Source organism: Danio aesculapii, chromosome 23 (assembly GCF_903798145.1).
Source record: "Danio aesculapii chromosome 23, fDanAes4.1, whole genome shotgun sequence".
NCBI classification, from domain to species: Eukaryota; Metazoa; Chordata; class Actinopteri; order Cypriniformes; family Danionidae; genus Danio; species Danio aesculapii.
In genome coordinates this window covers 26,636,594-26,780,772 of record NC_079457.1, presented here as the reverse complement: position 1 = coordinate 26,780,772, position 144,179 = coordinate 26,636,594, and the positions used below count along the sequence as shown (strand labels likewise).

The 144,179-nt window shown below is 35.1% G+C and overlaps 6 protein-coding genes across 14 annotated transcripts in view; 4 read left to right on the top strand and 2 right to left on the bottom strand.

Moving 5' to 3' along the window:
• Positions 1 to 3,214: 3,214 nt before the first annotated feature.
• LOC130217805 (uncharacterized) lies at positions 3,215 to 4,818 on the top strand. Its single transcript, XM_056450009.1, has 4 exons — positions 3,215 to 3,792; positions 3,901 to 3,963; positions 4,092 to 4,211; positions 4,390 to 4,818. The coding sequence occupies exons 1-4, from the start codon at positions 3,222 to 3,224 to the stop codon at positions 4,623 to 4,625; spliced, it is 990 nt and encodes a 329-aa protein (XP_056305984.1). The 5' UTR covers positions 3,215 to 3,221; the 3' UTR covers positions 4,626 to 4,818.
• Positions 4,819 to 66,394: 61,576 nt separating this feature from the next.
• Positions 66,395 to 86,615, bottom strand: slc17a9b (solute carrier family 17 member 9b). Its single transcript, XM_056449296.1, has 13 exons — positions 86,185 to 86,615; positions 85,256 to 85,453; positions 82,129 to 82,268; positions 80,454 to 80,553; positions 80,236 to 80,366; positions 78,066 to 78,162; positions 76,117 to 76,213; positions 75,441 to 75,528; positions 75,155 to 75,189; positions 72,942 to 73,057; positions 70,679 to 70,734; positions 68,913 to 68,942; positions 66,395 to 68,806 (listed from the first exon to the last, which is right to left on the bottom strand). Exons 1-13 carry the CDS (start codon positions 86,316 to 86,318, stop codon positions 68,628 to 68,630), a joined length of 1,401 nt encoding a protein of 466 aa, XP_056305271.1. The 5' UTR covers positions 86,319 to 86,615; the 3' UTR covers positions 66,395 to 68,627.
• Positions 86,616 to 88,280: 1,665 nt separating this feature from the next.
• Positions 88,281 to 96,535, bottom strand: gid8b (GID complex subunit 8 homolog b (S. cerevisiae)). Its single transcript, XM_056449847.1, has 5 exons — positions 96,453 to 96,535; positions 94,739 to 94,867; positions 94,437 to 94,633; positions 92,297 to 92,494; positions 88,281 to 89,695 (listed from the first exon to the last, which is right to left on the bottom strand). The coding sequence occupies exons 2-5, from the start codon at positions 94,857 to 94,859 to the stop codon at positions 89,522 to 89,524; spliced, it is 690 nt and encodes a 229-aa protein (XP_056305822.1). The 5' UTR covers positions 94,860 to 94,867; positions 96,453 to 96,535; the 3' UTR covers positions 88,281 to 89,521.
• Positions 96,536 to 96,900: 365 nt separating this feature from the next.
• On the top strand, positions 96,901 to 121,520 carry dnajc5ab (DnaJ (Hsp40) homolog, subfamily C, member 5ab). Its single transcript, XM_056449069.1, has 5 exons — positions 96,901 to 97,070; positions 113,811 to 113,997; positions 114,597 to 114,810; positions 115,868 to 116,039; positions 116,410 to 121,520. Exons 2-5 carry the CDS (start codon positions 113,888 to 113,890, stop codon positions 116,511 to 116,513), a joined length of 600 nt encoding a protein of 199 aa, XP_056305044.1. The 5' UTR covers positions 96,901 to 97,070; positions 113,811 to 113,887; the 3' UTR covers positions 116,514 to 121,520.
• A 2,673-nt stretch (positions 121,521 to 124,193) lies between these two features.
• trim101 (tripartite motif containing 101) lies at positions 124,194 to 138,133 on the top strand. The gene is made up of 9 exons (XM_056449765.1): positions 124,194 to 124,515; positions 130,099 to 130,247; positions 133,197 to 133,371; positions 133,439 to 133,534; positions 133,650 to 133,883; positions 133,976 to 133,998; positions 135,615 to 135,739; positions 136,010 to 136,245; positions 137,706 to 138,133. Exons 1-9 carry the CDS (start codon positions 124,351 to 124,353, stop codon positions 137,790 to 137,792), a joined length of 1,290 nt encoding a protein of 429 aa, XP_056305740.1. The 5' UTR covers positions 124,194 to 124,350; the 3' UTR covers positions 137,793 to 138,133.
• A 3,231-nt stretch (positions 138,134 to 141,364) lies between these two features.
• Positions 141,365 to 144,179, top strand: part of tpd52l2b (tpd52 like 2b) — a 22,233-nt gene continuing 19,418 nt past the window's right edge. For all 9 annotated transcript variants that reach the window (XM_056448663.1, XM_056448661.1, XM_056448660.1 and 6 more), the window contains exon 1: positions 141,365 to 141,563. In XM_056448663.1, coding sequence (XP_056304638.1) covers positions 141,545 to 141,563 — 19 coding nt within the window. In that variant the 5' untranslated portion in view covers positions 141,365 to 141,544. The remainder of the gene's footprint in view (positions 141,564 to 144,179) is intronic.

Genomic DNA, 144,179 nt, shown 5'->3' with positions numbered 1-144,179 from the left:
CTATTATTTTAACCCATGCCATGCAATTTTGGTTTTTGCCAAAAATACACCCATGCAACATAAGGTTGGTTTGTGGTCCAGGGTCACATATAAGCTACAGTTATGGGCTTCATAAGCAGTACCACCTGTAAGGATGTTGTTTGCATTTGTTCAGACAAAAAAACATTTCCCTAAAAACTTCCTAAAATGTTGCAAATGCAAAAACACATTTATTTGTGAATTGGAGGACTCTAATAACAACATCTAAAAGGTGAACACATTTTGTTTGCTGTTTTTTTTATTTATATATATATATATATATATATATATATATATATATATATATATATATATATATATATATATATATATATATATATATATATATATATATATATATATATATATATATATATATGTGTCGCACAGGGTTATAATCACTTATACTCTATTTATTAGGTTATGGAGTAATTGCCTGCAAAGACATTGAGCCAGGAGAATTCCTGCTTGAGTATGCTGGAAGACACATAACTGGATCTGAAGGAGAGGCTCTGTTTAAAGAGTACTCAGCTGAAGATGCCGCGTTTCTGTACTTCTACTCCTACCAGGGACATTTATATTGGTAAGATGATTGTTCTATGATAAGATGAATTGTTTATATATATATATATATATATATATATATATATATATATATATATATATATATATATAGTTTGTATGTGTGCTTTAAACTTACAATCATTTTGTCAACAATTATATTCACACAGTGTTGATGGCAGTAAAGACACAGAACGACTTGGACGATTCATTAACGATGATCACATTAAGCCGAACAGCAGAATTAAAATAGTAAGTCCATCTTTGTATTATTTACTTGTATTAATTTATACCTACAGTTTCATATCATCAAGCCAAACAGCTATAATGTATATTTTATATATATATTCATACACAATACATGACTACTTATATGATGATTATTTGTGCGTGTGTGTGTTTGTTTGTTTTTGAACAACAGATTTGTGATGGTGAGAAAAGACCACATTTATGTGCGTTTGCAACCACAAAAATCCCTGCAGGAGAAGAAATTGTCTTTGACTATGGAGATCCTGACTGCCCATGGAGACATGTATGTAAATTTGCAGTTATATAATGTGAGCAATTTATTTCATAAAGCTATTTATTTCATAAAGTTTCATAAAGACCTCATCCACAGAGGTCATGGTAAATGTATATAGTTTCTATTTATTTTATGTTTCTAAGTTATAGTTTCTATGTAATTTATTTAGTTTCTTTATTTGACTTTCTAAGTGAAAACATGACATGGTTGAAATTATATTTGCATAATGCTTTTATGCATTTTACAGGAGGAATGCCTTCAGTTTGTCAAAGGTATGTGTAATGACAAATTGTAAAGTTTACAATAATCCTTAAATTATATGATATAAGTATTAGTGTGTATTAACAGGTATCGATCATCTTACATCTGGAACCACAGAAAACAACAGCAATAAAAATGGACATGAAGTAAGAATCCATTTATAGTTTATTCTAAGCAACAGACATGGAATACAGTACTTAAACATGGGTCAAACATAAAGCAGGACTAAATCAAGAGTTACGTATTTCTTACACTTGTTTTACAGGAAATAACCAATATGGATAATTCCTTGCCTCAACAACACAATGAGATGGACATCCCAGAGAATGTTTGCGATGATGTGACGGAATCATTATCCAACAATGAAGAGGAATGCTCTAAATGTGAAATGGTAATTAAGTGTTTATTTACATAACCATTGATTTGGAATAACGCAGAGACTGTTGCAAAGTAATTACATGCAAATGTTTATGAATTTCAGAACAACATGGATCAACAGCTTTCCCTTTTCGTGGAAATGTCGGAAGAAGAAGAAGAAGAGGGAGAAAAAGAGGAGGGTGAAGAAGAAGAAGAGGAAGAAAAAGAGGATAATGATGAAGAAGAAGTAAGCGAAACAAAAGAAGTACAAGGGAAAATAGAAGCACAAAAAGCCATCCGTGGTAAACCACTTAAGAAGACTATGACAGAAATGGATGAAAGTGCTAATGATTGTCAAAATCAACATATGATTAAGGTGAAAACGTCCTCAAACAAACCATGCCAACGGATCTACGACAAAAAGAATGTCTGCCTTTACTGTGAAAAGCCATATGCAAAAATAACAAGACATCTCAAACAGAAACATCATGGAGAAGTTGAAGTTGCAAAGGCATTGTCACATAAGCAAGGCTCAAGCATGCGAAATCTTTTATTAACTAAAGTAAGGAACATGGGAAATTTCCACCATAATAGTGCAGTCCTATCCACAGGAAAAGGGGAGATCATACCAAAAAGGCAAGCTTTGAATGTGTCAGTAGCAACTGACTACCTGCCTTGCAAGTTTTGCTTTGGTATGTATGTCAAAACTGACCTCTGGAGGCATCATAAACGTTGCACGTTACAAAAAAAAGAGAATATTCTGGTGAGGCGGAAGGTTCAGGCAAGCTGTTCCCTGCTGTTGCCCATGGACTCAACAATTTCAGCTGGACTTCAAAAGATTATTGGAGACATGACATATGATGCTGTAACCCAGGTGGTAAAATCAGACACATTAATTTTGTCATTAGGTGAAAGAATGTTCCTAAAGAATGGTGAAGTTGGACGATACCGCGCTGACATCAGAAATAAGATGAGGGAACTTGCCAGACTACTTCTTGTGGCAAGATCCATTGACAAGGACATTGTTACTTTGAAGGACTTGATCAACCCAGCAAAGTTTAACACAGTACTTGAAGCTGTGAAAAAGATGACCGGATTTGACGGATCAACAAATAGATTTTCAGTTCCATCAACAGCACTTAAACTACGACATTCTCTTATTAAAGTGGCACAAATTTTGCAAGGGGAGGCTATACGCCACGAAGATGAAGCTTTAAAGGGACGAGCAGAGCACTTTAATAAGCTAATTGAACTGGAATGGACAATCCATGTGTCATCAAATGCACTAAAAACACTATACCAGAAAAAATGGAATAGTGCACAAATACTACCTCTAGCAGAAGACATCAGGAAGCTTCAAAAGCATTTAAAGTATCTTGAGGAGGTCAACAAACAAGAACTCAATGACCATCCATCCAAAAGCTCATGGAGTGATCTCTCCCAAGTCACTCTTTCACAGTTAATTTTGTTTAATCGGCGTCGTGAAGGCGAAGTTTCTAGAATGGAGGTCAAAACATATCTGCAGAGAAACCAAATCAACATACAGGATGATATTTTGGAGAGTCTATCACCGTTTGAGAAGAAATTATGTGAGAATCTCACCAGAATAGAAATAAGAGGAAAGAGGGGTCGGAAAGTTCCAATATTGTTACCAGCAAATGTAAAGGAATCAGTAGAACTTCTAATCAAAACAAGAGAAGATGCTGGGATTTCTCAAGCTAATCCTTACATATTTGCCCGTCCCAATTATGGATCACTAGAGAACATGCGTGGATGTGACAGCTTAAAGCGATATGCTAAAAGCTGTGGGGCTAAACATCCAGAGAACATCACTTCTACTAAATTGAGAAAACATGTGGCTACAGTTTCTCAGTTACTCAACTTAAAAACACATGAACTTGACCAGCTTGCCACATTTATGGGACATGACATCGATGTCCATAGGGAGTTTTATAGACTCCCTGAAGAAACGTTGCAAATGGCAAAAGTCAGCAGAATTCTTTTTGCCTTGCAAAGTGGAATAAGCAAATATAAAGGACAATCTTTGGAGGACATAACACCTAACATAAACTGTAAGTAAATGATTTCTGTGTATTGTGCTTTATAAACAAGGGAAATGCTCCACACTTGGTAAAACTTTGTCAGTTTAACATAATATAAATAATATTTTATCATTTCAGCTGAAGAGGGCTCCAGCTCAGACTCAGAGGATGGTAATTCTAAAAAACAGACAAGCCGAGGCGGTAAGTTTTAAGTTGTCATTTTTTAATATAATAATTACTAATATTGAGTTAGGAATTATATACTTAAATGCAATATGGCTTTAATGTAGTGTGCAATTTTAAGTAAGGGTTGCTTCTCCATGTTTCAGAAAATGCTGACAAAGAGAAAGATCTTTCTGAAATTAGGGATCTCGACTCTGGAAAGGCTGCAGCCTCTCGTGAGGTGATTGGACATATGAGTAATCCACTATTGTCCTTCAATCAAAAACGTATGTGATTCTATACACTAAAATACAGAAGTTCTTAGCATTTCTTTTTACAATTGAACACTGTCTTTTGTGTTTTCAACTTGTATAACTCTGTAATACTGACATTACATTTTACTTATTCATTTCTTCGTATATTTAATAACCAACTAAATTTCTTTCTCCTCTCCTTCTTTATTAGGAAAACCCAAAAAGCCCTGGTCAGAAACAGAGAGGAAAGTCATAGAACACTATTTCAAGAGCAACATTAAAGAAATGAAGGCTCCTGGAAAAGTGGACTGTGAAAAATGCTTAAAGAAAAATACAATTTTAAAGGATAATGGAAGAGATTGGAAAGCAGTTAAATACTTTGTGCACAACAGAATAATTTCGATTAAGAGGAATTTGACTCAAGGGTATCATGCTCTATATCCCTGAGAGCTTGTGATGTGGACTATCAGTGTTGAGTCATAACTGTAATAGTCTATGTAAATGGAGCATCAGTGTGTCAAATAATTGATATTAGCTTATTTTAGATGCATGTCTAAACTTTTCAAGCAACAAAGTCTATTCTGCTTGGGCCTCTCAGTTATTGAATGCCTTGTTAAGACTTTGGTTTTAGCCACTTTAAAATTTTACAAATTTCTTTATTTTACCTTTAATACCACTTTTTTTTTTTACCAAACTTCATATGTTTATTGTGATTTTAAATTTACAGAAAGTGAAAGCAACTTATTTGAAAAGTATTACAGAAAAAAAATATTAATAGTATTATTTAATGTTATTGATTTTATTGTTGTCAACCTGTAGCCTGGAGCCACTTATCACTGAGGGTGGAATTGCACTACTGCAAGGGGGGTGGGGATGGGTGGGGTTGGGGGGCTGGTCTGGGGTGCTCTATTAGTGAGCTTATGCTATTTTGCAGGTAAACTCAGCTTGACAGTTTATCACTTTGAAAAGCATTTCCATTGTCAGGAGTTCAGCAAAAGCACATAACATGCCCTCAGTTCAAGACTGTGTGTGGATTTTAAATAAACTTTTCCTTGATTTCATTCAAAAATCTGTAGCTATGTTTCTTGTGTCTGTGTGTGTGTGCGCAACTTGCAATCCAACAAGTCAAAATGTGCAATAAGTGCTTTTAACAACTAAACGTTTTTAGGCAGCTGTAACTAATAATGAAATAAAACATTTTTAAAATAATAATACAAAATAATATTAAAATAAAATGAATAAGAAAGTTTTAAACAGCAGAAAGTCATAAACAGCAACAGGTCTGTGCATGTAGCAGTGATCTCTGAAACAACAGTGTTGGCAATAAAGTTAATTTAATTAATTTTGAAGAAAAATTCAATTAAATGCAACGCTGTACGAACTGTTCGCTTGAGTCTGGAAAAAAATAGTGCGCTCTGCCAGCCGAAAGCATGTCGCGTGCACCCAAAGTGAACCCTGGCAAACACCGCGATAATGTCACAGATATTTGTTGACTTGGAAATGTGCAGCTGGCTCACATTAATTATATGACCTAAGGATGTTCAATTTTATGTTGTTTTATTTCCCTGATTGACAACTTACACTTGTTAACCAGTCCTTACCTGTTAGTGACATGTACCTTTGGAATTAAATCTAACCAATATAATGCACAATATTGACATCATGGGTCAATGATTCATTCAGTCATGACCACTAGTAGCATTTAACTTCATATTAATTAAATTAAATATAATAAATACAATTAAATGAAGTACAACAATGAAACATGTTACCTAAACTGAGATGTGATATGTTTTTTAGGTTTAGGTCCACGGTTTGTGCACAATGCTCTTATGTTGTAAAATCAAAGCCACATTTTGCAACAGCAACAAAACACTGTGGAACGTCTGATCAACACTAGAAAAATCTCTTGAAATCAGTACTGACCCTGATAAAGCAGACATATTCACTCACAGATTCACTTTTCCACTAACAGCCACAGTTCAGCTTCAGGAATTGGTTCGCATGAACATTTTTAAACCATCAAAGTGGATTTTTAATATAATTATCTTTTTAGTTTCATCTGTGTTGTCTTGAATGTCAAATATTGAAATGTTAGCAGTGTCTTCATGAGTGTGAAATTTGGTTTATGATATTGTGACTTTGCTGAGGTATGTGTGTGTTACTGACGCGTCTGAGAGTGTGTCTTTTCTGTATAGAGATGTAAATGAGCAGCGGGGGTCAAGACAGTGGAGGAGGGGGTCAGCAGCAACACAACCTCTGCTAGCCTCTCTTCACTTTAATCTCTTGAATTTAACCGTCTTTGTTGAACAAAATGGCAGTGATGCTCAAAAAATTACAGCATTAATCAAAAGCTGATGAAAATATATTATAAACTATTTTCCTTTGGTTTATTTTCATGTTCTCTGTTCTATAGTTGATGATAATCTGAGATCTCAGGCCCTGTCCACAGCAATAATTGTTTTGGGGTTTTTTGCATTCATACAAGCATTGTTTCAAGGTCTGCGAGCAGATGGAAATGGGGAAACTGGTTAAAATGGTGTGATGTGTATGCTACACCTTATAGAGTAAAACAAGCAGACAGAGTAGCAAGATACACTAAATGACAGAATAGTTGTGCTTCAGCACAAAAATGGCAACAAAGATTACTAAAGTCAGACGATTTTACTATCATGTGACTTTTGATGATCTGTGAATCCTCATGTTCTTTATGCTGCTGTTTATCATGTATTTACAACTATACCCCTGCAAAACCTGTCACAGACACATATCCATTTTAATTTCATTTAATTCAAATTACATTTTCATCTAAAGACTGGTTAACAAACAGTAATAAAATAATAATATTTATTTTGTTTTATTTTCCTGATTGAAAACTTACACTTGTTAACCAGTCCTTACCTGTTAGTGACATGATTAGAAATGTACATTTGGAATTAAACGTATTTAAAATGGATAAATAAGGATTAATGTCATTTCGAGCTATGGTTTACACAACACTGGTGCTGTCCTGAAACGAACTTTTTGAACAATGGCTTACAGAGTAAAAACCTGTAACTCTGGAAGAAATGGACTTTATGAAGTGTCTTGACTGAAGTGAGTTTGTCATGGGCCATGAATGAAAAGTTAGTGACTGAAATGGCAGAGGTGGCCTGATGGTGGAGAATTTGTATCCGCCATCAGCTATTTGCACTCATAGTGTGAGAAATGAACTGCAGTTGAACTTGTCGCAAAATTATAAACAAAATACCAAAAATCACATATGGTACAATGATGAACACTAACTTGATGTTGTGTAAAATGCAGTAGGAAACTAGCGTCTAATGCTGATGTAATGATGATAATCCAGCAATGTGCTATAACATGTCAAATGGGATCATGAAAGGAGCATTCAAAAATCAACTCATGTAAACTCCTGAATCATATCAATGCCTTATTCTGATTAAGAAACATAATTAGATTACTGATGTCTATGTAAACAAAATCATTGACAGATTACAGAGCTGTGTTTGTGCTGCAGGCACTGCTAAGATTATTTACACTACTATAACAACATGGTAAAGCTGTGTTAACTCTGTGCTTGGTTGTGTCTTTGCCATCATCTTCTGTTTCTGTCTGTACTCTGCATGTTAATGACTCTTCTGTGAGTTTACTGTATCCAGCATATAGGTGTGGTATACACCTTTATAGGTATTACACCATTTTAACTCGTTCTCCCATTTCTTGAAATAATACTAGTATGAATGCAAAACTTTATAAATCTGCAAAAAATCAAAAAATAAATATAACAATCGTTGCTGTGTAGACAGGGCTTGAGATATCCTGAACTATAGAACAGAGCACATACAAACAAAGAAACAAAAATAAAAGTGTTTATGATATATCTTCATCACTTTTTTCTTTAAATGTTAAAAAGTGTTTTTGTTTCCTATTTTTGAATTGTCATGATTGTCATTTTGAGAAACACAGACAGTTGGAGGTTAGAGACAGAGTTAGAGGTTTGTGTTGCTGCTGACCACACCACTGTAACCCCCACTGCTCATCTACATCTCTATACAGAGCAGACACACTCTCAGACGCTTCAGTATACAACACACACTACAGAGAACAGTTCCATATGCAGAAAGTACAGAAAGACTTTGTCAGTGGTAGTAATTAATAGTGATCAGATTATTTAAAGTAACGTTTAAATATTTGATATAAAAGACAACACAGATAAAACTAAAAAGGTAATTATATAAAAAAAATCCACTTTGATGGTTTAAAAATGTTCATGCATGAACATTTTTTCAATTTCCATCTGCTCGCAGCTCAGATTATCATCAACTATAGAACAGAGAACATGAAAATAAAGAAACCAAAGGAAAATAGTTTATGATATATTTTCATCAGCTTTTGATTAATGCTGTAATATTTTGAGCATCACTGCCATTTTGTTCAACAAAGACGGTTAAATTCAAGAGATTTCTAGCAGATTAAAGTGAAGAGAGGCTAGCAGAGGTTGTGTTGCTGCTGACCCCCTCCTCCACTGTCTTGACCCCCGCTGCTCATTTACATCTCTATACAGAAAAGACACACTCTCAGACGCGTCAGTAACACACACATACCTCAGCAAAGTCACAATATCATAAACCAAATTTCACACTCATGAAGACACTGCTAACATTTCAATATTTGACATACAAGACAACACAGATGAAACTAAAAAGATAATTATATTAAAAATCCACTTTGATGGTTTAAAAATGTTCATGCGAACCAATTCCTGGATCCAGACTGGATGATGATCAGATCAGATCAGATCTCTGTGTGGAGCACTGGCTGTTGTCAGACTGCTTGTGCAGACAGTAATCTCACTGTATAATTACAATTAATGACAAAAATAATGTTTGGAAATGTAAATTGCTATTTCAAGTTGACGTGCAACAAAAAACTAGAGGGGGGGGGGGGGGGGGGTGGGGACTAATAAGTTGATTTATTCCTTCATGTTTTCCCAACACAACTCTGTTGTGTGGAACCCAGCATTTTACAGTGATGGATAAATTGTAAATAAATCAGATTTCATTCCTATTCCTTGAATAAATGTTAAAAAATGCAATTATTCTGACACTACACACAACTGGGTAATTTAGTTCCTCACTTCACAACAAAACCTTTGAAACCTCTGAAAAAAAAAAACAGTATTCAGCAGTAAAACGAATATTGAGTTTTGAGCTCCAAAATCTTTATGTTGTGTTTGTGATGCTGAGAAATGACGAATAAATGAAACATCGTTCTTAACCAGCCTAGCTTAGATAGTATGGAGCAACACATGTTCAGATGACTTTATATTTACTAATATTTCACTTGTTGAATATCTCTGAAACAACAGTGTTGATAATTATTTAAAAAACAGCAATTGCCTTAAAACATACACTGTAAAAATACTTAAAATATTAAAAAAACATACCAGCTTACCAGTAATTAGAAACAAAATTATGTATTTTTCTTTAAAAAAAAAAAGAGAAGAAAAAGAAAATACTACTACATCAGTCAATCGTGATAAATTGTAAATAACTCAGACTTTATTCTTATACTTCGAATAAATATAAAAAATTTAATTATTTTGACATTAACCACTAAAATGAAACTGAACACAGTTGGGTAATTTAGTTTCTCACTTCACAACAAAACCTCTGAAACCCGATCAAAAAAAAACTATTATTTATTTAGCATTTAATGTTTCTTTCAGAATATTTAATAATAAGTAAAGGTTTAAATCTTCAAACGTATCATGTGAATAAAGTTTATTAAAGTTATAAGTCTCAAAAGGTCCCCTGTTGGATAGGTAAACGCCGCTCAGTGCTTCAGGTCCCCACTTGGTGTGTGTTTTAGTAAAAATGCAGTAACATTCACTGAGAAATAGATCAAATGTGTGTGTGCTCATTTAAATTGGGCAGTGTATATATTTAGGTGTTCTGAAACATCTTAGAGATGTGGCCAAAGTTCTTCTGGATTGAGTTTGTGTCAGTTTGTTCTGTTTCTTCATGTATTTCCAGACAGACTGGATGATGACCAAACTGACATTAATCTAAAGCAGATGTTTTTGATGATGTTCATTGGCAGCTTTATTATGAAAGCAGTTTCCACAGTCCACACTGCAACACGAAAATGCCGTTGTCATATTTTTCATAAATAAATGATACATATCCATTTTTCATTTCCTAAAAATGCCATCTCAGTGTGGAAAGAAGACCGAAACAAATATGTGTTTTTAAACAAAAAATATATTAGTGTGGCCAAAGTTTGTCCTAAAGTTTAACATTAAATAAAGTTAGATTATGATTAAAAATTCAGTGTTCCAGCTAAGGTCCCCTGTTGGATAGGTAAACGCCGCTCAGAGCTTCAGGTCCCCACTTGGTGTGTGTTTTAGTAAAAATGCAGTAACATTCACTGAGAAATAGATCAAATGTGTGTGTGCTCATTTAAATTGGGCAGTGTATATATTTAGGTGTTCTGAAACATCCTAGAGATGTGGCCAAAGTTCTTCTGGATTAAGTTTGTGTCAGTTTGTCCTGTTTCTTCATGTATTTCCAGACAGACTGGATGATGATCAGATCAGATCTCTGTGTGGAGCACTGGCTGTTGTCAGACTGCTTGTGCAGACAGTAATCTCACTGTATAATTACAATTAATGACAAAAATAATGTTTGGAAATGTAAATTGCTATTTCAAGTTGACGTGCTACAAAAAAACAGGGGGGGGGGGGGGGGGGGCTAATAAGTTGACTTAATTCCTTCATGTTTTCCCAACACAACTCTGTTGTGTGGAACCCAGCATTTTACAGTGATGGATAAATTGTAAATAAATCAGATTTCATTCCTATTCCTTGAATAAATGTTAAAAAATGCAATTATTCTGACACTACACACAACTGGGTAATTTAGTTCCTCACTTCACAACAAAACCTTTGAAACTCATAAATAAATGATACATATCCATTTTTCATTTCCTAAAAATGCCATCTTAGTGTGGAAAGAAGACCGAAACAAATATGTGTTTTTAAACAAAAAATATATTAGTGTGGCCAAAGTTTGTCCTAAAGTTTAACATTAAATAAAGTTAGATTATGATTAAAATTCAGTGTTCCAGCTAAGGTCCCCTGTTGGATAGGTAAACGCCGCTCAGAGCTTCAGGTCCCCACTTGGTGTGTGTTTTAGTAAAAATGCAGTAACATTCACTGAGAAATAGATCAAATGTGTGTGTGCTCATTTAAATTGGGCAGTGTATATATTTAGGTGTTCTGAAACATCCTAGAGATGTGGCCAAAGTTCTTCTGGATTAAGTTTGTGTCAGTTTGTCCTGTTTCTTCATGTATTTCCAGACAGACTGGATGATGATCAGATCAGATCTCTGTGTGGAGCACTGGCTGTTGTCAGACTGCTTGTGCAGACAGTAATCTCACTGTATAATTACAATTAATGACAAAAATAATGTTTGGAAATGTAAATTGCTATTTCAAGTTGACGTGCTACAAAAAAACAGGGGGGGGGGGGGGGGCTAATAAGTTGACTTAATTCCTTCATGTTTTCCCAACACAACTCTGTTGTGTGGAACCCAGCATTTTACAGTGATGGATAAATTGTAAATAAATCAGATTTCATTCCTATTCCTTGAATAAATGTTAAAAAATGCAATTATTCTGACACTACACACAACTGGGTAATTTAGTTCCTCACTTCACAACAAAACCTTTGAAACTCATAAATAAATGATACATATCCATTTTTCATTTCCTAAAAATGCCATCTTAGTGTGGAAAGAAGACCGAAACAAATATGTGTTTTTAAACAAAAAATATATTAGTGTGGCCAAAGTTTGTCCTAAAGTTTAACATTAAATAAAGTTAGATTATGATTAAAAATTCAGTGTTCCAGCTAAGGTCCCCTGTTGGATAGGTAAACGCCGCTCAGAGCTTCAGGTCCCCACTTGGTGTGTGTTTTAGTAAAAATGCAGTAACATTCACTGAGAAATAGATCAAATGTGTGTGTGCTCATTTAAATTGGGCAGTGTATATATTTAGGTGTTCTGAAACATCCTAGAGATGTGGCCAAAGTTCTTCTGGATTAAGTTTGTGTCAGTTTGTCCTGTTTCTTCATGTATTTCCAGACAGACTGGATGATGATCAGATCAGATCTCTGTGTGGAGCACTGGCTGTTGTCAGACTGCTTGTGCAGACAGTAATCTCACTGTATAATTACAATTAATGACAAAAATAATGTTTGGAAATGTAAATTGCTATTTCAAGCTGACGTGCTACTAAAAAACAGGGGGGGGGGGACTAATAAGTTGACTTAATTCCTTCATGTTTTCCCAACACAACTCTGTTGTGTGGAACCCAGCATTTTACAGTGATGGATAAATTGTAAATAAATCAGATTTCATTCCTATTCCTTGAATAAATGTTAAAAAATGCAATTATTCTGACACTACACACAACTGGGTAATTTAGTTCCTCACTTCGCAACAAAACCTTTGAAACCTCTGAAAAAAAAAAAACAGTATTCAGCAGTAAAACAAATATTGAGTTTTGAGCTCCAAAATCTTTATGTTGTGTTTGTGATGCTGAGAAATGACGAATAAATGAAACATCGTTCTTAACCAGCCTAGCTTAGATAGTATGGAGCAACACATGTTCAGATGACTTTATATTTACTAATATTTCACTTGTTGAATATCTCTGAAACAACAGTGTTGATAATTATTTAAAAAACAGCAATTGCCTTAAAACATACACTGTAAAAATACTTAAAAGATTAAAAAAACATACCAGCTTACCAGTAATTAGAAACAAAATTATGTATTTTTCTTTAAAAAAAAAAAGAGAAGAAAAAGAAAATACTACTACATCAGTCAATCGTGATAAATTGTAAATAACTCAGACTTTATTCTTATACTTCGAATAAATATAAAAAATTTAATTATTTTGACATTAACCACTAAAATGAAACTGAACACAGTTGGGTAATTTAGTTTCTCACTTCACAACAAAACCTCTGAAACCCGATCAAAAAAAAACTATTATTTATTTAGCATTTAATGTTTCTTTCAGAATATTTAATAATAAGTAAAGGTTTAAATCTTCAAACGTTATCATGTGAATAAAGTTTATTAAAGTTATAAGTCTCAAAAGGTCCCCTGTTGGATAGGTAAACGCCGCTCAGTGCTTCAGGTCCCCACTTGGTGTGTGTTTTAGTAAAAATGCAGTAACATTCACTGAGAAATAGATCAAATGTGTGTGTGCTCATTTAAATTGGGCAGTGTATATATTTAGGTGTTCTGAAACATCTTAGAGATGTGGCCAAAGTTCTTCTGGATTGAGTTTGTGTCAGTTTGTTCTGTTTCTTCATGTATTTCCAGACAGACTGGATGATGACCAAACTGACATTAATCTAAAGCAGATGTTTTTGATGATGTTCATTGGCAGCTTTATTATGAAAGCAGTTTCCACAGTCCACACTGCAACACGAAAATGCCGTTGTCATATTTTTCATAAATAAATGATACATATCCATTTTTCATTTCCTAAAAATGCCATCTTAGTGTGGAAAGAAGACCGAAACAAATATGTGTTTTTAAACAAAAAATATATTAGTGTGGCCAAAGTTTGTCCTAAAGTTTAACATTAAATAAAGTTAGATTATGATTAAAAATTCAGTGTTCCGGCTAAGGTCCCCTGTTGGATAGGTAAACGCCGCTCAGAGCTTCAAGTCCCCACTTGGTGTGTGTTTTAGTAAAAATGCAGTAACATTCACTGAGAAATAGATCAAATGTGTGTGTGCTCATTTAAATTGGGCAGTGTATATATTTAGGTGTTCTGAAACATCCTAGAGATGTGGCCAAAGTTCTTCTGGATTGAGTTTGTGTCAGTTTGTTCTGTTTCTTCATGTATTTCCAGACAGACTGGATGATGATCAGATCAGATCTCTGTGTGGAGCACTGGCTGTTGTTGGACTGCTTGTGCAGACAGTAATAAATGTTAAAAAATGCAATTATTCTGACACTACACACAACTGGGTAATTTAGTTCCTCACTTCACAACAAAACCTTTGAAACCCTTGAAAAAAAAAACAGTATTCAGCAGTAAAACGAATATTGAGTTTTGAGCTCCAAAATCTTTATGTTGTGTTTGTGATGCTGAGAAATGACGAATAAATGAAACATCGTTCTTAACCAGCCTAGCTTAGATAGTATGGAGCAACACATGTTCAGATGACTTTATATTTACTAATATTTCACTTGTTGAATATCTCTGAAACAACAGTGTTGATAATTATTTTATTATACACCAGTTATTGACATCAAAAATACATTGTAAAATTACTTTTAATTGTATATAATTATACAAACTTATAAAAAAAACGTATTAAAACTAACAGTAAACAGTTAAAATAATCAAGTAATTTTATTTTGAAAATTAAGCAAGTCATTTATATATTCATCCATACCTACATACACTACACAACGCAGTCAAAAAAACTGATCAATTGTAAATAACTAAATTTTTCATTATTGTACACCAAAATAATAAATATGACTAAATACAATTAATGTAACCACTAAAATAACAATAAACAATTTAATTCCTCACTCCACAACAAAACCTTTAAAACCAATTAAAAAAACTTTCAATAGAAATAAAATGATTGATTCTTGAGCATCAGAATCTTTGCAGTTCTTGGCAAATTGGAAATAAAACAGGCATTGCTCATATCCAACAGGGGACCAGGGCTCATACTAACTAATTCACTTTTCTTTGTCTACTCTAAGCTCACATTTCTTCACACAAGGTCCAATTTCTGTAAACCACATATTTTATTTAATAAACCAATAAAAGCTGCTGCTTTATTAAGCTTTTTAAATGTATATAGTACTTGTCCTACAGTATTTAGCACTAGAATGAAATAATAATATAAATAACTCAAGATATTATTTTGCTTCACTTTAATCTTAAATGTCCTAAATGAGTAAAGTTATATTTGAAGACTTTAGAGGAGTTTAGAAGTTTAAAAGACTAGACTAAAAGACATTAGAAGTGTTAAATCTCCCCCAGAGTCTCTCAGGGCCATCAGCCATTCACAGACAATAGAGAAGTGTGTGTGAATGACGTGTGTGAACGGCCCGCAGTACCTCCCCCAGCCTACAGAGACGCTGCTGAGAATGACTTTACACACACACACACACTTAGGTCCCCTCATGGTCAAAATTAAAAAAACATTACCAAAGGTCTTTTCACTTGATTTTAGCATGTTTTAAGGCATGACCAAGAGGGGACCTGAAAAAAGGTCCCCTCTTGGCTCCAGGTCCCCTCTTGGTGGGTGTGTAACCACGACATGGTCCCCTCTTAGATAGGTGCGCAAGTGCACACACACACACACACACACACACACACAAACTCATTCACTCACTCTTTGTCATGTCATAAAACAAGTTAGATCTTTAATCTTACAATCATGTTATAACTTTTGTAATATACATTATTATACAATGTGTCTGATCAGTTTGGTTTGCAACCTTGCAGAATAAAAACATTTATATAGAAGTCTTCAATGGAAGTAAATATGCACTTTTACATAACCACAGGGACAACGACAAATGGCATTACATTTGGTTCTCATTGGGTGCTAGTTATCCACGCCCACGTTGAAATCTCATTGGCTCAAAAACATCCAGCACATATAACTGCATGTTAAACGTATAAGATTTTGGATGGTATGATAACCTTGGATAAAAATATCATGGTTTCGCGATATTGTGATTACTGCTCTAAAATAAATCTATATTTTTAAATGTCTGGGTAAAAAACAAAAACTTTTGAGAAACATTTCAAATATTTTGGAGCAGTAAACATGTCAAGCAAAATAATTCAAATGAATTATTGACTTCTGCTGTCTTCAATAATTTCAAAAACATTGTTTTCACAATTTAAAATGACATCTTTGGATATATTTTCTGCTGGAGATACTGTTGTTCTAAAAAAAAACGTACATAAAAAATCTTACACACACCTTAGGACCGGTATTGCAGAATATTTTGGACTCTTCCAAACCGCGGTATACCTTGAAAACGGTTATCGTCCCATGCCTACATCAAATATGCCAAATCTGTCAATGATTCAGCAAAAATCTTTTTTAGTTTTGGAAATTTTGTATGTGTGTTTTATATTATAAATTCCTCTATTTTTGTGGGATACTAAAGATAAAGCTTTACAATAAAATTTGCTGTGATGTTGTGAAATTATTTAACAGCTTTAAAGCATATTTTTTAATGTAGCATCTCCACTCATCCAGGGTATAGACAACACAATATCAACCTTATTTTTGCAAAGTACAGTTGATGTTGGCTGTGTTGATGATATGCATTGGGATGCAATAACTATATATTTTATCCCATATAGTTTGTCAAAAATATTGTGCTGTCTGGACCCGCTATTAGTGGAATTACATCAGTGACTCATCACTAGAAACTGTTGACAGCTGCACAGATCAGGTAATAAACTATGCTTTACTGAAAAATAAGTTTTAGAAGTAAGTTTTCATATTTTCCATCCCTGATAATATGAGAAGAAAAAGTTGGGACAGTCTGGAATACGCTAATTAAAAAAAGAATAGTAATTTCTAAACTTACTTTGATTTGTATTTCATTGCAGACCATAAGAAAACATTATTTAATGTGTTTCTTATCATTTTTATTGTTTTTTATTGTTTAGTTTTTTTCAAAATAAACACATATTCCAATTTTGGTTCCTGCAACACATTTCAAAGAAAGTTGGAACAGTAAAGCATTTACCACTTTGTAACTTTGCCATTTCTTTTCACTTAATAGACGTTTACGAACTGAAGACACCAAGTGATGAAATGTTTCAGGTTTAATTTTGTCCCATTCTTCCTGCAAACAAGTCTTAAAGTGGGCAGCAGTACAGGGTATTCGTTGTTGCTTTTTGCGCTTCATAATGCGCCTCACATTCTCTGTTGGAGACATGTCGGGACTGTAGGCAGGCCAATCAAGTACCTGTATCCTCTTTCTCCGCAGCCAGGACTTATAATGTGTGCAGAACGTGGTTCTTGGTCCTGTTGAAATATGAATGGGCATCCCTGGAAAAGAAGGCAACATATTGTGCTCCAAAATCTCTATTTACATTTCAGCATTATTGGTTTCATTACAGAAGTGCAAGTTAACTTTGCCAAGGGCACTGATACAACCCCATACCATGACAGACCCTGGATTTTGGACTTGTTGCTGGTAACAGTTTGGATGATCCATTTCTTCTTTAGTCCAGAGCACACAGCATCCATTTCTCAAAAAAACAAAAAAACAAAACTGAAATACTGATTCATCTGACCACAGTACACGTTTCCATTGTGATGATTCATCCCAGATGCCTCAGAGAAGTCGATGGCACTTCTGGACACTGTTAACATAGGGCTTCGTTTTGGCACAGTACAGTTTTAACTGGAATTTGTGGCTGTAACTATGTATTGTGGTACTTGACAAAGGTTTGCCAAAGTAGTCCTGAGCCCATGTGGTCATATTGTCAAGATCTGAGGTAATCTATCTGCTGCTGCTTTGAGTATGGCAATAAATGTCACATAAAATAATTTTCAAACTTCAAAAAAGCACTTGATCAGTAGCTGAGGTAATCATTGTCATAGTAGTTTATGCTTATTTTCCGCTGTGAGAAATATAAATCATTTCTAAAATAGACGTTTCAGGATATGGTTTGGAAAAACACTTTAACACAGAAAAGATTAATTTTATCACTTCACTCATGTTGTCACGTGTAGTGTTGACTCGATAGTTAGGCACACTCAATCATGTTGGTGTCGACCATCTGGAAACCTGAGTTTGCATGGGGTCTTCGAAGGAGACACAGAGTAAAAAAGTCTCTGAAAATTCATGTATCCTCTTGTTTTAACAGCACTGGGCCTTCACTTTTCACTTATGGACGCTTCAAAAGAGAGCTTTCATTCCACCAAAACGAGCACAGTTCTCCTGTTCTATCTTATGTATTTTTTAATCAATCTCACATTTTTATCGTAGTGGATGATCAAAGATCCCCAAAACATTCTAAAGACTATAATACCACCTTAAGCTATCAAATACAACACAGACCTTCTGCCTGTCTAAAGCTTACACTGTATAAACTTCACACTTAAAAGGCTTTTAAAACTTTGTTAAAGTTCAAGGCAAGACTTGATCAAATCAACACTGTCTCGACAAACTTTCCTCTTCTACTTTTAATTGGCACCTTTGTTTTTAGGCTCAGTTCCTCCTTTAATGTATAATGCACGCCTTTTAACATCTTCTCAACTCTTTCGCCTCTCTCTCTCTCTCTCTCTCTCCCACTTTCTCTCTCTCTCCTCTTTCACTGTAATCAGAATTACAGAGAAAGATAAACCCTGTTAGCGGTGAATAAGCTCTAATCTCCTGCATGAGGCAAAGATGAACACTAATCCACATCTGTCCATACAAAATGTTTACCACTTATATTTCATACTGTCCTTCACATACTATGTATATACTCAGGCATATGTGGGATAGAAGAAACTACAGTATAAATTGGACATGTATGTAAAGTATAATGTATTTGTAATGCACAGTGTTTTTTGGGGGAAGAATTGAGTAGGCTCATGGTCAGTCTAAGACATAAATATGCAGCGATGGATGATTTAGCGCATACATTCCTCTCTAGATTACTCAGCAAGGTCAAAGCTTAAAGGCACTGGCATGGCATCGTGTAGGTGTTGATGATCGCCCGTAATAAAGGCTGCAAGATGGAAAACAGGACACTTACAGAGGAAATCTTATGCAAGAAACTTTTGCTATATATTTGCAATGCACATACTCTTATACCTGCATTTGCATTTGAGCTGTTAGTTGTAAAAGAAATAGATCTATTTATACACAGCCTGTACGTGTTGCATATAGACATTAAATGGTCTTTTTTTGACGTTGAGGTCTCCAAGGCGCTAGACCAGATCAGTGCTGGGTCTGATTTTTATATGAATCATCTGTGCAATAGGACACCATCTGGCAAAAGCCCGATTAAGAAGACTGAGAATGTGTGTTGGCTAACCATGCTTTTGCTCATGCATTAAGCACCATGTATTGAGCCCAATATCACCTTTAAAATACAGATATATCTTATAAAATATTTAAAAAGGATACTTTTAAAGCTTATACCATATATATATATATATATATATATATATATATATATATATATATATATATATATATATATATATATATATATATATATTATATATATATATATATATATATATATATATATATATATATATATAAAATGTGTTCAGATGCAAAAGCCTGTAAGTGCCGAAATGAGCATTTTTCTCTGCCTCTTATGCTAATGTTCAGTTATTTCACTTTAAAGGCAATGAAAATAACCCATTAATCACCATAAAAGTGTAATTACTGAACTTTAATATGCTCATTTTGCACATCTGAATTCTTCATATATGAACAGAACAGAAAGGTGAAGTAGAGCATAAAACTGTGTTAATCAAAACATTTGCATTACATTTATCTCATAATGCATTCAAAATCTTCATGCTATTTTTGTGATTCAGGTCCCGAAAAATTGTTGTACAGTCATTAAAATTTTAACTTAAACTTAAATTTAATTTAATATTTTTTAAACTAAAATCCTAATATATTATTAGTAACTTGTCATTAATGAGTGAATGACAATTTCTTTGACACTTCAAATTATGCATGACCTACCTCCAACCCCCTTCGAAAAATGCAATGTATTACCAATCATTTACATTGAATATATTTTGTATGTTATTTATAAGAATATGAAAATTACTAGTATTTATAACTAAACTGAAATGAAAGGATTTATTAAAATTCCAATAAATTATTAATTATATAACTACCTCTAAAAATAAAACATCAAACCTACATTAATTTAACTCTCAACCTTTTTTCAAACTGATATAAATAATATAATAATTCATAAATAATCAATAGGTGATTCACAGCATTAAATATACAGTATAACAACTTATTCAATGTTGCATCTCTTTAAAATAATTGTGCGTTTGTAAAGTTTTGTTTCTAAAGTTTAGTTTTGTTACTAAAACCTAAGTCATTTCTATTTGTCTTTTTTCCAGGTCAAATGTGATTTTACCAATTTCGTTTTAATGTGGGAGGAACAATGAAACTTCTTTGCAATCAACTTAATTCTGAGAGGTTTATGATTGTTGGCAAATTTCTTACATGGTCAGTAAATTTTTGGCAGTTGATATGAGAGATATCAGAGAAAATTGCATAGAGTTTTAATACTCATGTAGTGGGATCCTCAGCTGCTTATGTATGCAGCCATTTACAAAGTGTCAATCAGGGGTGCGTTTCCGAAAACCATCGTTAGCTAACTAAGGTCACAAGTTCTGTCGCAAACATAGTTCGTTGATTTGACGTTTCCCAAATCCATCATTCCAACTAACATTCACAAACTGCATCGCAAACGTGTATGCAACTACATCTCTAGAGCTGTAGTAAGAAACATAGTTCCTGGTTGAGGTCTATTCCCTGATATCCCCCTTATGCCCTATTCATTTAGAACATTCTAATATTAAACTTGGAATGATTTTTCATCTCTCTTAGGTGTATTTGCTTTCAAAGTCCTATTTTTTACAGTTCAGTTTTAGCAATCTTCATTTTAACAATTGCGTTTTGCATATTAACAGTGCACTTTGAAAACATTTATGCTATTTTGAACACAGCCGTGGCTCATGAAAAAGCTATAGGTGTTAAAGCTGAATTTATGAATTTATGTTATGTCTCCAATGCTTGTGAAGACAGATAGATAGATAGATAGATAGATAGATAGATAGATAGATAGATAGATAGATAGATAGATAGATAGATAGATAGATAGATAGATAGATAGATAGATAGATAGATAGATAGATAGATAGATAGATAGATAGATAGATAGATAGATAGATAGATAGATAGATAGATAGATAGATAGATAGATAGATAGATAGATAGATAGATAGATAGATAGATAGATAGATAGATAGATAGATAGATAGATAGATAGATAGATAGATAGATAGATAGATAGATAGATAGATAGATAGATAGAGATTTTTGTTTCATTTCCTAATAAACAGCATACTGTAAATTAGGCCTACGACCATTAATGATTTATATGATTTTTCTATGAGATTAGAATACATGGTAGCTAAGTGATTTTATATGGAAAATTCTCAATAAAACTTGTAAAGGAAATATATTTAGGTCCTATATGTGTCGTTTAATTTCAAATAATATGGAAAACGAGTGCATGTTTTTACCAAACTAATATTGGCATTTTGCTTAGACCTGGCTTAGACAGACTTTACTTTGTGAAAAAGCTTAATACTTTATTACCTGTGACCTGTTAAATTTGTTAAAAAATGCATGTGCGTGTAACACAATATAATTTGCACAAAAATAATGGGGTTTTCCCTAAAGAAGTAGTTACTCCACCCCGTTTACAGCGTCATCATAGACGTTTTACGTTATAACTAACTTGGTTTAAATGATGGATCTGCGACAAAGCAACTATGGTTTTGGGAAACACTTGTCACTTCATTGTTCTTTTCCCAAACGATGCATCATACTATGATAGTTAAGACGCAGATTATGTTGTTGTTTGGGAAACGCACCCCTGTTTGTTAAGTGTGACGTTACGCGAAACAGGTCCAATCACGCTATCAAACTGTATGGGAAGACTCAACAAAAGGAAATAATAAACATTTACAAAGCACTGTATTACTTTTGAAAATCACGATATATATCCATGCCTAAATATCATAAAAAAAGGGATACATCAGAAAGTGATACATTTATTATAAATTGTCAAAATATTGGTGTGGTTTTTTTTTGTGATCCAGCAACAGAGACTGATGTGTACACCATGATTTCATATAAAATTCACTTTAATATGTTATATGACTAAATAGTGGTCATAAATGAATATTTTTGCATTTCAAACGATTACAGATAAACAGTATTTCTCACCACTTAACAAGTGGATATAAATGATATCCTGTTCAAATTTAAAGCATGTGTTCCAAGATTTATTTTTTCTTGTTAATGAAGGGGTTGTGATAATTAGTGGCCATGTTGCACAAACATTTACACTTTCATAGGCTCAGAGTTGACAAAATAACAAATAAATCCAACTAGGTTTTGAAGTTCAGTTGGCTCACACAACTCATTATGAATATCCTTTTCAATTTGTCCAGAGATTATATTTAACTTTGCATCGTGCGCCTGAAAGTGACACATTAAATAGCCATTGACACCAAACATAGATTCACTTTTCATGACATTAGGAGCAATTAATTTTATTCTCAATCATTATGAAAGATATCTTGAATTTATATGCATTTCCTAGGGAGGAAGAACATTTTAGAATGTATCTAACTATGTAAGCACAGGAGAATCAACTGAATTTTCAGTAGTATAACTGCCTGTGTAATGCGATAAGGATATAATATAGATAATACATAAAATTATAACAATTCATAAAAAATATAATAGATAATGTACAAGTGTTTCTATTTTTTTTTCATTGTGAACGGCATGCATTCTGAGTGAGAGGGTAGTGGTTTAATAGCATCATATATATATACCAGTGAACAAAAACATTATGACCACCTGCCTAAGATGCTGTTGGTTCTTGCTGTGCTGCCAAAACACTGCTGGCCTGCCGAGGTATGGACTCTACAAGACCCCTGAAGGTCGCCTGTTGTGTCTGGCATCTAGATGTTACCAGCCGATTCTCTAAGTCCTGTAGATTACGAAGTGGAACTACTGAGGATTGAACTTGCTGGTCCAGCTCATCCCACAGATCCCACAGATGGATTGAGATCTGGGGAATTTGGAGGGCAGATCAACACCTTGAACTCTTTATCATGTCGTTCAAAGCATTCCTGAACAATGTGTGCAGTGACAGGTTGCATTATCCTACTGAAAGCAGTCTGTGACAAAGTGGAACTTTGTCCACGCTGAGTGAGCAGCACTCAGCACATATACATAGTTTGTTTATACACAATTATTGTTGCTACTTACCTGTTGTCCTGCTATTGGCGACACGAGTACACACAATGATCCAATGGCACATTGACAGTTCCTCACATTTCCCACAGCATAACTCCATTCTTACACACACACACACACACACATATATATATATATATATATATATATATATATATATATATAGTTATATACACACACACACACACATATATATATTAGCCGAAATAAAACAAAAAAGACTTTCTCCAGAAGAAAAAATATTATCAGACATACTGTGAAAATTTCCTTGTTCTGTTAAACATCATTTAGTAAATATTTTAAAAAGAAAAAATATTCAAAGGGGGCTAATAATTCTGACTTCAACTGTGTGTGTGTATATATATATATATATATATATATATATATATATATATATATATATATATATATATATATATATATATATATATATATATATATATATATACATACACACACTGTCTTGTGTTTTTTGTTTGTTGTTCTCGTTGATTGTCTGTTTGGTTGTTTAGCGAAGTCTTCCTGCATGCCCATTGTGTCAACCAACTTGGGCATCAGTGCCGGACAAGGCGGCACATCCTGGTTGGAAATGGGCGAAACCATTGTAGTGCGTCTAAAAGGGAAAAATAGGTGTTTATTATGTGTTAAACGGTTATGTGTTTGAAACCAATGAAATATCCACCACATTGTCATGGAGGGGTGAGCTTGGTCTGCAATAATGTTTAGATAGCTAGAATAAGTCAAATGTAACTATACATGACTGGCTGAACCCAAGGTTTACCAGAAGAACTGAGCTGACCAAATCACCACACTCCTTCCACCAGCTTATTATTATCAGTGCATCCTGATGCAGTCAGTTGCCCAGATAAACAACATACAAATTGGGACTCATTTACTCAGATGACCTTCCGCTGCACCAAGATCCAGATCAAAGTTCTACTTTGTTGGCATTTTCAGCAGTGGACAGGGGTTATCATTGGCTATGCTTTCATCCACCTATTTTTATACACATTTTGGAAATGTGCATAAAAAAAAACGGTTGATTGAAACATCAATTTGGTCATTCCAATATGCCTTAACCATATCATGCCTTCAAACGCTACCACCTCGCATTCATTGCATGTCGCATTTGTCTTCTGAGGCTCATGTAACTTATTAAATGAAGAAAAGATTCACGCAGCTTCTTCTACTGCAGCAAGTTGGATGGAAACACTGCTTTATTCGCACGTCTTTTATACAATATACTGTACCTGTTTTGCACATAAGTTTAATTCGCATCTTTGGATGGAAACATAGCTACTCACACTGATTGATCTGAAGTTACACTGGCCTATAACAGTAGGGTGTGATGCTGTGTGTCAGAGATGCTCTGACCGAGTTGGCACTATTCTTTGTTCTTCTTTTTTTTCCCTTTGATCTTTATTCTTGACCATTTCTGCCACATCCATCATATTGTTTATGAATTAATAGTTTGCTTAACATCTAGTCTTCCCATTATTTTTATAAATGGCCTTGTTAGGAGATAATCAGTGATATCTGCTTCACCCATCACTGGTCCTAATGTACGAGATCACCAGTGCATTTCACTCTGCCTTCAGCTGATTGGTCCAGATTTGGTTGCAGTTTTCTACCCAGAATAGAACCTGCTGCAAAGCAAGTTAGCTGCATTGAAAAAAAAAAACACCAGTAAAGCTGGGCTTAAAAGATTTTGAGATTGTTAGAGACCACAAACATAAGGCCCAAAAAAACGTTTCACTCCTAGTGTGTCCTAAAGACTGCACACCACACAAAATCTCACAAACCACACACAAAAAAAAGCACACCACCCAAATCTCACAAAAAAACTTTTGAGACTTGAGCTTAAACTGACGGTTGAAAAAAACAAATAAACATTTGTGCTGTTGACACAAATCGACACACTGATCCTCGATCTTCGCTGTCCAGATCCATTACACTTTGTGCTGCACCATGACCGTGTTTGTTATGCTTCTGTAAGCTTACTTTCTGATTGCAGATACTTTCATTTCATGTAATTGTCTCTGGCTTGTATGCTCAATTTTTCCTTGGGGTTCCCCAAACATCAGGATTTCTCATCGTAAGTATTTACAATTCATGCTCACAGCGTCTCTGATATTTTTATGAGCAGATTAAATCACTCTTAACCATTGTTGGGGAAAGATTCTTTTGAAGTAATGTATTACAATATTGAGTTACTCCCAAAAAAGTAACTAGTTGCATTACTTAGTTCCTTTTTTAGTAAGTAATGCGTGACCTTACTTTTTAGTTTCTTTTGCGTTACTTTTTATCACCTGGCTAAGACTTGATCTCTTTCAAAACTTGTTTTTTTTCTTTCTTTTTTTAATAGAGGAGCTCTGTATTTAACTACACACTGTTAAAACCCATATTTACCTTTAAAAAAACACATCAAAAATAATATTTTAGTATAATGTTATCTGAGAACTTCCGGACCCCAGAGCTATACATGCCGTATATACAGATTATTGAAATCAATGTATTTTCTACTTTTGTGCTTCTTGTCTTAAGTTAAATCAATGTCCATTAAGACAATCCCATTTTCTTTTCTGCAATGCATTCAAAATAATGAACACATTCTCTCATTGACTGCGTGATTCATTGTTTCTACTTTAATTTTAATTAAGCAATTAAGTTTTTAAAAGCTAATAAATAAAACTAAAAAGTAACTCGCATTACATTTTCAAAAACAAACTTAAATATTATTACTTAATTCTTAAAAGTAATGAGTTACTTTACTTGTTGCTTAGAAAAGTAATAGTATTATGTAACAGTATTATGTTAGTTGTAATGTGTTACCCCCAACACTGCTCTTAACACACCTCACACCACAGGAAAATCTAAAAAGATCATCTTTAGAAGCACCAATATAATCGTGACAGTATCTACGATTGTTGGAAGGGGAAAAACTGGCTCAAAATCAGCCTGGGGTTCGTTTCCCAAACAACAACATAAATTGAGGCTGAACTATCGTAGTACAAACAAAAAAACGATGTAGTGATGAGTGTTTCCAAAAACTGTAGTTTCTCTGTCGCAAATCCATCATTAGTTATAACATAACACGTCCATAATGATGCTCTAAATGGGGTGGTAACTTCTTTAGAAAAGAACCCCCTAATTTTTTGGGTATAGAACACAGCCAGGAACCATGTTTTTAACTACAGCTCCAGAGTTGTAGTTGCAAGGGTACAAGCTTGCGACACAGTTTGCGAATGTTCGTTGGAACAATGGATTTGTGAAATGCCAAATCAACGAACTATGTTTTTAACGACGGAACTTGCACCCCTGATTATTTTGTGTTCAGTTCCCAGCCTAAAAAATTCAACCTTCTTAAACTTGAAAAGCACAGATTGCTCAAACTAAACTCACTATAAGAGCAACCACTGAATCCAGCTTCATTAAAACAGGCCTCAAATGTTTTAATATTCAAACAAACATACATTAAACAGATAAGACGATTTCTCTTTAAATGAGGTTAAATCTATTTGTTTGTCATTTGCAAATGAATGTTTCCCAGATTTACCTATGACCTGGAAGGCAGCTTAGAGTGAAAATGCTATTTGGTGACTACTGTATGAAATGTAAAGTTGTTATAGACATCCGTCTGGTCATAATGCATCCATCCATCCATGTCTCGATCACCCCCCACTCTTTTTCTCTCTCTCACACACACACAGACACACACACACACACCTACACACAGCGTGGTGGGCCACCTGTCTCTAATGGCTGTGATCTGCTGAGTTGCGTAACCAGAATGTCCATCAGCTCCGGCCTCCTGCTGACAGCGCCGCAGTGGTCCACTCGCTCCCCGTGTGCTTGTGTAGAACTCTGCCTGTATTTTCATTGGTGTGCAACCCATTGATTCCTGCAGGTCAGGGTCAGAAAACTTTCAAGACGCGTCCTTGTCTGAAGAAATTAGAAGCTTTTTTCACCCAGACCGTGAGCCTGCCCGCTGCCCCAGATGACTTAATCTGTTAAGCGACGTTTACCGCTGAGGACGGCGCCTAGGAGAGAATCAGCAGTGATTTAAGGGGATTGGTTTAATTACTGTGATCTGTGCGCCGTATTTATTTAGTAGGATCTAAAGTAAAAAGCCAAGCGTTTGGCACATAACTAATGCGTACCATTAGTCTGATTATGTTGTCTTGTACTCTGGTATCTCTCTGAGGAGAAAGGGGTGTAATGGCTTTTAAATAATGGTTCATTGTTGCAGTTAATCCAGATTAACGGAGGATATGCTGTGTCTCCGTTATGTTGCTAAAACGGAATCTGTCTACTGACTTTTTGGCACAAATTTCATTAATGATCTAAATCCCATAGTGACAGCGATACAGCTGTTCACCCAACCTGCGCTGGTATTTTTTGTTGTACTTTCTGATTAGATGGCACTGATAAACCATACAGTACACCTAATATCAGGCCTGGACGTGTGATTTTATATTTGATGAAATGTCTGTGGATGTATTTTACAGTGTTCTTGGACATGTGAGTGAGAAGACAGCTTGACCAGGCACCGTGTTCCAAAATCCTCCCCCGTTCAGTCCACACTTCCCTCACGTCCATCTCTGCTGTGTGTGTGTGTGTTTGGCGTGGTGGTGTTAGAGGTGTGAGATCGGCGTGGATGTGCTGCCAGGTGGCTCGGCCCACTTGTTCGCCATTGACTTTTACCTTAACTGCCGTCTCACAGATCCACTCCTGCAACATGTTGTTTAAAACTTGGAGGTGTAGCTGCACTTAAATAAATGAAAATCCTGCTAGTGCTTGTTCACCGCTATGTCATTCCCAATCTTTATCAGTCAACATTAAAAATTATTCTTTTGAAGAAGTTTTTGTCACTGTAGTAAAAGTCGATGGTGTCCAAACAACATTTGGATCATAGCAATACCATTTCTGACTGAAATAAACCCTAGACATGGTAAGAACTCCATTACTTTCTTTTCAACAAACTCCTTTCCACATATTAGGAGTAACTTTTGAATGCTTGATTCTTATTCCTGATGATGATTCTAGGATGTGCAGTAGGCTTGGGCCGGTAAAAGTTTGTGATGGTATGATAACCTTGGATAAAAATACCACAGTTTCACAGTATCAAGGTATTGTGATTACAGCTCTAAAATAAGTTTTTTAAATGTCTTAGTAAAAAACAACACATTTTCATTATTGAACACAATTTTCTCCATTGAATTCAATTTACAATTCACATGTATAATATTGGCTGCACGTGGCGCATATGTGGCGCAGTGGGTAGCATATTCGCCTCACAGAAAAAAGGTCGCTGGTTCGAGCCTTGGCTGGGTCAGTTGGCATTTCTGTGTGGAGTTTGCATGTTCTCCCCGTGTTGGCGTGGGTTTCCTCCTGGTGCTCCGGTTTCCTCCACAAGTCCAAAGACATGCGGTACAGGTGAATTGTGTAGGCTAAATTGTCCGTAGTGTATGTGTGTGAATGAGTGGGTATGGATGTTTCCCAATGATGGGTTGCAGCTGGAAGGGCATCCACTGCGTAAAATATATGCTGAATAAGTTAGCGGTTCATTCCATATGGACAACTTTTCTGGCGTGGTAAGTTTGCTCAGTTGTTTACTTTGTGTACTGTTGTACTTGTGACAGAGTATTTGAGTTCAAGTCCGGTTAAGCACAGTTCCACAAAAAAAGATATAAGCAATGTAAAACTATGTGGTCATGGTGCATTATATCTTTTTCTTACATAAGTTTTTGAAAACACTATTGGGTTTGGGAATGATTTAGATTTGCTGGTCTTGGTTGTCAGTACATTAAGACCCACCTTCTCCTGGATGTGTACAAGAAGGCCTTGAATTTTAAACCTACAACAAAACGTAACCTAGATAACCTATTTTGAATATGCTGAATTGTGTAGACAGCGCCCTCTAATGGATTCGTCATCAGGCATGTTCAATGAAATGTACCTGAAGCAACGTGTTTTAGGTTTTGCAAAAAGGTAAAAAATAGTGCGTAAAACATATGCTGGATAAGCTGCAGAATGAACAGCAGTAAATAGATAATCCAAATAAATCATGAACTTCTGCTAGCTTCATTAGTTTAAAAACACAACATTCTTTACCACATATAAAAAATACATTTAAAAAACTTTACATATACCTTAGGAATGGTATGACAGAATTTATTTGCAGTTTTAAAACCTTGCGGTAAACCTTGAAACCAGTTATCACCTCATGCCTAGTGCAGTTATTTTCAACACAGGCTGACAGTTAACATGTGCCTCCTCCTATACAACAACTTTTGTTCTTTTTCGAACTAATTATATTTACAGGGAAATTTTAACGATCTAAGTGCAAAATCTAAAACGGATGGCATAAAAGCACTAAGGGCATGTCCAAATTCACTTTTGCTATTTTAAGGATGGAAAAAAGCAGGAGTTCACAAAGTGGTGCAAATGCATTTGCTATTTAAACAACATGGTGAAAATGTAAAAATGATAGCTGCGCTTGTCTGAAAAAGACAACAAAAAAAACTGTTGCTGCATGATAAAACCATAGTATGTAAAAATATGTGGTCATAGTGCATCATATATTTATCTTACATTTTTGAAGACACTATTGGTTGGGTTTATGGAATGGTTTAGGTTTGTTGGTCTTGGTTATCTGTACAACAAGACCCACCTTCTCCTGGGCATGTACAAGAGGGACTTGTATCTTAAACGTACAACGAAATGTAATCAAGGTAACTTATTTTGAATACACAAAATTATATAAACAGTGCCCTCTAGTGGACTTGTTATGAGGGACGATCAATGAAACCTATACCTGGAGCAATGTATTTGTAGGCAGAGGCACATATATTAGTGAATCTGGGTTGGTTGTTTTCTGATAAATGGACAACTAAAGTAGTTCCAGGCAGGTCTTGACCATTTTATGTGACAATGATAGCTGCGCTGGTCAAAAATTAGCAAAAAAACACTTGCGTTGTGCCTTATTGCACCGTCTGTATGATATGGCATATAATATCAATTCATAAAGGATTATTTTCATGAAGTTCTTTGCAACAAATAAATATCACAAAACAACTTAGCAGTGTCAATGATTTGTAATCTAATATGTTTACCTAACCTTTCCAGCGCCATATGGACAACCTAGATAACTTATTTTGAATATGCAGAATTGTGTAGACAGCGCCCTCTAATGGATTCGTCATCAGGAATGTTTAATGAAATGTACCTGAAGCAACGTATTTTAGGTTTTGCAAAAATGTACAAATATTCAGTTTAGTTTGGTTATGTTCAGATAAATGCTAAAGTAGTTCCAGGCAGGTCTTGACCATTTACACTTTCATATCATTGTGCACTATTTTGTTATTTTAGTCCTGTCAGTGCTGCACTTATAATATTATTAATATAATAGTTTCTTAAAGTAGATTAAGGTTCGAAATAATCAAAATTGATTTAGTGATTTAGAAAAAGTGTCATGCACATCTTATCAGGTAATCACAGCTCTGATCCATAGCAAATTTCCTCTGACGGTCAGCCAGTGCCCTTGCATGAAAATCAAACAGATGATGTAACTGCTTTTATTGATTCAACATGAATAATAATATAAATACTATGGCATCATCTCACAGAAGGATTTATTTCAGACACTCAACTGAATCCATTGAACTATTAAAGAATATTGCACACACATGATTGAAATTTATAGCAATTCAATTGCTCATCATTAATTTTTCTTTGCATAGAGACATAGAGACTATAAACGGGATTTTTGACATTTGCTAAACATTTGGTTTTCTGGTGTACTGTAGTAAATCTGCTCAGTAGCTCTCCTGGTACACGTTCAAACATTTGAAAAGAAATCAAACTTCTGCAAATGCAATTGTATCTCAAGTTTGCTTTTGTTCTTAAAGAGATAGTTTAGTAGATACCCAAACAAGGAAATTCTCTCATTGTTTACTCACCGTCCACTTGTTTCAAACCTGTTTGAGTTTCTTTCTTCTGTTGAACACAAAAGAAGATGTTTTGAAGAATGTTGGTAGCTATTAACTTCCATAGTATTTTTTTGGCCTATCATGGATGTCAATGGATGCTGGTTTAAAAAAAAATCAGAATATCTTGTTTGTGTTCAATAGAAGAAAAAACGTGAGTATGAGTAAATGATGAGGAAATTTTCCATTTTTTGGGGTGAACTATTCCTATAACGTCTTGTTGGTTGTATGTTGTTTTTAAACATTAAATATTTCGTACAATGACCAACATAATACTTTGCAACATTTGCATATTTTGAGGACGATGCAGAATAAATGAAGTATAGTTGTGTTTTTCTTGAGAGCAATGCAGTGCTATCATTCTCTCCACATACACTTTCAAACTCCTCCTTGTACAAAAATGCATGCAGGATTTTTTCAGACCACACTTTCTAAATGTTCATGTCCTCTATTCTCCCTCACACTCTCTCTTTCTCACACTCTTTCAAATTGCAGATTATTACAGATATATTGCCATAATTATCTAACTTTATAGTGGCTTTAAATGTCACATGTAGTTAGAGTTATAGACTTAATATTACAAAGAGGTTTGAGGCACAAGGATGACTCAATGAAATCATAATTCCACTGAAGCCAGTTTCCATTTATTTTGTGCATTATATATATATATATATATATATATATATATATATATATATATATATATATATATATATATATATATATATATATATATATATATATATACAGTTGAACCAAGACCAGTTGAAGTCAGAATTATTACCCCCCTTTGATTCTTTTTTAAATATTTCCCAAATTATGTTTAACAGAGCAAGGACATTTTCACAGTATGTCTGATAATATTTTCTTTTGGGGAAAGTCCTATTTGTTTTATTTTGGCTAGAATAAAACCAGTTTTTAATTTTTTAAACACCATTTTAAGGTCAAAATTATTAGCCACTTTAAGCTATTTTTTCGATAGTCTACAGAACAAACCATCATTATACAATAACTTGCCTAATTACCCTAACCTGCCTAGTTAACCTAATTAACCTAGTTAAGCCTTTAAATGTCACTTTAAATTGTATAGAAGTGTCTTGAAAATTATCTAGTTAAATAAAATGTACTGTCATCATGACAAAGATAAAATAAATCAGTTATTAAAACTATTATGTTTAGAAATGTGTTGGAAAAAAAATCTTCTCTCCGTTAAACAGAAATTGAGGAAAAAATAAACAGGGGGCTAATAATTCAGGGGGGGGCTAATAATTCTGACTTCAACTATATATATATATATATTTATATATTTATTTATATATATATTTATTTTAGATAGATAGATAGATAGATAGATAGATAGTTAGTTAGTTAGTTAGTTAGTTAGTTAGTTAGTTAGTTAGTTAGTTAGTTAGTTAGTTAGTTAGTTAGTTAGTTAGTTAGTTAGTTAGTTAGTTAGTTAGTTAGTTCGTTCGTTCGTTCGTTCGTTCGTTCGTTCGTTCGTTCGTTCGTTCGTTCGTTCGTTCGTTCGTTCGTTCGTTAGTTAGTTAGTTAGTTAGTAGCTTCCAAATCATGCACTGTTAAAATTTAAGGTGATAATGCATGCAAAAGATGTGATGAGATGTCTTTATTATTTGATAATAGTCCCTAAATAGTGATTTTATGGAAAACAAATACTGCTGAAAAGGGAACACAATTTGGTGTACTCATTGTGTCATGCCAAACTAAATGTTATTATATTTTACATGATTAAAACTTCTTGTTTCCAAGTAGATAAAACCTAGGGGTTTTAAGGAAAGTATACAAATTTAAAACAAGCACATTGCACTGTGAGTCTTATAATATATCATCAAATAATTCTTGTTTTAAATATGTCTCACTAAATGTGCCATACATAATATTGTATTTTTAAATACATTTTAATTATAAAGAAGGGTTTTAAAAGCAAGATATAACTGAAAAGTGTCATGGAGCTGCGAGGATGAATCACTAAACCCAGTAATGTCAGCAGCATGCTTTATTTTATTTATTTCTTTATGACTAATGTGTTTTGGCCATTTTAAATGACCACTTCTGGAACATCTAAATACATGCTTATTAGCATTAAACACTCATTTATGAAGTGCTAAAACGTAATAAGGTCCTCAGGTTCTTGTTCTGTTGTGTAACCAGACAGTTTTTGTCCTGTTACGGTCAAAATGTGCGTGTCCATATATCTCTGTTGACTATTTTCAGAGGTCAATTTGGTATTGTTACAGGACCCACTATAAGTGTCTTCACATTAAATTACAATCTTCAAACTCACTCAACAACATCAGCAACACACAATTAAAAATATTGCTATTAGTGGTTAATTAATGTTAAATTTCTTTATTGAAGTGGAAAAAATATTTAGATTGTTAAAATGTTCATTGCAGAAAAAGTTCACTGAAACTATTAAATGAATAATTTCTGAATAGAAGGTTATTCTAGGGAATCACTTTGAATTTATTTTATTTTATAATTTTTTTTTTTTTGCTTTAAGACTGACTTCAATGTGATTTAATAGCTTTTTTCTGTTTCCATCTGGGACCATGTAAAGTTTAATGTTGATGATTCTCAATTGCGTTAGTTTGGCTTTTGTGTGTTCTCTGCTACTTTTAAACTTTCTCTCAGTATTAATAATTTAAAGTTTCATTTAGTTATTCATATATTTGCATTTACAAAAAGTAAATAAAGTGTAAAATACTCTGAGAAATAAAGGTTCAGTAGCTGTCATTAGGGCAGTACCTTTTCAAAAGGTACATATTTTTGTACCTTAAGGGTCCATAATGGTACCTCAGAAGTATATACTGGTTTCTAAATGTACCTAAAGTGTACCTTTATGGTATCATTATGGACCAAAAGGTACTGTTTCAATGACAGCTGCCTTATCCTTATTTTTGAGAGTGTGGTGTATAAATTTCCTTTATTTTTTAACAACAAAGTGCTTCACACACTCGTAAAAACAAAGTGACTTTATCACTAATGAAGAACCCCTATTCCAAGGAACATTTAATGTAAATGCACAAAAGGTTCTTTAGATTATTAAAATGTTCTTTACACTAAGAAACAAATGATTGTTTTAAAAACTGATAATATTTAATATTGTCACCCCTTCAAATTGTTATTCTAAGGCATCACTGAAAAAATGTGTCATTCAAAGAAATGAATAGAGGTTTCAAACCAGAGAAATGAGGACAAATAAATGGATGTAAAACAGAATTACATTTTTAAAGAGTGATACATCCAATCCAGACTCATTATTGATTTGTACCCCTATATACATTTCTGGAGATCGAGAAATATGTCGCAGGAGCTATGTTTTTTTTTGCACTTTGTGTTTCGCGAATTCACCAGTGTACGCTTTTTCAGATCTCAAATTTCTCTTGCGAGTGGCATTTGCACCTGCTGTTCACGCAGAAATCCATCAGAGGTCGCTGTCAACTGACTGACTGACCAACCAATCCCCCACCCACCCCCTATCCTAAACCCAACCGATTGTTTTTATAAAAGCACCAATTGACCTGATCACCCCCTTCCCTAAACCTAACAGACAGTGTTTTCAAAAGCAATCCAGAAAAAGAAAAACCCTCGTGGCTGCCTGATATTTACCATGTTTTTAGATCTTACCACATTCTCACCCTGTTATTTACTTGATTTTTTTTTTTATTTCATTTTATCACAAAAAATTTTATTTTATTTTTTGCCTTTTGTTTCACCTGCTTGGCGAGTCACTGAGAAAGCCACTGGGCAAACTGTTAACAGTGGAAAAGCCTTATATACTACCCCATAGTGTTCGTTTTAAAGAGGAAATGCAGCCATGCGTAGCTCTGGCTACATTATTCGCACTCTTCAGAAATGTATGCAGGGTTACACACATAACAATGAGCCTGTGTTGCAACACATCGCTATAAATGTCTTTATTTAATTGTGCACCAATTTGCTTTAGAAAAAACATAACTTGACTAACCAAAAAACCAAGTTCAGGCACAGGGGGTTCAATTAAGTTTACCATCGCTCCCCAATCAGTTTAGTTTTTCTTTTTCTTTTTTTTTTGCTACCTGTTTCCAGCTTTGCGCTCACCTGGTGTCACAGCGGAATTCGAAATGAGATATTTGAATGGCCCACGCTCTGCCAAAACCTGGCCAGAGCTGTTTACTCAGTGACGGGAGCACATTTGGGATCTGTTCAAATTCAAAGACATGCCAAATCATTCTCTCTTTCTTCTTGGTTCCCCCTCTGTCTCTTTGTGCCTCTCACCCTCTCCCTCTCTCTCTCTCTCTCTCTCTCCCTAGTGGTAAATGGAGATGTGAAATATTTAAACACACTTTGTTGTGCGGGGACAATGCACTCTAGCAGATGGACAGGCCCCGCACGGGTTGGATGTATGCAAATCTCCATACAAAGCAGCCCAGGATGTTTTCAATCTAACACCAGCGCCTCAGGCCCTGTTTTAATCCCCCTTTACCCACAGCCAGCCCGCTTTTTTATCAAGTCAAACGCCGTAAGCGCTGTGTCAACCTGGACATCTGGCCCCACCACGAAACCAGAGGGAGAGCGAGACAAGCGAGCGAGAGTGGGAGAGAGGATCTGGCTGGCCTGGAACATTTGGAGATGGGTTTGGGATATGGAGAGATGAGTAAAGGACTGTGTGGGATTGCATTGGAGCTTCTGTATAAAAGCTCTATAACCCTCTTACTTCACTCCGCCGGAGACTCACTCGGGCCCGGGAGGCTTACGTTTGCCTGCGAGGCAAAACATGTTGCTGAGACGCTTTCTCTCTTTCCATTTTCTCTCTTTCTCTCTCGCTCCTTCTTTTCAAAGGAAGCGAGTGATGCTGAGGGCTGTCATGTTTGAGTGACTGCTTTCTGATGTGACAAATGAAGCAGGGATCAGCCAGACACCTGGAGACACCTGGCAGCATCACGGACACTCCTTATTCAATTACTGACACAATTAAAACATTGAGCCGATGGTGCGCGGAAACGGCATGATTGTGTGTTACGACACCCGCTGACTGATGAACTGATGAACCAGCCAGTTAACTGGAACTGACTGATGTCTGAGCGAGTGGAAAAAATGGGTGTGTTTGATAGATGCTTTGTTTAATTGAATATGCGAGCGTGCAGTAGAGTGTAGGAATATTTAGGGCTATGAGGAAAAATATAAGCTTTTAGATGTTGTATGTGGTTTTAAAACACATTTATTGGGCCCTGGTAGGTTTTCAGTGGTCAGCTGAGATGCACTGCTGTTTATGCCTGGTATTAACATTTATTTGCAAGTGTATTTTTTGGAACCTCTTATTTGGTCAAAGGGGTTGGAGAAAAAAATAGATTCATCAAAGAATCCTATTCAAATTATGATAGTTCAGGCCTGCACAGCCACGAGTTAGAAACAGAAAAATATTAAGTGTTGACAGCCGCATGTTCGTATGCTGCAAAATTTGACAAAGATTGACAAACGTAAGAAGCAAAGCACTGTGCTCTTATCCCGTGTCTGGTGTTCAATTTCCTACCATGCTACAAAGTTAAACCTTGAGTCATCATAGATGTGGCACAACACTGCAATTCTTGTCCGCTGTAAGGCCTTCTTTCTGCAAACGCGCACTGTGAATGAAAGTGAAAGTTTTACAAATGAATAAAGCATAATATAATTCTAATATAATTTCCAAATTATAATTTTTATGGAAACATTTTTGCTTTGAATACATTTGTTTGTTAAAAGGTTATAAACGAACTTAAAAAATGTCATGCTCTCTTTTTGGAATGAGAGTTGTTAGTTCTTTATAATTGCTAATATATATATATATATATATTATAATGTGAATTGGAAAAATGTATTTTTGCACAGCTGAAGAAATAGAGGAAAAAAGATACAGTTTTGAAATGAAATTGTGAATCCCAGAATTAGAATGTTCCACCCCTATTTGGCCATCGTATATATCACTCTCACTGGAATACTCAGTGCAACATATGAGTTTGAATCCAGTTTACAAATGATATAAATGATGACTACATTTTGCAAAACAGGCTCATTTTGAAAATGCAGCCCTATATACGTTTCTGGAGATTGCGAATTATGGTCAGAGCTACATATGGCTGCATTTCGTCTTTAAAACGAACGCTATGGGGCGATATGACGCCATTCCTTTTCTTGCTTACCTGCATGTGGACGGCTTTTCTGCTGTTACCAGTTCGTCTGTTAGCTCGATACGCACGTCGGCGGACTTGAGATGCAGAGCAGAGTTGTGGTTCGAGTCTGGTGAAGAACAGTTCCAGAAAGCAGGTAAGACAAAAACAGAAGCCAAAAAACTAAATAAATAAGTAAATAACAGGGTGAGGAGAATGTGGTAAAATCTGAAAACGTGGTAAAAATCAGGGCTTTTCTTTTTCTGTATTGCTTTTTAAAACATTGCGGTTGGGTTTGGGGAAGGAGGTCGGCAAGTCAATCGATGCTTTTTAAAATACTATTGGTTGGGTTTAGGGAAGGGGGAGGGTGGGGTTATTGCTCGATTGGTCAGTCGACAGCAGCCTCTGGTGGATTTACGCAAGAAAAGCAGGTGCGAATGGCACCCGCGAAAAAAATTTGAGATCTGAAAAAGTGTAAACAGCGGCCTCTGGTGGATTTGTGAAAACAAAAACTGTAAAAACGTAGCTCCTGCACTGTAAAAAAATGCAGGGCTCCACACAATTCATTCATGTTGTCCCAACACAAATTGATTAAGTTAACACTTTTAACAAATTTATGTGGATTGAACATAAAAAATTAAGTTGTCCCAAATGGAATCTTAAGAATTGTGTTATTTCAGCTCATTTTCATGGAGTAACAAATAGTTTCAACAAGTAGTTTGAATGAGTAAAAAAATCTATATATATATTATATATATATGTATATATATATATATATATATATATATATATATATATATATATATATATATATATATATATATACATATATATATATTTTTTTTTTTTGAGTGTGGGACGTATTTTGCTCTCTCCAGAAATGTATATATTGTTTTATATACATTGTCTTGCTGTCCACCCTGATTTCATCTTCATCATCCTGATAATGTAGATGTTGGACTGAAGCAGCTAATATTAATTCACAATGACGAAGGGGAGAGGGTTGCTGAGGAACTACTGAGAGCTGCTGTCTGGGCTTTCACTGATTTTCTACACCTCCCTTTCTTCATGTGTTCAATGCTTTTTCCCTACATCATTTCATTTTATTACGCATAACTTCATCAACTAGATCTTTGCATATACAGTATGGATTTCTTTGGTTGTTACCAACAACTGGGGAAAATTTCAAGCCAATGGCACCTTTAGAAATATGTTTTCTGAGAAAAATTATGTCGCGTTCAATACTTATTTTCCCCGCTGTATTAGCCTAAATGTATCATTTTGCTACTTGGCTTGGAACAATAGAACAAAGGAAACTGAACTAAAACTAAACGTTGCCTTAAAAATGTAATTCGTTATTTTTTTTAACTTCATGCCACAAAAACACTTTTTAAATCTTTAAATCAATCTTCACAATTTATTATATTTTAGAAACTAAAAACATTCTCGTCACTGATGAGACAAGTTGTGTTCAGGTCATTTTCAAACATCTCTCCATCTCTCTTTTTAGAAAAAAATCACCTTTGGCTCTTTGATTGTGAGCCCGAAAGTAAGCAAAATACATCCCCTGTGTGTGTGTGTGTGTGTGCGTGCGTGTGTGTGTGTGTGTGTGTGTGTGCGTGTGTGTGTGGCAGACGTACCTGTCTCTTTCACAGCTGCCTTTCAGACTGCAGGAGCCCAGCTAGCATGACACCTCACATCTCTGAACAGGGCCTGAGGACTAAAAAAATAAACACACACACACATACACACATAGCCCTCCAGACCACCACCTGCCTCCATGCACTCATCTGCGCACAAACGCACAACATTGTCTCTCTTCCTGTGCTTTCCTTTTCGTAAAACTTCAACTGACATCCTATGCTCATGCGAGTCCACATGCATACACAAATATACATATTTGTAAGATTACTGTACCATTACATACATGATGACTGCCCGTGGCTCTGCTCGCTCGCTGCAGGCCAGGCTGTGACCCTGAACGGCCCCGGTGACCCTTCCTGAGTTCACCCATTCCTTCAGGTGCTGCACAGATGAATACAAACACTCACGCATTTCTGTTGTCTGTGCTTTATTTATTTATTTGGATAGTGAGATAATGATATTTTCAATGCTGTTCTCCAAAACGGTCAGAGAAACCGTTTTTGTTTCATTTTACTGCATTGAAATTATTTAGGCAAGATAGTATACACTTTTTCAGTTGTTTGATTAAAAATACATTCACATTGTGTTTCAAGGGATGTTCTCTGAAATATTATCTGAAATTTTGCATTCATTGGCAGAACCGAAATCTGAACATTTTCAAAAGACCATGTTACATTTTTTTATTTTTGTTTGTAACATTTTAGACATGTTGATACATACATACATACATACATACATATATACATACATACATACATACATGCATGCATACATACATACATACATATATACATACATACATACATATATACATACATACATACATACATGCATACATGTACATGCGTGCATGTTGAAAAATGTGTAATATTAATGTGTAGTCAATTAAAATATATAAGTAAATATTTAGTAAATAAATGTAGGTAAGATTTTTATCTGTTTTTATTGTGTAAAACATTACATTATATGATTTTTTTAAAGTCTTTATTTTCAACTCAGGCTCATTCTGAAAATGTACAGCTATATATACAGTTGAAGACAGAATTATTAGCCCCCTTGAATTATTAAGGCTGATTTATACTTCTGCGTCATGCTCACGCGTATGCTACGCCGCAGCCTAAGCGTGGACGCATAGCCCCTCGCCGTGGCCGTCGCTGACGCGCTCCTCTCAAAAAATAGGCTCGTTTGAGATGGCCAAAATCTGCGCAGAATCGATCAACTGTGATCAGCGCAAGATGCATGGCGGTTAGAAATGTGTCCGAGTTGCCTTCGCCTCGCTCTGACGTCACGCTGACGTGCGCCAAAGAACTCTTGCGATGGCTAGGCGGGTACCTCAGATTGAGCAGTCGGCAGCAGTTGCTCTCCAAAGACTGCGCTCATCAAAAGCATGATGGGAAACGACTGGCTGACGACACAGCTGAATGCTTATTAGATGAAACTGACAGACTACACTTTATTCTCTATCTTGTTTTTTACCTAAGCTTTATACCTGGCTTTGTTAAAAACCTTTTCTGTATTTTCGTTGATAATTAAAAAGTCATAAATAGCATTACATATGGTTATTTATTTAGATTTACACGCAAACAAAAACAAAACACATGTTAGTAAAAACATAACGTGGCCTATCTAATATAACTAAAGGTTACTAATAAATCATTAGGATGTGCATGTGCTGTATTTTTCTCTCTTAGTTTAAAGTCCTGTTTGTTGTCATTTTCACTTTTTTGTTTGTGTGAATTTTGTATTGTAATTTTTATGCAACGTTACTCAATCCAACACATACATATATCCATACATACAAAGGTAATCAGTTATGTCATTATGCCTCATCTTTGTATGGTTTCATATGAGAAGTGAAAGAGATGTAGTAAACAAAACACACAGACACACACACACATATGTATGTGAAGTCAAAAGTCATGTTTAATAGACCAAATGGAGTCCCGTGAAGAAGCTCCAGATGAAGACTGCTGTTTTGTGCTTACCGTATGATTAAAGTTGTTGCACGTCTGCCGGTTCCCACCTCAAAATGAGCGAATTTGAGCGGTCACTTGTACATTAAAGAAGCGTTCAGAAAAAACAAAACACCAGCAAAGGAACTTAACACCGAGAAACATAGACACCTACTGCCAGCTAGCATTTCAGAAGTGTATTGCAGAGCAACAGAAACAGCGCGCAGAAGTATAAATGTACGGCTACATGCAAGGCTTGCGCCGTAGGTCACGCCGATCACTTGACGCAGAACAGAAGTATAAACCAGGCTTATGCCCCCCTGTTTATTTTTTCTCCCAATTTCTGTTTAACGAAGAGATTAATTTTTCCACACATTTCTAAACATAATAGTTTTAATAACTCGTTGCTAATAGCTGATTTATTTTATCTTTGCCATGATGACAGTAAATAATATTTGACTAGATATTTTTCAAGACACTTCTATACAGCTTAAAGTGACATTTAAAAGCTTAACTAGGTTAATTAGGTTAACTAGGCAGGTTAGGGTAATTAGGCAAGTTAATGTATAACGAAGGTTTGTTCTGTAGACTATCGAAAAAATATAGCTTGAAGGGGCTAATAATTTTGACCTTAAAATGGTGTTTAAAAATTTAAAACTGCTTTTATTCTAGGCAAAATTAAACAAATAAGACTTTCTCCAGAAGAAAAAATATTATCAGACACACTGTGAAAATTTTCGTGCTCTTTTAAACATTTGGGAAATTTTTAAAAAAGAAAAAAAATCAAAGGGGGGCTAATAATTCTGACTTCAACTGTATATTTCTGGAGAGCGCCAAATACGTTCCAGGGGGTACTTTTTTTGCAGTTTTTGTTCTCGCGTAAATCCACTAAAGGCCGCTGACGACTGACTGACTGACTGACTGAAGCCACCTCTCCACTGCACATGACAAGCGACAGACTGGTTCCGGAGTTCCGATCATCTACGTATACGAAAAATTCATATCCGATTTGAGCTGCGGATTCCTTAAAATATTTGAACTCCTGGGACTCGACCGTATGCGACCGGCTGACCCGATGTGATGTATTTCAGTGTTGTCCAAGCAGGTCTACGCACTTGAGATGAGAAATAAGAGTTTTTTTTGTTATTATTTGAATCAGAAAAAAAGTCTATATATATTTTTAAAAATCTATTCATAAATGAGTAATGAAAATATATTATTATTTTTAATCTTGTCTCCACATTCCCTCCCAAATTTTAGCAGTCTATGATGAGTTTCTAGTATTCATTCATTTATTCAACCATGGTAAATGCACAGAGAATAAAGGCTCTTGCTTTTGCAAGAAAACGGGATAGTTGGCAGGTATGTGACTGACCGAGTGACTGACCCACCCTCCTCCTTCCCTAAACCCAGGGCTTAATTTGTGCTGGAACATGCCGGATCAAGCACCTTAGAAATCGGATCCGGCACCTCATTTTACAGATCACCCTCCCTCATTTTACCGATCACCCACCCCGCCCTGCTCTTCACTTTCTTCCACGACTCCCCATAACTTTTCACTGTCGTTGTCCGCGACAACATAACCATAAATATCCCTCACTTTTGTCTGCGACACCTCTCACTCTTTTGGTAACATGCCGAAATTACCTTGATCTGAACCAGGACCTCGCAATTTACAAATTAAACACTGCCTAAACCCAACCAATAGTGTTTTCAAAAGCACCAATTGACCAGCGCCCACTTCCCTAAATATAACCAACAGTTTTAAAAAGCAATCCAGAAAAACAAAAGCCCTCACCTGATTTTTAACATGTTTTCAGATTTGACCACATTCTTACCTTGTTATTTACTTGTTTATTTTATTTTTTGGCTTTTGTTTTTGTCTTATACGCTCCCTAGAACTGTTCTTCGCTGGACTCGACCCCTGTCATCATGGTCAACTCCTCTCTGCGTCTCAAGTACGCCGACATACATGGTGAGCTACTAGACAAACTGGTAACAGCGGGAAAGCCGTCCATACGAAGGTAAGCAGTCAGCTAGTGAGCACGAGGAAAGGAACAGCGTCGTACACATATCATTCGTTTTAACAACGAAATGCAGCCATACGTACTTGTGGCTACATAATTCCAGAAATGTATATAGGGCTACGTTTTCAGAATGAGCCTATGTTGCTTTTTTCCACAATAACACAACAATCGTAAGACATACTAAAATATTTTTTATAATATATATTATTTAGTTTTTTTGTTAAATTAGACAGCACCAAATTTTGTATAAATTTTTAGAATTGAAATCTGAAAACTGGACAAAGCCAGGTTCAAAATGTTTCATTTGTATTTATTTACTTATTTAAATTTTGTTTACAAATTAGATATTTTTTAATATATTTTTATCAATGTAGAACAGTGTAAACTGTGTACATGGAGAGTGTGTGAGTGTGTGTGAGAAAAAAATCTAAATTAGTTACAATAAAACAAATAGAATTTTCATTGAAATATACAAACAGTACAAATACACCATCAAATATAGATCACACAATTAGATTTATTTTCTCATTTTTTGTATTTTACAGTAGATTACAGACTTAAAGATGAAAGAAAAAAGGAAAGCAAGAGATAGTTGGAGTAAGAGCGAGTAAAGAAAGACAAATCTGGGGGTAAAAGCAAGTGTGAATCTGACAGAGCAGATTGCCTGGCAACAGAATGACCATCATCTGGTGCAAAGAAAGAGTGAGAGAGCAAAAGAAAGAGGGACCAGGCATAAAAAAAAAACAAGAAAATATGGTGGCAGTTTTAGTGTCCACTATGCCAAAAACAAATAATCACTTTGACTGAATTAATTATCTTTAGATGCACATTTTATATTTACAATACGTGAAAATCTGTTATGTTAATCACAGTGAGATGAACTCGCTTAATGATTTCCACTGATGCTGAAGCAGAAAACTTCTCTTCTGTGTGAACATGAAACTACACGAGCAGAGTCAGGGGTCAAATCTTCATTTAACGGTGCTGTATTATTACACAGATTCCCACTGGCCCCATCAGTGAATGACATTTTGCTTTCCTGATGTCTGGTTGTGAGTTTTAGCCAAACGTTGTGGGCCGACTGTCACAGCACAGCCTCAGGCACAAACTCTTCACACTCGCTTTAAACACGCTGGAGGAGGGGAGATCAGCCTCCTTTCGGCCAACTTCAGCTTTTGTATTCTTAATCTGCACTTTATATCTGAATATAAAATGAAGTGCACAGTTAAGTGTACCCGATTTAACCTTCCATTTTCTGTGAGTTAAGAGTAACATCAACTACAGTTTTTAGGCTATGTCCACATTAATATGTTTTTACTTAAACACCCATATTTTTCTTTCTGATTTAGTCTTCAGTCCACAATCAAATGCTGCTTTTTTGCAACTAAACTGTATCATTTTGAAAACTCTTTCCAAATTGGATAAACTCTTTTCAAGATGCAGTGTGGTCTGCGAAAGTAGAGGCTTTCAAAAACAATGGGCCTTATCATACACCTGGCATGATGCAAGTGTTTTTTGCTAGTTTCAACCTGGCCAGGAATCATTTTCGCATTCTGCATCATGTTTAAAAAAAAAAGATGTACATCCATTTTTGTGCCCTTATATACCCATAACTCTTTAGGAGAAAAAGCACAACCATTTTATACTATGCACTGGATGCGCAGACTGTTTTGCCCATCCTTAAAATGGCAAAAGAGGATTTAGACACTCCCTACATGCTTTAGATCATTCATTTTTGGTTATGTGACCAATTCAGCTAAAATATTGGATGACATTAGCTATGTTTCCATCCAAAAATGTGAATGAACTTTATGGGCTAAATTGGATTATTGCATAAAAGTCACTTCCTGATTAACTGGTGCCAAATATTAACAGTAAAAACGGAATTTGCTGTGGTAGGAGAAGCTGCGTGAATCTTTTCTTCATTTAATAAATGTCTTGTGCCTCAGAAGGCAATCCTGTTTGAAGGTGTGAGACACAGAGCAGATGCTCTTGATTCTGGAGGTAATTAATAACACTAATACTGAAATGGTTAGGGCGTTTTAGAATGACCAAAACAACATTTCAGATGTTTTACAATGTGTTCAGCCTGCTAGTTTATCCATTCACACATTTTTATCATCACATGATCTCTTATAACAAATTCACATGACTTTTTTAATGCGCATTCTGGAATTTGTTCGGTAAAAGTGTTTCCATATTTGCATCTTTTCTTATCGAATAAAAAGTTTGTCCTACTCAGGTGTGCACATAAATTCTTTCAAAATGTATGTGCATCTTGGCGTTTCTATCAGCCGTTTTTTATGTGCTTATCCATAAAAATAGGTGGATAGAAAGTAGCTATTGTACAGCAGTTGTTTTAGATGCTCTCCATTTTGACAGCATTGTTAAACATTACTGTGAGCTCATGCATGCTCCAGATTGATTTTCTTCAAAGGACATGTAATATATACTCAGAGTTGTTGTTTTGGTATGTCTCTCAGTCTATTCTTGCTTATCTTTGCTAGTATATATCTTACTCTTATGTTACGCTCAGCAACAACTCCAACTCACTGTTGGATCATTTATAAAGCATTTATAAAACTCTATGCTTTTCCCTTGAAGTAGTGCAGCAACCTTTTAAAGAGCCGTGAAGTAAGTAATAAGCAAGTTAAATGCATCTTACGCCTTAAAGCATGCACAATACAGGGATCAAAGCTGTTTCAGTCATTTCAGTGTGGATGGCCACTTTTTGAGAAATGATTGAAAACGATAGTGTGGATGCTAAGTTTTTTTAGACTAAAACACTAGCTGCGTCTCAAATGGCACACTATGCACTCATGCACTATGTACTTATGCACTTACACACTCAACAACATAATATATGAATGTAGTGTCGTCCCAAATGGAACACTAATGTTTTTTTACTAGGCGGAAATTCAAAGCGTTTCCCTGATGACATTTGTCAGTTGCCAAGTTAATGAAATAAATGACCAAAGTACCAAATAATACCTGCCATGAGTATAACTGCTTTCACAATCCAAAATAATTAAAGTTATCCAGCGTGTGTGACCGATAGCTTCGCCCCTTCCACTACGGTCAATGAGTGCGTGAAGTGTCCATCATTACACACTTCATTTTCCCGGTTGAATAAGTGCACTGATTATTTTTGTAATTTTCAGTGTGAGCGCACTACTTACACTATTTTTACTACAAAATGGCGTAGAATAGTGCATAGGTATGCGATTTGGGATGCACCTACTGTATTCAGATTTATCCGGACTAGTGTAGACCTAGTATTACTAATTCCTTCCTCATTATTTGCACATTCTAACTCTTACTTTATGAACAGCTTTTCAAACTCAAGACGTGCACTACAAACATTTATATTTGTCCAGTGTGTGTGTGTTTTTTTAAAAGCCCTCCGCGACGGCATCTTGTGACTGAATAATGCATAGGTTAGTGTGTGCTCCATCAGCTCCATTGCATCATTTTCATTTCTGTTAGCTTTTCCGTTAATTAAAAAATTAATAAACTCTTAATTTTTTGTTTTGTGGGAATAAAGGGGTGAAACCTCTAGGTGGTTGTTTGAGCAGAATAAAGCTCTTCAGTCTTATTGTCACAATCACCAGCGATCTAATCCTGGCAGATCGCTGATAAACACTCAGATCGCTAAAGGACTACAAATCCGCCGGTATATAGACTACAAATTCCAGTCATGCACCACTCACACGCACCTGTTCCTCATTCATTAGATTACACACACCCATGACTGGGAGCTGCTCATTACAAGGACTATTTATACAGTGCACACACACACACACACACACACACACACACACACACACACACACACACACACACACACAGCAGTGCTGAATCTTGTTTTGCAGTTTTGTTTCCCTTGCCCTGCCTTGTCTTGCCTTGCTGTGTTTTGACCATTGCTTTGTTTGTTTGTTAATTCCTGTCTGCTGACTGCCTTTTGACCATTTCTGACCATGACTCTGGATTTCATGTATACTTCCATTTGTTCCTGTGTTGACCATAGCTTGCCTGACCACTCCCATAATAAATCCTGCATTTGGATCTGCACTCCGTTGTCAGCATCCTATTCACATTACACTTATACAACAGCTCTCCACTTCATGTCGAGCTGCCGATAAACCTGTCTGGCTTTAATCTGTGATAACAACTTCCTGGGTACTATATCCTTTACTCACACAATTATAATCAAAGCGTCCAGCTTTTTAGACGATGTATTAATGTTATTTTTTGGGTTCTAATAACGTTTGGGACTAAATGTATAACAAAATGTGTTCTGTCATCATTTACTCCCCTTTACTTGTTCAAAACCTTTATGATTTTCTTTCTTCTGCTAAACATTAGCAAAATATTGCAGGCAAAAAAAAAAGTTGATTGCTGTCAATTGTGTATGAAGCCCATCTTTTGCCCTCACTTAAAATTCTGTCACATGGATTCCTATTGAAACTCGATTTCACTCTTGGAAAAAATACATAAAGATTTATTAACTTCAGAAATTAAAATTTACTCACCAATATTATTGAATATTATTTTTTTATATTTGAATATATTTTAAATGTAATTTTCTCCAGTGATGAAAGAGCTGAAATTTCAGGATCATTATTCCAGTCTCCACACAATGATTCAAAAATCATCATAATATGCCAATCTGCTGCTCAGGAAACATTCATAATTATTATTAACAATACATTCATTTAATGAGTAACTCACTGAGCCCAAACTTTTAAAAAGGGCTTTTTTCCCCCAAGAAGTCACGGGGAGCTTACTTCCAGTATGAGTATTAGTGACTAGACTTGTGTGCTTTATAGTTATTGAGTGTGTGATGAAGTTTTTTCTGTCTGTCAGTGCCACTGCTGTTCTGTATGCATTTAAACACTACATTACCGAGCCCACATACTGACTGTAACTCATCTTAACAGTCTATTATAACATATAAAGTAATCTGATACAGCATCTTCATGCCGTTACAAGCTGCATCAGTGTACACATATTGTATTTCAAGAGAATCTTATAAAACAAGTGGGAAAAAATATATCTGAAAACAGTCACATTACCGTTTTCAAGATTATATTGATTCTTGAATAATGTGGACTTTAATGAGGACTTTATTTAAATGGCACACAGAACAAAACTGAATGGCAGAACCAGCCTGTTCTCACGAGGAAACGTAACTGTTTAACGTTTGTCAGTGTAGTGGCTAATTTGTATGAATTTAGTCATATAAAATGTATGATTTTAAAAAAGAGGTGTGGCATCCAACCCCACCCCTAAACCCAACCATCTTTGGGGGATGAGCAAATTATACTAAATTGTATGAATGAGATTGTACGAATTTATAAGAATTAGCCATTAAATCACAAAGTTACGAATAAGCGTGATATAGCTTTGGCATAACCTAAACAAATTGTTGGGAAAATCCCTTAAAATGGCACATAGGTTTGCTCTGTCATCTAAATATGCCCCACGGTCCAAACAAAAGCTTGCTTTTTCAGATGTAGCATGCTAGTTGTTTCTGGGTTGTTTTCCAGACCTGTCTACTTATGCATTCCAGACGAAGTCGTAGGTGGGATCAGGAAAGATATTCCAGAGTTTAGGAACTATAAATGAGAAGGCTCAACCTCCTTTACTCGACTTTGCTATTCTAGGTACAACCAGAAGCCCTGAGTTTTGAGATCTTAAAGAGCGAGTTGGATTGTAGCGAGACAGAAGGTTGGTTAGATAAACAGGAGCTAGATTATTTAGAGCTTTATAGGTAAGAAGCAATATTTTAAATTCAATACGAAACTTAACAGGTAGCCAGTGTAAGGAGGATAAACAAGTTCACAAGTTGGATGTTCAACTTCTAGAGGCACTCTGAACATTATTTCCAATAGGAAGTAGTAAAACTCCAAATTCCGAGTTCACTGGAACACAGAATTGTTTCTGTTGAAAAATTTTGCAACATTGAATTTGGATTGGTGACATTGACACCTGTGTCATAATAAATTGGCTATTGAATGGATGCTATGAATTGCTACTGATGCTATGAGTTTACTACTGTTCGTATGTATACACATTTAACACAAGTTATAATGTTTAACAAATTAACTTGTTATAATAAATTGACTATATTTTATGCATATATGCAAACTTTTGTAAGGTTGATTACAAATTATTACAAAATGACAGCTTTTATATTCACCAATGTCATGCAACCTAAATATGATATTTTTGGTCCTGTCATGATAAGCCAGTGCTAAAAAGCATGACAACAGATGTAGGTAGGTTTATTGCACCCATATTTTGACACATACACTGTTTAAAAAAAAATCTGGATTTTTATGGGGTAAAATAACAGCTCTTATATTACAGAAATTTACTGTAAAATTTTGGACATTAAATTACAGAAATTTCTTACATTTATATTTCTGGTAAATTTCTGTAATTTAATGGCTGTTATTTTAAGTTCTTTTTCCGGCACCCCAGCAGCCGAACCCCCCCCCCCCCCCCCCCCCCCCCCCCCCGCCCCCAACATAAAAATTCCTTTTTTTACAGTGTAGAGTTGGAGACTATAGCTTGATCCAAGCATTCTTAACAAGGAAAATAAGTAACTAAGCCGAAGGAAATGAATGAATAATGGCAAGGAAAGTCACTTGGAAGCATTACCGTATGAGGATATTTAAGTATGAATGAGAACCTACATGGTTTAATGGAGAAAATGTGGATTCAGAATATTCCAGATTTCCTTTTTAAGTCGTGCAGTACAGTAGAGGCTCTTATTTTGCCTTCTGCATCATGACCAATTTCTATGAAATTTAATTTATGAGAATTGAAGGGCAGTGTAAACACGGAATATTTAACCTCTAGGTTCTTTTGGAAAACTGTGTCATATTTTTCACATTTGTTCCAATAAATACTTTTCACCGTAAGGTTCTTTGGGGCAAAAGTTGAAATCAAAATTGCATCTTATGTAAAAAAAAAACTTGATAAACTGCTTTACTTCCATTTCACCATCTGTTTTAAGAGTGTGAGGTACTGCTGCAGTCGAAGCAGTGACAAATCTGAAGTCCTTGACCCAAGTTTCACCCATAGAATTATTTAGATTAAATTCATTAAAAGCATGGAGATACAAGAGCACATATTACAAATAAAGAACTCTAATTAGCCTTTAGGTTTATGGCTATACAACATCATTAGAAACATGGATATTAGCTCCTCGCGCCACACATTCTGCTGGCATTTTCATTAAAGACGTAAAAGCAGAAGTTGTAGAAAATGACATAAATAAGCTGTCTGGAGAATGGTTTATGGTCCGACGGGAGCTCGCGTTCACCCTTTAAACTTCTTCAATAATAGTATCACTGCTTTTATGAGTCCTCCGTATGTGTGCGAGTCAGTTCCTTCTCCCTCTTTTTCACCCAGTCAACTTCTCCCGCTCTACTAATTAATGAATGCTTAGTGTGGGTGCCCTTTCTATTGAGTCCCTTTAGTATAAACATAATTAATGGCCGGCCTCTTTTATGGAGGCTGTCATCAGTATTCATCTGCATACCCCGAAGGAGCGTGCCGAACCGCTGCCGCTGCCGGACCGCCTCGACTCGGCACAGCGACACTTGGAGCCGGAGCGAAAGGACCTGGGAATGCACACAAGTGGTATTTGTAAGCCGAGATCAAAAAGCATTTACCTTTAGATGTTTTCCTGTTATGAATATTCAATGGCCTTATTGAAATCTAATTTAGGTCTCCTGGTCTCTGGGGGTTTTTAATCAGTGCACATAGCCCGAGGGCAGTTCTGATTGACAGCCAAACTTTAGTGAAAGACAGAGAGCTGGTGGAGGGGGAGCAGACACACAGACCATCAGCAGAAGCAAAGAGAAAGAGAGAGAGAGAGAGAGAGATTCAGACCTGCACTTCTGTTTAGGATATAAAGTGTAAATAGGCTGTTTTGAATACAAAACTGCTACCTGAAAACATGTAAGCACAACACTTGTTTGTAATGAGAGATAGTTCACTTCCAAATTTTGCCCATATTTACTGATCTTTATGAGCCAAGGTGGTGAATGACAGGTAATAACAATAATGTGAATAATGTTCAAGTCAGGACACCTGTCAATCACTTACTTTCCTTTAGCTCATTTACATCTTAATAAGAGGTTACACAGCAAATTCATCAGTGTTAAATTCTCGGTGTTAAAGCATTTAAAGTGTTTAATACACATTTAGAGTTAGATTTTGATGAATTAACACAATTAAAGCTGATTTGATTCAGTGTAAACATCAAGGAGTTGCAGGTAACCAACACTTGATGGTGTTAATTCCAACATTCACTTGACTGAAATTCTTAATGGAACATAAGTCATGCCTTTTCTTAAGTCTTAAAAAGTGTTAACTTGTAAAAAGTGTCAATTTGTAGTTCTGGCTGTCCAGTGTTAGCATGTTTTTGTCAATAGAAATTATTAATAACATAATTGTGATTTGTTTTATTTTGGTCATTCCCATAGAAGTTGTCCTTTGTAAGTTATTTTAACCATATTTTAATTTATCGGGAGTATTGTAATGTTTAGGTAGACTAGAGTTAAACTCTCTTTGTTAAAGTGTTGAATTTTCACTCTTTACACTAGAGTCAGGGAACAGTCAACTCCCAGTAGTGTAGACTAGAGTTTATTCTTTAACTCGATACAGTGTAAATATAACTCATTTATAGTGTTGTACAAGTAACTCTTGTAAGAGTGTTAAATTAACTCTGAAAATATTGGGACATTGTGTTCACTCATTTGGAGTAGATTTGAACTCTGATGGAGTTGAAATAGCACTGCTAATTTTGCAGTGACAGTTTAATGAATTGTTTCGTTTCTCGCCTGTATATGATGTTTTGACTCTCAAAGTGCCAGTATTGTTTGCTTTCATTTTTTGAATCACCTAAACCTGTTTCCAATGCAATCTTGCGGCAATTTGTGACTTATTTTATTTAGTGGCTAATTCATATGAATTTGTATGATCTCATTTGTACATTTTAGTATGATTTGTTCATCCCCTGATGGCAGTTGGGTTTAGGGGTGGGATTTGGGGGCACGTCTCCTTTAAAAATTTTACGTTTTCATATGAATAAAATTGTAGTAATTTGTACAATACAATAATTATGTTTCCTTGTGAGATTGGGCTGCAGTTTCAGCTAAAAATCTTCTTTAATGTCATGCTGAAGAAGAAAGACACCTACATCTTGATTAGCCTGTGGGTGAATAAATTAACAGCAAATTTTCATTTTGGATGTTTATTATCCCTTTAACAACTCATGAAAATTGGTAAAACATTTAACAGTAAAAGCAACTCTGATACATTTAGTAAATTCAATATTGGTAGTTGTACTAACTTAATAGACTTGATACAGTGCTCAGCATATGAGTTCACCCCATTTTGATAATGATTATTTGTATCCATTTCTCAGTGAATATAGGCAATGTATTTTGGTGCATTTAAACAAAACAGATTCATTAAACAGATTTATTTATTAAAATAATATTTAATTAGTCAGCAAACATATTTAGAAATGAAAAGATAAAGCAATTAAATTCAAGCAAAATATTGCAAAAAAAAAGTTACAACCTACAAAATTTCAACAAAGTGTAAACATTTTTTGCTTCTCTTGATTTTTCCTTTTTTTTATTTGTATTTAATATTTTTCTGTAAGATAAATTTGGGTGTACTCGTTTTTGGACCCTTATCGTTATTTTGTTAGATAAACTCCAGATTTGGCTTCAGTACTGACTAATCTAACATATAAGCACACATATAATATTGTATAGCTTCCAATTAAAATATGAATTTAAAAGAGAGATTTATGAGGGCTGTACTTATACAGTTGAAGTCAGAATTATTAGCCCCCGTTTGAATTTTTTTTCTCTTTTAAATATTTCCCAAATGGTGTTAACAGAGCAAGGAAATTTTCACAGTATGTCTGATGATATTTTTTCTTCTTGAGAAAGTCTTATTTGTTTAATTTTGGCAAGAATAAAAGCAGCTTTTAATTTTTAATGAACCATTTTAAGGTCAAAATTATTCGCCCCTTTAGTCTATTTTTTTTTTCGATAGTCTACAAAACAAACCATCATTATACAATAACTTGCCTAATAAAACTAACCTGCCCAGTTAACCTAATTAACCTAGTTAAGCTGCTAAATGTCACTTTAAGCTGTATAGAAGTGTCTTGAAAAATATCTAGTAAAACATTGTTTACTGTCATCATGGCAAAGATATAATAAATCAGTTATGAGGAATGAGTTATTAAAACTATTATGTTTAGAAATGTGTTGGAAAAATCTTCTAAAGATGTTTGGTGACTAAAATATTATTTTAATAAATATATATGTTTAATAAATCTGTTTAAAAAATAAAATGTTTTGTTTAAATGCACCAAAATACCTTTATTCACTGAGAAATGGTTGAAAATATTCATGTTCAAAATGGGGTGTACTCATATATGCTGAGCACTGTAGATTAAGAATACAATATTTATTTCAGCTTAGTCAAGATAATGAAAGATAGCTGCTTAAGTAAAACCCTGTGGCTTGGAAAGAAGGATCATTTTAAATAATCATAATAAGCTTTCATAATAACAGTACACCGGGACCAGGCGTGAGTATGCTATGTGCTATATATGAGCTTTGTGGATTCGGAAGTACTCCTGATCAACCGGTATTACTGTGTGTGATTGAAGCAATCAGCAGTTGTTAGAATTTCATGCCTATGAACTACACTGAAAAACAATTCTTCAAAGATGATTCCTTGGATTTACTTTTTTTTTAAGTTAAGTGGTTGTAAACAAATAATTTGGATTGGATTTAAACAAACAAATTAAGTTGAACATTACTACATTTAATTTGTTTAAATTCAACACAAATTATTTGCAACAGTTTTGCAGAACTCATTTTTTCAGTGTATACTAAATTTAATCAGAAATTGTCGATTGTTGCATTGATATTTGTTGATTTTAGATGACTTTGAAATACAGCATTTAAATTGTTTCTTGACTTTTTTGGAACTCAACGGGGCTTGGTTACAGTCAGGGGCATATAGCAACCGGGGAGGACGGAGGGGATCCGTCCCCCTCACTTTTAGAGACAGACCATTTAGAAACAGGTGATTAATAATTATATGAACGTATGATCTCATACAGCCATCCCCCACACTTTTAAAATGTCCGCTACGCCCCTGGTTACAGTAATCTTTTATTGGATGGAAAACGGCTGCATGAACATTTTTCTGAAATTTCTCTATTGTGTTTCACTGAAGAAAGAAAATTGGCTTGGAACAACATGACGACAAGTTTCATTCTTGTCTTAAGTCCACCAGTCTCAGCTGTTTTACAGTGAAGTGCTGCTAAGCTTTGCTGATAAGCGATGGCACACTTTAAGCTAATGACTTCCAGAGGCCGCTCAGTTTCAAACAAGAGAATTAAACATTTCTTTTGCGCGATAAGCTGATAATCAACAAAGAGGAGGAGGCTGCTGGAGGACTGAAGCACTTCACCAAAGCTCTGAGCTAATAAAGATCCTTTGTTAGGAAGAAGCCTTCTTGTCCAGGTCTTAAGGACATATAGCGCTATATCACTCCTGCAATTATAAAACAGTCATCGATGAGCACAGCGAGAGCTAAGTGAGTATTAAACACGTTGTGTGTGATCATTTGAGAGCTTCTGTCAGGGTGGGAAGACGGAGGGGGTTGGAGTTATTTTCTGAAGAGGCCAACATACGACGAGTCCCTGCCAGAGCAATGCATCATATTGTGATGTAGGCATACTGTATATTTGGCATTTGTAGCAGTTTGTGTGTGTTTATTGAAGAAATGAGGTAAGAGAACTGTTAGGAGAAGAAAGGGCTGGAAAAAATCGATTATTCTCTCTGCCGTTAGTATATCAGCACATTAAAAGGATGAAAATACAATCTGAAAAAACACTGATGAAGCAAAATTCAAATTAAATGACATTTAAAAAAAATAATTTATTCAACCGTAGTTTGACTCAAATCTTAATTATTTTCTTCTCAGTAAACAATTTTCAGCTGGCAGCTCTTTTCCATGAAAACAAGCAGCATAACAATATCATAACAGCTGGTCTATAAGTGTCTGTGCAATATATTCCAGTCATAACAATTCACGAGAGAAGTTAGTATCGTAATTTGGTGAAGAAAAAGGTTAAATGTTTTTAATGAATCTCTTGAATTACAAAAATTCAAGTGATTGAGTGACTTGTTAATATAACTGATTTGGTTGTTTTTAGTGATTCAAGGATCCCAGACATAGCAAATAGGGATGTGACGAGATCTCGGGCTACATTGTCTCGTGAGTTGTCATGTTATGATGGAGCATGATGGTGAATTTAGCATTAAAGACTGGAGGCAGGTCGGCGCCAGTAGCCTAGTGGTATTGTGCGCTGACATGTAGCGCTGACGTGCTCACGGCGACCCGAGTTCGATTCCCGTCTTGAGGTCATTGCCGATCCTTCCCCTCTCTCTGCTCCCAATGCTTTCCTGTCTGAAATTTCTACTGTCCTGTCATAATAAAGGTGAAAAACCCATAAAAAATATAAAAAAAAAAAAAAAAAAGACTGGAGGCAGGATTTGATTTGTACCGAACATCTAGTCCTTGTACACAGCTGAGAACCCAGGCTGGCCTCAGAGTTGCGCTTCACTCTTTTTTACTTTTTTTTCTTCTCTGGAGTTCAAAGGTTGCCGCGTCCAAAAGCAGAGGCTGCTACAACTGCAGCCATACACATTAACCACGGCTCATAACATACGATGGAATAGCACTTTAGATATGCTTAAAGTCATAATCTTCGTTAACAAAAATGGAATTAAGACATCTGGAGTATTCCTATTTCAGTAACATTATTGAAGTGTGGTTCAGGCATGTAAACAACGTAATCAAACTAAAGACTTTTAGCTGCTTTTTGCGACTAGATAAGCCATACACACAGCTGTTTGACACTTCTCTGCACTCATCGAGTCAGTAAAGGACCACAGACACACACATCTCCTCCGAGTGCGCGCACACACACAGTAAACTCCTGGACGACACACACCAGTCGTAGTCACTATCATCATCAACGAACACACAGTTATGCTGTCTGGATAAAAAAACGGAAGCTATTTCTGAATGAAGGTGAAACTGTTGAAAAATTAAAAACAAAAATTACATGATTACATAAATAATTTTTTAAAAAAGTTCAATTTGTGGGAATGAGTTTGATTTCTCATGTCAAACTGTACAGGGGAGAAGCCAGTCAGTATTCTAGCTAAATATTTAGCAGTGTTCGCATGTCCTTTATGGCATAATTCATGTAAAATAACATTTATTACAAGTTGATTTAAAAAAGCACCTATATTGTTTTGCATTTTGTGATTTTTCTTTTTTTGTTTATTTAATTAAAAATCAATTTTCTATTCATATATCAGCAAATATTTAGCAGTGTTAGCATGTCCTTTACTGCATAGAATTCATTAAAATAAAAGTAAAATTATATTCATTACACGTTGATTTCAAAAAAGCACCTAAATAGTTTTGCAATTTGTGATTTTTTTTTTCAGTTGAATAAAATATTTTCCATTCATGTATTCCATCATCGAAGATTTCTTAAAAATACTGTAAAAATCTCATCTTGTCTTGTTCTCGTGAACCCAATCTCGTGTCTCGTCACACCCCTAATAGCAAATAATCTCACTTTAGGAAAAACAATCAGCAAACAGATTTTAGTTTTGGTCTCTTTCTCATACAAAGCTATTATAAGCCTTATATTTAACACAATATAGCTATGTACCACTATATTTTACTGTAATCCTTTAACTGCCATTGTAATCTGATATTCATAGGTTATCGTTAAAAACAAACAAACAAAAAACTCAAAATTTGAGCATTAGAGTGGTGTCAGAAACACAACCAAAGAAATTGTGGAAGTTGAAGGATTAGCTTTTTAATCTATAGCAAATTTTGTTTGCCTGCACTTACAGCTATTCAAGTGAATCAGTGTGATCATCTCTGATTTATGTAAATTAAATGGATACTATCAAATTTTAAAGAGCAGTCAATACAATAATAAATTACCTTACCTGTCCCACAGAAAAGAAGCAGCTTAGGTTTATTCCTTTGTTGTGTGCTCACAATGCTGCTAGCATATCTACAGATTACACTGCATTACCTCCCTTTGCTTTCAGAACTGCCTGATTTGTTTATGTCATTGATTCAGCAAGAAGCTGGTAACATTCCTCATTATGACATAATAACATCATCCAATTGTTGCAGATTTGATTAATTGAGCTTTGTGGCAATAACAAGTTAGCCCGCTGTAAGTAGCCATGACAAGATGGGTTCACCGTGGTCATAAAGGGATAGACATGGCCAGCAACAGTACTCAAGTAGTTACTAATTGGTACAAATGGGCCCAAAAGGTGTCAGGTACACTTGTAAAGGGTGGATGTAAAAACTTCAGAAATTCAATTCACCTATATACCACATGTCTTTGGACTGTGGGGGAAACCAGAGCACCCGGAGGAAACCCACACCAACATGGGGAGAACATGCAAACTCCTCACAGAAAAGCCAACTGACCCAGCCAGGACTCGAATCAGCGACCTTCTTGCTGTGAGGCGACCACTGAGGCACCGTGTGCACTGTGCACTTCAGGTGGTGTCTTATTTCTGCCCTGCCTCCAGAAATCTGTCACCACACCACAGTGATTAGCAACAGGCAATCATTTAGTGGTTAGATATATTTTGGTGGTGGCGCAGTATGTAGTGCTGTCGCCTCACAGCAAGAAGGTCGCTGGTTTGAGCCTCGGCTGGGTCAGTATCTGAAATGCTAAGTTGGCAACACTTTTATCACCTTTCTTGCTGACTCTGATGCTCGGTTTAACCTTTAGCAGATCATCTTGACCACGTGTACATACATGTCTAAAATCAATGAGCTACAGCAATTGTGATTGGCTGATTAAATATGTTAACGAGCAGTTGAACATCTGTACCTAATAAACTGGCCAGTGAGTGTATCTGGGTGCTGCGCTGACCCATCGTTATCATGGCATGAGCGCAGGTGTGGGTCTTTTCCCAAAGGGCTCCATTAAAATAGTGTCCCTCAGCGCTCAGAGCTACAGGACCGTGTGTGAAACAGCGGCCATATGCTTACCAGGAGGCCAACAGCTGACTGAGTTAATTGACAGAAATCAACATATCTGGACAGGCGCGCGTGTGCTTGTGTGAGATGTGAGCGGGAGGAAATGATTGGCGATCAGCAACACCAGAGTCGCTCCACAGGGAACGCGAAACAAAGTGAGCGGTAATTTAGTTCATGGAGGGAGAGTTTATAGCCACAGGGCTCAGCCTTTAACGGAAGAGAAAACGAGAGCGAGACGAAGCTCCGAGCTTTCTTCTGGTCATTGAATATCATTGTGTTTCATTCCTCTTTTCTTCTTTCAACTACATTTCCAAGCAGCCGCAAAATGTTGTTTGAATTTGTTCTCTAATGTTAAAGGGATAGTGTCTCAACTTGTTCCCCAGTTTGAGTTTTTTATTCAGTTGAACACAAAAGAAGATATTTTGAAGAATGATGAAAACTGGTGTCTAGTTCCAGAGTATTTTTTTACTATGTAAACGGTTAGTTAATTCGAGCATACACATTACAAAATGTTGGGTTCCACACACACAAAATCGATTTGTGTTGGGACAACATGAAGGAATTACACTCACCGGCCACTTTATTAGTTACACCTGTCCAACTGCTCATTAACACAAATTTTTAATCAGCCAATCACATGGCAGAAACTGCTGCAGTTCAAACCAAGCATCAGAATGGGGAAGAAAGGTGGCATGGTTGTTGGTGCCAGACGGGCTGGTCTTAGTATTTCAGAAACTCCTGATCTTCTGGGATTTTCACAGAAGACCATCTCTAGGGTTTACAGAGAATGGCCATACAAAGAGAAAATATCCAGTGAGCGGCAGTTCTGTGTGCGCAAATGCCTTGTTGATGCCAGAGGTCAGAGGAGAATGACCAGACTGGTTCCAGCTGATGGAAAGGCAACTCAAATAACCACTCGTTACAACCAAGGAATGCAGTAGAGCATCTCTGAACACACAACACTATCCAACCTTGAGGTGGATGGGCTACAGGAGCAGAAAACCACACCGGACGCCACTCCTGTCAGCTAAGAACAGGAAACTGAGGCTATAATTCACACAGGCTCACCAAAATTGGACGATAGAAGATTGGAAAAAACGTTGCCTGGTCTGATGAGTCTCGATTTCTGCTGCTACAGTCAGATGGTCAGAATTTAGCATCAACAACATGAAAGCATGGATCCATCCTACCTTGTATCAACGTTTCAGGCTGATGGTAGTGTAATGGTGTGGGGGATATTTTTTAGCACACATTAGGCCAATTAGTACCAATTGAGCATCGTGTCAACACCACAGCCTACCTGAGTAATGTTGCTGACCATGCCCATCCCTTTAAGACCTCAGCGTATCTTCTGATCGCTACTTCCAGCAGGATAATGCACCATGTCATAAAGCATGAATCATCTCAGACTGGTTTCTTGAACATGATAATGAGTTTACTGTACTCAAATGGCCTCCACAGTCACCAGATCTCAATCCAATAGAGCACCTTTGGGATGTAGTGGAACGGGAGATTCGCATCATGGATGTGCAGCTGACAAATCTGCAGCAGCTGCGTGATGCTATCATGTCAATATGGACCAAAATCTCTGAGGAATATTTCCAGTGTCTTATTGAATCTATGCCATGAAGGATTAGGAAAGTTCTGAGGGCAAAACCGGGGGTCCAACCCATACCTGTCAAACCCTCTCGCTTTTGACAGGTTTCTTCCATATTTTACAGTTTTATCCCGCTATCATCTCGTAAAGGTATTATGGTGGGCATATTCCTTAGTTTCACATCCCAATGTTGACAGGTATCAACTCGGTATTAGCATGATGTGCCTAATAATGTGGCCAGAGTAAGTGTAAGTTTTGTTTCAGCTCAATTTAAAGAAATAAAAAAACTAATAATCTCAAAATAAATAGTGTTGTGCTAACATAAAGAAAATTAAAAAAATTATTCCTTTAAGGTTGTTGTATACCCACCAAAATTAAGACGCAGTCTTCTACATATCTATAAAATAAATATTTTTTTCATTGTGGAGGCTAAATAGTGCATGTGTTAGGTTAATTAGCATGCAGATCAGGTCTGAATGGGGGGGCTTTATAAGGAGAGGACATTTGCTGAGACGACGACACAGTGACATTGTCATTAGCTTGAAGTTAATTAGTAATTAACGGCGCTATTTCACTCAGGCGCATCTCCTGCTCCTCTGACAGGCTCTTTACTCCTCTATTGCAAGGAAAACCAATAATGCGCACAGGGGGCTGTTCCTCTGTCACTTCCCGCATGAGTTAATTAAGGACTTTGCCACGATCCTTAAGATATGGGAAAGCTGTGATATTACGACATGTCACAACCAGCTGTGCTAATATCAATAATTTCCCCAAAACATACAGTATAGGCAATTCTTTGTCTCTAAAGTCTTAGTTATGAATATAGTCACATTTGCTTTGTAAATTTAACTTATCTCATTAATTTACCTTTACATTAAGGATTAAAGAAGCTCTTCAAAATCATCAGAGTTGCAGTTTATAAATGCTATGACAAGTTTAAGTTATTTTTACTATTACTTAGATTTTTAATAATATTTTGCCACTAAATTATTGACTAAAGTAATAATAATAACCACTTTTCACAATTTGATACATTTTCTTAGCAAGAAATAATTAAGAAAATTAAGGTAGGTTAATAAAGCCGGGGCAAAACAGTGGCTCAGTCGTTATCACTGTCGCCTCACAGCAATACGGTCATTAGTTGAAGTCACGGCTGGGTCAGTTGGCGTTTCTGTGTGGAGTTTGCATGTCCTCCCTGTGTTCATGTTTCCTCCAGGTGCTCCGGTTTCCCCCACAGTCCAAAGACATGCGGTATAGGTGAACCGAATAAACTAAATTGGCTCATGAAGTGTATGGATGTTTCCCAAAACTGGGTTGCAGCTGGCAAAACATATGTTGGAATAGTGGGCGGTTCATTCCGCTGTGGCGACCTCTGAAATAGACTAGTCGAAGGAAAATGAATGAATTTTTAGTTAGGATAAAATAAGCACTTCAGTTCATCAGAGAGTTTGGCGTATATAAATGCTATGACAAGTCTACATTATCTTATTATTGTTATTATTAATATTACTTATAATCAAGTTTAGATTTTTTTTGCCATAATATCTGTAGGAACTAACAGAATTATTGACTAAATAAATAATATTAACTGTTCACAATTTAACAACTTTCCTTATCAAGAAGACATTAAGAAATGAAATAAGTTAAATCAAGGTACATTTATAAAGTCTGTTTCTGCCACATAAAAATATTTGATAATTATGATATAAAACCAAAATTATGAGATGGCGATAAAGCTTCAATTTACGACATACTAAATTCTAAATTTCACAACTTTTATCTAAATTTTGGGTCACACTTTATTTTGATGGTCCCGTTATTGAATTTAAGTTACATTGCATCTACATGCCAACTAATTCTCATTAGATTATAAGTAGACTCATAGGTTGGGGTTAGGGTTAGTGTAAGTTGACATGTACTTGCTACTGTACGTTTCTTATAGTCAGTTGAATGTCTGTTGAAGGAGCAGTATCAACAGATATAAAGCAGACAGTCTACTAATACTCAAATGGACCATCAAGATAAAGTGTTTCCAAATTTTGTCATTATGACTTTTAATTCATAATTTTAATTTTCATTATATATTCGTCATAAATTTGACATTTCATCTAATATTTGTAACTAGCATCTCACCATTTTTGGTTTTAAATCATAATTATATCATAAATGTACCTTCTTTTATTTTTAATTTCTGGAATGTCTTCTTGATAAGAAATTTGATCAAATTGTGATTTAGCCAATAATTTAGTTATTTAATATTTAGTCCTTATAGAGACATTATAAATATAAACTAAATACAGAACAGGCAGTTCATTCTGCTGTGGGGACCCCTGTTTTATTAAGGAAAAAGGTGAAAAGAAAATGAAGGATGAAGAATTTCAGAATATAAATATGAATGTATAATTAATTTCACAAATCGTTTAAATCATCCATATACATTTATCTGAACAGAACTTTCTATTGTCATCACGGATTTCCATATTCTAAAAAACACTGATATTTTGAGACGATTAAACTGCATGTGTAAAATGAGCAGAGTGTAGGCATGGGCCAGTTTAAGATTCTGACAGTATGCTAACCTTGGATAAAAATACCACAGTTCTACGGCATTGTGAGTATTACTGCTCTAAAATATGTTCTTTTTAAATGTCTGGGTAAAAAACTAAAAATTTTTCCCCTTTGAACACAAAAATATTTTCTTTTAAGAAACATTTAAAATATTTTGGAGCAGTAAACATGTCCGGCTAAATGATTCAAATGAATTATTGACTTCTTCTGTCTTCATTTGTTTTAAAAACCCTGATTTCTTAACAATTTAATTGCCATCTTTGGATATCTTTTCTACTAGAGATACTGTTGTCCAAAAAAACAAACTCTAACACATACCATAGGAACAGAATAGCAGAAATTTGGGCGGTTTTAAAAGATCTTTTCCAAAACGGGTATACGTTTATCGTCTCATGCCTAGTGGAGTGTATATCCAAGTAAATGCTTGTCTGTACATCCACACACATCAGCAGGGATCTGGATATTGTCACCTGTCACTCAAACAGTCTGGACATAAACCAGATCAGATGCCTAGAGCCTGGGGATGTTATTCTCCAGTATACACACACACAGTTAAAGTCTTTCACACATTTACAATACGCTTATCACAAAATAGACAGTGCTATGTTCCTCCAGGTATCTGCACTGTAAAAAAATAATGAATAAAGTTGACAACATACTTAAACTTATTAAAATAAGTTAATAACTGTAGTTTTGAAGTTATACATATTTTAATTTGATGTTTTAAGTGATACAAGTTGAATTGACTTGTAAAGTTAATTTGATTCAACTTAAACAAATTTAAACTGAGCTATTTTTATTTTGAGATACCAAATGAGATGCACAAAAACTATCACGGTGAGACACTGCAAGCAGAAAGTTATCCAAAAGCTAGTTTTCATCATAAAATGTGTTCCCTTGAACCCTAATCAGTCCAAGAGATGCTCGGAGCCCGTCTCTCTCATCTTCAGGTGTGACACAGTGTCGGCCACTTTGCCCCCGGGCCCCTGATCTCACCCCCCGTCCCACCACCACACGGCCATCTGCCTCTGTGGTAAACCTGAGAGAGTCCCGTGAGAGGGGTGACGGATGCCTGGCACTCGCACGTATTGCCAACTCACCAGCATGGCACGCAGCGACCTGCCATATGGTGCCACCCCATATATCTGCCGACAGAAGCAGAGGAAGACCTGCAAAGTCCATCCATGCTGATCCAGCTCTGGAATTACGACAACAGTGTGAACGACTAGCCGCCGCAATATGGCTAGCTCGACGAGACTGATTAGCACGCTAGCCCTCCTCAACACACACTGTAATAAATGCTGGGTTCAACACAAATCGCTTTTTGAAAGGAAATTATGTCAACATATTAGTTTTTACGAATGTAGGTGAATTGAACATAAACAATTGAGTTGTCCCAGAAAAATCTTCAATAATTATGTTGTTTCAGCTCATTTTAAATACGTATGAACAAACAGCAAACGTTATTTTTAGTGCAAGAGTGTACTGACAATATGGACAAGTCTTTGAATGTATATCCATTATACTAAAGAGTTGATGATTAGCCACCATTGGAAAAGTTTGACTGGAAATGGAGGTGTGTAATGATGCTTCAAACAAGTCAGGAGGTGCTAGCCGCGACACTTCAGCTAAACGCACACATATGCCCACCCTCGCACTTTCAATTACAAGCAGAAAGGCCTCTTTTCAGCTTTTAAGTGTTTTCTGCCAGAGCTACATTACTTTGTTTCCTGGACTCTGCTGCCCCCTGGTGGTGTGGTGCACAATACAACTTTTACAAGTTTTGGATCACTGCTGGGTTCTACTCAATCGATTTGTGTTGGGACAACATGACGGAATTATGTTAACTTAATCATTTTTACAAATACAAGTGGATACAACATTAAACAATTAGGTTGTCCTAAAAACAACTTCAGAATTGTGTTGTTTCAACTAATTTTAAATAAGTAGTTTGTGATAAAAAAAACTGAACATTTTGCTGTAAAAAAAAAATAGTTACAGCTTGAAATACCTCAAATTAGTGACTGGTTTGACATAATTTATGTAATCTATAAAACGGAGAGGCTAACAATGAATCGTCGTGTACAGACTGAGGAGTTCAATGAGACATAGAGAAAATGGGTAGAATATATTCTTCCATTAAGACCAGATTCATTATAGATTGTATAGTCAGGAAGATGTGAATTTTATTTTGTGTATTATTTTTTGTAATGAGAGAAAACATAAAAGAATGAAAGTGAGAAGAACTAAACCTATTTAAAAAATAAACAAATCAATAACAATTAACATTTAAGATCCTAAAAGTGCCATCCTCACAGTTTCATATGTATATAGTTTAGGTAATAAAAAAAGAAAAGGGTAGCCTGAGTGCCACAATACGGGTTAAAAAAGTACACAATTGAATTGTAACTGATAAGCAACAAATTTCATCTGTTTTCTTTGTGATGAAATACAAAACAATTATGAGTGTATTGTTTGGATTGTTCTTATAATGTCCTTGACTCATTAATCCAACTTCCATATTTATTTATCTATGAAAACTTGTTTGTATTTTATCATTTCATTTATTTCTACAATTTCTGGATTCCGATGTTTGGTTGTTTTGTGTAAAACCCTATATACAATACATCTGTATGTACATTTGGAAACTGCAATAAAAACTAAATGAGAAAAATAAAATAGTTTGAACAAGCAGTTTGAACAAGTCAATTGTTGTGGACATACGATATTATAGGTTATTCTAGACAAACTACATTCACCTTATTGTCATGTGATCTACCAGTGTCTTTATTGCCATTCATTAATCCTCTCCTGTAGCCTTATTAAGTGTCTGTTGTTTGTGCACTTTATAATCTCACTAGATAGAGATAGTATAATAGTAGGCCATCTGGTACTTTTTGCGTACTCTTTTATCATTACTGTGAATTCTAAGACATATTATATTTTAAAAAAAATTCAAACTATGATACATTCAAATATATAAAATCAATCAAATCAATAAATAATACATTTTGTAGAATGAATGTTTGAGGTGTAAATTAATAAATAAAAAAACGCATATAAAATCTTCAAATTCCTTCAAAACATGCTTGCAAACACAAAAAAGAGATTTTTTAAAAACTTAAAGTGTCTAAAATAATAAAGTGATATTAATTCAGTTTCATTTAAAATGCAATTTTGACTTTTTACTCATAATATTCATTCATTCATTTTCCTTCAGCCTAGTCTCTATTTCCGAGGTCACCACAGCACAAAGAATCACCAACTATTCAGCATGTTTTATGCAGCAACTCCACACAGAAATGCCAACTGGCCCAGCCGGAACTCGAACCAGCAACCTTCTTGCTGGGCAGCCACCGTGCCGCCCCCTTACTCATAAAATTGACTCATTTTCCTCATCTTTACCTTGATTTAGTGATTGATTTTTATTTGATTAATTTTCCCCATGTCTCAAATTTCAACAAGCTATTCACTTTTCTTGAAATTTTATTATTTAGTTTGGAAATAGAACAAATAAATAATATTTACGATTTAATTAACAAATACCAAGTTAGAATATAAATGTTTTTATTCAATATACTAAACTGTATTTTCTTAAATTGTTATTCTCTTTTCTTATTGCAATATAAGAAATTCCTCATATCCAAAAAATGTGGAACTGGGTTTCTTTTTGACCATCAGGACTGACTTTCCTCATCTGCTATTGGTCAGTCTCATGTGTGTGACAGGTTGTGTGTGACAAGAGGTGATGTATTTAATAATACTGTGCATGTATACGTTATTTATAATTAGTGTTCGGTCCAATTTGATTTAATAGCCAATTAAAAAGTTAAAATATTAAAATGACGTTTGTAAAATGGCAGGTGTGTAGCACTAAATTAACTAATTAATAAATAAATGTAATTTATTTATTTATTGGGTAGAAAAGCACTCTGCTGTCCCCTGCTGGTGACTTTAACAATGTAATTCCAATACATCTTGCAAAACAATCCACAAAATCTATTTCCCTTGATAAAATATACTTTTTATTTCAGCAAAATATGCCTACAAATACAGAATACTGCATTTAAATAGTTTCACTATTTCATGTGACAATTGTGTCTAAAACATGAATGGGATAGGGATTCTGTTTTCTGCCAAACATATCCTTCGTCCTCAACCCAGGATGAATTCACAGCTCATCTATTATATTTCCCATTGGTAAGTGAGATAAGTTTCATAAGTATTGACACAAGCGTAATAAATATGCAAAGTTTCTTCATCGCTACTCTGTTGCAGGATATTGTCAGCTGTAATGATGGAGTAAACCCCACCATCATAATCCAGTTATGCAGAACAGTCAGAATTCAAATTAGAGACATTAAATTAAACAGAAACGAGAGATGACATTTCTGGAAAGCTGCATCAGCCAGAACACAAACAAAATACATAAGCAATGATCATATAAGCATTTCAGATTCTAACCTCTAATCAAATCACATATAAATCAATAAATATAAAAAGTATTCTCTACGATATATTTATATATAGATATGTATAACACACAGTGCTATCTATGTATAAAATAATATTTTAATCACAAATTATTTTTGTGAACATATATATCTATGATTTCATATACTGGAAAAATACCATTTCCTTGAGTCCCTTGAAAAGAAACAGTGAAAGGATAGTTATTCAAGTCTCTTTTTTCAGTTTCTTCGCTAATCTGCTATAATCTTTTCTTTCATACAGTAGAGCTGTGTGAACAGTGGAAATGTGTTGCATATTTTAATGCACATTGAAAAACCATTCAAAGCGAAGCCTTTCTATTGCTATTCCTTCAATTCTTTAAAGTAACTCAACAGTAACATTTTATTTTTCTCCTCAAAGCAGTGACCGCTGAGGAACAGGAGTATATTTGTGACCCTTTCAACAATTACACTCAAAAATAAGCTTTAATTTTTGATTAAAAGGGACAGTTTACTCAAAAATGAACATTACCTCACCATTTATTCTCCCTTGTGTGGTTTTAAACATTTCTGAGTTGAACATAAAAGAAGATATCTTGAAAAAATGCTGGCACCCATTGACTTCCTTAGTAGGAAAGAAAATTACTATGGAAGTCAATGGGTTCCAGCAAGTAACATTCTTCAAAATATCTTCTTTTGTGTACAACAGAAAAAAAGAAACTCAGGTAGGTTTTGAACAAGTGAAAGGAGAATAAACAATGACAGATTTTATTTTTAGGTGAACTATACCTTTAAATGTACATAATGCCATAAAATTTTCAAGGTTATATAACTCTTTTGGTCAAATTAGCCCCCTGTTGGATGTAACGTTCAAGATCTTTATATGATAAAGCTTTATCACCATAATACATTCATTGCATTGTGCAACATCTTGGTCCAAACAAATGGGCCACTCAGAAAAGGTCCTAAATGATTCAATCAATCCAACACAAAAGGAAACGAGCGATTTGTTTCCAAATATCAGAAACTATTCTCAAAAGCACACACAGCTGAGACAAAAACATTGAGTTTACACGACAACTAATGACAGTAACGCTCTTCAACTACAGTAACAAACTCTGAGAGGTCTGAGACGAGGTATTTTATGTCATGCAATGGCCATAATGTAGCAATGAATAACCTAATATAGTCATTACCCAGACTCTCGCACACTAGCTTCTAGCTTCTGCGTGATTAAATGGACGGTACATTGGGTTGCAGGTTTCTCAACTGCTTTGGTCACAGTAATGAGGATAATAAAGCAACTGCTTTTAAAACAGTAAGGAATGAAAGCAAGGACCTTAAAGGCATAGTTCAGCCAAAAATGAAAATGTCCTTCTCATTTACTCTCTCAAATGGTTCTAAATCTGAATTACTTTCTTCTGTTGAACACAAAACAAGATATTCTGCTCAATGTTGGAAAAAAGCAGCCATTGGCAACCATTGTAGGAACAAAAAGTCTTTTTTTCCCCAACAATATTCAGTGTATTTTCCTTTGTGTTCTACAGAAGAAAGAAATCAGCAGAGGAAATGGCAGAATTTTCATATTTGGGTGAACTGTCCCTTTAAATGATTCAGTAACATTCTTCAGGATGACTTGTGACAGCTCAATGAAGCATCTCATACTGCTTTTCCTGGATTCTTTTTCAGCCAAAGAAAAGTCAAACTGTGATGAAGAAACCAAAGTCTCTTCAGATTGGTTTCTGTCAGAGCTGCTCATTTCTCCTACGATCCCGATGGCGTCTGTGTGCTGTCATATGTGGATGTTGTGGTATCGGCCCTTGGCTAGATCTACATCCACTCGGCGAGCCTCTGCAAAGCTTAGAAATGTTGTTAAACCAAGCAGGTTGACCACTGTGATGAGGCCGAACACTGACGCCCAGGAACCTGTGGTCTCGATTAGGTACCCCGAGAAATACACCATGATGACCCCTAAATAACAACACAAAGAGCAGTGCTAAATACTTATAAATGCACTGCGATCATTTCTGTTATCATTAAAAAGGGTAATAAATAAATGTATTCATAATGTTCTTACCTGTAAACGCTCCACAGGTATTCATCACCCCTAGAAGACCAAAAGAAATATTATTGATCAGGGTATATGCAGGAATCCTAAAGGTCATTTCAAAACCTTTTAAAGACTTTTTAAAGATCTTCTCAGAATATGTTAAGACCTCATCGCCACTTCAAGTTCTAATCAGTATCAAACCTTTAACTTAATAAACAGTTGTTAATAAACAGTTGTAGTTAAATCAATTGAGCACAACTATGCAACAGAACTCAGATAAACTTGGAAGAAACAAAGCTTGCAGCAGTCTCGCTTCATGGTTTTGCTCTATGGTTTCACTACATTTGGAGAGCATCACATCACCTTCCTACGTTTGTCGCAAATTACGTGACATCACCAAGATGTAGGAACTTGGCTGGATGCGCCCCAGCCCGAACCAATAGTGTGGATTGAGCACGCCGTTGTTAACATTAGAAGAAAAGTAAATATATTTATGCTGTTTTGGAGTGAGTCAAACACTTTGGACAAAGCTTGAACGAAATTTAAGACCTCGTAAAAACGCGATTAAGTCTTTTAAATACCTTTTAAGGGCCTTAATTTTCTCATGATTGATTTATCAACTTTTAATACTTTAAGACCCAGCGGACACCCTGTTGATTCAAAGAAGACAAACAAAATGAGCCTCACCCTCAGACTATCTAATGCTGGGTTCACACTCCCTCTAGTTTAGTACGTCTTATTTGTTCAGTGAGGCAAAATCCACATTCACTGCAAACATGCCACGCATATACTTCATTTACAGTACTCCCACATACATTTCATTTCCCTTTTGGTATATAGCCAGCTTAGAGATTATTTTTTTTGTTCAGTAGAGAGTAAGATTTTTAGATGATGGATGATCATGACAATCATGGTCTTTGTTGAATCATAAAATGCAAAAAAAAATGAAGATCCATATCTACTGATGATAAATAAAGTTGGTCTGAAACTAAATCATCCTTAACAAACAGTCCTGATTGTGCTCACAACAGTCTGGAGCATACGCTTCATGTCACAGTGTGACAAAGTATGTGTGGGGGCAAATTATTGTTTGTTGCACAGACCATAATGTATCGTCGGGAGCCACTGTATTTATTTTTTTGTTAGTTTCGCCTGTATGTTTTTTGACCCTAAAAAATGCCTTTTGGATTAACAAGAAACATAGTTTAAACTACAAATCTTGGATGGCCAGATGAGAGAAAGAGAGACTTTTGAGTTTACACCTTCTATGGCTATGTCATGGCAAAAAAAAAAAAAAAAAAAACTAAAAAAATTACCACATTTTAAAAATAACACTTTTCTATAATTGTAAAAATATTCTAACAAATAAAAGTCATCAACAGCAATAAATACTCAAGATAAAATACATTAATAATGATAATATATAAGACAAAAATCAAAAATGTGTAAGCTTTACTTTTGATAAAAATTGTACAATTATAGAAGCATTCACATTTAAAATATTTCATTTAAAGTCTTTGAAGTAAAAAATTTTAAGTAATAAATGTTGTCATCTGACAACATTAAAAATAGGGCATTCCAAAAGAATGTTTAACAGTTTGGTTTCTGTTGTAATATTGACATTTTGGGTTTTTTTCTCCTCCTGTAGCTTTTTATTAGTGGCTTTAAATCCGAAGGTGGGATTTTGCACTCCTTTATCCAGGGCTGTTTTGATGGCCAGAGGAAATGAACAGAAATGTTGAGCAGTACACACTTACTGTACAGTATTACCTCTTTAAGTGAGCAGTACATACCGAACAAAGCACCGGCGCAGGAAGGAGCAAGATCTTGAACATTTACCGAAACTCCACTAAAGAGACAGAGAAAGACCATTACATTTGGACATTAACATTCATGCATTTGTTAAAGACTCTTCTGAATATTTGATCAGTGCTTCCATTGAATTAAACCCACGATCTGGGATCAATCGAAGGCGATTTTCATGCACATTTTCTTCAGTAAAGGCAGTTCTAGTAAACCTCTGGCAGGTGCGTTCAGATGGAGCAGCATTTATGAATTGTAGTTTACTGACAAAATAGGCTAAATTGTTCAAAATCTAAATCATGTGTTTGATAATGGAATGAGATTACGAAGCTTCATTGAACTATGATTCTATGTAGTAAATGCTGCATTTGAAAATACCACATTCAATAACATTTTTACTCAGAAACTCACTTCATAACTTCAGTACTGTAATAAATAAATCCATAAAATTTATGATAAAAAAACGGCAGCTGTGGTTGCCAGTGCTTTACAGTTAAAAATACAGTACAAACCGTAAAAGTAATTTCTAAGTTTTACAGTAAACTACTGTATTACATTAATTTATAGAGGTAATATGTCTGTATTTTGAATTACCAATATCTACACATCTTTTGTTACACAGTTAGACACATTAGCACACTCATATGCTGGTGGTGATGGGTAAGTTACCGAATGAACCAATCCTCATCACAAACAACTTTTCCCACAAGTAGAGAAGTGTTTCAGTGTATAGAAGGTGCTCAGTGTCCTTCACACAGCTACTAAACACCAGCATGGTAACACGTATAAAATTAAAGTCATGAAATAAACATTGTTTATCAACAATAGATGTAACATAAATCTCTAATGTACATAACTGATGGGGAAACAACTAAAAATATCCATAGTAATGTCAACAAATAGCATAAAAAGTGATGTGCCATACAGGGAACTCTGTCAAGTTACAGTTATTCACCGTATATATTAAGGAAACATACTGTTAACCAGGTTACAGATTTTTACTGTAGCACCATTTTTTACAGTCTAGTGTTGGAGATAAATCCTTTTGTGAAATGTGATTGCAGTGGTGTGATTATGCTGAATCAATGTAGTAGTAAATCTTGTTTATAATGCTAAGCTATGGGTATTTCCTGTTTATTTTTCTTTGTGGGTATTTGGAGTTTCCACACAAGATCGCCCTCTGGCCTTTGGAGGAATTTGCTGCTGATCACACAACCTTCTTTCCCTGACAAAATGTGCATGAGCAGGGTATATGCAGGACTCCTAAAGGTAATTTCAATACCTTTTAAAGACTTTTTAAAGACCTTCTCAGAATATGTTAAGACCTCATCGCCACTTCAAGTTCTAATCCGTATCAAACCTTTAACTTAATAAACAGTTGTTAATAAACAGTTGTAGTTAAATAAATCAATTGAGCACAACCATGCAACAGAACTCGGATAAACTCGGAAGAAACAAAGCTTGAAAGAATAAATTAAACCAAAGGCAAGATTTCTTAAAACATTTGACACATTTACCTTTACTATGCCAAAAACTAACATGTACATCGAGCTGCTTGTTCTTTGTTGACTGATTGAGAGACATCAACACAAACAGGCCAGCTTTGTTGATTCTGTCAACGAGCTGCTGCTTAAAGTAGGGTGCTGGCACAAATCTCATGATGTAACCAGTTTTGTCATTGCCACAGGTGAATGTCTTAGCTATGTCGAAATCCAGAAACATTGACTTGAAAATATCTGAAATGCCTTCGTTTGAGTTCAGTGATTCGCCATGTAAAGCGCATTGTTGATACGCCACCCATAGCCACCTTATGTCAGCAGACGTCGGGGCAGAGGTTGCTGTCGTAGCTGTTTTGACAAGTCCAGCTGTCGTGTTGTGTATTGTTGTGGCTGGTGGTGCATAATAACTGGTGATGAACCAATCTTGTGGATTGAGCACGCCGCTGTTAATATTAGGCGTAAATTAAATATATTTATGCGTTTTTGGAGTCAAACACTTTGGACAATGCTTTAACCAAAATGTAAGACCTGGTAAAAACACGATTAAGACTTTTTAATAACTTTTAAGGGCCTTAATTTTCTCATAACCGATTTATCAACTTTTAATACTTTTTAAGACCCCGCAGACACCCTGATGACAATCACAGCTTTGCTCAAAAGCATTTGCAATTACGTTAGGACTAATCGCCCAGCACTACCTTGTGGTTCTTATGTTTGTATGTTTAATCCACATGTAAGCACTCAGTGGTTTTACCTGTGGCTGAATGTGGTGAGGCCCATAGTAGCGGACACGAAAGCCACCGCTGCGGGGAAGGTGGTGGTGCCACAAAGAAACAGAGTAAACACACTGGAGACGCCCATGGAGAAGAACTGGAAAACATGCCGATTAGTGCATTATTATATACAGTATATACTACTGTTGAACTGTTTGCAGTCAGTACTACACTGTAATACCCAATAAGTTAAGGCAACTCAAACCGTTTGAGGAAACCGATTGCTACAAACCATTTGAGTTCAAAAACTAATCTATACGAGTACTGTTAACTTACTCCATTTAAGTTGAAGTAATGAGGTATTTCATTAACTCATTACCTTCAACACTGAGTTCAAAACTCTTTTCAAATGAGTAGAATTTGTATTTCTTTGCCTTTTGTTTTTGTAACCAGCTATAACCAGGTTTATATTTATTAGCCCTTATAGCAGTTATTAGCTTCTATATATGAAGAAATATCAGGATATCACCAAAATTGTCCATATGCATCCCTAGTGATTAGGATTTGTAGGGATTATTATTACTTTCCAGCAGGGCTTGACATTAACACCAGCCAACCCAACAAATGCAGGTAGATTTCAGCTGTGGCGGGTTAGACAGACACCCCTAGGCATAGGCCGGTATAAGATTCTGACGGTATGATAACCTTGGACAAAAATAGCACAGTTTCACGGTATCATGGTATGAACACAATATATTTTATTCTGAGAAATATTTCTAATATTTTGGAACAGTAAACATGTCAGGCTAAATAACTCGAATGAATCTTTGACCTTTGCTGTGTTCACTTGTTTTCTTTACAACACAGATTTCTTTACAATTTAAAACAGCATCTTTGGATATCTTTTCAGCTGGAGATACTGTTGTCCTAAAAAAACTTAAATAAAAAAATGATACACATACCTTGGAAACAGTATAGCAGAAAATGAGCTGTTTTAAAACCTTGAGTTTTCCAAACCGCCGTATACCTTGAAAACGGTTATTGTCCCCTGCCTAGACACCCCCACTAGCCACTTTGGCTGGTTGAAAATAATTTTTAAGTTGCCAGAGCTGCCTGGTCCCTAAAGATTAAAATTTTAGTTTAAAACCGTTTGTCAATATGCGTTCAAATGTGCCCTTACAACCGAGAAGCAGCACGACTGATAACTGTCCGCGCAAGCAAAAGAAAGCAGGTGAATACCAAATTAGAGGATGATCAGGCGCATGGTGAGACACAGGCGATCCTCATTCACTGACGCTGTGAGCGAGGCATAGGTGATGTGAAGCGTGCAAGTACTTAAAAACTCAGTTCTTCTTGCGCGAAACAACTGTGCCTAGAAACGCAAATGGTGCGATCATTTCCCTTTAAAATAGATTGGAAAAAAGCACTACTCAAGCACCCACAGTCCTGCTGCTTTCATGAGATCTCCACATTTTTCTGTATGCAACAGCTGTTGTCTCTTTTGCTTTTACCATTCTTTGAACAGATTATTACAAGGCCTAAGGTTAACTGTGTGAATGTGTCATCCTTTCACAATCGCACACAGAATGTTTTTCACCTGCTCTCTTTTGCTTACAGTTATTTTTGTTAATATGGTTTAATTATCATCCTTTACAATAACATTGTAGAACATTTACTCTTCATTTATCTATAGTTACTTGATGATTTAAGATCTTTAGCCCGGACAAACTACAGTGTATAGTTTTAGATAATTTTTTTTTAAAATAATTTAGTTAAAATAATAAGTAGGCCTGTGGACAGAACACAAAATTTGTCATTTTAGCATGCCAAAGTCAAATTTTTGCATATAAAATATTTTCCCAACAACAAAAGTGTAGCTAGTGAAAATGGCGAGTGGCTAGTAATGTTGAAAAACTATTAGCCACATTGGCTGGTGATCAAAAAGTTAATGTCAAGCCCTACTTTCAAGCATTAAATTTATCAAAAGTGTCAAATAAAGACAGCAATAATGATACAAAAGATTTATATTTCCTTTAAATGCTATTCTTTTAAACTTTAAAACTTACTTCATATAAATTTTTCTTTTTTAAATATGTAATAAATATATTAAGTAATAAATCAAGATAAAATATTAATTTCGGGAAGATCATGGGATAGTCGATTTAAAACACTTATTTTAATTAGTATTAATATTCTAGAGTAGAGATTAAATTAATTCTGTAATGGTGGGGCGAAGTGTGTATTTCAAACTGACCTGCATGAGTTTTCTCACTGACGCAGTATCAAAACCTTTAAGAGACAAAGAATGGAGCAAGAACATTAGTGAGGAACATTTGACATTTTTATAAGACAATTATAGTGGTGTAGACTTGACATTTACAACACCATAAAACTCAAACAGACTCATAACAGCGCTGGGAAAGAGCAGAGTCACAACAGAGCAGCCGCTCACACTGAGGAACAGGCAATACCTCTATTTTCCAGCAAAGAGGCATGGAGATGAGGAACAAACGCTTTCGTGTATTTGTGTGTTTTCGTACCCTGACTGATTAGATGGTCTGAAAGGCAGCCACTAAACAGGGAAGAGGGAATGGCCACAAACCATGGGATCACATTAAACACCCAACCCTGAGGAAACACACATGCAGACACACACACACACACACGCACAGATGCACACAATGAACAATATGTAACATTCAAAAATACAGTTTTGAGAGATGGTTAATCCAAAAACATTTATTTGCTCGCCATTAATTTGTTTAAAACCTGTTTTTGAATTTCTTTCTTCTGTTGCACACAAAAGAAGAGATTTTAAAGAATGTTGGAAACTGGTAGCCAATGACATCCATAATAAGAGGGAAAAAACACCATAGAAGTCAATGGCTTTGGATGAAATGTATTTCCAACATTCTTCAAAATCTCTTCTTTTGTGTTCAACAGAAGAAAGAAACTCAAACAGGTTTGGATGAAGTGAATGGTGAATAAATAAAACCAAAGTTTACATTTCTGCATGAACTACCCCTTTAAAATGTAAAGCCTGTTGCTGGAGTACAACCGGAACATGCTAACATGACTAGTGCAGTCTCTCAGAAATCAATTACTAGTTGTTTTCCTCGCACAGATGGAGAGAAATCTCAGTGTACACACTGATATTCTTCTGCTTTGACACAGATCATGTTCTCACGCTGTCTGAAAGAGCGGTGTTCAGTTTACCTTGGCATCAGGGAAGGTGTCCTTGAAAAACGTTGGCAGCCATGACAGAAGTGTGAAGAAGGTGCTAGCAGTGCACAAGTGTGTAATAATGACGGCGCTGAAAAGCAGACAGGAGTGTTTAAGACTTAATTGAAACGAATGACACCAACAGCAAAAAAGACATTGAAGGTACACCTAGTTACTTTTCCTGAAAGATAAAGAATATATTATTTGCCCTCCAAAATAGAGCAATGAAATGGAATTATGGCATCATTTATGGAATAAACCGATCATGGACCCTTTTAGACCCTAATAGACCCTTCTCAGCTAATAGACCCTTTTCACAAGACTGTTATGACGTGTTTAACGGTCGTCAGAAATTTGGAATGTTTTTAATATTTTGATTTTTTTTTTTAAACGTATGAATGTCATCGCCAATAGCCCAGTGGTACTGTGCGCCGGCATTCAGCACTGATGTGCTGATAGCGACCCGAGATCGATTCCCGGCTTGAGGTCCTTTTTCCAATTCTTCCCTGCTCTCTGTTCCCAACACTTTCGTTTATTATTACAGCAAATAGGATTGTAAAAAAATTATTAGCTGTACTCTGTCATTCACTGTGCTCTAAGTTTACCCAACTATGATGACTTCCGCTGAAGAGAAACCGAAAAATGTGAATAGGGTCTAGAGCACATTACTGCAGTATTAAAGGTGCAGTAGGTGATTGTCTTCAGAAACATTTTATGTTGTGCTGCTTGAAAGTTTCTTCACATTCCAATAATGATGATTAAAGTAAACGATCTAAATGTGTTTTTATATTCTGGGTAAGGCATAAGACTAAAAAATGTAGAGTGCCATGAACACATTCAAGATTATTTGCTGAGGTTTATTCATTTTGTTTTGACTGTACTGTATGGTTTTTTTTTTACCTGATTTTGACCTCAGTTTCAGCTTAAAATCATCAAAAAAAAAAAAATCACCAGCATTATGGGGGTGAGTAAATTAACAGCAGTCTGCTTTTATGACCTTTCTGTTTTATATTTATTAATTTTTTATAATTTAAAGTGTTGTCAACAAAATCAGTGGTATGGTTTTTTTTTTCATCTGCTTAACTGCTGGTATTTGTATTTAGACTACATTTCTGAAGATTATTGTGATGAAAGAAATGTGCAAGTACTATAACTGCTTATTGGCCACAGAGCTTATTTTGTGCAATAATAAAAATCGTATTGTATTTATTTTGAGGAAAGCAGAAAAATAAATCACTTGCAGTGCATTATTGCTAGAACAATACCAATCAGTAACAATCATAACCAATAGAACACACTCTCTACCTCTCTCAAGCGTATGGACAGTTGGGCAGTAACAACAGCAGTCCTGTAGAATTAATATCCACTTTTCATTCATATATTCATTTATTCATTCATTCATTCATTCATTCATTCGTTCGTTCGTTCGTTCGTTCGTTCATTCATTCATTCATTCATTCATTCATTCATTCATTCATTCATTCATTCGTTCGTTCATTCATTCATTCGTTCATTCATTCATTCGTTCATCCATTCATTTTCTTTTCGGCTGAGTCCCTTTATTAATCTGGAAGGGCAGTGGATTCCCTTCCAGCCTCAACCCATCACTGGGAAACACCCATACACTTCCATTTACACACATACACTTCGGACAATTTAGCCTACCCAATTTACCTATAGTGCATGTCTTTGGACAGTGGGGGAACCCGGAGCACCCGGAGGAAACCCACACAACTGCAGGGAGAACAAGCAAGTCCAGCCTATCCACCTTTCCTCATACATTCATTTTCAAAACTAAAACATCCACGTCACCTGTGCAGTCAGAAACACTATATAAAGTAGATGTGAATCAGGCTTTTATGGAGATCAGTAAAGACCCTTTGTTCAGCCCCTATTTGCTCTCTCTCACACACACACAGTCAGTATTCAGGTGCTAATCTCACCACACAGCTGGCTGTCTGAAGAGACGCAGCCAGTTCCTCTTGGGTATTTTGGACTGTGTCCCGACGCTGCCCAGAGACTCCAGTGTGATGATGGGACCTGTCAAACACAAGCACAATGGCCTTTAAACAACAGCTGAACACCTGCTGAGGCCAGAACAGAACAGCACTGCTGCTGCGTCTGATCTGCATGATCTGACTGTAGAAACACAGACACTGATCCTCAAGCACTTGTTAGCTAACACTGATAAGCTATTATTTTTATTATAATGGGCTATATGCACAGCTAGTGTTTTTAGCCAATGATGAACTTCTGGTGAAAGCTTTATGTGACAATTTTCAATTTCATACAGTTCTTTTTACAGCAGCGATGTTGTAATGTATTTACAATATAATCAGTTAAAAAGACTTAAGCATTCATTTCTTTGTTAAAGCGTAAAAAGAGACGAAAACCTGTGTAACCGCTAGCGCCGTCATTAGCAGCAGAAGAGCGCATAAAATCCATTGAAAATACTGGGATAAAATTATTTTTTATATTTTAAAGACATGGTGCGGAAAAATATAACTTAATGCAGTGCTTTTAGCTTGGTCTGATACCCACTTTATATCATATCTTATCCAGGCAGTGAAGATCGCTGTTTTTTTTAAAGAAACCAGATCTTAAATGCTGCGATTTTGTATGGATGACAATTAACCGAAAGCTCTGGGACTGGCTGACTGAAATTAAAAGTATGTGTGCATATTATTATACCCCATTATCTATATATCAGCCAATCTACCAAAATGGCTTAAATACTGTTACCACATTAGCTTAGAATTTTACAGATAGCTAAAATACTTGATTCTGATTGGCAAATTATGGTGGTAGAAGGATTTATAATTTTAGAAAAAAAATGTCTATTCTGTATTATTATATATATATATAGGATTTAATTCAGGATTTAATCATTATTATTATTAGTTAATATTTGTTGTTGTTCTTCTTGTTGTTTTTCTATAACAATATGCTGTCATTTCATACAAATTCTTAAATTATTTACAGCATTTTTCATTCCAGAAAATGACTACTGAAAAATAAAAAATAAAAATCAGGGTTATTTTACCAAATATAGATGTCTTAATGCTTCTGAAGCAGAAACATTGGTATTGTGTTGTCTGAATACATGTTTGAATACATGACATCTATTGAACAAAGCTCTAAATGGTAATTTTGTTCTTAAAATAGTAATAATAATAAAAAAACGTCATAAAAGGTTTGTAGAACAAAACAAAGAAAATGTATACAAATTCCAATGGCCCAAAACCTTTGATTGGTAGTTATTATTATGATTTTTAAAAAAATCTTTACTCCACTTTTTTGGAAATGGATTTTACCATTTTACCATACAATCTCCAGGTCTGGCAGGAGCACTTGTATCTTAGCTTAGCATAGATCATTGAATTGGATTAATGCAAGATGCTAATGGTCTAAAGTCACCATCAAACAGAATTAAGATTGCCTTTTTTCCTATATCATATTGTAAATCCAAATTTGAAATGTTCCTTAAAATGTAGGGGGTGCATGATTTTTTTTTTGGGAACCAGTTAAATCACCGGAAGATGAGAGTTAGTAACAAAATGAAGGAGGATCAATGAATGCAGGGCAGAAATGAGACACACTCTGATAGCCCTGCCCTAAAGGCATTCCATGTGACCAGAAGAGATGAAAAGTTGACTTGAAAGGGGAGGGAATGTTATGGTATTTAATTATAGATTATAAGGGGAAAGTAATTTAACAAAATAACAGATACTATATACATAATAAAACAAAAAGTATTAATAATTTTTCATATTTAAATCATGACATGTAGTTACAATGTGTACTATGACCAATGGAAAATCAAAGTTGTTGTTTTCTAGTGTGATATGTCTAGAAACTTTACTCCTTTTCAGCGTATTAATCAAAATACTTTGCTTCCATAACATTCAGTTACTTATATTCCTTATGAATGATCCATTTTTATAACACATTATCTACTAAACAAAGAAATTAACAAAAAATAAGCCTAAAGAGACTTAAACAGCAAAATGAGCCTATTTCCAAACAAAAGTGGAGTGTTCTTTTAAAGATGTTCATGCCTACTACATAAAAAGATAGTTGTTCAGTTATATTCCATTTCTGTGGTGTACATACCCTCTCCTTTGAGCAGATATTTCCACATGCAGTAAGCCCACAGCACAGACAGAAGCCCAGAGACGTAAAACACACTCTCCCAGCCGTACAAATCCAGCATCAGAGAGCCCACACCTCCTATCACCAGAGTCCTACACACAAACACACAGTTGCACACACTCAAAGACACATCTGCATGAACTAGAGGCTGTAAACAGAGTTCAGTATCAAACACTAACCCCAGGTATGAGCCGCTTCCCACTGTGCTCATGAGGAAACCCCTCTCACTCTCCACAACCTTCTGAGAGCACAGACTGGCCAGAGATGGGTAATGAACACCTGAGCCACACACAGAGAGAGAGAGAGAGAGACAGACAGACAGAGAGAACAAACAATATCATTCACTGCAGCACCATCAGTTGATTACATATTGTGGCTGATAACTAGGCCCGCACAAAATCTGCAGTTTTTTAGCGCATCGGGTCTATTTATTTACTTGTGTAAATGTATATTTATTGATTAAATTAATGTCAGTAATATTACTGACAAATATGAAAATGTTTTATTTATAATATAATATTTATCATGATTTATTGTTTAATACAGCTTGTAAATTAATATTTTCTGTCTTTTAGTAGAGATATTATATGAGAGACTTGCTTTGTTTACCAAATAAGTGGATCTAACTGGATTTGCATTGTAAACATCAAATGAAAGTTAAATAAAGGTATTTTTTTATTTCATATATTGTTTTTAGTTATGATACTCCCAAAATCATTCTGCATAAATCCGTAGATTTTTTTTACAAAATTCTGCGCAGAAATAGCAAAAAAATGTTTTGATTTGACAGATTCTGTCTGGCCCTACTAATAACGAAAATGTGCTCCATTTATTTGTGGTAAATAATACATATATTAGTTATTTATTAAATTATTTATTTATTTACTTGTAAATAATCTATTATTTGTGTTTCTTGTAGCCTTCAACCACTTCATAAACACTAAAATACAATTTTTTGATTAATATTTTTATATACAAAAAATAAATATCTTTTTAACAGTCTGCAGCAAACATCCTTTTAAGAACCTCTTGTGAATTGCATGTGATTTCTTTAGTTGTGTATCAAGTAATTAGCTAGTTATTTAATATTAGGTAGCATTAGCTCTAGTAGGTAGCATTGTGTCATAGCATTGTGTTTTTAAATGAGGCCTAAATGCTTGATTGAAACTAAATCAAAATTTGAAACATTCCAATTAGCTAATCACTAATGCGATATGTAATACAAATGTTTAGAAACATATTTATACACCACCCAACAGCAGATGCATGACTGTCCTCTTTGTGTGACAGACTTAATAACCAATAGAGAGATCACACACATATTTGCATTAATAATTCTGATCGATAATGTAATCTACTCCTGGTAGTTGAAAACTGGACAAATTGACGCCATTTATTACTTTTAGTGAACTTTAACATGCACAAAAAGCTGAACTGACTCCTTCTGTGCTGATAAAAAGATCAAAGTGATAACACTCATCAAAATGGCATTTTACAGTAGCCCAATGCCAGTTTACAGACTGCTTTAGGAGAACACAACAGCCATATAATGACATACAGCATAATTACTTGGTTAGACTCCTCACTTTGCAAACCACAGCACAATTACACTCTACTCCACAGCAAATGACCTCTTCTCGTAAAAAGGGGGTCACAATTTGCAGAAAGGAACATGTAGTAATTTGCAAGCAATCTGGAAGCAAAATAAGCAGTATCCTTACAAAAGCACAGCTTGAATGCAGTTTGCAGTCCTCAGAGAAGCGGCTTAATGTTGTTTTGTCAATTTTTTTTAATTATTGAGCTTCAATATTTATCAGAAAACCAACAATCAGCAGTGTGGGTAAGGTTGCTCACCCTGAAGGAGGCCCATGAGGAAGCGGGACAGGGTCATGGAGAAGATGGGCTGTGAGCAGAAATGGGCCAGGATTGGTGTGAAGGCCGTCATTGCTCCCCATGCAGCCGCTGACAACAGCATTACTTTCTCTCCTCCCACCCTGAATAACACACATCCAGACAAACAAAGAAGTGTCTGTGAGTATAAATGAAAACTTTTTTGGGGAGTTTTTGAGTACCAGATCATCCAGAATGCAAATGCAGGTCTTGTATTATGTATCCAAATTTCAGTCAAAATTGCTCATTTAATTTTTTTTCATTATTATAATTATTTGATTACCTGCATTTATGCTGTTGATTTGTTTATTTACCTTCTGTTTATTTATTTTTATTTAGTACTGATTACATAATAATTGTGTATATATTTTAATACACACATCCATATATACACATTTATATAAAATGTTTATTTAGACACTTGTCTAATGTTGTATTTACAATGATGTTGTATTTACATTTATAATACATAGCATATGCATGAATGTGTGTGCTTTTATATATACACAAAATAAACATACACAGCACACACATATACATTATGTAATTACAAACTTTTTTTATGCAATTAGTCATGATTAATCATTCAACATCACTACTTTAATCTATATATTATTCAATGTATCTATCTATCTATCTATCTATCAGGGGTTGAACTCAACTTCAGATATATTTAAGTCGACTTTTATGTTATCAAAGTCGAGTTGACTTGCAGTCAACACATTGATCACTGCAGGTTCTAGTAAGTACGTAACAATTTTTAGTGCAGAAGTAATGCATATGTTGTCAGCACACCGATTCATGTGAAGTTATTTCATAATAAAATAACGCATGAAAGACAAAGGCTATAATGTCCCGAGTCCCTAATATATATATATATATATATATATATATATATATATATATATATATATATATATATATATATATATATATATATATAAAAATAAAAATTTCCTCTCTCTCTCTCTTTTTAATGAAACTGGCTATTTATTAAATTTTTTTTCTTTTTTTTACTTTAATGCTTTTCCCAAACATTTCCATAGACCCCTGCCTTGTGGTCCCCTGGGGGTCTAGTCTCTGGACCCCAGCTTGAAATGCCCTGGCTTATAGTTATAGCTTATAGTGTCGTTTCATTTGTTAGCTCTGCAGCAGGAGACTAATGCATTTGCATCACCTACTTTATCATTTTTGGTGCTATTTCTAAGCAGGTTGTGGCTCTCTGGTGGCTACTATTCCTAGAATGTGCTGTAAATGTATAATTGCGCATCATATTATAAATTCCTGCTGTTATTTTGCCATCATCTAAATGTAAACAACAATGAGGAACTAAAAAAACTAAACTGTATCAGATGTATGATCATCAGGAACACACATGGTGTGCTTTAGCAGACTACATGTTCAGTTGAAGTCAGAATTATTAGCCCCCTGAATTATTAGCCCACCTGTATTATTAGCATTATCAGACATACTGTGAAAATTTCCTTGCTGTTAAACGTCATTTGGGAAATATTTAAAAAAACAAATAAAATTCAAAGGGGGCCTAGTAATTCTGACTTCAACTGTATAAGCCCCCTCATAACTGTTTGCATATCACACACACAACCTGTTCAGCAAATATTTAAAGCATTATTGACAGTCGGAAACTGTGACGTTTTTAAAACAGACACACCCTTAAAACAGAAACTGTCGACACATTAGCGTAAAGTCTAAAAATAAATAAATGAACGTGCACCCACCCTTCCTTTGCAAATGTACACCTTTATACATTACATGAGGAGTTGTTCTTTTACTATTAATAAAGAGATAGTAGTTCATTTACTGAACACTGATCCTGTTTAGTAGTCACAATTATTTACATTCTGTCAAACATTAACTTTGAAACTGGAAGGTGCTCTTCTAAATGCTACTAACACTCCACCAAATATTAAGGAACTTCTATTAACATTTTAATGAACTTCTATTAACTCATTTCAAACTTTTATTTTAATTTTAAATTAACCTAAATTTTAAGTACACACAAACAAGGACATTTCAATTCTAGCCTGAAGATTTTTGCAGATTTCACCGAGTCAGATTTTAGGGAAGATAAAAATTAAATGTAAGACCTAAATCACAATGTTGTTCCCATTTGTAATCACAACACAGCTAATTATATTTGGAGAAATGACAAAAAGAATTACAACACCATAAAATTTAAAAAAAAACACCATTCTAAAGCATTTTTGAGCATTTCAATGAGCATTTAGAGGTTGCAAAATGTGTGATGTAATTTAGTAGCTCCTCCCCTTATTTAAAAACAGCCAATAGCGATTTGTTTTTAACCACAGCTTTTCCAGTCAGAGTGGTTGAGATCAAGCGCAAATGAAAAGCTAATGAAAAATGTCTTGAAAAAAGAAAAAAGATTTGATGAGAAATTAAAGCATCAGGTGACTTTTAAAAAAATTGTTGATCCATTAAGGCTTCAATCCATTAAGGCATTTTAATCCATTAATCTTCAAAATGTTAATTTTGTCACCGTTTTGGAGAACTCTAGCCTATTGATATCTATAGATATTTTTCTTGTCTATGGAGATTAGAAAAATCAGTCTTGCGAGTCTAATCAAATCACACATAGAAGGTAAATTGCATCATAATGAACTACCTCAAGACATGGGCGATTCATAATTGCAGCAAATTGTTTGGAAGTATTCAAAGTGTCCAAGAAGATGTCCAAAGTCTTTAGACGCATTGACCCAGAGACTGTTTAGATGCATGTCACTGATGAGAAGATGATCATTGTTTACTATATGATGACCGAAATGGCCTTAAATACCCAGCAGGCACAGGACGTCAACATGACATCAGATTGACACTGTACCTCAACGTCATGGGGACATTGCATTTTGTTTGGAAATGAAAATCAGGTTGACATCAGAACCCAATGTCAGGCCAACATCCATGTCCAACGTCCAACCTAAAACCAACCAAATATCAACGTCTAATTATGTAACAGCTTGACGTTGTGTGGACGTTACCACTATCACATTTTTTTAAGGCCACGTGGAAAGCCTGTTGATGAATAGGAACAGTGGATTTAGTGGGCTCTAACCTGTCACTGACGTAGCCTCCAAGGACCTGAGTGAAGCAGTATCCCCAGAAGAAGCTGCCCAGCACCATGCCAGTCTCTCTCTTGGACCAGCTGAAGCGCTCCGCCATGCTCACGGCACAGATTGGCATGGCCACACGGGCACAGTACAGCAGGCATGTCCCCAGCAGCAGAACCACCGTCCAGATCCTCGCTACTGGCCTGTGGACAAGAAGATACAGTCGTTTAATACAAGTAGCCTTTATTATTTGAGTATTTCAGGGGGCGGGGGTGGATGGTGTAAGTTCACAGTACTCATATAGATTCGGGGTTTTTTTTAACTCGAATGGCTTATAGCAATTGGTTTCCTCAAACGGTTTGAGATACCTTAACTTTTTGGGGTTTACAGTGTAGTTAAATATATCAGTTACAATTAAAGACAATAGACCATTATTTGACCCTTATTTTGCGGTTTATGTTTTCACAGAAGTTAAGTTAAAACATTAAATTAGGCGATTTACTTTCATTTAATATACATTATGTAGTATAATAACTTTTGTACAAGTCATTTTAAGTTGACACCACACTAGGTTTCATCTTTGACCATATACGTATAAAGAGAAAGAGACGTGAATATTGTGTCCATTTAAATAATAATACCCAAATAATAGTCAATTAAACACTTTATGAAGTGGTTAGTTATAGTGATGAGTTATACTTCTAATAAAATAAATAACTAATATGTTTGATAAACTGAAAATTTATATGAGCACAATTGATAATGCCGAGACAAATTTAAAACATTCAATTTTGTCCAACAAGAATACAGTGGATTAATATATTTTATAAAAATAATAACATAATGCACCATAATATTTACAGAACTTTATTATCATAATCATGTACTCAATTATGTGCATTATTTGGATGAAAGTTCGGGGAGGTGGTCTCACCTTGTCCAGTTCTGACTTGACTCTGTCCACTTCTTCTGTGATCCGGCTGCTCCGATATTATCTGCTGGGTTTTCCTTAATACTGGACAAATCTGGACAGAAAGAGTTCTTTCCATGTTTTTGTAGAATTGCCATTCAACGACATATATATCTTTCCCCGCGTCCCTCTGCGTGTGTGTCCTCTCGGGTCAGTCTGTGCGAGCGTGACAGGCAAAAAAGCAAAGCAATGAAAAAAAGATGTTTCTGTCGGAGTTTGTTGGCGGAAGCATCTCCTCACAGCAGCTCTGCCGCATCCATAGCGCTCCGGCGACGGCCACACACGAGCGGGCTTTCGGCTTTCGCAACTGCAGCAGGGATAAAAGCAGCTTTTTCCTGATTCCTGAAGTGTTGATGATCATCCACGTGTCAGTTTCTTTTTTCAGCCACGCAGTTCCTCCAACCGCTGGCGCCTCAAACCAGGAAGTAACGTGACTCAGCCCCTTTCACTCACAACACACTGTCAGGCAGAATTTCGTCTGGAGAAATATCTCTGAATGTAAAAACTTATATATTTGTTTTCATGCGGAATGTGAGCAGATACGTTGGGTAATTAAACGACTGATAAGAGGCAAATTCATTATAGATGAATGTACTAATACATTCGTGATGACTCGTGAGTCCGAATCGGTTCTTTTAAACACTCGTTTAAAAAATCTGCTAACAAAAATGATTACGTCAAATTGCGTAATAACGTATCTCAGCGTGGCATTTTAAACCAAAAAGTGCAGTATTTTTGGATGTTTGAACAGTAACAATAAACAGAGGAAGCTTTTCAATCTTTTGATATTATTTACAAAGTACCATATTCACAGATGCAAATTTAATAAGCAAAAAGCCATTTTATCCTGCTATACTAAAGGAATTAGAACATTACACTAACAGCATAACGCAAAGCACTTCTTTTTACTTGAAACTTTCAAGATCCTGTAATCCCCTTAAGTCCCTTATCCTTTCTTGGTATGTTTATTTACACATATATTTGTGTCTTGTTTATATTTTGTTTTTGCACACCCCTGACTTTTTTTTTTTTTTTCATTTTCTTTCTTTCTTTTTGTATTTGTATTGTTTTGTACTTTGTTCTTTAAGTATTAATAAAAATAAATACATGAATAAATAAACCAAATCGTGCTAGGAAATGACTGGAGAAAAAGCATTAAATTTGAAGTAATCAATCCTTTAAAGTAAACTTAATGCACACAATAAACAAATAAACAAAAACAACCCTACATATTGTTAAATTTAGTACAAAAAAATGAAAAAAGTGCACAAATGTACTAAATGAAACAAATGTAAGAATGAACAAAAATTAATAAGAACTTAATTAGAATAATCAATTTGGGGGGAAAAAATACCGTACTATAATCTGTATTGAAAATATAATGTAGATCAAAACAAACAAAATACTTGCCCTTTAATATTAGACCCATATACACTCCAAAAAAAGATTTTCTTACGTAGAGTTTTTGTCTTGATTCTAGTCCTAATATCTAAAAAAAATCTTAAATCAAGAAGCATTTTCTAGACAAGTAAAAACATAGTCTTGTTTTAGGAATAATATATCAAAATAAAGTTTTTCCTTAAAACAAGCACAATAATCTGCCAATGGGGTAAGAAAAATATTATTTTGGGGTAAGCAAAATATAAGCAAACTTATTTTGCTTACCCCATTGGCAGATTATTGTGCTTGTTTTAAGGAAAAACTCACTTCATTTTGGGCATATTATTTCTTAAAAGGAGATTATATGTTTCGCTTGTCTAGAAAATGCTTCTTGATTTAGGAATTTAGACATTTGGACTAGAAACAGGAAAAAAATATAAGAAACACATTTTTTTGCAGTGTACAACTTTTAATATTTTACAGGATACACTATGTTATTTACATGTTGAAATGTCACTCCCTCACAAATTGTGATCATATTTGGCCGTCTGTGGCATTTAAAGGTTTGCTTTAATAAGGTTAGGTGCAGTTTTCTATTACCAAAGGTGTACATTTCTGTATCCTGGTTGCTGCTGTTATGTTTCAGCTCATATAAGCATTATTTAGATGATAAACATAACTTTCTTTATATTTAAAAAGGCTCAAAATTATTAACAACCCTTGATAACAGATTATATCAGTATTTTCATTTCAATTATCCATTCAGCCAATTTAACTGAAACTGCAAGGACCGATTCAGTATGGTGAACACAGAGTGACTCTTTTGGACTTGCTTTGTGAATTGACTCTTCTGATTCATTGCAAAGATGTGACATATGGAATTGTTTTCATCAATTGAATATTATTATATTACATGATACATTACCTGGACAATATTACATAGCTAAATAAATAATATTTAACAAGGCAAAGTCCAAGGTTGGCCAACAGCAAACATTTATCATAAACAGGAACTGGGTGGCTTTTATTTACCATATTAATGTGTCAAAATAAAAACACCCCTCTGCAACATTGAATTGAGCATCACAGCAGAAGTATTTGGCCATAGCATTCGACAACAGCAGCACTTTTCATAATCAAAGAGTTTGGGGATTTAAAAAAGAAACGATTATTTAATACCCATGTAAAGCGTCTGATCTCAGAAGCTTACAATTTGATCTCTGCAATATCTATAAATCACAATTGAATGTCAATGTAAGCAGGAATACTATGACAATATACAGTAGAAAACAATGTCACGTGACTTTAGAACATTATAATGCAATAACATTAGTACTCCAAAAAAAGGGGCAGCTTTTCTTTGACGGGGCCATTTAACCCGCATACAAAATGTATACTTGTGCACTGCAAATAAAAGTTGTGAAAGCACACAGAACTGGCTTTCTCTGTATCTGTACAATCAGTCCACCGTCCTTGATGACACCACTACTGTGCCTTGGGTACCTCACATCAGTGGACACGCTCAGCTAAATCTAAATAGTGTGGTTCAGTCCTCAGCTAGAGTTGTAGACTTTCTGAACATTCGCCAACCCAAAATAGATCATCATTCTCTGCAAACAAACAAAAAAGAGGCTAAAATGCAATCAATTCAGCTCAGCAAGTCAAATATTGTGGTAACAAAAATCACAGAACTCCTCCTGCGATAAAACGGTTTCCATTTTGGCTAGAAGTCATCCTTAAATCTCATTTCCGCAGCCCATTTAATGCAAAGTCTCTGATAAGCAACAAGTAAACGAAACAAAATGTTGATAAAAGGATGTTTTGAGTGTCAGTCACTGAGTATAAATAGTTAAGGAAAGGGAAAGCGTCTGTTTTGTTCCCCCGCAGAATGCAAGCATAGAGATGCCGGGTGTTTGTTTTTTCACTTAGGGTCCTCGATGGTGCCTTTGCTAAGGTCTGTCATTTTGGGGTACTTGACTTTCTTCTGGTCCAACTCGTTCTGAGCCCACAGCAGCAGTTTGAGGAGTTTGGCCAGTTTTGGTGTCGACTCTCTGTTTTCATAGTCCAGCACCGCCTGGTTGACCTCACTCCACACCTGGTACACAAGACCACATGAAGTCTATCAAGTACTGGCAGAATGAAGGATTAATGGACTTCATTACCCTCTACAAATATCATCACTTACATAAAATGACTGAAATGTGGTTTGCAAATAAATCTCGTAGAGAAAACAAGTGATTTCAGCAGAAAAAAGAAAGTTAGGAAACTTTAGAATAACTTTATAATAAGGGTCAATTAATTAATGTTAGTTAATGTATAAATTAAATGTTAGTTAATGTATTCACTAACATTCAGTATGTTTACATTGACACCAATAATTCAAGTTTAATACGATTAAGACAACACTCTAATTAAGAGTCTACCATGTGAACAGCGATTTTTGATAAATTTTAACAGATTAAGGTCATAATTGAAATAACGAAAAATCGAATTAAGACATGTGGAGTATGCAGATTTTAGTCGCATTATTGAAGTGCAGTGCAGACATGTAAACACTGCAATCAAACTATAACCATCGTGTAGGACTTATCACTGCGTTTTGCGACAGGATAGTCCACACACATGCATGCACGCACGCATGCACACATGGCTGTTTGACACTATTCTCTGCCCCTACCAAGTCAGTGAAGACCACAGAACAACACTCTTCCAGCAGTTCATACTCGCATCCAAAAATCTCATTTGTCACGGGGGCATGCATGAAATGTTCCCAAATGAAAGTGAAAGTGCCAAACTGCAATTAAGTTGACAAATTAAAAACGAAACACACGTAATTACATGACGGTTCCTAGAAAAAGTGGATAGTGTGGTGACGCAATGACATTAATCGAATTATGTGCTATAACATGTAAATCAGGATCATGAAAGGAACATTAAAAAAAACAAATCATGTAAACACCTTAATCATATTATTGTGTTGTTCAGATTAAGGCAAATGATTCGATTACTGATGTCCATGTAAACGTAGTCATTAAGTATAAATACTCTTGTAAAGCATTTATTAATCGTATTTCAACATTATTGCATTATTCAAATCCAAAGTTGCACTTGTTAACATTAGATAATGCGCTGTGAGTTAACATGAACTAACGTTGTTTAACTTGAATAACATTAACAACAACGAATAAATATTGCAATGAATGTATTACTAATTGTTTGTTCATATTAGTAAATACATTAACTAATGGACCATAATTTTAAAGTGATACCAAAAGTTGTTTGACAGAAAAAGGAAGTTAAGTTTGATCCATATATTGCTTGAATGTGCATTTTGTAAATGTAAAAGCAACACAGGGGATGTACATAAAGTTCATGAGTTTAATTTCATATTCACAATAATATAATAACAAAATAATATAATGTTTTTTTTACTTTTCAAAGTACCATACCTTATTCTTTTGTACATTTCTGGGGTACAATGAGCATACTACTTTTCCCCCAACAAGAACTAAATGTACAGTTCAACCAAAATTTTAAATTCTGTATTCACTTACCCTTCCTTCATTCATTCATTCACTTTCTTTTCCGCTTAGTCCCTTTATTAATCCGCCACAGTGGAATAAACCGCCAACTTATCCAGCACATGTTTTACGCAGCGGATGCCCGTCCAGCCGCAACCCATCTCTGGGAAACACCCATACACTTCCATTTACACACATAAACTACGGGCAATTTAGCCTACCCAATTATCCTGTACCACATGTCTTTGGACTGTGGGGAAACCGGAGCACCTGGAGGAAACCCACGCGAACGCAGGGAGAACATGCAAACTCCACACAGAAATGAACACAAGAATCGAACCAGCGACCTTCTTGCTGTGAGGCGACAGCACTACCAACTGCGCCACCGCGTCGCCCACTTACCCTTCATGTATTTCCTCAAAATATCTTATTTTAGATTCAGCAGAAAACAAACAACTCATAAAGGTCTGTAACCTTTTGAGGGCAATAAAATAGTGAGAAAATGTTAATTTTTTTCGAGGAGCTTTGCCTTTAAATTGATCAATATGTGAAAGTAAAGACTTTTGATTGTAACAAAATATTTTCCAAATAAATGTTTACTTTATATTTACTTTATTTTTTTATATATAAAAAAAGAACATTTTAACATAAGAAATATTTCCTGAACAGCAAATATTTGCATATTAGAATACATTCTTCTAATTATTAGTTATACTTATATTGCTGAAAAATAAAATGCTGCTCTGCTTTTGACATTAAATGAATGAGTTATAGTTTAAATCTATACTATAATAGAAAACAGTTATTTTAATTAATGAACTTCTCAACTTTAATAATATTACATGATACATACTGGAACAAACCTTTTGAATGGGTGTAACTGAATACCTTATCTTACCAACCAGAGACATTTTTATTTAAATTGAAAATTGGCCCCTAGAACAGAAGTGCTCTCACACTTTTGATGTCTTGCAGAACCAGACCTTCTCTAATAGACTCTTTTTATTATTGTGAAAATGTCAAACCAAAATGGAATTAACATGATCTGCCAAATTTGAAGAACGTGCCCGCAATATGCTGCTAGCAGACATTCATTCCATACCCTTCTTATAACAAATAACAATACACAATAAATCACAATATTTATGTTCAGTTAAATGTGAAGGAAACGTTACCTTCTGTCTCTGCATCATGTTAAGCAGATCTCCAAAGGGCGACTCTTCTGGGTTATCAAAGGCCAGGAGGGCGAGTGTGCGCTCCATCTCTGTCAGACACTCCCGGCTCTCCTCTCCCTGTTCAGCCAGCTGCGTCTGTGCAAATTCCAGCGCAGCCTCCGTTTCCCGCAGGCGGATCAACTCGATCAGGTGTTGTTGCTATAGGACAAAAGCAGATCAGCCTTAATCATTACCTTGAGATTTAACATCAGACAGCCATTAAAAAAAATGAACAAAGAAATGAAATTTTTACCCAAAATTAAAAATCTACTAACTATTTATTTATTTTTGTTTGTATATGTATATAAATATATGTGTATATATAACACGCAATATATAACAAATGCCTGTTAGTCAATCATCTGCTTTAACTGAAGACCAAAATACTTGTTTGTCATCAATCATTTTTGATATTTAAAAAAAAACATCATTTATTACTTTAAAGTACATGTCAGAAAATAAGCATATTTTTTCATTTTTTATAAATATATCTGTTACAGAAAGTATGTAACATTAATTAACATTAACCCCTCAACTGTTGCCATCCTGTTTTCAGGACATATTTTCAGTAGGTTAAAAAAAAATTCAAAACATGAACGTATTTTTGCAAACTCTGTATAATATGCATACATCACCTATTATTTTCAAATGTGGGGTGACAGTTAAGGGGTTAAAACATTAAACACTTTGTAGTGAAAAGCATTTGAACTAAAGCCCCATTTAATCCACACAAGTTATTAAATTACATAACGTTTTGGTTGGCTTCATGTTGGGTTCTGAATGATACAAAATGACATTGTTCAAAATGAAGACAGATGTATGAGTGCAGAGCTTTATTTTCAGACATTATTTAAAGGTGGAGTATGTAAGTTTAACACCCAGTGGTTGAACTAGGTATTGCATTCCTGGATCAAAAGAAGCGCAGGTTGCCAGATTGAGGACAGGAGCGGGTATAACCATTGAGTCTAAAGGCTAATTTAAACAGTGTTCTAAATAAAAGCAACCGCACCCGATAGAAGGAATATTTTCCATATTAAAAGGAGTTTTTGTCCTAACCAAAACCTCGAATTTATATATTAGAAACGGCTCTCACAGGTGAACAACAAAAAACTATGAGAATGATCACCTCAGGTAACTTAAACCTTGAGTGTTTTATTCAGAGATAAATGCTAATAATGTGAGATTGAATGCCATTTTACTCAACATTTATTGCCATGCTACTGAAAGCAGCAGGAAAGTTTACCTTGTACCTTATCTTGAAAATAAAATAAACCGTTTGAAATTGAACTTTAGAACACATGAGTGATTCAGCATGTTCATTTGATGATATTAAAGAGGATTAGTATGTATTAAATAGATAATAAAACTTACCATTTTATGAGTGAGTGGATTTTCTGTGCTTCTGAATGACTGTATTTAAATTTCTGTCATGTTTCGTCTGGTGCAAACAGCCAAATTATCTTATCTTATCACTGCGTATCTCGTCATGTAGCATGTTGTTAGGACACAGGGTTACAATGTAACCTGCTCAACTAATGTTTACATTCGTAATATTTATATTATTTGCTAACCAACAACCTCCTCAAGTGGAGCTCTGAATCTGCATCTAATTTCGGAGTCTGCTACTGTTCACCAGAGGTCGCATCTCAGTCGTGGACACATGCTTTGAGAGCCTTTCTGAATGAATGAAATGCACGGTTAAAAAATAATTGACTAAACTGGCATTGGGCAGGTTAAAATAACCAAAACACAGACAGCGTTCCAGAATAGAAAACCCATTTTCAAAGCAGAATATCTGACTTCAGCATCGTTTTTCAGATAAACAAAAATGTTCACTTGGCATGTTTCTTAAATATGTGCACACATATTATGGTATTTTTAAGCTTTAGAAGAGTCAAAAACGTACATACAAACGTACATACAAAAACGTTGAATACAGATTTATAATGTAATGTCACTTGTTTGGTATCTGTTATCTATTTGATAACATTAGTCACTCATAGAGTTGCTTTAGTGTATAGCTACTCATATTTTTTACCATACAAGTCATTGGAAATATGTAATATTTGACCTATGGTTATTAATCATTAATCTGATTTACCTGAAGGTGAAAGTACAGGTAGCGATTAGTGTCCAGCAGCTCAGGATGCAGACTGTTGATCAGTGCAATGGCCTCTTGAATTTGTCCCTTCAGAACCATCTCTCTTATTTTTATCCTTTCATCCAAAGAGTCCAGATCAACGCTAGGCTCAATGCCCGATTCCATCCTGAACTTCTCAGCCGCCTCTTTAAACCCCTCTATGCACATAAAAAGAAGCAAATAAATTAGAACAGATCTACTGACACTTGTCACACAGCTGCAGTGGAACGTAAATAAAAGAGAATGTTCAATTGACTGCCAACCTGTCACAAGATAATTCATGATGAGTCGATTCATGTCTGCCCGCTGAATGTGAACATTATTGAGCTTTTCCATCCACTCGTCTCGTGTTATGTCCTCTGGCTTTTCAGCATAACTCATCATGAAGAGTTCTGCTTATACAAAAAAGTAATATAACAATAAACAGGTCGAAGACGAAAAGGAAGTTTCAAGCATTATAGCAACTGTTAGTAGCATGTGTGATGTTTCTTGTTTTTCTGAGCAACATAATAATGACTAACATGTAAATCAGTGTAACAACAGCTTATGTACCAAAAAATCTTGTCAGACATATTTAAACAGAAATTATTTAATGACATATTAAAAGAATTCATTTAAAATGTACTATTTTTAAACTTGAATGTTGCCATTATCACTTAAACCTAGGTATAAGATTCTGACAGTATGATAACCTTGGATAAAAATATCACGGTTTCACGGTATTGTGATTACTGTTCTAAAATATGTTCTTTTTAAATGTCTGGGTAAAAAAAATAAAGGTTTATTTCCTCTGTGAACCCAATACGTTTTATTTTGAGAAACATTTCAAACTTTTTGGAACATTAAAAACATGTCAGACTAAATAATTCAAATGAATCTGTTTTCAGTAGTTTCATAAACACTCATTTCTTCACAATTTAAACTGCATCCTTAAAGATCTTTTCTGCTGGAGATACTGTTGTCATAAAAAAACGAGAAAAAATAAATAAAATAAATAAATCCCTCAGGAACGGTATAGCAGAAAATCTTGGCAGTTTTAAAACCTTAACTTTTTCAAACCGCAGTAAACCTTGAAAACAGTTATCGTTCCATGCCTACTCAAACACCTAGTTTTTACTAATTAAATATTTTTTTATTATTAAAAAACAATTACAACATTTAGTATTATTGTTTATTCCTACATTTATTTATTTACTTAATTTTTAACCCAGCACAGATCAGCAGAACTATATTGTTTCCTTTTTAAATTAATATATTTAACACTGAATGACAATGTCCTTTTATTTAACTCATATTTTGACAAGTTATTTGAAACAATAAAGTGCATGGTTAACTTGCATATATTATGATTTTCATGTGTATAAAGTCAATTTTGTCTATTTACATGAATGCAAACATTAAATTGAGACCTCTAATATTTGACTTGCACACATGCTTGCATAAAGAGTACAGATTCAGCCATAAGAACACAGAATACACTTTAGATAACATTTGTTTATACTAGTTGTTATAAATCCAGCTATAGTCTTCATTCAAGTTAAAATAATTTAATCAATGTCTGCGGAAAAAATCGCTTGATATAAACATATTACTCTTTTTACTATAATGATTAGCTATTATTTTATAAACATTGCAGAGGTTGTTATAGAGAGCTACCTAGGACACGAATACAGCAGCTTTTAGAAATACGATAACTGACCAACAAATAAACAGCAAGAAAATACTAATCGCGAATGCTGCGAAAACCCAGTTAGATGTCATTTGCGCTTAAGATGACCGGAAGCTCTAATTATAAAGGCCTGCATCATAACATTGAAGCCTGTACCGCTGGAGTGAAGCCCACAACGGATTTAATAACGAACGAAACGTTTAACATGACGATTATTACAGACATACATCCACCAAGCATTTACGCAGTAAGACTCGCTGTCGACAGTTAGACAGATTCGTAGATTATGCAAAAATGTTGAATTGTACCTGAATGTGAACACTTTCCTCGCCAGCACCTCGGGGGAGAAAGGCCGTCCTAAACTCTCGCGATGATGTGTGGGGAAAACGAGATTTCAACGATACGTTGACTGGATTGGCTGATGACCAAATGTTTGTAAATTATGAAAAAAAAGGTAAAAAAAAAAGTATTTGGCTCCTGAAATTGTTGAATATGACTTTGTCATAGTAATTAAATATTACGTTAGCTTTACATTTTATTTCTATTATTTTTTTATTTTAATATAAACTTACCGTTATATTACTACATCATGACTTGTTTTCAATCATTCTGACAATCAAAACACAAAGGCACATCGCTTGATGCTTTCACTTTCATAAAACGTACCCGTTTGATCCACAGATTTGATCTGGACATTCGTCACGATAACGGCTTCCCTCTTTGGTTTCCGCCCATTTTCCTTTCTAGACCGCCCGTGACGTCATCGCACGACTCCCATTGAGTGGAGACGCTGATCATAAGACCAGGACGCGTATAATCGAGCGCCGTGGGACGATTTCCCTGTATCTGAAGGCCATTTACACATATAAGAAACCATTTCAGAAGAACCGACGATCTGCACACGACCTGCGTTTTACTCCTTGACGGTAAGAAATGAAAACGCAGCCTGAAGAAAATCCTATCTGTGCGTCTCAATCCTGCCACACATGCGTGTTGCCCTTGCCCATGGATTAGGACTGTAGTAGTAGGTTTTTGAGCGATAACGCTTAATACTGACAAGTGAACCAGCATTAAAATGGTAGTTCACCCTTAAATCCTAATTTTGTTAGGTTTTTTTCTTAGCCTCGTGTCGTTTAAATTGACTTTATTAACATATGAATTGAACATTTTGGAGATTGACAGCTTCAGTCGCCATGCACTTGAATTGAATTGTATTTCCCGTACACTTCCTTGCATTCTGCTTTTGTTGGGTTTCTTTTGTAAGCAGGAAACTCATAATCTCCCTTTGTGCATTCTAGGGTTTATTATTGGTCGTATAATCTTTACATGTAGGTGAACTATCTCTTTAAACAGCAAACCAATATGGATGCTGAGCGCAGGACAGGGAGATTAAAGGCTCTAAATCTCCAACCGGTCAGTCAACACGGAACCGTTTGGCCTCCATCGGTACTGAGTCTCTGCCCAGCATCCTGTCAGCTGTATTTGCGTTCTTTATTCAGATTTGGGTTCCCGATGAATGTAAAACAATGATATGCTAATTATTATAGACAAGACACTAGCAGTTGTTTGGCTTTCCTGTTTTTCGAAAGAAAGAGAAGTGAAATGGCAGGTCTATCTGTGGTAATCATGGTATCTACCCATTTTAGAAGTAAATGTAGGAAAGTAAAAGGCATATGAACGGGCTGGGGTAATCTAGAAGAGTTCAGATGCAAAAACCTCTAACTGTAACTTAAATGGTGTCTGAAAATTCTTCTAAAATTAGCATTTTTTTCAGCCATTGATGTTTATGTTCGGTTATTTCACTTTAAAGGCAGTGAAAAGAACTTATTTGCTACTGTAAAAGAAAAATTACTGAGCCTACACACAGGAGAAAAAGGCAAATTTTAGAAGAAAACATCTAATGGCTTTTAGAAATTTTTGCATCTAAACTCCTGCCATGGTGTTTTAGGAATGTGTCTTTTCATTTGACGATAACTTCCTAAATGTATATATTTTTATTGAGAAATCAGGGGTCATGTGAGTGCTGATTAGTGATTCATGATGCATAATAACCACTTGACTACTTTCGTTTTATTTTAGAGATTGTTGTAAACTTCTCTTCAGCTGTTGAGAAAGTTTCTTGATTGGAAATTTGACAATGGAATAATTTTGCAATCTAGAATTTCAGTTTTCTTTCATCGTTTACTCAAGCCCTAGTGTTTTTCCAGATCTTTATAACTTGCGTTTATCTGTGGAAGTTAAAAAAGATATTTCTGGACAAATAATAAAAATTATAAATGTATTATATGTATTATTATTATTATTGTTAAGTATTGTTTTTGTATAGTAATTCATTTATTTACTTGATGCTTGTATTTTTATGTTATCTATTGCAAGCATGCGTTAAAAGTTTCATGGTATGATAATTGCTACATGTTAAATATATTAAGTATACAGTCTTTTAAAAAAGTGTATCAGCAAACATCCTCAAACAACTTTTTTTTTTTTTACAATAACATTTGAAATGTTGTTATTATATATTATTACATAATATTACCCAGAAAATGGTTGGACTAATAATTGTTTGAAATATTTTTTGTCATGTGACATGTCTAAGTGGAAGTCAGAGATTGTATTACCAGCATTTTGACGATCTTCTAAGTACTGGAAAAAGAAAACCAGTTAGAAAATTGCTAAAACTTGTTCTTAAAATGATTACTTTTTCACCTTTTCATTCCCTTCCCTCAAAATGATGTTGTCATATAAATCATGATGACTTGCCGTAGGTTTTCTTTCTTAATACATCTCGTTTCTCATTTTTGTTCTCTGTGTCTGACGTGCTCAGTTTCACACTTCATTCATTTATTTTTTTTCATCTAATGAATCTCAGATCTGTATGCCACTGTGGGTTGGCTATGGTCTAAAGTGCTGTATAGCTCTGAGTGGTCCGTCTCTTTTAGAAGACCTGCTGAAAGCACCTTTGCGCACCATTAGCTAATTAACTGTCTTGGAAGTTTTTTTCTCTCCACATGCTTTGCCAGGATTCTTGACTGGAATACTGACTAAACACAAACCTTCAACACAAGCTAACAAACTGTGTTGTCTGTATGGCACAGGTCTCGTATGTTTAGAAAAGTAAATGAAAAGAAGCAAAGTCTCCTCACTGCTTTTTTTAGTTCAGTGTAAACTCATGTTCAGTGTCCTAATCAAAATTTTATTTCATCATTACTGCATTAAAATAAGTAAAGTTAAAACACACGCTGTACTCTAAAAAGTATATTTTGAGTAAAATATGGACATGCATTTCTAAACTAAAAAAAAAAATTCTAACCCAACTTTAACCCAGCAGGTGTATTGTTTCTTATTTTACCCCAAATGTGCGATAGCAAACATTGTAACTGCATTTGTGTGTCTCTGGGGCTCATTCATCGTTGCAGGAAGCTGAATAAACTCCTCAACAACTGCATCAAATAATCATTTGGAAACCTGATTCAGTCTTATGGCTCGTTTCCACTGACTGGTATGGTACGGTACGGTTCGGTTTGGTACGGGTCACCTTTATCAAGCTTGCGTTTCCACTAACAAGGGTACCCTTTTGGTGGGCGTGGTGTGTGACAGAAAGTTTCAGTCGACGTCATTCTCGCTGGAGGAAATGTCTACAATAAAGCTGTACAGGTCGCTCACGTATCATATGAAAAGCACTTCTCACAAAATAGATGCTTTACACACATAAATACTTGTGTAGAAATGTTTATTACTAACTTTTCTATGAACATGAGCTGATAAATAATGTGCTCCTTTTTTCCGGCTTCTCCTTTGTTTTTTCCGTGCTTCACTCTCGCGTTTGTCAGTGTCTGACAGGATCGGGTTTCAAAAGCACGTCAATAGTCAAGCGCAGGTTATTATCATCAGCTCAAGAAGTTTGTTATTTCAGATATAATGTTAGACGCGCGCGAGCGCAAGGAAGAAAGCGAAACCGCTCGCACTTCAGACTGCCTCGTAAAAAAACTACGCGGCACAGGGTAAATCTGCTCTACTCCATGGCTTTGTGGCTGTTTATCAAGACGACGACAAGGTTTGTTTGAGCCCGGGTCGACCATGGCTCGTTGTTATATGTATAAATAATTCCGCTGTAAACTCGGCTGTGCGTGTATTTTAAAAATGGAGTTTTTTTTTGTTTTCATTCTGGCTTGTTGCGTTGGCGACTGACGTATCTCTGTAAACCAATAGCGTTCAGCTGCGCGTCTAGCTCCGCCTTTTGGTACCCTTTCTCGTGTTTGGTACCCTTTCAAAAGAGTGCCGAAAAAGTGTTACGGTTCGGTTCGCTACGCTTTTTGACAGTGGAAATGGCTATAAAAGCGTACCAAACCAAACCGTACCGTACCACTCAGTGGAAACGGGCCTTTACTGTGGTATTTGTGACAGGCTCTCTGCTACTTCAAGTGGGCAGGGAGAACCAGGTCATTTGCATTTAAAAGCACAGGTGCAAAACAGCTCCAGTTCTCTCTGACGGACACAAAAATGGACATTTTCAACAGGGTATGATAAATGATTGATGGTTGGGGGGGATGCTCGCATTCCTAATGGTTTAGACTTTTAGACAAGACATGTTAGTGACTTTATTTGAGCTGTTCATACTTCAAAAGTTAAAGATTGATGAATAACAATTGTTCCCACAAGAAACATTTTGTTTTAAGATGTCAGTTAAATATTAATTTTAAAGACGTGTATAAAATATTGTATAGACTCATTGCTGCCTCTGTCAGTTTGGCTTCATTTGTCACAGTTTTTTGCAACACAGGCTAATTGGAAATGCGTGCCTTGATGAATCAGTAAAAATGTGTTTTAGCATAAATTTGCTTGCACTTTTTAGATAAATCAACCACTACGGGGCAGTGAAAACTATTTTCATGCATTTCTAGTTTGCACGGCACCAAACTATCACAAAACAATGATTTATAATAGACTGTGTTTGCTTACCTGTTTATCTCCATACAGACGACTTTTCTGCCGTGGTCCGTTTGGTCGGTGGTTCACCTCGTACATAATTGATTTTGACTCTTGTTTTATCCCTTTTGTCTAACCGCCCCTTAACCTAAGTAAAATTGTGGTAAAACTAGTATGCGGCCATGTTGCAATTTTCTTTTTACATTAATTTTTTTGAAAAAAAACTATCCGTTAGGTTTAGAGAAGGGTTTAGGTCACTTAATTTCAAGGTGATAAATGCTCAACAACGAAAATGACGTGTAAATGGCAAGGGTTACAGTCCGTTCACAGCAAAAGTGGCGAGATTGTCAAAGTCACCGGAAGTCAATCATTTTCAATGGAAGCTGGTGGCGAGGAGCGGCGCAGTTCGGCTTCGCCAGTGTGGGCATCGAGGAGAGTTAAAACCATGTATTAAGATTTAAGTTAAGTAATTAGTTAAGATCATGTATGATCTGCAAGCAATTGGAATGTTAAAGTCCACCGCTTGAGAGGACTTCAGAGAACAAAGTGTTGTGAACTTTGGTTACAACCACAGTTGTTCCCAAGGGTTTGATTATTGCGGTCTCTGGATTTCCAATTATTTACGATGTGTTCTTACAGGGACATAAATAAAAAAGGTGAGTACTGGCGAGTTGAGATGCATTAATGTTATATATAATTTTTTTATATATATATATATATATATATATATATATATATATATATATATATATATATATATATATATATATATATATATATATATATATATATATATATATATTTAAAAAATAATTTAAAATTATTTAATTAATTTAAAAAATTTTTAAAAAAGCGTGAATTTCACCCTAACTATAATGACAATACAAAACAGCATTGCTGCTTTAGAATATTTCAAACATATGGACACATGTTGGATAAGTGGAGCAAAGTTTGTTTGCAATCAGCCTAGTTTGGTTTTTGGAGAAATATAGCGTGTGTTGGATGCTGTGATTGGGGAGGATCTTTTAACAGGGGAAACCACCACACGATCTCATACAATTCACTTTCAGCCTGATATATGGGGCAGTGCAGTGTGTCACACTATATTTAACACAGAGCTCACTGCCTGTTTTGACACCATTGCCAGAACGAGGCTTCAGGAGTTTATTAGACATTCTTTCTGAACCCAAGAAACACAAATCATCTCACTGGATTGAAATGATGTAAATATTCTTATAACAGATTTGAAACAATCAAGTTAACAGTCTGTTGGCAAGGAATTGTTAAAAAAATAAAGAGAAATAGTTTTAACCCTGGCAAATAGGTTGTTTTATTTTTTACATGGCAGAATAATATCAACCGCATCAGTTTTGTTTCCATTGTTTCTCAGTCTGAAATGGTCTAGTTGTGATAAAGATTACAGTGGAGTGATATAACAGGCTTACAGATGATAGTCTTAGGTGTGATGATCACTGTGATATTAAAACTCTGTGAAAATATAAAACATAATCTCTTATCGCAGATGATGTCAGTGAGTTCAGTAGAGGTGATTGTTCACCTGATGGGTTCATACAATAAATCGCCGTTTTCTATCATTTGTGTAATTCATTCATAGCAACAACACCAAACAATAGATGTTTATGACAGTGAAATTAGGACAATAAGAGAAAATTTTAGAGAAAATGAGAGAGCAAACTGGCAGAAGTAAAAAATAAAAATAAAAAAAACATTGGAAAAGGCTCATTAGTAGGTGTGTGTTCTGACCTGAAAATGTATATCTCATATGGCACACATATTTAATGTAGGTCACTGTTAGCTGTCACAAGGGAGCACACTGTCACCTGCTCCTTAATCAGGGTTTCCCAAAATTTGTATTTTTTATATTTTTTGTAGGCTAAAAACCTTTTGACATAAATTATTCAGAATTTTCAGAAATTTTGTTATTTTAATAATGCAATATCCTTACTTGTCTGGTATCAGTTAGTAGTTACATTGGTTAAATTGAACCAATTTTATTATAAAATTTAAATAAAAGTTTATTACATATAGTCAATTTTTTAATGTATATTTTAGCATGAGTTTATTAAAATTACTTCAACAACTGACAAATGTGTCAAATTGTTATTCAAAAATGTGTTTTCAGACATGCAGAGACTATCATTTTTTTCTGAACTACTGTGATGTGCTCTTTAGTGGAAAAATAAAGAAATAAATAACACCTACTGTGTTGTTAAAAAAGAATATTTAACATGGAAATGTGGAGCAAAAGCATTGCTAAAAGGAAAATCTTTCTTCTAAATGTTTTCAGAATGGCGTCATACAAGTCTGTCTAAAGCAAGGAAAGCATTCTGATTGGTGTGACGAAGCCAATTATGGTATGGAATGGTTAGGAGGCCATGATGCAAAGAGGCCAGTAGGCAAATTTGGATGCTGGGGTTAAACCCCTACTCTTTCTCGAAGGACATCCTGGGATTTTTAACAACCTTGGTTTACGTCTCATTTGAAAGACGGCGCTCAATGAGCAGTATAGAGTCCCTATCGCTATACTGGGGCATTAGGACCCACACAGACCACAGGTTGAGCGTCCCCTGCTGGTCTCACTAACACCACTTCCGGCAGTGACACTGATCGGGCGCAGCCCTGCTTTGCTGCAGTGGGCAACCATGTGAGAGTTGCAGACAGATAGCTGCCGGCTATAGCTTGATTAGCTATCTTTAATATATGAATTAGTCTGCTGATCTTTACAACCGCTCCATTGTTACTGTGGCAACTGCAGACATTTTTTTTTTTTTGCAACAATTTTAGTTTTGGCATGTTGGTGGCTATCTTTTTTAGTGTTAATCTAATTTATACATTTTCATAGAAACCACTTTTGATTACTATTTTAAAGACCTTGGATGCAGTAGATTACCATCAAGAAGCAGCACACTGAAATTATGAACACTGTTTAGAGTGCTGGCTTGGCTAATCTGTCTGTAATTGAATGTTATTTTCCATCATGGGATTCTTGTTGATGTGGTTTAATTTTAGAGCAAATGAAACAAAGCAGAAAAATGATTAATACAAAATCCTGTTCATTTTTAATTAATATGTTGTTTGATGTCCTCGACTGTTCGTTCATCACATCACATTTTGCTAAACTCATTTGTGTGGTCTTTATTTTTCGCTTCTTGCTGGTTTTGTGCTCGTCCCCCTGCTTTTTTAACACCACCTGTTTGCTCCTTTTGACCGATGCTTCATATCCTTTTAGCTATTCATAACTTATGCAAGCTTCTCAATTTTGTATACAGTGAATTACATATTTGCTTTGGTTTCCACCACAGTCTGAAGACATGCAGTATGGGTAATTGAATAAACTAAATTGCCCATAGTGTATGAGTGTGTGTGAATGGAAGAGTCTATGGGTCTTTTCCAGTACTGGGTTGTGGCTGGAAGTGCATCAGCTGCGTAAAAACATTTGCTGGAATAGTTGGCAGTTCATTCCGCTGTGAGACTCCTGATAAATAAGGGACCAAGCCGAAGGAAAATGAATGAATTACATATTCTTTAAAGTAGTGTTATTTTTTTCAAAACAATGATGTGCTGTTGTTATTTTCTCTCTTGTTAAGTTTTTATTTTTGTTCTATTTTATACAGCTTATTGGATCATGTTTTAAATATTCTGAAATAGAAGTGCAAAATTAGCTGAAATGCTTGAGATTTTTAATGTATTTGAAAGATGTCTCTTAAACTCTCTATGCTGTGACACACCAGATGCAGCATGCGCGAATAAATCGTGCTATTTGCGTGTAAGTAGACAAGTGAACATTTTGAGTTTTCTCGCTTCATTTGCACGTCAAGTTCACTTCACAATAGATGCGGATTCGCATCATGGGCAGGGCTTCTGTCTGTCCGGTAACTCTAACTTCATTGCTAAAAGGCTAACATTGATTTTATTGAGATAGCTGTGCTTTATGTACTTGAGGAAGGCTGAAAAACAGCGTAGATTCATTCGGCGCCGTGCCTGAGTCCACTAGATCCTTTCAGAGGTGCACGCAACTCCTCATACATACTCGTACTACATACTTCATCAACTAATTAAACGCTCAATTTTTCTCTAGAGTAAACAGAAATAAAATGACTTTAACTTTTTTGTAAACATGTTGAACTTAAATTAGGGAGATAATGTAGCTAGTTATAAAAACCAAAAAATAATAATTATAAAAATTCACAACATTCAGCAAACTAAACAACTATGGCTGAAACAACTCTGAAATTGTACTTTGGTGTTGCTTGCTACTAGATTGAGTGTCACTGGCAATGCTTTCAATTGACACTCCTCATATATCTGCCTGTGGTGTTTTTTTAGGTGCTGGTTGTTGTATTTCCTTGTGCTGTGGCAAAAATTCATACAAATTACTTGTTACGGTGTCTGTGACTTTGAAACCAAAATATTCCCATATTACAGATGTCATATTTTTCTGTGATATTAATTAGTCTATTAATATTTCTGAAGCGGCAAATGCCATCATCCCACTCGTAAGCGATTCCCTGTTGTTGTTGTTTTTTTTTTATTGTGAGCGTTCCGCATAGTTTGGTTGTGCAATTCTGACTGGGCAGATCGAAAGTAAGACTATCACACACAGACGGCAGTCACGCATTTGCTCAGGGTGGGGGAAATTTAAATGCATGTTTCATATCGCAGCCTCTTGCAATTAGCTAATCGCAACATTTCAGATCGGAATTGTGATTCGATTTTGATTAACCGCAAAGCCCTACTTCAAATTGAGCCGTGCGCAGTTTGATGAGCTGTTGTTCGGTGTCAGCAAGAGGATTTCAGATCACTTTTATAGTCTCATCATCAGCAGCATGTGTGCTATGATGAGTGGAAAGCTTTGGATTTTCCCTCAGGACACCAACAACAGGCACTACGTCATAATCACGCCCCTACAAGAGCAAGCTCCTGATTGGTTAACGTGGTGCGAATGTCTGCTGAAGTTCAGATTTTCCAATTCGAGCGATTTGTGCGATCACTGATCGATGTCTATTCGCATCTGTGCATTGACTGCATGTGCATCACTCGCGCTTGACGCTTCACCCTCGTCTGGTGTGAACGCAGCATTAGACTGTTTATTTGAACGGAAATCCTATTAGTAATTGAGTTTATTAGTATGGTTCTTTTATATTATCAGTATTGAAATAATTATTCTGTGTCGTCATTTTTTTTGATTTACATATTTTTTGGTTGCTGTTGATGTTGTTAATTCTAAATATAATGTAAAATAAATCACTCTTTTTGATTGAATAAATGCGTCTTTGATTAGGTATTCATTTGACAACATAAGAAGAAATGTTTCTTTACCATCAAATCATCATCATCATATTATAATATTTCTGAAGACTCGCAGGACACTGAAGACTGGAGCTGATGCTGAAAATTCAGCTTCAATTGCAGCAATTTTTTTTTTTTTAGCATTTTCTGGAAAAGTTATTGTAAATGGAAATAATGTTTCACAATATTGCTGTTTCTTTTTTAAACTGTGGTTTTGTTCAAAATAAAATAGCCTAGGCGAAGTCTTCTTTAAAAAATACCATAATATTTCTATAATGTTATAATTTACATAAGTTTTGACTAATAATTATTGTAATGTTTTCGTACTTGAGAAATTACAAATGAACGTTGTAAACTTGGCAGCTAGTTTAAATGGTTCAATTTAAGTTTGTATATGAAATAATGTAAATAACACTTTTTAAAATTGATTTCAGTTGATGTTCTGTCAAATGAAACTCTATAAACCCTGTTACTCTATAGTGTGTCCCAGCCCATGTGTGTTTGTTCATTACGTACAGTCTCTCATCAAACATGCTCTGCTTGCTCCTGCTATTCCATCAAGCAGCAAATAGACCTATTAAAACACACAATACCGGCCTCATCTGTTCACCTGCTCACAGACAAAGAAAAGAGGATGCAAACAGTGATGTGGGAGGATGATCAACACAAACACAGGGACCAGACACAGAATTGATTGAAAGAAAGCGAGACTTGGACGCTGTGATGGCCATTAAGAGACTTTAGCAGCCGTCTGTAGTCCACAGGTCGAGTATGGCCACTAAAGATTTAGCTGGACCATATGGCGGTGCAAAGACGTGGAGGGGGGAGGGAGAGGTGGATGTGGTGTTTTGGTGGAGCTGCATTGCGGAGAACTGCTTCATGTTGAAAACTCTATTAGTAATCACAGCTAATGAACCGCTGAAGCAGGAGAGCCATCTGCTAGTAGCCCAGACGCGCACACACACACATACACACACACACACACACACTCACACACAATCCTGACACATTTTATGAACTAAATATCGTTGTGAAAAGAATAGAAATCAGGTATGAATTGAAGCAAGAGATGTTCAAATAGATTTCTATATTGTGTAGCAGATGTATTTGCTTTGCTGTGTTAAACAAAACCACTGTCATGCATGGTGCTAAAGAGTGTTGTAGGTTGATTTGAGGGTGTTGATGTGGTTTATATGGTGTTTCGTTGTTTTAGTATCATTCTGTTGATGCTCGTGTATAATATGATCAAAACCAAACAAGACTCCAGTAGTCAACTAGAGGAAGACGTCTTTACTGTCTATACTCTATTAATCCTATGATTTTTAAGCATAATAGAACAAAGTGTTAAAGAAGTGTTAAAGAAAAAAGACTTTGATATTATTTTCTGCTGGACACTTGGTCATATGGGATTCTTTGGAAATGAACGTTCAGATAAAACAGCTAAATAAGCCCTACAGATGGAGAATTCCTGATGTAATGTAAAATTCCTGTCTCTGATGTTAAATCTGTATATTAAAGGTGCAGTAGGTGATTGTCTTCAGAAACATTTTTTGTTGTGCTGGTTGAAAGTCTCATCACATTCCAATAGTACTGATTAAAGTAAATGATCTAAATGTATTTATATGTATTTTTCTATTCTGGGTAAGGCAGAAGACAAAAATGTTCATCCAATTAAAGTAGTGTCAGGCCGACATCTCCCATAATTCTGATAATAGCCCAAACTGTCTGTCAGTAAATTGCTTATACATTGCTCATGCGCAACACTGTGGACACCCCAAATGGTGTTAAAAGTGTCACGTACTGTATTTATATAGTATAATTCACCCAAAAATGTCATTTCTGTCTTAATGTAATGATGTATTTTCCAGCCTGCGAAATCACACGTGAGCTGACTGCGAGCTGTTTGTTTACTACTGAGAGGACGTGCAAGTGCCTGCGAAAGATGTATACTTAAGTAAACAGAACCTGCTTATGCTGCTGTAATAAAGTTGTAAATAACGATCAGTTCGTTGCACAGATCGATCATTATGGAGCCGCGCAGGAAGTTTGATTTGCATGTATGTTTTTTTTTTTTTTGTTTTTTTTTTCTCAGAGTGACAGCAGCCATGCATGGTAGTGAAAGTGAAACCAAAACCGCACACATCATTGAACTGATCATATCGCTTTTTAAAGTTATGATTACGACAAGCATTTGATGTTTTTTCTTTCATTGCGAACACAATGTGTTGTGGATGAAAATAAAGGTTTAACAGTGTCAGTATAACTACTCTAGCCTTTATAATGTTGAATAAAATGCAAGAGGGAATCTGATCATGACAAATGTCTCGTTTTACTAGAGAAAAAAAATTGTCTAATAATGTTGTCAATGACAAGCATACGTATGACTCAAACACAAGAATTCAACTTTAGAATTATGAGTAGTTGTATTATGATGTCATCACTTTACTGTGACCAGGACATAATTAAAAAGCATACCAAAGAACCGTACCGTACTGTGTACCGTACCACTCAGTGGAAACAGGCCATTAAAGTCTGTTGAAGTCCACCATTCCAAGTCTCTACAAAATTTAGCATTTTAACCAACAGTACTACACCTAGGCCTAATATTATTATTATTGTTATCTTATACTTGAGAATAACAATAATAATATTCTACTCATATTAACCTTTATTTTACATCTACAGAATTGTGAGAAAATCGTAATCTTGATTTTATGCAAAAAAATTGTGATTCTCAATTTAGCCAGAATCATGCTGCCCTAATTGTATGTTCTATATTTAGTATAGATTTGCCATGAACCTAGCCAATGCTGCTGATATGGCATTAAAACAAACAAATAAATACTTTTATATTAAATGGCATGAAATAGCGTAAATAGCATTAAATAAATGTTTAACATTCTATTCAACAGATAACTAGATTAAAACAAAACCTTTTCATACAAATATTGAAAAGCACAGCTGTTTTAGCATTGATGATAATAATAAGAAATTGTTTTTTTTTTTTGAGGTCAGCATATTATTAGATTTCAGAAGGATCTTGGGAGTCTGAACACTAGATTAATGATAGTAACAATTCCACTTTTTTAATCACAAATATTTATAACAAGTGATTTATCTTTAATGTAATATTATTTTAAAGTATTGCTCCTTTATTGAATTTTCAGTCAAAAACCTGAAGCTTTTAGCGTGTTTCTTCAAAAAAAAACTATATTTACACCAATCTTTTGAATAAACATGTGGACTTGCAGAACATGTGTTAGTAGTATTTGAAAAGTCAAAGAGATCGAATGTACTCTAATATTACACAACTTTTTATATATACATATATATATTTATAATATACATATATATAATATAATTTATTTATTTTTTTTATGTTTCTAAGTTTCTTCTCATGTTGTTAATTTTTTTACGTTTATTTACTATATATTTTCTGCCAATTTGATTGTCTACACAAATCTGTTGCTAAGAAGAATTCTTAGTAAGTAAATTCTTTCATTTATGTAAACATTATTTGTTAAGCTTAAATTTAACATGTTCCTTCAAAAAATTGAGACACGGTAATTAATATTAAGGCACCACTAATGTCTAAACAAAATGGTCAAAGGCTACTTATTGTATGTGCTTTTCCGCTAACTGTGACATCATTCATAGCAAAACTCTCTCTGTGTATCACACCTAGAAATTACGAGAGTGTCCCATTTTAAGTGCATGGGGTTTGAGAAGGGACTGAAATAACCTTACACTTATTCAGACGCATCACTAATGCTAATCTGCTAATACTCGTTGACAAGCTGCATGATTAGCCGGGAATGGAGGCAAAACTGTCATTCCACTGCACAAGAAGCTCATTGGATGACCCAAAGCCATTATTTAAAGTCATTGTGTGTGTGTTTGCAAATCATTAATTTTTTTATTGGCCTCTTGTGACCGTGCAATGTCTTGTCCTGGCAGCCATTTTGTACGAAGGTGTCTTGACCTGAATTACTCTGGGTTAATGGGTTAATGGACTTTGCTGTATACAGGAGGACATAACTTCTGATCCAGCCTGTGAGGAAGACATACCTCTCTCTACTCCATGTTTTCCCAAACTTACACCAATCCGGAAACAAACAGTCATTTAGACTATAGTTGATGCTCTTGACTTTTGTCCATCTACATAAAGCATAATTCTTATAAGAGATTCATTGTATATTCAGATATATTTTTAGATATAGTCTATGAGATTTAGTTAAATATGCGGTATTTGTATTATGGCCGAGTAGGATTTTGTCCAATCACAAATGTTGCATTTTAAATGAAATGCATTGCAGCTTTCTTAGTAACGCACATCACTGTGTTTATTACAATGCGCAGCTCATGATATGATGTTTAAGTGTCTCAGAGCATCTCGTTTCATTTACAGTACATGTGTAAATAAACATTGCCACACTTTACTCAATTATTATTTCAGATTTGAAATCAGATTACTGTTACTGTAAACTTTATTGTCCTATTTTGGGGCGATTTGTTCTGCAGCGTAATAGATAAACAACACATGTATCATAATAAACACTTAAGACAAACATTAATGACCATTAATAGGGCTAAAACAGAACTACCTCTTCCCATTAAAATTCAGCAAATCAATCGCACAAGGAACAAATGACAGTTTGCCAGTCATAGGACATGCAACTTGTAGACTTGATAGCAAGTGTAATAAGATAGTATTGGCGGCTCTCTTTTTTTTACTAGTTTATACAACATTTAGACTAATACAGAAGTCTGCATTAAATAAAACAACACTGGATAAACCTTCTCCTGCAAACTCATGTCTGTCTGCCTCTTTTTTTGAATGTAATGCCTGCATCTTCAATCAAAACAAAAACTGTGCCATCCCTAATGTACACTTTTTTTTTTTTTCTTGAATGATTTATTTTTTTTTATTCCCAATAATCCATTATTATCAGATGTACTTCTGCAGCACAATACAGAAGATCCATCACTAGTTTTTACAATGAAAAATTGTTGAGGTGTTATTTTTTTAATATCAGCTGAAGTCTTGACACCAAAGGCATGCTGTTGTACTACAGTGTAATTAGGATTGTTCTAATTCTATTAAGCAAATAAAAGCAAAAAGGGCACTTCTATATGGTTCTGGACCCGCAGAACTCTAAGTCGACACACTAGTAGTTGTGATTCATTACAATGATTGTAACCAAGTTCATAAAGTTTCCCAAGCCTTGTTTTTATTTTCCATTCACTGTAATCACTCTAAATTTTAAGGGACTTCTTATATAGTAATGAGCCTTTTTTGTAGTTCCTAGAACTATTGGCAGATTACTGACTTTTTGGATTGAAACCACAGAACCTTGGGTAAATTTTTAATTCTAGGAACATCATTTGGGGAACTAAGTTAGCTTCTACTTCAGAGCAGGGTCCAATCCAGAATGATAGGAACTAAAGTAATGTAGGTGTACACTGACTGGGTGAATGCATAAAAAACAATGGCAGAGTATTTAAGGTGTTACAAGACATTGAATTTGAATTTATTGAATTGGATAGCTTCTTGTTGTGAGGAACTCTCATAAATCAAAACAGTGAACTAAACAAGACAAACAAAAAACAAGCAACATTCAGAAAGCTAATGTTAGCAGCATTTTTTTTTCATGGCCTTTGTGTGTGGCATTGTGTTCTTTTCTCAGCCCTGATTATATTTAGCACAGCAAATTGTTATAGGTGATTTTAGTCCAAACTCAGGAACTGAATGAAAGCCACTTATAATGGGTTAGGGCAGGGGTGTCAAACCTGGAGGGCCGCAACCCTGTACAGTTTAGTTCCAACTCTGCTTCAACACACTTACCTGTAGGTTTCAAACAAATCTGAAGGACTCAATTAGTTTGATCATGTGTGTTTAATTAGACTTGGAACTAATGTCGCGATCACTTTGGCGATTAGATATTTTAAAAAGCCGAGCGATTAGTCCATATTTTAAAATTCTGTATAGAGAGGTCGTGTTTTAATATTCGATTGGTCTCACACAGTCACGTGGTGCAATTTCGCAGGTCAGAGTTCACCAAGTTTGAACTTTGCAACCCAGCGACATAAGAAACTTGTCACACAAGCTTGCGTTTCCGGTCTGCCGCATTTGCATGCGTATGGATGGAAGTCTATAGGGCGAAAAGTGCAGCGTGACCACGGCTTAAACTGTGCAAAGCTGCTAAACTGAGTTTGATGCCTCTGGGTTACACTTGCTCAAGTACACTTGTGGTGGTACTCACTGATGTTATTTATTTGCTGAGGGAAAAAAAAGGGTTTTAGATTCAAAGAAATATACAAATATGCTTTTTTTAGTGAGCATTTTAAAAGCTAACTGATGGGTTAGGTTTAGGTCGGCTCTGTTGTGCCACTTACTGGTGGTATTCAGTGCTTTGCTGAGCTAACAGTTCTAGGTAATGTGTTTTAGACATTAAAAAAATAGTATATTGCATGGCACAAAGATTTGGGACAGTTTTTTGGGACATTTGGTGCAATGAAGAGCCTGAAGGATGATGAGCATTAATGTAATAATAAAGAGTGATAGTTCTAAAAATCTTTATTCTATTTAGTTCATATTTGGATCACTTTCAGAATTTTTGTAAAAATACAACTAAAATTCCCAGCTGTTAAACAATCAAATGTTTACAACTTGTAAGCCAGTCGATATCTAACTGATCTAATAAAGTTAGGCTTTTGCTGAGCTAGAAATTAGAGGTAATGGTTTCCAAAAATAAAGTATTCTAGTCTATAATATAAAATCAATTTAAAGGGATGATTCACCCAACAATCAAAAAGGCCAATTATTCCAAGTGGTGCTCACTGCAGAGCCACTTGGGCAGAGCTGAGCTCCAGCAAGGGGGAGCTTGAGCTCCAGCTCCTCCTTCCTTGCACTACTTCTACGAGTGATGTCACTGGGAGTTGGGGTTAGGGGTGGGGTGGTTGTACGCATTAAAACAGCTTATAGGAAGAGGAGCTCGAGCTCGAGCTCCCCTTCGTTGGAGCTCAAATGGCTCTGCAGCGAGCAGTGTTTCAATTATTCGCCATCTCGTGCTTTCAAATCAGTAGATATTGACATTTAAAGTAAGAAAAACAAAAATATGAAGGTCAGTGGCTACTGGATTACAACATTCTTCAAAATGTATATATTTTTATGTTCGAATAAAAGAAACTCTTAAAGTTTTGGAGCAAACTTTATGGGTAATTGAGGCTAAGAAAATGATGAAGAAATCAAGTTTTTGGGTGAACTATCCCTTTAAAATTGTATTAAGATATGGGTGCATGCTTACATTCTTTTGCGTGCATGTTGTACTACAATAAAACTCAGTGAAGTTGTAAAGCAAAACGTGATGAAGGCACATTGAGCACCAATAAATCGCATGACTTTCTCTTGATTTTTCTTTTTCTTTTAGAAAGAGGAGGTGGTTGTTGGTGTGAGGGGAGAGTGTGTGCGTGTGTGTGTGTGCGTGCGTGAGTGTGTGTGTGAGTAATGGCGGAGCAGCAGAGACAGCGAGCGCTCTCCACATCAGGAGAATCACTATACGTGGTGCTGGGGGTCGAGAAGAACACCGCACAAGAAGACATAAAGAAATCTTACAGGTGAAACAGTACTGATGGACACACAGACAGCGTTTCATTTATTCGTTCTATCGTTCATTGCTTAATTTATATTTTAAATATATTCTTTTTTTGATGTATTATGAAATTTAAAAAAAACAAATGTAACTTTTTTTTTTATTTATTAATAATTTGTGTTTATTTTATGGATGCACTATTCATTTTTTGGTCATTATTATTTTTTATTAATTCCTTTTTTTCATTATTTTCAGTTATGTCTTTTCAGAAATTATGACTCTCTTTCTCTGTGAACAACAAAATATGCTTTGAAGAGTGTTTGTACTTTTAGTTTCTACAGACTCCTATTGTAAAAAAAATCTGTACTACCCATTTTAAGCAAATCCCAGTTTTCAGCTAAATCCACTAGAGGGCGACAGAGCACCTTTTCACCTCACTTTATCTGCAATTAATATACAGTATAACATTCTACTATACAATTTAAAATACTGCCCCTATATATAGTCAAAAATATGTACGCTATATATTTAAAAAAAAAAAACAGCTACATTTGCTAAAATGTTTATTTTAAATGACAATAGCTGGCAAAATTTAGCTCTCATTTCTTAATTTTGTGCTTGCAGAAAACTTGCTCTGAAATTCCACCCGGACAAGAATCCCAACAATCCAGACGCTGCTGATAAATTTAAAGAAATCAACAACGCTCATGCTATTCTGTCAGACCCCACCAAACGCAACATTTATGACAAATACGGCTCTCTGGGCCTCTACGTGGCAGAACAGTTTGGAGAGGAGAATGTTAACACATACTTTGTATTGTCCAGCTGGTGGGCCAAGGTTTGTCATACACACCAACAGACACATGTGCTATAGTATATAGACCGGTAGACTAAGTATGCAAGTTAAATAAGTGTGCATTTTATGGATTACATAATAACTTGACATGCACGGATATTCAATAATGAATGTATGGTTTTGTTATTGTGGGCATTTTAATATACCATGAATATTCAGTTGAAGGCAAAAGGATTAGCCCTCCTGTAGGATTTTAATGCTTTTTCTAATATTTTCCAAGCGAGCAAGGATATTTACACAATATTTGCTATATATATTTTTTTCTTTCAGAGAAAGTATTTAAGTTTGGCTGCAATAAAAGCAGTTTTTAAATAGTTTATTTTTTATTATAATGTAAAATATTCTATTAATAATTTTCTAAATATTAAACGATAATATTTAATATTAATGGGATAATATTTTGAGCCACTTAAAAAAGACTTCCTGAGATGGTGATTGAAAATATATATATATATATATTTTTTTTTTTTGTTGCTAACATTCTAAAAGTCCGTTTGTTTACATTAATTAACTAAATTATTCTGACAAGGCAAGTTAAGTTCCTGTTAATTATTAATTTTATGTGTAGTTAATGTTTAATAACAAATTTAAATCAATGGTCTTAACTGTTTTATTTAATAGAGCTTTTACAACTAATAAAGTTGTTTTTTTAAACTAGCATTAACATTAATATGATAACATCTGTGATTAAAGTAGCTATTACCGACGTTTGCTGATGAGAACATGTTGTAAAGTGTTGGACCTGTGGTACTTTATAAGCATTTGCAACTGAATTAGTTTGTTTTGAACTTGCATTCAATAAAGTAATACAGAAATTTTTACTTTTTATTTATTATATCTGTGAACTTTTGCATTTTTGCAGCTTATGTCAGTGTTGTGATAATAACATATGTGCTGATTAAAAATGTCAGCAATTATCACAAGAAGAAAATAATAGATACATTTATAATGCCTCTGACACCACAATTATAAAAGCTAGTAAGTATATGAACTAAATTAGGCTTTTTTTTAACAGTTAGGATTTTTTTACCCCCCTCAGGCGCTGTTTATATTCTGCGGTGTGGCCACAGGCTGTTATTTCTGCTGCTGTCTGTGCTGCTGTTGTAACTGCTGCTGTGGGAAGTGTAAACCTCATCCACCTCACTCAGATGATCCCGATTTCTACGTGTCTCCTGAAGACTTGGAAGCTCAGATGCAGTCTGATGAGAGAGGTTAGGCTTTTTTCTGTATAGTACAATTTAGACAATCTGTCTGTCTATTCATCATGAATAATATTGATGTGTATATACACGCTCTAGTGCAATTTATCAAATAACCAAATATCAGGTGAGTGACAATTTTTTAAATGAATGACATTAAGGCAATTAAATAACATCAAGCCCCTTCATGCATTATTGTCAATTTCATTTAGAATTGCCTTGACAGTTAAATACCCTAAACATGTTTACTTGTCTCTTCTGCATTTAAGGTGTCTCCCTTCCTTCTAAAAGCAAGCATGTGATGCTTGTCAATCCTGTGAGCCTGTAGCAGGTCATCTATTACAGCAGTGTGACTCTGGTGTGTGTGTGTGTTTCTCTACAGATGGCAGCAGCCCCATCATGATGCAGCCGTCCTCTGCCACAGAAAGCACTCAGCTGACCGCAGACTCTCACCACACCAGCTACCGGACAGACGCCAACTATTAAACACAGGACCACCCGTACACACAAGCTCACGGTGGGCAACGAGGGATCCAGAGGTTTAGTTAGTTAGTCTTCTGTTGTATTATCGGAAAACCTGAAACGCTCCACTGTACAGGGCCAGAAGCGAGTCTTGATTTTTGTTTGCCTTTTACATCTATTGTCCCCAAACCTACACACACATCTACACAAACACACACACAAGGACTTTATTATAGTGTCCGTTCAGTCTTCCTGCTTTTATTTCATGATTCCGCTTTCCAGAGGCGTTTGTTGTGCGTCTTTCATTCATGATCACGCTGCATTTGTCTGTGTGATCAGTCAAAATCATTTTATTGTATTTTTATTTTATGTCATTGTTTTGAACGTAAATAGTTTGGAACAACAGAAAATAAATAGAATTAATCATTAGATGATGGTACATCTTTACAGTCATTAAAGTTTGTGGTCAGTAAGTTTTTTTTTTAATTATTATTAATTGTTGAATAATATTTTTATCCAGCAAGGACTTTAAATTGATCAAAAGTGACATTAAAAGCAGCATTTGTAACCTAATTGAATATTTGTTATTTAAAATACAGTTTTTTTAACAGTTGATTTAAAAACTAATCGAAAGTTTTCAACATCAAAAATATTAATAAACACAAAATCAGCACATTTCCGAATGATTTCTGAATGATCATGAGACACTGAAGACTGGAGAAATGTATGGAAGCCCATAATTCTAACCTCTTTCTTACAGTTTTGAGTTTGTATCTCACAGTTCTGACTTCCCTAGCAATTCTCGAGTTTACATTTCACAAGTAACTTATTTTACATCATGATTGCGAGTTTAGAGTTTACATTTTGTGGTTTATAGTTTCACACATCGAGAGAAATCTTACCAACCTTAAGCATTTCATAACCTGAGTACATTTCCATGCTTTTGATTTGGCTCTCACTGACACAAATCTCACAACTGCATGATAAATGTTGTCTTGGATTGTTTTCTAGATTTTAAACTATGTTGGTTTTTTATCAGAAATGTTCTGCTTACATTATGTACTAGTAACAAGAGATTTCCTAACAGTTTACGGAGTAGTGTAATCCCCGAGGACAAGAAGGGAAACATTACTGTGTCATGTGTTTATTTGAGACACCTTTCTTGTTACAACATCTGGTGGGCATGTATGCGGTATTTAGCTGTGCTCAATTTTAGCATGTGTGTGCTGGTTTTTGTGGTTTTGAGGACACAAATTTGTGCATTGACATTGGTATGACCTTGGTATTACCAAAGTCCCTTTAAGGAAAGTCATTTCAGTATGCGGCCATCTTTGAAACACGTCTCGATTAATATGATTGCGCATCCTGTTTTAATGGAAAAACCTCAAATTCTCCAAAATTGCTTGCCAACCTTACGATTACATATTAGGAATCACTAATAAAATGAAACGACTGTCTCTTTGGTTTCATTTCTAAACATTTGAATCGCACAAAATGCAGAAACTCATGTCTGGCCTGAGCCCCTCCAATGGAGAATCGTCAGTCTATAGCTATTAATGATTGGCTCCTGTACAAGAAGGTGGGGCTTCATTCGACATATTGACCATTACACTTTTCCCCATTCAAAACTATACGAGTGACATGTCTTATGTATCTAATAGTGTTTGGTATTGCAATGTTGAGGTGGTTTGAATACATTTCTTGTGTCCTCGTAATTCAAAATCATACTTAATGAGGTCTTTTAACATTCAAAATTTGTCACATGTTTTTTTATGAGGATTGAGCTTAGGGTAAAGCCAAAATAATTTAGATTTTTTTATTTATTTATGTGTACACCTACTGTATGTAGAGTCCTCATTAACCACCAAAACCAACATGTGTATGTTATTGTTAGAGAGCGATATCGCTCGAACAGTGATTGGGCTTGTCGGATACACACTAAGACTGAGTAAGATTATTTATTCTTAAACAGGCATTTTTTTTTTTGTCCATTTGTGTTTGTCTTCGCTAGGTTAAAGAGTTGTGTTAGCATTAGTGTTTGCATCCCTCAGGTTTGTGGTTTTGGATGCCATAGTCACATTTAATATGAGCACAGGAGGATTGTGGGTAAATTCATAGTTGCTATCAAGGCTCATTGGAAAAATATGTACTTACCAGCATTTTTGCCAATACTCCAAGCGCAAGATTTATTAAACAGCGCTCGGTTTCCACATTTCCACAAATACAATTTCACATTACACCAAGTTATTTCATTAATCAACTTGATTCGTTTTAGTCTGATTAGTTTTTTCTTTCCTGTGTTTCTAGACTGTTGCCATATGATTTCTCCGTTTGCTGTTATATTTTGTTATATTTGTAATTGTACCCATAATTTGATCTCACTCCCTAGTGCCACGAGTTAATACAATCATGTCGATGAATATTTTACTTTAGCGGATGCACATTGGCAGTATTATTACTGTTATTATGCTTGGAAAATTAACTCTGGTCCTCAGCCTACAATCATTCTGGCTCACTGGTTTTGGTCAGATACAAAATTTAGCGTCAAGGCTAGTTTAAAATGGTGTTTTACTTGCCATTGAAGTTAATAAAAAGGTAACACTTTACAGTAAAGTTTCATCAGATAATGTTAATGTATTTACTGAAATGGACAAAATAATGAAGATTTATTACAGTATTTAATCATCTTTGTTAGTTGAAAATAGTCATTTATTGTTTGTCATCATTAACTCCTAGTGCATTAACTACAATGAATAAATGCTGTACAAGTAATGTCCATTCTTAGTACATACATTTTTACATTTATACACATTTACATAAGTAAATACAGTAAATATTGTAAAACGGGTGTCCAAACTCTGTCCTGGAGGGCCGTTGTCCTGCATATTTTAGTTCCAACCCCAATTAAACACCTGAACCAGCTAGTCAAGCTCTTTCTATGTATACTAAAAGCTTCCAGGGAGGTATGTTGAAGGAAGATAGAGCTAAACTATTCAGGACCAAGTTGGACACCCCATAAAAAGTCAATCTGAAAAATTGCGTTCATTTTCAATACGTCATCTAGCTTTGCTCAACCAAAAATAATTAATTGGCTAGGAATTGCTTTTCGTGAGCTTCAATCTGGTAATTATGGATGAACAAGGGAAAATGTTCATTGTTTTATAACTGTTGATGGAAGTATCTTTTATATATTTATTTTATTTTTTATTTTTTGCCTGATTTTAATCATAGAAATTTCTTTTTGGGAACTGAATTAGTTTCTATTTCAAAGAAGGAACCCAAATAGGAACTACCAGTGACGTAAGTGCACAATGATTGGCCAAAAACATGCCATGCGAAACACTGGCATAATTGCTAAAATTATCGTTAATGCGATAATAATAAAGACCATTTCAATGTGGTGATGTCGTAGGCCCATGAACATTTCCTGCTTGTTATCAAACCATTTCATAACTGTAACGAGGTCATTCAATCATAACTTAATGCTAAAACGGCTCTCATAACATTATCAATATGTGGCTCTTTTTGGATTCTCGGAAGCTATAGAAATTAAAAATGTAAAACAGCAAATACGTTAGGACCAATGTTTGCGTTTACGTCCCTCGAAATGGTCTATATGCAATATACGCAGACGTGTGATTTTAAATTACATTTATTTTTATGCATTGGTGGTTTATTTACATTTGACCAATCAGATGAGGCCTTGCTACCTTTATCCTCACCTCCCCAGTAGGTGCTGTTCTGCAATTGGCTGAAGCAGCTCAAATGAACACTGAGCTGAAAATAAATACTAACAGCGGAAGACGTGAGGAAAATAACAACAACCAATCAGAGTCAGAATATCTGTCTTCACTCGTTCATAGTGTTTTAAAGACCAAATTTTTGCACATTTACACCATTTCTTTTTTAGTCTGAATTAGAATTAATTGGATTTATTTATTTAATATTAATAATAAACAATAAGTTAAAAACATAAATTTAAAATAAATAGTTATGGCAAAACTCAACAGTATCGCATGTTTTTCCACTATCGTGCAACCCTAATGGTAAACCATACATTCAATCTCCTTTATCATAAAACCCATGATATAAAACTAGAACACATCTTATTGTTTCCTCTTCCTTTTCTTTCATCCCTCTGAGTACATGAGTTTTATTTTTGATAGATGTGGGCATAAGCATACAGACTTTTCAATTCAGACAGTTTCAATTCTGTTTTAGACTGTGTGTGTGTGTGTGCTTGAAACTGAGCTCTGAAATGAATCACTGTACCACCATCGTTCATTTTTTTTTAAAAGCTGTTTCTTGAAACTGGATTTTAGCTGTGTCTGCCTGTGTTTGGGCATGCGTCTCTCCATACATTCATTTTCATGCATCTCAAACGGGCCGTGCAGAAAACGTGTGTAATTTACCCTCAAATGTATATGTTTTATTCTTTTTTCGAATAGGTTTACATTGTGGATATTTTAGAGATATGTAGATATGTTTTTTTTTATTTATGTCTGAAGCATTAGGCAGATCATTAGTGATAATGTTTCTAATTCCGAATCTTTCACAGTGTGTTATGCTTTTTATTGGCAAGATCTAATTTCTCAACACGAGCTCTGCTGTAACGTAGCCACTGACCTGTTTTTGGTTTGAATTATCCTCTTTATCCTTATTTGTTGTGTTCATTTATCATAAAGAAAAAAATAATAATCAGACACTGAATCTTAAGGATGAATGGAGCATCGTCTGAATGCAACACGTAAACAGAATCATGTTATTATTGAAGGATATAGTGTAAACATGGCAATGAGAAACAATATTTTATTTATTATTTTCCTATGTTTTTAATAAATGACATAGTTGGATACGTGTAAGCGAATATATGACCGTTGTACAGAATGGCTGATTTCTTGTTTGCATTCTGGATCAGTCAGCTGAAAGTGTTGTAGCATGAATATAAAGTACTGTGTCAGAGAGATGTAATGTGGATTAATGATCAGAATTACAGCTGTTAAATAAACGTGAAGGAAGCTGAAAAAAGTATCTGCTGTTTGTGTGGATTTGTGCATGCGATTTAAAGTAGAAAATATTAGTTGCAAAGGGATATAATAAGTAAAAATTTTGAATAACTGGCCAAAAACATAAAGACAGTTTTATGTAATAAAGAGTAAAGTTAATCAAAAGGTTATTGTGAAACTGAACAGTATTTTTCTGAAGGTGCCGTTGTTTTTGGTCCCCACTGACTTTCGTTGAATAGATATTTTTTTACTAAATTCTTTTAGGTTTAAATATGTTAAGTCATACAGGTTTGTAACAATATAAATATTAATAATAATAACAACAGAAACTATAACCCAGGCTCATTCTGATTACGTACCCCTATATACATTTCTGGAGAGAGCAAAATACATCCCAGGAGGTACGTTTTTTTTTGCAGTTTTTGTTTTCACGAATCCACCAGAGGCCACTGTGTATGCTTTTTCAGACCTCAAATTTATCTTTTGTGTGCCATTAGCGCCTGCTGTTCTCATGTAAATCCACCAGAGGCTGCTGTCGACTGACTGAGCAACAAACCAATTCAACCCACCCTTCCCTAAACCCGACCGATGGTGTTTTTAAAAGTGCCGATTGACCCACCCATCCCCTTCCCTAAACCCAACCAATAGTGTTTTTAAAGGCGCGATAGACCCGCCCATCCCCTTCCCTAAACCCAACCAATAGTGTTTTTAAAGGCGCGATTGACCCGCCCATCCCCTTCCCTAAACCCAACCAATAGTGTTTTTAAAAGCCCCGATTGACTCACCCACCCCTTCCCTAAACCCAACCGATAGTGTTTTTAAAAGTGCCAATTGACCTGCCCATCCCCTTCCCTAAACCAAACCGATAGTGTTTTTAAAAGTCCCAATTGACCTGCCCATCTCCTTCCCTAAACCAAACCGATAGTTTTTTTAAAAGTGCCGATTGACCCGCCCATCCCCTTCCCTAAACCAAACCGATAGTGTTTTTAAAAGCACCGATTGACCCACCCATCCCCTTCCCTAAACCAAACCGATAGTGTTTTTAAAAGCGCCGATTGACCCGCCCATCCCCTTCCCTAAACCAAACCGATAGTGTTTTTAAAAGTGCCGATTGACCTGCCCATCCCCTTCCCTAAACCAAACCGATAGTGTTTTTAAAAGTGCCCATTGACCCATCCATCCCCTTCCCTAAACCAAACCGATAGTGTTTTTAAAGGCGCGATTGACCTGCCCATCCCCTTCCCTAAACCAAACCGATAGTGTTTTTAAAGGCGCGATTGACCTGCCCATCCCCTTCCCTAAACCAAACCGATAGTGTTTTTAAAAGTGCAGATTGATCCATCCATCCCCCTTCCTTAACCCAACCAAAAGCAATCCAAAAATAGCCCTCGCCTGATTTTTACCACATTTTCAGATTTTACCACATTCTCACCCTGCTATTTACCCGTTTATTTTATTTTTTAGCTTTTGTTTTTGTCTTGCCTGCTTTCTGGAACCGTTCTTCACTGGACTCGAACCCCATTGTCATGGTCAACTCCTCTCTGCATCTCAAGTCTGCTGACGTACATGTCGAACTACTAGACAAACTGGTAACAGTGGAAAAGCCGTCCCTACGGAGGTCAGCAGTCAGCTGGTAAGCATTGAAAGGAACAGCATCACACCACCGCATAGCGTTCATTTTAAAGATGAAATGCAGCCATACGTAGCTACATAATTTGCGATCTCCAGAAATGTAAAATGAGCCTGTGTTGCAACAATAGGTTTTTGGTCACCTATTATTTTATGTAGTTTTAATTGACAACAAATTCTGAGTATTTAAGGTGGGTTTCTTTAGGTAATGATATAGTTCATTCAAAATTAAGAACTTGCTGTCAATTTACTCACCCTCAGGTCATACAAGATTTTGGTGACCTTTTTTCTTCAGAGCAGTAGTGAAGATTTTTAGGTGAAAATGGGTCCTTGGCGATTCATACAGACCGCTGACACTTCTAGAGTACAAACAAAACATGCATGCAAAACAAATGTAGTACCTGTGGCTGCAGATAATAAATAAGAAGTTTTATAAGCTTTGTGATTGGTCAGTGTTGATCTATCTGAAAAAGATTTTCTTTTATTTCTTAAATTCAGCATGAAATTCAAATTTATATTGTTTATTAAGCTAATATTGTTGGTCTTAAGGTGAACAATTAATCAAAAACTGTTTGTTTTTGGTCTTTTTTTTATCAAAATCTGACCATTTGCTTCTGCTCTAGAATTCTAGACCTCCTCCGATGATGTCAGTTTTAGGGATTTGATGAAATGTGCGTAGCCACGCCCCTCAAGTCATTATTTTGCTATAAGTGAAAGAAATAAAGCCCCACCCCTACTCATTATTGGAAGAACATCATATTGAAATAAAAGTCTGCAGTAACTTCCTCTTCATGTGGACTTGCACACTTGTGCTGTGTTTAAAAGACTCATGTACACTTTCAGTCTTTCCTCCAATCCTGTTCTGGTATCATTGACTCTGTTGGCCGCTTTCGAGACTGAAGACATGAAAGATTGGGAGTAACAGGAGACGGGCCATCATCTCTGTTTCCCAGCATTCCTCGGGCTGCCCAATTTGGGCACAACTGATGAGGGGTAGGGGGGTGTCCCAGCGAGCCAGAAAGAAACTGGACACCTTCCCCTCCAGCACATGCGCACATTTCCAGCTGCGCACTAATACAGACCCCCGTAGCGAAAGCCCGCTCGCTGCCTTCACAGATTGGAGCTCTACATAGGAGCAGCAGAAACATGAGGGCAGTGGTGTTTCGCGATTTTAATCTCCTATCTTAGTTTTATAGTTTGTGTGGGGTCAACAGGGGCACACGGCCATGTCTCTTCCACTGGATATACGCTCTTACCAGAAAGACCCCTCCTTGGGGACGCTGGAGAAACAGCTCATCTGTCCCATCTGCATGGATGTCTTCACCAAACCAGTGGTCATTCTGCCCTGCCTGCACAACCTCTGCCGCAAGTGTGCCAATGAGCTCTACCAGGTGTGTAGGGAGATGCTTTGTGTGTGAATGTACAAACATTTTGACTTAATCAGTGGAAATATATATGCAAGTGCTTTTTCAAGTCTTTGGTAATTCTCCATCTGTGTACTTTTTACACTCCCAGAATGAAACAGTCTTGTGTGCAGTTCACTGAAGAACCTGCAAACTGTCCATTGCACACCAGGTTCTTTTAAAAGGAAAACATAATGCAGATTATTAAAAAGCTTTTCACTAAAGTCTAATTGAATGCACACAAGCAGATGCCTTTCCAAGTATTTGCAGTTGATTGTATGCAAACACAGGAAGCTGACATGAACTCTTCACTTCTCTCCAAATGTTATGCTCCATATTAAGTTTTCTTTCAAACTATTTGTAAAATGTTGCGTGGATATCCACACTATTAGACTAACTATATTTATTTTAAGGTAAATGGTTGCAAACAATTTATATGGGCTGAGTTTAAACAAACAGATGAAGTTGAACATTACTGAATTGAATGTGTTTGTTTAAATTCAGCCCATTTAAATTGTTTGCAACCATTTACCCTAAAAAAAAATTATAAATCAAATGAATCTTTTTTTTTTTCAGTGCATTTCTGCTAGATGTATCAGTCAAAAATGCCTTCAGAGAGAGAAAACATTAGTTCTGTTTAAGTTGACTGCAAATGCTTTAGCCGAACAAGAACATTTAAAAAAAAATTGTAATTATAAAATAATAGCATTCTGCAATACTCCTCTTCACTGTATATAAAAAAGAGAAGTGGACTCGACGTTTAACCCAAGTACACTGTAAAAAGTGATTAGTTACCTAAAGCGAGTAAACCAATTGCCTTAAAAGAAACAAGTTGACTTTACAAAAATAATGTAAGTAAACCCATTGTAACTTTTTTTATTATCATGCAAATTGTACTCCCTTTTTAAAAATAAAAGTAAACTAATCTTGTTTTCCAATACACATTTAATATATTTGACTTTTTTTCCAGCTTTTCTGTATCTAGCACAATGACAGTAACTAAAATAAATCTGTTTTTCCAGACTCCAGAGTGTCTTTTAGCTTCAATACAGGCTATAATTGTAGATTTCATAGACTTAATGAAGCACCAAATATGCAATATTGTGAAAATTACAGTAGTTATTTGAAAACAGACATGCTAAAATAGTCTGACACTGTAAAAAGGAATTAGTTGACTTGTTAGTTAAATACAATTAGCATAATTATAAAAATTCAACTTAATAGTTCCAAGTTACAATACTTACGTTATTTTTGTAAATTCAACTTGTTACTTTTAAGGCAATTGGTTTACTCGCTTTAAGTAACTAATCACTTGCTCGATTTAAGTTAAAAGTGTCCTGAAGCTAGTCGCCTTAAAATTTTGAGTCAACTTTTTTTCTTTTTTCTTTTTTAAACATTCTTAAAGCCATGGGAGTGAGATTTATTCACGTAGCTCTTGCAAGAATGACCTCCATTACAGTCACACCTCACTTCCAGCCGGGTCAGGGCACCACTGCGACTCTTAAATTGTGCCCTAACAATATGCGACACAACATTGCATTACAGGATAAAAGCTGTCTTCTCTGTGTTCAAAGGAGTTTTTGTAATAACCATGCACTTGCAATGTTTCTATTCTAGAAACCGTTTCAATTTCCGTAACTTTGCGGTTTGAAAAACAGCATAAACAAGGATGACAACAATCGCCTCAGATGCTGACTGTGTGCTTTATACTGCATACAATCTTACCAGAATGACTTTGAATACAATTTTACATGACATTTATTCCCATACTGAAACCACCAGCAGATAGTTTACACCAGATGTAAAAAAATAAAAAAAATAAAAATAAGTAGAAAACACACAGTTTAAACGGAAACAGAAATCTCAGTATGTGCTTCCAATAATGTTAACTACACTGCAAACAAATTCTTACTTGGAGTTTTTGTCTTGTTTCTAGTCCAAATGTCTAATAATTCTTAAGAAGCATTTTCTAGATAAGCAAAAAATAGTGTCTTGTTTTAAGAAATAATTAAGTGATATTTTCCCCCCTAAAACAAGCTAAATGATCAGCCAATGGGATAAGCAAAATAATCTTGTTTTTCTTGTTGACATGATTATTTTGCTTGTTTTAAGGAAAAACTCACTCAATTTTGCCATAGTATTTCTTAAAACAAGACAATGGTTTTTGCTTGTCTCCAAAATGCTTCTCACGAAGACCTGGAAGGGACGTGATGGTGGGGGTGGGGGGTGATGGGGTGGATAAAAAAAAACAGAGTAATTGGAATATATAAGTTTTTGCGTTCCCTCACAAAGATTTTTTGCGTTTCCTCACAAAACTGTTGTTCCACAAACACTTCCTATTCAGGCCATACATGTCAACCCTCCTGTTTTTCTGGGATTCTCTCGTATTTTACAATTCTATCCCGCTATCATCCTATCATTATATTTTCCCATATTTCTCCCATATATTTAATCTTGAAAGCATGCTGAAATTAATATAAAAATGTCTGCGTTCCCTTTCTATTCACCAAAGATGTTCGTCGATCGTCGCCGTCGTACAGAAGCTGAAGCGGATCTGCGATCAGTCAGTGCTTATGCTACATGCATTCGTTGATTCAGATGTTGCATGTGAAGGGCGATGATCGACACAGCTTTAATGGAAAGAAAGGGAATGCAGACATTCATTCATTCATTCATTTTCTTTTCGGCTTAGTCCCTTTATTAAAGGAAGGTCGCCACAGTGAACTGAACCGCCAACTTATCCAGCATGTTTTATGCAGCGGAGGCCGCAACCCATCTCTGGGAAACATCCATACACACTCACCCACACTCATACACTACGGACAATTTAGCCTACCCAATTCACCTGTACTGCATGTGTTTGGACTGTGGGGAAAACCGGAGCACTTGGAGAAAACCCACGCGAACGCAGGGAGAACATGCAAACACCACACAGAAACGACCCAGCCGAGGCTCAAACCGGCGACCCTCTTGTTGTGAGGCGACAGCACTACCTACTGCGCCACTGCTTCGCCTGGAATGCAGACATTTTTATTATAATTTCAACGTGATTGCAAGATTAAAAATATGAGAGAAATATGGAAAAATACTTCATTATAGGATGATAGCGGGATAGAATGAGAAAATATGAGAAAATCCCGGCAAAAATGGGTAAAAAAGTGTTTATGTAGCAACAGTTTTGCGTGGGAATGCAAAAACTTAAAATATATTTATTTTCCTATTACTCTGCTTTTTTTTTTCTCCCATCTATTTTTTTTTTCTTCCACCCATTTTTTTCCCACTCTCACACCCCTTCCGGGTCTCCATAGCTGCTTGGTTTAAGAATGTTTAGATATTTGGACTAGAAATAAGACAACAAAATCCAAGTAAGAAAGGCTTTTCAGTTCAAATCAATACACATTATTGTCCTCATTGTGAAAAATTTTCATGAACCCTAGTCCTGCATTTGCACACACTGAACAAACAACAACATTTGTTTTCAAAGATGAATTTAAATTGTTATTTACATGTACTTAAACAGTTGTTTTATCTTGACAGTTACTTTAGACAGTTATTTAAATGTCTCTGTTGGGTCACACTTGGTGCAGACAGCTACAGCTAAGTTGAGTCAAGTCTTGTCGAGTCATGTGTTGTTAGGATGGTGTTATGGTTCTACTCACCCCAATTTGGGTATGATTTGAACCTGCGTCTCCAGAATGGGACACAATTTTTTTTTTCTCACACAGCGTCTATATTAACTGGCTTCTAATCCATGAGCTGCATGCATATCATATATATGGTTTTAAAATGAGGCTATTTTTATTTTTAAGGGCATTATAAAGCGCTATATGGTAAGTGGCAGTCAGTGCAGGAGCGTCCAACGTCATGTCAACATTTAACCAACAAAACAAGTAAATCATTAAAAAGAAGAAAACATACATAACTGTTATGAAGAGCTAATTTCCTTTTATAAATGTTTCATTTTTTTATGTGCTAAAAGACTATTTGTTATCTACTTAAACAACATGTAAAAGGGTTTGTACATAAGGTACATAACACATTTCTACATGGAGCTACTACCACAACTCCAGTAGTGCCATAGTTAACACAAACACAGACAGTTTTCTAGACCTGTCATGCTAATATGTGGAAACCCAACAGGTGGGGATTGCAAATGTCTAAACTCAATCCCTAGGCTGAAATCTGAGGTATAAAAATAGGTGATGGCCTACATTTGATGTGTTTAAATCATCGGGGGGTTAGCGCTCCTGCAACACACAATGAACACATTGATAAGAGAATCCTTTGTAATGTTAGCCCTTGTCTGTATAATCCTTTTTCTTATCTGCACATAACTGAAGTTTGAAACCCGGCAGTTTTACGTTACACTTCCTCACAGGCAAAGGTTAAAAGCCAAGCTGTGTATCTGTCATGTGGCTGTTGTAGGACAGAAAAACGATGCTGTCTCTGCATGTACCGCTTCTTTTTTGCAAGCTTGTCGAATGGTTTTCAGATGCTTTCAAATCACAGTTATCAGATATGGACTCCATCACACATTATGCGATTTGGTTAATAACCTGGGGCCTGTTTCAGTTAGGAGGTTCAACCAACTCGGAGTTTAAACTTGAGCTCTGAGTTGACTTGCAGAGAGATTAAAACTCTGAGTTTTCAGTTTCAGAACAGCTGATCTGAGTTTGGTCAATCAAGTCTGAGTAGACTAACTCCAAGTTAAGCCGCGGTCACACTGCACTTTTCCCCCCATAGACTTCCATTCATACGCATGTGAATGTGTCAGACCAGAAACGCAAGCTCGTGCGACAAGTTTCGCAGTTCGCTTTGTTGGAAGGTTTAAGCTGAGTGAACTCTGACCTGCGAAATCGCATCACATGATTATGTGAGACCAATCGAAGATCAAAATTTGACCTCTCTAGACAGAAATTTAAAACATGAACCAATCGCTCGCTTTTTAAATGTCTAATCATCTTGTTTAGTCCCGCCCCTTTTCGCAGTTCCATTGAACAGAATTTCGCACACACAAACTCTAGTGTGACTGCAGCATAAACTTAAACTTTGCAACGCAGCAAACTGCAAAACTTGTCACACAAGCTTGCGTTTCCGGTCTGATGTATTCGCATGCGTATGAATGGAAGTCTATGGGGAGGAAAGTCCAGTGTGACCGCAGCTTTAAACAAGATGATTTAACCATCATATTTAACCTTTATGGCATATCCAACCCTGAAACTCTTCTATCAAAATAAGTAAACAAGTAAATTTGACTTGAGAGGCCATTCATGTACAGTTTGTAATAGGAAATTTCTATAGATGTGAAGGCATTATTCTCGAACACTGTTTTCATTGACCCATAAGCCTCAGCAGCTGAGAGCTATAAAAGAGGATGACTATTTTAGGATACCTGGTGAGACGAGTCTCAAACTTCTCTTTTTGCAAATGCTAAGTCATGCTCATGCCTGTGCTAATTAGGACAAATGCACACTCACAGAAACAAGGGTACAGAAGCTGCTGTGAATTTGCAAAAGTGATTTCATATAAGCACAAATACTGCTTGAACAGCATGCTGAGTAAGATGTGTAGCCGACTCTCTTCCAGGTTGGAATTGAAGGTAGTTTCCGCTGCCCTTCCTGTCGGCGTGAGGTCGTCTTGGGCCGTCATGGAGTTTTTGGACTGCAGCGCAATTTGCTGGTGGAGAACATTATTGACGTTTACAAGCAGGAGTCTGAAAGGTCAGATCAAAGAGTGTTGAGTAATGGTTGGTACTTAGCAACAGTAGCTATGTTTCCATCCACTTATTTTGATGTGCATTTTGCACTAAAATGCATTAAAATGCTTTATAGAAACACCAAGATGTGCAAACATTTTAAAAATGCACAAAAACTTATGCACAACTGAACTTCTTATCCGATAAGAAACAAATGCACATAAGCTACACTCATAAATGACCTTTGCTGTTTGTTGAAACTAATTTAAATTGAGCTGAAACAACACAACTTAATTGCTTTACGTTTAATCTACTTAAATTTAAGCCTGTCAATTTTTGTTGTGCAATATATTGTCACAGAAAACATTGCGATAAGCGATTTTATTGTCATTTTGAGATGATTATGTATATTTAATGATTATATAACAGCATAATGCAAATGTCCATAAACACTTTAAAATACTTATTATTCTTAAGGTTGTTTGGAAAAATGCAGGGTTCCACACAATTCATTCAGGTTGTCCCAACACAAATTAAGTTAAATTAACACTTTTAACAAATTTATGTGGATTGAACATAAAAAAACTAAGTTGTCCCAATGAAATCTCAAGAATTGTTTTGTTTCAGCTTATTTTATATAAGTAGTCTGAACAAGTAAAAAAAAAATTATATTATTTTAGCATAATTTGATGTTAAAACAAGGTAAATATCCTATTGTATATACTATTAAATGTCCTATTAGGTATATGTCCAATTTTAAACTTTGACAGCTGTGAGGTAGAATGCAAATGTCATTGTAAAATGGCTTTAACGTTATTTGTGAATTTGTAAATGTATATACAGCGATGGGCGGTGCGTGCATATACTACAGTATATAGTATATACGCGGTGCTTGTAGGCCTGCTTGAATTTGTAAAAATTAAGTTAACTTAATACTTTTATGTTGTCCCAACACAAATCAATTATGTGGAACCCAGCGTTTTATTACAGTGTATAATAAACAAAACAAATTCTGCAAACAAAAAAGTCCTAAATATAGATGAATATATAGAAATAAAGATGAATTGAATTGAATTTTTCTTTTTGTATTTGCCGCTATTTTATCAGGAATTGTCCGAATTTAGTTCTCTTTGACTCATTGGATGGAAGTGGTGCTTTATTCGCAAATATTTTCTGCGATATTTCAGTTTTGTGCATGTGTTTAATTTGCATCTATGCATGGAAACACAGCTAGTGATGATCTGGTAAATAATTATGTATTCAATTTTTTTAATGCAGTAGTTATTGGCCTATGCATTTATTACCTGTTAACTTTTTACCTTAGATCCGAATTTAAAATATCTATCCTGTATTGTCATACATCTTGAAAGCTTTGAGTCATTTTTAAAGACTTTTGACTTTTGCACTGCTGATTAACAAATGCTTTATGGAAACACTAAGATGTGCAAACATTTTAAAAAGCATAAAAAGCATAAAAAAAGTGGGAACTTTTTATTGATTAGAAAAAAAATGAAAACTACTTCTTTACATTGAGCTGAAACAACACAATTCTTGAGTTTTTTGGGAGGACAACTTAATTGTTTTATATTCAATCCACTTAAATTTGTTAAACTAGCACAAATCGATTGTGAAACCCAGCAGTTTTTGCAATGTTAAAATTACATTTTAAGTTTAATTAAACTTATTTCGCAACTGTGGATGGAAATCTAGCTAGTGATGATTTGCTAAATAATTATGTGTTAATTTTTAATGCAGTGGTTATCGGCCTATGCATTTATTACCTGTTAACCTTTTATCTTAGATTTAAATTTAAAACATCCAGCTTAAACTGTCATACATCTTGAAAACTTTGGACCATGTCTTGAGTCAGTTTTAAAGACAGATTTTTGCTGAAGTGAGAAAACATAGTAATATTGAAAATGAACATGTCACAGTGCAATACTTTCTCATACGCACTTGTACACAGCACCTTATAACAATATACAATGTAATACTTTCTCTACACATTTGTACCTTATAACTTGTATATTTATAACAAATCTGTACATACAATTCAACATCCAAAGCTTTTTGACTAATTGCATTGGTTTAATGTTTGTTGTCTTTTTTTCATATTTATTTTCATGTTGTCACTTGTCACTTTATGTACACTGGAAGCTTCTGTAGCCAAAACAAATTCCTTGTGCGTGCGTGCGTGCGTGCGTGCGTGTGTGTGTGTGTGTGTGTGTGTATATAAAGCACACTTGGCAATAAAATTGATTCTTATTCTGATTCTTATTGTATTTTCAGATATTATATGAAGTTTATACATTTCCAATACATTTTACTGTAAAACTGTGAGGAAAAAAATCTAAATGTGAGTTTATTTTCTCCAAAAAATGAGCTAATATTTGTTTTTTTATTTTTGGCGAGCACTTCAAGCTTGAAATGAATTGAATTTTTATTTGACAGATTTTAAACAAACTATACAAAAATACAAGTACCCATACGTTCTGAAATAAAACGCTCGAGGATAAAAACACAGTAAACCCCTGGGCTTGTTTCCATTGTGGCCCTCGCTGTTAAAAAAGTATGGCTGCAAAGTGCAGTTAATGCATAAACAAAGAGCACCTCCACATTTAAAACAGGAACAAAATTATTCACAATACAATATCATAAAAAAATCATCATCCACCATGCAAACTAACCATCCTCATTAAACAACTGTCTTTTGATCGCTTTTTGAACCTCCTAAAGTCTTTATTTCCTTGATCAGTTTTGTTAATTTGTTCCACATGATTGCACTTGTGTATAAAACCCTATTTTTCCCACAACACTTCTAAATTTAACAAGACAAATATTAAAATCACAATCCCTAGGATTATAAGAATACTGTTGTCTCACCATTAGAAAAACATTTCACCAAATAAAGCATCAGAAGTTTATTCTTAAAGATTTAGTCTATTAAATGTATCATATGTCAATGTGTCTTCAGCTATAGGCCTCCACTGATGCCTCCTGCAGAGTTCAACTGTAAAGAGCATGAAGATGAGAAGCTCAATATTTACTGTATCACGTGTCAGCAGCCGTCCTGCTCTCTCTGTAAGGTGTTTGGGGCACACAAGAACTGCAAAGTAGTTCCTTTGCCTGATGTTTACCAGAAGGAGAAGGTATGAAAGCATGTGTGTTATCATAGTACAACCAGTCAGAACAGTTCATTCATTTTACTTCTCACAGGCTGAACTCAGTGACAGACTTGCATCTTTGGTGTCCACAAATGAGCGTGTTCAATCATTTGTCAATGATCTAGAGGCGCTTAACAGGAACATAGAGGTTTGTGTCGATTTTGCATGAAGAAATTCCATTGTAAGGAAATTAAATATCATAAATAACATAATATTTAAATAACATAATAATAATTAAATAACATAATATCCCATTGTGACAGGAAAACAGCAGGATCCAGAAACAGATTCTGTGTGAGGGGTTTGATCGCATGTCTGCCATTCTGGAAGAAAGGCGTAAGATCATGATGCAACAAATCACTTTTGAGCAGGAAGAAAAGACTGGCTGGACCCAGTCTTTACTGCAAACCTACAGTGAGCATGTGGACACAAACTCAAAGTTGATCCAGGCAGCCCAGAGCGCCATAGATGAGCCTGAGATGGCTGCTTTTGTGCAGGTATCGTAACCTTTTTGCCTCTCTAGTGGCTTTTAATGTATTCTATCTATATATCTATAATGTCAAACATGACACTTTCATCTCTTTTATAGACCTCAAAGGATCTAACTGAGAAGTAAGTCTTATTTTTTAAACAAATTTAGCTCAGCTTTGCTCCGGTTGAGCTTAATTATGTAGGAATAACAAACTTTCAAGACATCAGATTGTTAGGTGGCTTGAAAAAGCCAACATACTAATCAACTATTTAACCTGCTGCTGCTACTACTACTACTACTTCTTCTAAGATCAAATACCTAAACAGACATCTTCATACAACCACAATACATCGACAATTCTAATATCATGTAAATTCATGTAATGATGTCCTGGAATGCATTATTATCTATGTTAAATTGTTTTCTGATATCTACAGAGAATGTATGTGGCTCAAATGCAAAAATTCTTCAAAGTTTTTTTGTGGTGATGAATGGCTACCTGCTTCACATAGCTGCTTACTCTTTCTTGAAGGCACACTCCACTTTTTCAGAAATACAACCCTCCTGGAGTCAAACACTTAAGATTTACCATTTTTCTAAATTCATTCAGTCAATCTGTCTTCACTGTCTGTATTTTGCACTGTCTGTATTTTGCACTGTCTGGAGCAAGCACCTAAGCTTTTCACTCATTAAAGCATACATGCTGCTGATGATGTGACAATAAAAGTGATTTGATTTGATCTCCGAATCTGGCGGGAATGCTTTTAGCTTAGCTTAGAATAAATCATTAAATTGGATTAGACCATTAGCATCTTAATAAAAAAAAAGATTAAAGCATTAAAGCTTGACTCTACTGTAGTTACATTGTGTACTAAGACCAATGGAAATTGAAAAGTTCCTATTTTTTAGGCTGATATTACTAGGGACTATACTCTCATTCTGGCGTAGTAGTCAAGGAACATCGCTGCCGTACCATGGCTGCAGTAGGCACAATGATCTTGAGCAGATTCTAACTGGTGGTGCAGGTGTTGGGCTTGGTGCGGAGGATAATTTTCAGACATGGTTAATATCATTGCGCCTGCTACAGCCATGGTACAGCAGCAACGTTCCTTCATTATTATGCCAAAATGAAAGTATAGTTCCTATAAATAAAATGGAGTGTAGTTTTCATTTAAAACCTTTTCAAAATAAGAGTCTCGCATAATAAGTATAATACATACTTAGATAAACTTGAAAATAAGGGGAAATAATTATAATAATTGTAGTAATTTTTACTTAGGAATTGTTGTGGCCAATCGAACACTGCCTGAGGTGTGCATATTAAGTATCCCTGATTGACCAGCTCTGATTATTCTGATTGACCTCTTTTTCCACCAGGCTTTTATACTCCAATTCACATGAGAACGGGTAAACAACTATGTTTGAGGCTCACTTTATATCATTTTCATGTGAACACTTATTATTCAGCTATGACTATAGATCCAGATTACAATTCTGCGACACTTTCAGAAATATGATAATATGATAATCTTAATAGAAATATGCATGTTTATAATTCATGCTAAAACTTCAGCAATTGTCCAATTTATGTTAGCATCATCCTATCTATCTGTCTGTTTGTCTAAAATCAAGCTGACAAACTACTTCATACTTTCAGCTTTCTCAAGCCAACATAAGAGTTTGTCTTGGAAAAACGTTATTTTTAAATCTCGTTAGTGCATTTATCTAACAACAGTAACTGTCCTTTCCTCTGAAGGGTTGGCAAAGCGTCAAAATGCTTCACTCTTGAGACTCTGGATCCTGATTATCAGAACATGGATCACTACAGGGTGGATTTCGATGCAGAGGAGAGAGTCCTGCAGCAGTTGGATTTTATGGAAAGTGAGTATCATTGACCCAGTAGATCAGGGGTGCCCAATCTCAGTTCTGGAGGATTGATGTCCTGCAGAGTTTAGCTTCAACTTGCCACAACACACCTGCTCTTTTTAGCATGCTTTAGCAAGAGCTTGATTAGCTGGTTTAGGGGTGTCTAACTGGGCTTGGAACTAAACTCTGCAGGCCACCAACCCTTTCATCCCTGAAATATATGAACTCAATCATATGCTGTTTTTATGTTTAGTCAGATATCAGATAAATTCTGCATCTTTACAGTTGAACCAGAAGTGGAGGAAACACCAGATGAACCAGAGTCTGACGCAGAGTCTGAAAACGAACCACTACAGACTCCAGAACCAGACTCTGAAGCAGACCAGGATCTAAAGTCAGAGGGTTCTGAGGTGACAAATCCCATGCCTGAGACAATGGAGGACAGCTGGAGACAAGAAGACAGCTGTGGAGACCTCAGAAAAGTGGCCGTGTGTGAGAAGAATGGCTTAAGCACTGCACAGGTACATTCATATTTGACATTGAGTTCATGTTTCATTTATTGTGGGTATATAACAGTGATTATTCTTATTAATGTTATTATTAAAATGATTTTACGTCACAATAGTATTTTGGTCATATTTTATTTCGTTTTATACTTTGATTAATATTAACAGTGTTAATAATAGTTCATTAATAACAAATATTTTAATGTATTAATCATTCATTTATTTTCAAATTTTAAGAAAGAAAGAAAGAAAGAAAGAAAGAAAGAAAGAAAGAAAGAGAGAGAGAGAAAGAAAGAAAGAAAGAAAGAGAAAGAAAGAAAGAAAGAAGGAGAGAAAGAAAAAAAAGAGAGAGAAAGAGAAAGAAAGAAAAGAAAGAAAGAAAGAAAGAAAGAAAGAAAGAAAGAAAGAAAAGAGAGAGAAAGAAAGAAAGAAAAGAGAGAGAGAGAAAGAAAGAAAAGAGAGAGAGAGAAAGAAAGAAAGAGAAGAGAAAGAAAGAAAGAAAGAAAGAAAGAAAGAAAGAAAGAAAGAAAGAAAGAAAGAAAGAAAGAAAGAAAAGAGAGAGAAAGAAAGAGAAAGAAAGAAAGAAAAGAGAGAGAAAGAAAGAAAGAAAGAAAGAAAGAAAGAAAGAAAGAAAGAAAGAAAGAAAGAAAGAAAGAAAGAAAGAAAGAAAGAAAAGAGAGAGAAAGAAAGAAAGAAAGAAAGAAAGAAAGAAAGAAAGAAAGAAAGAAAGAAAGAAAGAAAAGAGAGAGAAAGAAAGAAAGAAAAGAGAGAGAGAGAAAGAAAGAAAAGAGAGAGAGAGAAAGAAAGAAAGAGAAGAGAGAGAAAGAAAGAAAGAAAGAGAAAGAAAGAAAGAAAGAAAGAAAGAAAGAAAGAAGAAAGAAAGAAAGAAAGAAAGAAAGAAAGAAAGAAAGAAAGAAAGAAAGAAAAGAGAGAGAAAGAAAGAGAAAGAAAGAAAGAAAAGAGAGAGAAAGAAAGAAAGAAAGAAAGAAAGAAAGAAAGAAAGAAAGAAAGAAAGAAAGAAAAGAGAGAGAGAGAAAGAAAGAAAGAAAGAAAGAAAGAAAGAAAGAAAGAAAGAAAGAAAAGAGAGAGAAAGAAAGAAAGAAAAGAGAGAGAGAGAAAGAAAGAAAGAAAAGAGAGAGAGAGAAAGAAAGAAAGGAGAGAGAGAGAAAGAAAGAAAGAAAAGAGAGAGAAAGAAAGAAAGAGAAAGAAAGAAAGAAAGAAAGAAAGAAAGAAAGAAAGAAGGAGAAAGAAAGAAAGAAAGAAAGAAAGAAAGAAAGAAAGAAAGAAAAGAGAGAGAAAGAAAGAGAAAGAAAGAAAGAAAGAAAGAAAGAAAGAAAGAAAAGAGAGAGAAAGAAAGAGAAAGAGAGAAAGAAAGAAAGAAAGAAAGAAAGAAAGAAAGAAAGAAAGAAAGAAAGAAAGAAAGAAAGAAAGTAAGTAAGTGCATTTGTTTGATTGTTTTTTTTTTCTTTCCTCAGGTTGTAACTCTAGTCCTTTATTTCCTGGCCTTTCTGGTCATCCTACAGCGAATATGGGGACACATCCAGTGCTTTATTTTTATATAGTGACAGCATAAAGACACATTCAGCAGGTATCAGAATAATAATGTTCACATGCTGTTTTATATAAAAACAGACTGAAATATTTCTGTTGAAGTAGAGGAAGAATTCAGAACAGATTGGACTGCTTTATGTTCAAAGTCACCTTTCCGAATTTTCTTGAGATTTTCACACCTTTGAGCTCTTTCAGGATTAGGACTGAGGCCTCCAGAGGTCACCGGTGAGACCGCCGGTCTCAGGAATGTCAGAACAGTCAGAACAGGTTCCTTTGGGTTCTCTTCTTGATCTGGTTTTTGGAACAAACTTCCCTGTGTTTGTGCTAATTATTAAAACATCATGTCTACTTATTTTTGGTTTTGTGTTTTGTTTGTTCAATAACAAGTTCTTTTGCTATAAAAATCGGATTATTTTAGTTTGTGTTGGATTGATATATAATAAATATAAAGTGACGTATTATCTTGAGTTTTAAAACATGTCTCCAACTCTTTATTGAGTTTCAATTCTGGGATGTCGTGAGAGGAAACACTTCTTTTTCTTATCTGTTAATGGAATTGTTTGTATGAATATGTAATCCTAAGAGTTATATGTTTTTTTCTTATTTTTTGAACAAATGAATAAAAGATGGCTGCAATCAAATTGGAATTAAGTAAAAATTACCACTAAAAAAGTGGTAGTTTCGAAGTTAAACAATTGTATGTACTTTTGGTGAACCCATCCATTTACATTCATTTAACTTACCAAAAAAAAAGCTTTTAATAATATAAATTGTACAGAAAAAAATACATTACCCATGATGCTGTGCAAAAATTCCAACACTCAGACTGCAAAGTAAGGCAAATATCTCCTCAATAATCTCTGAAACGTTCTATTTGCTATAAACTTTACATAGTCTATATTCTTATAAATGAAACCAACAACTTCAATTTAATAATTTTAGAATTTGACATTTTGCTCTCATTTGCGATGCTTCTTGAGATTGTGGTTCTTCCCATTAGTCATTTAGTAATATACCTTTGCATTTTATTTTATTTCTTTATTTTTTCATATATTTCTTTGTTCTAAATCAAAAATGGTAATGTGGTTCTTGTAGCTGATTTGGTGATGGTGTATTATACGAAAACAAAATATTTAAAAAATTCCTTTGGGGGAATATTTTCCAGAAACAGGCAGCGCTGCTAAAATAACGAACTGCCACTAATACAAAAACAAATAAATACATTCAAATTAATTAATTAATAAACTGAAAAAAGAGGGATTCCAAGAGGGAGTGGATGATGATTGAATTAATATACAAAGTTGAACATTAATTTAAACATAAAAATCTACATTTGAATCATTTATAATAAATACCACAGCATTCCGTGATAAATTTTGTCAGTTATATTGTCAGTTTCGATTTCAAGGTGACAAAAGGTTGTTTCTGGATGTGACTCTGACATTTAAAATTTGACTAAAAACATTACTCAATTCCACATCAACAATATTTTGAAGGAGTATTTTAAAATAATATTTATATTATTTATAGATATTATTTATAGATATTCATTCATTGATTTTCTTTTTGGCTTAGTCCTTTTATTAGTCTGGGGTCGCCACAGCGGAATGAACTGCCAACTTATCCAGCATATGTTTTACGCAGCGGATGCCCTACCAGCTGCAACCCATCACTGGGAAGCATCCTTACACACTCATTCACACACATATGCCACGGAGAATTTAGTCTACCCAATTCACCTATAGCATGTTTTTGGACTTGTGAGGGAAACTTGATCACCTGGAGGAAACCCAGGCCAACACGGGGAGAACATGCAAACACACAGAAATGTTAACTGACTCAGCCAAGACTCGAATCAGCGACCTTCTTGCTGTGAGGCGAACGTGTTACCCACATAAAACATTGAAGACTTGTACACTAGCAAAATTTACTACTGTTATGGTTTTTATTTTTTTCTGTTTATCTGTATAAACTTGTTTAAAATACTATAAAAATAAAGTGGCATAGTATTTGATAAATAAATCAATGCCCACTCCTAGACTGTTTTCTAACAACTACAATTTCTCAGAAGGTGCGGTTTAACTTCATTGATTAGAAATGCAATCTTTTAAAAATAAATATCTAGATATTAAAGACCAATAATGTTTTTCAAAGCTATTTTTTGTTTGTTTATTTTTTATGAACAACAAATTCAAAATTATAAAGTAATATACAAAAATATATACCAGAGTGTACATAAAAAAAACTTTCAATAACTGAAAATCTAATATTCCTTAAGAATATTACAAGTCTTCTTCGCTTTATTATTGACAATGTTCTCCAAACTTGTGAAGTTTTAGTCTCTTGAAGGAAATGAACAAAATTTGGCTTTGATCCTGTCCATTTTTTATGTATATGAAATTTTCTCAAAATAATAAAAAGTTGTACTAGGAAGGTAAATGTGTTGCATGTTTTGACATAATATTTGCAAGTATCAAAAAAAGTATTTGTTTTCCTTCAAAGAAAATTTTCCACATTATTTTATTTTATTATTGTAAATATGTATAAACTTAGTACAAGAGAATACATCTCACAACATTTATGAACAAAATAAAAATAAATAAAATAAAATGAGAGAAATTATCTTAGTTATACAAAGTATAAACTGATGCCAGGCGTAAAAAAAAAGAGATTTATTCAATCAAATTAAATTTACATAATGCTTCATGTGTTTGTTTGTTTTTTTTTTTAGCTTTTCTATATTGTTTAATCTCCTTTATAAAATGTTCAAAATTTGGCTTAGTTTTGGCCCATTTCTTGACACAAATATGGTATTTTCCAAGTAATATTATTAGTTGTAAAAGAAAATAGGTTGTACTTTTTGAATCAATTCCATCTTGTACTAAAGCATACATGACATCATATAATTTCAAATTATTATATATAACTTGATTTTTTTTTTATTGGAAATACAAAATCCAAATACAACAAAATGGCATTCAACTTTACCAATTGTGTATCACACATGGAAGGCTCAACACAAAATAATATACAAAAAAAAAAGTAAGTTACAAAAAATATTCAAAATAAAACAAAATGAAAAGTGAAAAGAAAACATGAAAAAGAAATGAATATAAAACAGACAACGGCTATGGCAAGTAAAACGATACAACTAAATTAAACATTTTTAAGGCAATTTTTGTTTTTTATTTTAGCCTGGGCATCCGAAAAGATTTGAACTTCTTTTATGAACACAGTGAGTAATGGAGGTGTTTTGAAATATCTGCATCTATGAATAAAATATTTGGCTAATACAATGATCATATTTATCAAATCGTGCAAAACAGCGCAATCTTTAGAAAATCCATATAGTACATGTAATGTTAAAGTCAACCCTTCAGCATCCACATTCTTTATCATCAACCAGTCTTGTACTTTTTTCCAAAGTGATTGAACGGAGCTGCAAGTAAAAAAATATGTATAAATGACCAGGTGAATTTTCTAAATTACATTTCAAGTGTAAAAACCTATTAGAAGGGTATATATCATTTATATATAACTTGATGGCAGGGTCGCATCCAACGTCATCTGACAGCGCCGGAAGAACAGCGCACTTGGGCAGCTCTTCAAGCTGAGCTGGCTGATCGCTCGGGTTCTGCTGTGGGCTTGTCAGGCGCTTCTGGATGTTTTGATAGAGGAGGGAAGACACGCCACCAGGTTTTTGCACAGTCCTCTCAATTCCTTAACCGTCAAGACAGCATTTTGAAGAGCTAAACTCGACGACATGGACACCGCCAATCAAGGTAAACAAAAACAAAGCAGTCGTGCGCGGTCACAACAGTTGTTGCGTTTGTCGCGTAATGTCAAGTAACTGAAGCCTTATCTCTGGATCCCAGCGCGTGAATGTGCGCTGGAGAAGGGGAGATAAGGGCAGGGCAGGCGATCGGGTTACTAATGCACAACAACAACACGGGACAGCTGAGTGCAGATTTGTTTTGTTAACGTTACATTGATTTGATTTGTAACGGAATCATACTTGAAATGGTGAAACTATATCCTGCCTATTGCTCGTGCGCTTTGCGACGTGAGCATTTTCACGTATTTAGATTTGGGGTTTCAACTTGAACTCACGAGTTGAGACATGACTTGTCTTTTTGTCTGTGGTCAGGTTATGTGATGCTATTTAAATGAGCAGTTTAGGGTCATCGAGGGCCTGATGACACGTCTCATTAATATAACTCAGACACAAGTGACACCCCCTCACAGACTGACCTAAATTGAGCACGGTTTGATCTGCGAAACCTTTGAACTGTGTACACGTGTGTTGAATGGATGGAAAAGTAGAGCCAATAAATATATGAATTGTATATTGTTTTTAATTAAGGTCAAGGTAAAATTTATTGTCTCCTTTAGGAGATATTTGTTTTAGAAAAAAAGTTCTGCTGTACATAGACACACACAAGACAACATATACCATACACATTAAAAATGAATCCTAAAATACCTTATAATATAAATTAAGTTCCATTAAAACATTAATTTAAAAATGCAATGTGCACCCACTGCCCTCTGTCATGCCAAACAATGTTATCTTAGTCCTACCCTACTTGCTCATTGTTCAGTTTAATTAGGAACAAAAGAATGTTTATATCTATTATACTTGCATAGTGGAACCTTATATCTTCTGCCAGAATTCATCAGCTCATACTCCAAAAACAACAAGCGCAAAGAGTCAGATAAAATCTTGCCAGCTTGTTGAATTATGCACAACTCAATGATGTCTTGTAGCAAAACCAAGTGTCTCAATCCCATAATTTTCCTGCCACTCTCATTAAGTTATTTACTTGGGTTCTCATCATACATATATACACTAGATATCGCATACGGACCCTGAGTATGCATCAATACCACCATCACATTTGTACAGGGCTCCCTGGACAAATGTCATACAGTCTCGCTTGTCAAGACCAAAGCTAATCTGAAGATGCTGGACTTTAGTGCTGTGTACAGGTGTAGTAAAGAGCAAACAAAGCACAAAGGCAGAACATTTCATAGGTAAGATTTGGTCTTTTATGTTTTTGTATGTTATGAACTTTTGTGCTAAACAAGTAACGTTATTGATGATAATACAGTCACTTATCAACTTGCACGAAATACCCAGCAAACAATGTAAATCAAATTTGACAACAAGTCACTGCGGTGCTAGAAGCTTGTATTATTGTTGACTAAGTGAACGAGTCATTCATAAGATTTATTCACAAACGAATCGCGTGCGGTCACTGATCTATTGATGTAGAAAAGTGATGTAAAATGATAATTTTCGTAATCTAAATAAATACCTGCATACTGACCGCTGGGGAAACTCCCGATCATAGATGTATGTGTATATATCTCTGGCTCTGGGTAGCCACAGTCCTCCACTGCCTCTTGGTCCTGCATTAATTTCAAAGGAGCACTACCCTGTACTAAAATGACTCTGTTGACGCATTCCTTCCAATAGACAACAACAGGGTAGGCAACATCTAATGTATATATCTATGGCTTCTCATAAATACAGCATGTCGCCAGCAGGGAAGCTCCATCTTGGATCCAATGCATTAATTCATAACATGGTGTAATTGCATTTTCAATTTTACTGCAGTGAAATGACTAACTTTCTTCATCTGTTGTTTAAGTTTTTGCTTTGTAATTTAGATCTGTTTTAAAAAACAGGTGACAGGTTGAAAAAACAAATATAGAATTACTGGAGACATTAATGAATGAAACAAGTTTTTTTTCTCTCAGTGGTGACCTACTTGTGAAAAAGAAGTTTTGGCACTACAAATTAAAAGAATTAAAAGAAAAAAAAAAATTAAAAGAAAAAAAAAAATATATATATATATATTATAGAAATAGCCTTTAAACAAAACCTTTTCTAATTTACTGCATGGTTGGCTTTAAAAATGATTAAAAATTAAATAATTAAAAATTCTTTTTTCCAATATCGTGCAGCCCTAGTTGGCTGTTGCTGGTGCTATTAGGGGTGGGACATTCTTTTGTTTTTTTGAGAGCATTTGATTGGTCAAAAATCAGTGCAGTGAGGGATGGGTCATGGTTATTTTAGGTTCTTTTTTCCCAGAAAATAAAGACTACTATGTTTAAATGTCTGCTCGGAGTGAATTTGGAGTGCTTAAAGTAAATGCACATGCAATTTCTGCAATACTAGCAGCAACATCCATAAAACAGACTACATAAATCATTATTTTCAAATATACAGCATAAGTTGTTTTCTGTACATACTCAATATGAAGATATAGGGCTTGTTAATAAGAAAAGCTTTTAAATTTGATCTTTTACCATTTGTCTTAATAGTTTTAAAATGTACATTTTATAACATTTACATTTCTATTTAATTTTTTTAAATCACCTGTTACATTTAT

Coding starts and splice junctions, on each gene's coding strand:
- dnajc5ab (XM_056449069.1), top strand. CDS start 113,888: ATGGCGGAGCAGCAGAGACAGCGAGCGCTCTCCACATCAGGAGAATCA. Junction 113,998..114,596: donor GACATAAAGAAATCTTACAG/GTGAAACAGTAC, acceptor TTGTGCTTGCAG/AAAACTTGCTCTGAAATTCC. Junction 116,040..116,409: donor GATGCAGTCTGATGAGAGAG/GTTAGGCTTTTT, acceptor GTTTCTCTACAG/ATGGCAGCAGCCCCATCATG.
- gid8b (XM_056449847.1), bottom strand. CDS start 94,859: ATGATGAGTTATGCTGAAAAGCCAGAGGACATAACACGAGACGAGTGG. Junction 94,634..94,738: donor CATGAATTATCTTGTGACAG/GTTGGCAGTCAA, acceptor TTATGTGCATAG/AGGGGTTTAAAGAGGCGGCT. Junction 89,696..92,296: donor ACATGATGCAGAGACAGAAG/GTAACGTTTCCT, acceptor CTTGTGTACCAG/GTGTGGAGTGAGGTCAACCA.
- slc17a9b (XM_056449296.1), bottom strand. CDS start 86,318: ATGGCAATTCTACAAAAACATGGAAAGAACTCTTTCTGTCCAGATTTG. Junction 78,163..80,235: donor ATATCTGCTCAAAGGAGAGG/GTATGTACACCA, acceptor TGTGTTTGACAG/GTCCCATCATCACACTGGAG. Junction 73,058..75,154: donor CAGTGAGAAAACTCATGCAG/GTCAGTTTGAAA, acceptor CATGTTTTCCAG/TTCTTCTCCATGGGCGTCTC.
- LOC130217805 (XM_056450009.1), top strand. CDS start 3,222: ATGGAGGTCAAAACATATCTGCAGAGAAACCAAATCAACATACAGGAT. Junction 3,793..3,900: donor CATAACACCTAACATAAACT/GTAAGTAAATGA, acceptor TTATCATTTCAG/CTGAAGAGGGCTCCAGCTCA. Junction 4,212..4,389: donor ATTGTCCTTCAATCAAAAAC/GTATGTGATTCT, acceptor CTTCTTTATTAG/GAAAACCCAAAAAGCCCTGG.
- trim101 (XM_056449765.1), top strand. CDS start 124,351: ATGTCTCTTCCACTGGATATACGCTCTTACCAGAAAGACCCCTCCTTG. Junction 133,999..135,614: donor TCAAAGGATCTAACTGAGAA/GTAAGTCTTATT, acceptor TTTCCTCTGAAG/GGTTGGCAAAGCGTCAAAAT. Junction 135,740..136,009: donor GCAGTTGGATTTTATGGAAA/GTGAGTATCATT, acceptor GCATCTTTACAG/TTGAACCAGAAGTGGAGGAA.